Genomic DNA, 144,179 nt, shown 5'->3' with positions numbered 1-144,179 from the left:
CCGAAGATGGAGAGAAAAGAAGATAGGTGGGGAGGAGAGTATAGGTGGGGAGGTAGGGAGGGGATAGATCAGTCCAGGGAAGATGGACGGGTCAAGGAGGTGGGATGAGGTTAGTAGGTAGGAAATGGAGGTGCGGCTTGAGGTGGGAGGAAGGGATGGGTGAGAAGAAGAACAGGTTAGGGAGGCAGAGACAGGCTGGGCTGGTTTTGGGATGCAGTGGGGGGGAGGGGAGAAACTGGGCTGGTTTGTCCCCTCCCCCCACTGCACCACACAACCAGCCCAGCTCATCCCCTCCCCCCACTGCATCCCAAAACCAGCCCAGCCTGTCTCTGCCTCCCTAACCTGTTTTTCCTCTCACCCATCCCTTCCTCCCACCTCAAGCTGCACCTCCATTTCCTACCTACCAACCTCATCCCACCTCCTTGACCTGTCCATCTTCCCTGGACTGATCTATCTCCTCCATACCTCCCCACCTATACTCTCCTCTCCACCTATCTTCTTTTCTCTCCATCTTCGGTCCGCCTCCCCCTCTCTCCCTATTTATTCCAGAACCCTCTCCCTATCCCCCTCTCTGATGAAGGGTCTAGGCCCAAAACATCAGCTTTTTTGCTCCTGAGATGCTGCTTGGCCTGTGTTCATCCAGCTTCACACTTTGTTATCTTGGATTCTCCAGCATCTGCAGTTCCTATTATCTCTGATACATTGCTGGAGATAATCAGGTTGCAATACTATAGGTAAGAATGATATCCAGCAACAGCTTTGCATTGAGTTTGATAGCAGAGGAGAGCTGTTAAAGAAGGATCGGAGAAGAGAAACTCACATGACGCAGGCTTCGGTGAAGTTGAATAGAGAGGGATAGGTATGAGGTGAGCGGGAATGTTGGACAATCGGGAAAGATGGAGCAAAAAGAAGAAAGTGTGAGAAGGAGATTTGGAGTGAGATGGAGCCAGCGAGACTGGATGAGAGGGAGCGACAGGAGCAAGAGATAGTGATGATGCGAGAGAGAGGGGGAAACCAAGAAAGAGATGTATAAGATGGGGAGAGAAAGAGGTGGGAAAGAGAGGGAGTCAGATGTGAGGCAGGGATGGGAAAACAGGGCAATAGAGAGTAAGAGAGAGAATGTGAGGCCAGATGGAATAGCAAGGAGAGATGGAGTAACAGGGAAAGATGGGATAAGAGGAGGAGAAAGGTAGATGGAGTGAGAGGCTGAGTTGGGCAGATTGGATAACAGGGAAGACAAAGCATGGTAAGTGAGTGGAGGAGTTAGAGGGAGAAGATGACAAGATTGGAGGTAGTGATGATGTCAGAGAGAGAGAGAAAATCAGGGCAAGAAAGAAAGCGGTGGTGATAGAGCCCATTGACATCAAGAAATTTAATGACAAGGCCGAAAGATATCAGTAAATCAGTTTGCATGATGTGGAGGTACAAAGAGCTCATAAGAAGACTGAATTTAGAGTACAGCAAACAAGCTGAGATGTAGATTGGAATAACAAATCTCAGGAATTGCTCAATAAAATCTGAGAGACAATATTAATGGAGGATGTTAAGGGGTGAGATGGAGAGTTGGCAAGGAAGAATTTTAAAAACAAAGGTGAGAGAAGTGTCTTGTGATAGGATTTTATGAATCTTGTCCCTTGATCCACCGAGTCACAACCAACGATGCTCTGCAAGTCTTCAACTGTGTTATTACCTGCAGAAGCAACGTTACACACACTGTTGGCACAGATATAGGAACTCTCCTTCTCAACTTCTCCCTTCATCTGAGACACAGTGACCGTCCATTTAAACTCACCTCTAGTCAACTCTGTCTAATGAGGGAGCAACCTTACGGTCCTCAGGGACTGCAGCGCTTTACCTTTATTTGTAATTTTGAAACATAATGGTGAAACCTAATACCTCCCAGAATTGCCTACAGGTTTTTATTGCTCATTAGAAACAGCTAAGCATTGGTGCTTGGGAATGTGAAACGCAGAAAGCTGTAAAATGCTTGGGAAAACAAGATGTGACATCCCCTCAGAAAATAAAATGCCTTGGCTGCAAGAAATCAGAAGTAATCAGGTTTCTTGCTTGTTTCACACTGGCATAGAATGTATTTTCAGTAGAGAATGAATTCCAGTTGGTTTTAACAGACCTGTGTAAGGTTTCAGTCAACAAAAAAGCACTTACAGGATATGGGTGACATTGGCTAGGGCAGCATTTATTGCCTACAGTCAACCGCTTTGTTGTGGGTCTGAAGTCACATAAGTCAGAACAAGCAAGGTTGGCAGCTTAAGGACAGTAGGGAACTAGATAAGCTTTCCCCTGGTTATTTGTAATGCCTTTGTGGTCATCATTAGACTCTTCACTCCAGATTTTCATTCAATTCAATTTCATCATCTACCGTGGTGGGTTTGAACCCAGGACCCCAGAACCCTGGGTCTGTCTGCAGTAATAGCCTAGAGTTTACACTGGTAAACCATTGACCCTGCCTCAGAGGAAGATATCTCCAGCCAAACTGCTCAGATGTGGTTTAATGAATATCAACTAGTTAATGGGTGCCAGGCTGGCTCAGTGGCTGGCGCTGCTGCCTCACAGTGCCAGGGCCCTGGGTTTGATTCCAAACTTGGGCAACTGTCTATGTGGAGTTTGCACATTCTCCCTGTATCTGTGTGGATTTCCTCTGGGTGCTCTGATTTTCTTCCACAGTCCAAAGATATATAGGTTGGGGTGGACTGGCCATGCTATGTTGCCCATAGTGACTAAGGATATTCAAGCCAGGTGGTTTAGCCATGGGAAATGCAGAGTTGCGGGGCCTGGGGGAGATTAACTTTAGAGGGTCGCTGTGGACTCAAGGGGCTGAATGGCCTGCTTCCATATTTTAGGGATTCTATGAGTTGACATGTGTGCAGAGAAGGGAGATCAGATAGGCTCAAGTTCTGATAACGTTGAACTCTTAGATGGCAGTTTTTGATCATGAACAGAAGCTGAAACATTGATTTCTTTTCTCTCTTTCCAGATCTGGAATTTTAGATAAGTAAAAGGGCAGCCTTTCCATGTGAAGCCTGCCAAAGCTGAAGTTTATTGACAATGCAATTATCCTTGAAATTTTAATAATCGGGAGCTTTACAGTCAACTTTGTTGATGCTGCGCTCAGAGTCTGAACTTCTTCAATCTAAAAAATATTTTTTTCTTTATCCTTGTTTTGGATTCTTTTTTGCATCACTGGCAAGACCAACATTTGGTGCCCATCACCCTTAAACAGATTTGTTTTCTGCGGTGCTGTGATGGGTAACTAAGAGTGAACTGCTGTGAGTCTGGAGCTACAGGTAGTAGGTAAACATGGCAGATTTCCTTCTACATTAGTGAACAGGATGAGTTTTTAAACAATTCCAGATTTTATAATGAATAACGATTTCGTTAGCTGCCAATGGTGCAATCTAAAACCATGTTTCTAAGATATTGCACTGGGCGAGTCTCTGGATTGTTAGTTTAATGTCGGTGCTACAACACACAGTGACAATGCACAGAAATGACATGTATTGTTCCATAATAGAAGGGATCTGAATGGACTGTTCACTTTGAGTTGAAAATTCACGAGGTTGTATGTTGAAATTGAATTCACCAGAACTGGTTATGTGTGAGCAAGCACTGGAAAATTGCCTGAAACTATGTTTGTTCTAAAGATAGCCTAATTGTTTTGTAACAGCTTTCCAGGAAATATATGCACTGTGAAGATTCAAGTCTCTATTCGTACAATAGATCTCACATTTTCGTCATCTTACCATGTAATTCTCCTATTCTGAGAACAAATAAAAATGTGCGCCTTCTCTTTCTTTTTAATTTGAACATGATAGAGGACTTGTAAACATTTCATGGAATTATACTGTCCAGAAGAGGCCCTTTGGCCCATCACGTCTGTCCACCCAAGTCTACACTAAATCTATATTTAATCCTACTTGCCAGAGCTAGCCCCATAGCCTTGAATGTTCTGACATTTCAAGTGTTCATCCAAGTGCTTTCTGAAGATTGTGAGATCACCTGCCTGAGCTACACTCTGAGGCATCCATTCCAGACAGATCCCTCCACTGGCTAAGTGAAAAACCATCCCCAAATCAACTTGAAATATCCTGCCTTTAACTTTAAAACTGTGCCCCCTTTTTACTGACCCTTCAACTGAGGGGAACTGTTGCTTTCTGGTCACCCTGTCCATGTCACTTATAGGTTTGGGTCCTTCTGGTGCAGTGAAGGTGATTCTACCTCTGGGTCAGGAGAGCAGAGTTCAATCCCTATCTGCTTCAGAAATTGTAATAATATTTCCAAGCAAATTGATTAGAAAATGCCTACTCCCTCATATCTTACACACCTCTATCTGGTTTGCTCTCAACCCTTCATGTCAAAAAGAAAACAACTGAGCTAATACAGCCTCTCTTCATAGCTGAGATGCTCCACACCAGGCAAATTCCTGGTGAATCTCCTTTGGAACCCCTTCAGTGCCATCGCATCCTTCCTGTAGTGTGGAGACTAGAACTGTACACAGTACTGCAGCCGTGGCCAAAACAAAATTCTTTACATCTCAAACGTAACCTCCCTGCTTTTGTAATCTATGCCTTGAATGATAAAGACAAGTGTCCCATATGCCTTTTTAGCTACCCTATTAACCTGTCCTCTGCCTTCAGGAATGTATTGACAAACACCTGAGATCCCTCTAAGCTTCCTAATATTCTGATTTCTAATGAATCTGTTCAGAAGTATTGTAATTCATCTCTGGAGTAGGTGGGTCTTAAACCTTGACTCTCAGCTCAGAGGTAGGAATGCTATGACTGTGCCGCAAGAACACTTGTTATCACTGCAAGATTTTTCATCAACCTGCTCAGGATGTTATAACTCACATATGTGTGAACTGAACATAGACTTTATGGTTTTGATGTAGGGTTACTATCACTGTACTGCAAGACTGCGCTCTTCAGTGACTTGGAAGCTTTTCTACAAACATACCTTGTCAGTTCACAGTACACGGGCAGATCTTGTGGCTGCAATTCCTGTTAAAACCAAAAGGACAACTGCAGTTCATGAACAGAAATAGGGAGTGATTTAAAGAGAACTTTGGTGAAACATTGAATCAATTACAACTAGATCTTTGAAAGGAAGTGCAAAAATAAAATCCTGATCATGTAGATCGAGTTTTCATCAGGCAGATTTGTATCTCTCTCCTATACAAATGCAATTAAAAACAAGATTATGTAATCAGGCTCATCAGAACAATGACACAGTAACTTCAGAAATTAGATACATCATGTTCAGTCAAGTGAGTTCATCTCAAAGGCAGGTTCTCTGCTGATGACTCATGTTGAGCTGTTTCCTTGGAAGTCTTTATTAGTGGCAGTTTACCTTTAGCCTCCATACAAAGGCTGGGCAAGGAAACCAGTTCCACGCATACCTCAGTCAGAGAAAAGAACATCCGGCTCTCTGATGAAGGTTCTAGGCCCGAAACGTCAGCTTTTGTGCTCCTGAGATGCTGCTTGGCCTGCTGTGTTCATCCAGCCTTGCATTTTATTATCTTGGAATCTCCAGCATCTGCAGTTCCCATTATCTCTGATCTCTATCAAACTTCACCTTTAGTTTGGAGTTGAGTACTGTGACCTGAGAGCTGAGCATGATCTTTGAGTTCACAGCAGTACCTTGTTCCTTGTTAAAAAGTGTTCTGCCAGTGTTCAATGCTTGGGCTCTGGAGAGACTTTATACTCAAACAGTTGAATGTTAACTCGGGTTTCATGGGGTCACAACCAGTCCAACAAAGAGAAGCCAGTGTAGTAACTGGTTTTTCAATTATATTTGAGTCAGAAGGATTTTTCCTGCAAAAACTATAGGATGAAAGTTTGTTTGCTGTCCTGTTATCCCATGATGATCAACTTATTGAAAATATGCAAACTATAATCTCAATTGTAGGAAATGAAGGAATATTCCTTGGAGTCTACTGGAAACTATCCACATGCATCAGTGCCATCAGAAACTAAGAAAGACACAATCCCATGTTCTTCAGATGTTAGATCATGGAAACAGCTTAAGATAGTGGCCAGTTAGATGTTATTTATATTTCCCTTTGGGAGATACAAACTCCATTTGTTTGATTGTCTTTGTATTAGAGTGGGGGCTAGAATAAAGGAAAATTGGGTTTAAATCATAGAGGTAAATTAGATTATTTTGTGGTTTAACTTTGTTTTGCTAAAGCAACTATATTATTCATAGTTTGTCAACTCTTTAAGGTATAAATCTGGTATCTGGTATTGATTATTCACAAAATCTGCTGCTGGCGATTAATCTCATTAGGAACCACTGGGATCAATTTTAGAGGCCTTGAGTATTTTAATTTTGCTGTGTTGCAAACACAGGGCTTGGGAGGGTGAAAATTGTTACAGAGATTGTAGAACTGCCAATGCTGGAGAATCTGAGATAACACAGCGTGAAGCTGGATGAACACAGCAGGCCAAGAAGCATCACAGGGGCAGGAAAGTTTGACATTTCGGGTCGAGACCCTTCTTCAGAAAAGGGGGAGGGGAAGGGGGTTCTGAAATAAATAGGGAGAGAGGGGAGGTGGATAGGAGATGGATAAAGGAGAAGATAGGGTGAGAGGAGACAGACAGGTCAAAGAGGCAGGGTTGGAGACAATGAAGGTGAATGCAGGTGGGGAGTTAGGGAGGGGATAGGCCAGTCCAGGGAGGACGGGCAGGTCAAGGAGGTGGGATGAGGTTAGTGGATAGGAAATGGGGGTGGGGCTTGAGGTGGGAGGAATGGTTAGGGAGGCAGGGACTAGCTGAGCTAGTTTTGGGATGTGGACGGGGAGGGGAGATTTTAAAGTTTGTGGAGTCCACACATTGATACCCTAGGGCTGCAGGGCTCCTGTTTGCAACAAACAACTACACCTCCCAGTCACGAACCATTTCAACACCCACCCCCAACTCCTCAGAAGACATGCTCTAACCTTTCCTCAAACCTCATGCCCCACGCCCATCTCCTATCCTCTAACCTCATTGTGCCTCCTTGACCTGTCCGTCCTCCCTTGACTAACCTATCCCTCCCTAACACCCCACCTACATTCACCTTCACTGGCTCTAACCCCACCTCTTTGACCTCTCTGTTTCCTCTCACTCTATCTTCTCCTTTATCCATCTCCCTATTTCCGAAAAAGGGTCTTGACCCAAAACATCAAACATTTCTGCTCCTCTGATGCTGCTTGGCCTGCTGGGTTCATCCAGCTTCACACGGGATTAGGAGGGTGATTGGCTGTCTGTCTCTATGTCATAACATTTGTGCTGTTGGTGATTAGAATGTTTCCACAATGTTACCGGAGAAGATCCAGTGCATCACGCTTCTCAAGTTACAATCTCATCCTCAAATTAAACTTCAGTAGTAAATACACACTTTGAACATATGTTGTAAGAGGAGCAAATGATAATCCAATTTAAATCCAACGCGATTCTCATTTTGGCGATAAAGTTGGAAAATCACATCAATATTCTATCTTCCGCAAGGAACATTTATGGCATGTCTTTAGAACTAATTGGTCTAGAAGAAGGGAAACTAAATCCTGCAGGCTCCACGCAAGCCTGACCTATCTGTGAATGCAGCTCATTTCAATTACAAGAGAAACATTGTTGTTTGTACAAGATAGTTTTTACTTCAATGCCCTTGCCAGTGTAACTGTTCATTAGAATAAATGTACTAACCTTTTCCATTCTTGGAATATTTTCGTACGTTGCTTCTGAACTTTCACCAATTACAGTGCAGTATTCTGTGGGAAAGTAAGTAGTTAATCTGCCTTGAACTGTTAGAATCAGAAAATGATGCAACTCAGAAGAAAACCTTTCAGTCTGCATTATCATTAACAGCTCTACATGCTGTCCTGGGTCATTTAGTTCAGTTGGTTGGATTGAGGGTTTGCCATACCCAGTGATGCTTAGGGTTACCATGAAGGATTCTCTTTCTCAATCTTTTCCCCTAGCCTGAAGTGTAGTGACCCTCAGGTTAAACCTCTGCTCATTGTCTATCTCTAGTAAAAGAGCAACTTCATGGCCTGGTAAAACCATGGTGATTTTACTTCCATTTTCCCACAGCTTTGTCAATAAGGTCCCTTCAAATCTCTTTAGAAATTCCTTCGCAATTTGCTTGAAGTGGCATTTCAAGCTTTACGTTGCAACTCACCACCTGGAAAGAAAAACTCTGCATCTTACAGCTATTACTTTTTAAACGTTTAATCTTGCAATTAATTTGCACACTTCTGCACCGAAAACAGACTTCCTTAATTTCTCCTGTGTCGGTCGGTCTCAATTGTTTATCACCTCTGTCAAAATTTTGTTTAGCCTCTATTCTCTGAGAGGAATCAACCTGGTATGTTCAGTTTCTCCACTGACTTTCTGTCACTATTCTGGTGAAACACACTCTTCAATAGGACAAGATTAGCCCAAACCAATGAACATCTCAATACCAATAGACTTCAAACAATCGGTTTCCTTTGGAGGAGTTATAGCTTCATTTCTTGCTCTATTTGCTGGTTTCTGACTGGATTCTGCATTTCCTTAAACAAATGACTAATTGAATGAGAAAATTAACTTCACAATCAAAGGACTTCATTGGAACAATCCCAACCTAAGAATGGGAAGACTCTAAAATGACAAATGATTTAAACTTTACATGTTCATGTTAAATGAGTAACAGACTCAGAAGCCCATTTCATATGTTGCTTTGTGAATCAGGAAAGGAACAAAATGACTTGCTATTGTCTGTCCCCAGAGTAGAACAGCCAGAATGCATCATTATCTGTGTGGCCGTGATAGCTGACTGATTATAACAAATAGAGCTCCCAATGAATAAGTTGTCATAGTCCTGCTTTCTCATTAGTCAGACACATCTAGTGGTGGCCTATTCTGAGGGTCACCACACCTCAACTGAGGAGAGAGATTGATAAGGAGATAATGGGAACTACGGCTTGTGTAGGAATCTGACCCATGCTGCTCGTGCTACTTTTCAATCTTGCCATTCAGCCAACTAAAGTAACCAATCCTCTTTGCAAAAACTGGGGAACAAATAATTAGCTTCTTCGAAACATCCATATCTTTGCTATCCCTATAACTAACTTGCAGGCATGGAATATTTGGGGCTTAGAGCTCAGACCTTTGGGCGCAGAATACTGTGTCCAGTTCTGGCTGCCCAGTTATAGGAGGGATATTATTAAGCTGTAGAGGGCTCAGAAGAGATTTACCAGGGTGTTGCTTGGTATGGAAGATTTGAGTTATAAAGAAAGGCCAGATAGGCTGGCACTTTTTTCAACAGAGAGTAGAAGGTTGAGAGGAGACCTTATATAGGATTTTATGACATCATAAGGAGTATAGATAGGTTTAATGGAAGATGTCTTTTCCCTAGGATGGGAGATTTCAACATTAGGGGGCACATTCTTAAAAATGCAAGGAGTGAGATTTAAAAAAGACATGATGTGCAAATGTTTTACACACAGGGTAGTTGTGTGTGGAATTAGATTCCTGAGGAAGTGGTGGGTGCAGGCACAATTACAACGTTTCAATGAAATTAGATGAATACACGAATAGGAAAGGTATGGAGAATTAAGGGCTGGGAGCAGGCAGGTGGGACTAATTTGATTTGGGGTTATGTTTGGCATGGACTGGTTGGATGAAGGTCTGTTTCTGTGCTGTATGACGTTATGACTCTATGACTTTACTCGGCATGCTTATACAAACCTGTTATGCCTTGAGCTTTCAAGAAGAAGATACAAAAGGAGCCAAAACAAGCAAGAAACAGAAAGTGCATTTTATGTAAGTCAAAGGATTTGCAATAGCAGATACTTTGCAAAAGGAATAGTTCCTGTTCACCATTCACAAATTAATAATGTTGAAAATATGTATTAAATAGAATGTTCAGCCATGCATGCCCTGAGAACAGTTTGATTTCAACATGAGCATCAATCAGGCCATGCAGTTGCAAAGGACAGAACAGGGATTGATGCATTAGCTTGTCTTCATTTTGTTACAAACAAAAGAACTTAAAATCTGTATGATATAAGGTTCGCCAAAGTAACTTAAAGTCAACAAGCATAGTTAAAGCCTGCATCGCCACAGCAGCATGGAAATGCTAAAACATTTCACCTACCATTAACTATTTGACTAACATTCCTTTGTAATTGTTCCTGTGTTTGAACTTCATTCCTAAACAATTGTGGCGTAACATAACAAAATGTTAACTACTGAGGGGGATTGTCATGCCAAGAACTTGATATATACATAAATTATGTTCATTAATTTCTTCTTATTACAGAAAATATTTTGCAAATTGGAACAGCAAATTCAGCGAATACTGGACTATACCCACATTAGGAAAGCAAATAAAGAACACAAAAACTAGGAGAAGACCTGGCCGCTCAGTCCCTTGAGCCTGCTGCACCATTTAATGCAATCATGGCATAGCTCATCTTGGCCTCAATTCCACTTTAGTGCCCATTCGCTATAACCTTTCAACTAATTGAAAATCTGTATACCTCCTCGTTAAGTTAATTGTGTCCCAGCAACCATGACAATCAGGGTCATGAAAGCCATGGCTTCTAGGCCCTTTGAGAGAACTAATTCCTCCTCATCTCTGTTTTAAATCTACCACCTCTCAGTCTGAGACTATGAGCTCTCATTGTAGATTGCCCCAAAAGTTGAAAGATCTGCTCAGCATCTTCTTTGTCAGCCCCCTTTAGTGGATTTCAGATAGACAGATCAAGCAAATCTATTTGTTGAAACTTGAGGATACGACTAGAATAAATATATAGAGTTTCATTTATATTTCCACAAATTGTAAAATAACAATATTTAAAGCTGCTGGGAAACAGAATTAAATCAGCAAAATCTAAAGATTCTCAGTCTTACAGTTTGAGTCAGTAGGAGATGTAAAGCTAAGTTACAATATCAACAAGAGTAGAGGTATGTTCAGGCTCTTGTGATGTGGTAGTAGTGTTCTTAATTCCAAGGTAAATATGCTTTGATTCCATTCCTAACTACCCCAGAGCTGTCTAATAACAAATCTGAACAGGTTTTCTTCGGAAAATATATGGAAGTTTGTGTTAAGCCCCTGTCCAGTGCACAAAGTAAGAGGTAGAGCTGGATGAACACTGCAGGCTAAGCAGCATCAGAGGAGCAGGAAAGCTGACATTTCAGGCCTAGATATTTTCTGAAGAAGGGTCGAGACCCAAAACCTCGGCCTTCCTGCACCTCCGACGCTGCTTGGCCTGCTGTGTTCATCCAGCTCTACACCTTGTTATCTCAGATTCTCCAGCATCTGCAGTTCCTACTATCTCTGATACAAAGCAGGAGGTCCTGGTTTTAGAATAAGGACTGGCAGATTTAAAGCAGATAAGGAGGAATTTCTTATCTCAAAGGGTTGTGAATCTGTGGAATTCACTTCTCCAGTGTGCATTGGTGCGGAACATTGAACAAACGTAAGGAGATAGACAGATTTTTAACCACTAGTAAGTTGAAGGGTAATGGAGCATGGGCAGGAAAGAGGAGTTGAGTCTAAGACAAAACCAGCATATTAAATGCTGGAGCAGGCTTAAGGGGATAATTGTTTGATAATTACTGAATAATTACTGAAGGGTCTGTAATTACTTTGCTGAAGCAGATTTTAAAAAAAGTCTTTGCTCGCCTTAAGCAATGCACTGAGATGAGCAAGGAATTTGTAAACATTTTATTTACCCATTTTTCTTCCTTTTGATCATCCACACACTGATCCCGCTGATCAAACCGAGACTGAGAAGAATAGCAATGACAATGGCTCCTATAACTCCACTGTTTAATTCACCGCTGTCGGCTCTTTGGCCTGAAAATGCAAGAAGCACCAATATTGAGCTTGCCAGAAATAACCGCACACCAAGGGCAATATATGTATATTTAAGACCATATTATTTGACCATTTCCAACTTGCAAAAGTCTGCGGAATAAAAATGATAACAATTGAAACCTATTGAGCTCATGGTCACCAATTTGAAAATCAATTCTTTTCCACCAGGTAACTGAGTTTCTACTCTCTTTGTTCTGTGATGCTGCGATTGTTTCTTCCTACAGCTCCTACTCACAAGTGTAAATGGAAATTTTGGATTTATTTCTAAAGGAATAGAGTATAAAAGTAAGGATGTATTGCTGCAACTGTAAAAGGCATGAGTGAGATTGTACCCTAAGTATTGCTAACAATTTGGTCCCCTTACTTGAGGAGGGATGTGGTTCCATTGGAAGCAGTTCATGGAACTGAATTGTTTAGGTCTAACTCTCTATAGCTTAGAGGGATGACAGGAGATCAAATTGAGAAATGCAAGATGTTAAAGGAGATTAAGCAAATGTTTCCTCCTGTGAGTTAACCTAAAATAAGAAGTCATCGTTTTAGAATAAGCGATTGCAGATTTAAAGCACAGATGAGGAGAAATTATTTCTCTCAAACCGGTGCGAAATTGTAGAATTCACTACCCCAGAGTGCAATGGATGCTTAGACATTGAATAAATTTAAGGAGGAGATTGACAGATTTTTCATTTTAATTCTTAATTGATTGAAGGGTTATTGGAATGGACAGAAATATAGAGTTGAGGCCGAGGTGAGATTGGACATGATTCTATCAAATGGTGCAGCAGGCTCAAGGGGCTGAATGGCCTGCTCCTGCTCCATTTTCTTATGTTCTAAGGGCCAGTAAGTGCTGAATGTAAGCCCAAATATTGGTTGTGTTATCATCCAAAACTCCAAGGCAATTTAGGTTTCTTGTCACTCTTAAAAATTGATAACATACTGGTTGAATGAAGAAAGAGGTTCTGCTGAGGGAATATGAGCATCTCGGGGCAAAAATTAAAAGCAGAATCAAAAAGATAATAAACTTCGGGTTATTCTCTGAGCCACAAGTTAATTGACACAGCATCAACAAGATGAGAGAGTTAAATACGTTGTTCAAAGATTGGCGTGGAGAAATGGGTCTGAATCCATGGGATATTGGCAGTGTAGCGGTTAAGGAGACAGCTGTTTCAATGGAACGGGGTTCACCTGAATCATACTAAGACCATAGCCCTGGTTAATCAGTCCTAACTGGGGCTGTAGGTAGGACTTTAAAACAAATAGTTGGGGATGGGAGCTCAGTTGCATGGAAAGCTCTAAAATCAAAGGGAAAGGAGAATGTAGGATTGCAGGTTATCATATAATCCCTACAGCCCAACAAGTCCACACTGACCCTTAAACATCCCACCCATACCCATCCACCTGTAACCCACCTCAGCTACACATCCCTGAACACGGTGGGCAACTTAGCATGGCCGGCCTACCTAACCTGCACATCTTTGGACTATGGGAGGAAACCGGACCATGAGGAGGAAATTCATGCAAACACGCAGAGAACGTGCAAACTCCACACAGACAGTCGCCTGAAGGTGGAGTCAAGCCCAGGTCCCTGGTGCAGTGTTAACCACTGAGCTACCGTGCTGCCCACTAAGCCACCGTGGGATGGATTATGAAAGTGAAAGGAAGTGACAGAATGTGTGAATGTCATATTCAATTAAACAACTATAAAGGTGTAAGGAGATTTGATAATAGAACAAATTAAAAATTTTTGTACCATAATGCATTCAGAATAAGATAGTTGAACTGATGGTGTAAATTGAAGTAAATGAATAAGATCTCATAGCTGTTACAGAAATATGGTTACAAGGAGATGAAAACTGGGAACTTAACACTCAGGGAAATTTAAACATTAAGAGAGACAGGAGGGTTGGTCAGGGTGATGGAGTAACTCTGTTAATAAGAAACAAAATGAGGACAGTTGTGAAAGATGACCTAGGCTCAGATGATGAAAAGTCTACTTAGGCAGAGATAAAACAAAAGGGGAAGAGACATTGATAGGAATAGAGTCCAGACCCCTAAACAATAGCCAGTCTGTGGGAAAATCAACAATTAACAATAGAATGTAAAAAGAATACAGTATTAATGATAGTTTTCTTTATTGTTGATTTGGTTGTCCAAATTGGAGATGGTAGCTATAAAAATGAAATCATGGGGTGCATTAGGGATAGTTTCCTGGAGCAGTATGTCATGGGCACAACCAGAGAGCAGGAAATCTTGGATCTTGTAATGGGTAATAAGGAAGGTTTAATCAATGACTGCAGAGCAAAACATATCCATCAAAGTAATGATCATAAAATAATAGAATTTAATATCCAGTTCAAGAGTGAGAAATTTGGGTTGGAAACAATTGCGATCAACTTCGAATCATAGAAGTCTTCAGCATGGAAACATGCCCTTCAGCCCAACTTGCTCATGCTACCCAGTTTTCACCATTTAAACTAGTCCCATTTGCCTGTGTTTGGCCCCTATCCCTCCATACTTATCCCATTCATGTACCGTCCAAATGTTTCTTACATGAAAAAATTCACTTCCAGCACTAAATCTAGCAGCCCATTCTCGACACTCACCACCCTTTGTGTGAAACGAGTGCCTCTCTGCACGCTTTTGTATCTATCCCCTCTCACCTTAAACCTTTGGCCTCTATTCTTAGACTCATCTATCATGGGGGAAAGCTGTCGGCTGTCTACTTTATCTATGCGACCCATGATTTTGAGATTGTAGGCTTGCTCGCTGGACCAGTGTGTTTGATTGTAGGCATTTCAACACCCCGCTAGATAACATCTTCTGTGCACCTCTGAAGAAATGTTGGTGTTGTATCCCGCTTGTTATTTATATGCTTTGGTTTGCTGGAGTTGTTGGCATCACTTCCAGGGGTTTGTATATCGGGTCCACTTCAATGTGTTTGTTGATGGAGTTCCTGTTGGAATGCCACACCTCCCGGAATTCTCAGGCATGCCTCTGTTTGGCTTGTACTATTATGGATGTGTTGTCCCAGTCAACTTTGTGTTCTTCTTTGTCCGTGTGTATTGAGACCAGTGAGAATTGGTCATGACTCTTGGTGGCTATTTGGTGTTCACAAATCCTTATTGCCAATGTTCTTTCAGTTTAGCCTATGTAATGTTTCTCACAGTCCTTGCATGGTATTTTGTACGTTATGTTAGTTTGATTAGTTGTGGTCTGTCTCTTTAGGTATCCATTCTTTTTAAAAGGCACATAAATCACAAGCGGGGCAGAACGCCAACCCAAGGTGCACTGACGATGTTACTTACTTACCAGGGTGACAAAATATCTGAAATAAAACCCTGTGTTGACAACCTCATCCACAACCCGAACTACAAATCTTTTCAAAAAGTTCATGACTTTATATACCTCTGTAAGGTCTCCCTCAGTCTCCTATGGTCCAGTGAAAAAAGTCCCAGCCTATCCAATCTCCCCTACTAACTCAAACCATCCAGACCAGGTTTAATCCTAATAAATCTTTTTTGCGCTTTTTCTAGTTTAATAATATCCTTTCTATAGTGGGGCAACCAGAACTGCACACAGTACTCCAAATGTGGCCTCACCAAGATCTCGTACAGTTGCAGTAAGATGTCCTAACTCCTGTACTCAATTCTCGGACTGACAAAAGCTAGCATGCTGAAAGCCTTCTTCACTGCCCTGCCTACCTTTGACTTCAACTTCAAGGAGCTGTTAACCTGTACCCCTAGATATCTTTGTTCTATAACACTCTCCAAGGCCCTACCGTTGTCTGGGCAAGTCCTACCCTAATTTGTCTTACCAAAACAACATTTTGCATTTACCTACATTCAACTCCATTTACCATTCATCAGCCCACTGACCCAATTGATCATGATCAGTCTGCATCCCCAGATGATCTGCTTCACTGTCCACTGTACCACCAATCTTAGTTTCAGCTGCAAACATACTAATCATACCGTCTTAAATAAAGGAAATTACAAAGAAGTGAGAATAGAGTTAGTTGGAGTGATCTGGTCAGATAAATTAGCAGGGATGACAGTAAGCAAGCAATGGCTAGCATTTAAGGAGGTAATTCATGGCTTGCAACAAAAATACATCCCAGTAAGGAGGAAAGATTCTAGGAAAGGGAGAAAGCAACTGTGGCTAACCAACGAAGTTAAGGAGAATATTCAGTTGAATGAAAAGTAGATAAGCAGGCTAAAATCAGTGATAGCCTCAAAGACTAAGATAAATTCAGGTTCCAGCAAAGGTGGACTGAAAAGATGAGAAAAGCAGAGAAAATAATCTACAAAGGCAAACTAATGAGAAATATAAAAACTGACAATAAGAACTTCTTTAAATATTACAAGAGGAGCGAGAGTGAGAGTGAACATGGGCCCTTTAGAAAATCTGGGGAGATGGCTTTGAGCAACAAGAAATGGCAAAGGAGTTTAACAAAATCAGACTTTAAGGCTGAAGATATTTTGAACATCCCATTAATACTAAAGAATACAGGAGAGGAATTAAATACTATTGCCATCACTGAGGAAGGAGTACATAACAAACAAATGGATCCAGGTGCAGGTAAGTCCTCTGGCCTTGGGGAACCATCCTAGGAACCTAAAAGAATTAGCTACAGAGATAATGGATGCATTGGTGATAATTTTCCAAAAACATCATTGGATTTTGGAGAACTACCAGAGGACTGGAAAATACCAGTGAGAAACCTGCATTCAAAAAGGGATGGAGGAAATAATGGGTAACTTCAGGTTGACGAGCCAAATATCTATAGCTGAAAAAATATTGAAATCAATTACTAAGGAAGTAATAAAGGAGTATTTGGGAAGTCATAACCTAATCAAACAGATTCCACATGGTTTCATGGAAAATAAATTGTGTGTAAATAACTTTTTCAAGAAACTCACTGAGTGGATAGAAGGGAAACAGTAGATGTATTGGATTTGGATTACAGAATGTGTTTACAAGGTACTTCACAAAAGATTAAATCATAAAATAAGAGCCTATAGTGCTGGATGTGGCATATTGGCATAAGTAGATAATTGGCTAATAGACAAGAAACAGCAAGTGGAGATAAAAGGTTCTTTTGCAGGTTTGTGACCCAAGAGCAATCGGGTTCCACAGGGATCAATGCTGGGACTGCAACTGTTTACAATGTCCCAGCATTGATCCCTGTGGAACCCGATTAATGGCTTGGAGGAAGGAGATAAATGTACTGTAGTCAAATAACATAAAAATATGTGGAAAGGCTGGTTGCAAGAGGGATACGGACTATTTACAGAAAAATGTTGAAAAGCAATAAGTTGTCAAATGGAGTATAATGTGGGAAAGTGCAAAGTTGTTCATTTTGGAACAGAGACCAATACAATCAAATATTAATGAAATGGAAAAGAGCTGCAGAAAACTGCAACACAAAAGGAGTTAGGAGTCAAGGGCATGAAACACAGAAAGCTAGCATACAGAGGCAGCAGGTAATCAAGAAGGGTAATGGACTGTTGGCCCTTATTTCAAAGGGGTTGGAACGTAAGAGCAGAGACGTCTTCCTGCAACTATGCAAGGCATTGGGGAGACTACATCCAGTGCACTGTGAGAAGGTTTGTTCCTTTTATTTAAGGAAAGATATCATTTCATTGGAGGCAGTTGAGAGAAAGTTCACTAGGATGATTCCGGTTTGGAGGAATTGTTTTATGAGCAAAGCTTAAACAGGTTGGGACTCTACTCACTGATGTTTAGAAGAGTGAGAGATGATCTAATTGAAACATATTAGACTCTTAAGGGACATGACAGGGGCAAATGTTGAGAGGATGTTTCCGCTCATTGGAGAGTCCAGGGCTAGTGTCAGTATAAGAGCATCAATTTAAGACTTAGATGAGGAAGAATTTCTTCTATTAGAGGATTGTGAGTCTTTGGAACTCTTTGCCACAGAGAGCTGTGAGGGCAGAGTCATTGTGTACTTTTAAAGCTGAGATGGATTGATTCTTGATCAGCCAGAGAATTGCAGGTTATGGGGAAAAGAACAGGAAAGTGGATGTGAGGAATGTGAGATCAGCCATGATCCTATTGAATAGCAGATCAGGCTTGAGGGGCCAGATGGCCAACTCCTGTTCTTTTTTTTTGTGGTCTTACAGTCTTAAATTCACCTGGATAATATGCTAACTGAGATCTGACTGGGAATTTCCTTATCTCTCAGGACAGTATGGCCCTCTTTAGAAAGGTGCCAAGCAAAGTTATTATCAAGGTTGATTTAAACTTTATCTGTTGCAATAGATGCGACTAAAAATAAAAGCTAAATCATCAAACAAAGTGCGAATTACTTTTCATTTCTTTAGAACATACCGACTAGGAGCAGAGGTGTGCTACTAAGCACCTCGGGCCTGCACCACCATTTAATGTACTCTTAGCCTCAACTCCACTTTCTTGCCTGCAATTCATCACACTTCAAGCCATGTCTAACAAACAATTGGTCAATCTGCAACTTAAAATTACTCAATGTTCCAGCGCCCTCTGCAGTATTTCAGAGATTCACAATCCTTTCACACAAGTAATTCCTCATCATGTTTTAAATCTACCACCCCTTACCCTAACACTATGACTTCTCATTCTCGATTGCCCCACATGAGGAAACATCTCCCTATGTCTACCTTGTCAATCTCCTTTTAGTGTGTTACGTACATTAAATAGATCTCTTCTCATTCTTGTGAACTCTTTTAAGTATAGACCTCAACTACTCAATCCCTCCTGTTAAGGCAGACCCCTCATCTAAGGGTAAGGCCTCCTTCAAAGCCAGAAGTCAAACATCCTTTAGATTATATTACATTCAAAAATCTGAATAATGATTTGTTTGTTGTTAATTTTAGAAACATAATGTAGGTAAAGATTTAAAGTGTAAAGCATAGCTGTGTTGTAATTGCATTTTTGCAAGTTTCAATTGCATTGAAACTTATGACGAATCCTTTATTTACCTTGGACAATCACTTGTACAGTAATGTTTCGGCTTTCCATGTTAATGATGTTTTTAGCCTGACAAGTATAATTCCCACTGTTGTTCAAGCTCAATGAGTCAATGTTGTAAGTTTGTCCTGTGTTTAGAAGTCGACTACCATTGTACCATTGATATGCAGCAGGCGGGACTGATGCAGCAGAACAGAGTAAGCTAAGCATTTTTCCCTCTCCAACTTGAATTGGCCCTGGGGGTGCGATAAAGACATTCTCTGGTCCATCTGTAAAACAAAGGAATCAAGAAATTCTGTGATTTCTGTACATTCACATTAAATGTAAAAGAATGCTTTGAGCTCCCTGTGTACTTACAATTAATTTGCAGGATGTTATGCCCAGAATTGCTGCTAAAACTATTGCTGGCTCGGCACTGATATGTTCCTGAATCATTTCTGCTCACATTGACTATAGTCAGGGTGACATTGTCTGAAGAAAGTAGCGTTCTGGAATTATACTTGATATTTCGGTTATTTTTCAGCCATTTTCGCGACTGCACAAAGCCCGAGGCATGACAAGTTAATAATATGGTGTCAATGTTTTCCACTGGTTTCGAATTGTTGGCCAATACAGTGACATTATAAACTGGATCTGGAAAGGAAATGGGACATAAGATCATGTTATTTTCTAGACTTCATTTGCTGGCCCTTTGTAGTTTCATCCTTTTCCTATTTAATGTGCATCATCTTCAGTTTGATACGTAGAACGTCCTGATGGCTCTTGCAACACAGTGGTAATGTCCCCACCTCTGAGCCAGATGCCTAGGTCCCAGTCACAACAGGTAGATTGGGAAATATCTATGTTCTGACTCTGCCTCAGTTAATCAATTGCTGAAACTCATTAGTTGCCTCGAGACTGAAGCAAGATGATTCATTCCTGCCCAACATCCCAACTTTTGTGTACTTAGAAATTTTAAGTGCATTCCTGGGATGGCAAGACAGGCATGAGCGGAGAGGTTGAATTGCTTATGATCTTGTTTGCCTAAAGCTAAGAAGAACAAGGGAGGATTCTGATAGAAAGCTATATAATTTGAAAAAGACTGGACAAGGTGGACACTGGACGAATGTCCCTGATGACCGACTCAAATTACTGCAGATGCTGGAATCAGTACTGTCAACAAAAAATGCTGGAAATCACACTGGGTCAGGCAGCATCTATGGAGAAAGAGCAAGCTAATGTTTTGAGTCTCGATCACCTTTCATCAAAGCTGATGTGAAATATGCAGGGGACAGAATTTATACGATAGTGGGGAGATGGAGTTCTCAGAGAGAAAGGATGATGATAGTTCAGATTAAGTGATCAGAATGTGAGAATGGTAGAACAATGGTGTATCTAACTGACAGGCTGGGAAGAACAGACCGTCCCACTGGAGGGGAGAGAGGACATGGTGACAGAGAACATAGCAAGTTAATATAAAAGAAAAGGAAGGAATGGGGCTGAGTTCATAATCTGAAAGTGTTGAATTCAATAGGGTAGGTCCAGAAGGTTGTAAAGTGCCAAGTTTGAAGATGAGAGATTGCTCCTCGAACTTGTGCTGTTAATGGCTGGAACACTGCAGTATGTTGAGGACAGACAAGAGCACATGTGGGCAGGACGCTGTGTTAAAATGCTGAGTTATGGGAAGGTTGGAATTACGCTTGCAAATTGTCAGCAGAACTGGATTGGAAAAGCCAAACTTAAATTGAGTGAGATAACAAGGTGTAGAACTGGATGAACACACCAGGCCAGGGAGCATCAGAGGAGCAGGAAAGCTGACATTTCGGGTCTGGACCCTTCTTCAGAAATGGGGGAGGGTAAGGGGATTCTGAAATAAATAGAGAGGGGGGGAGGCAAATGGAAGGTGGATAAATCAACAGATAGATGGACAGGAGACGGACAGGTGAAGGAGGTGGGGATGGAGCCAGTAAAGGTGAGTGGAGGTGGGGACTTAGGTTTGGGGTTGGTCAATCAAGGGAAGACTGACATATCAAGGAGGCAGGGGATGAGGTAAGTAGGTAGGTGGTGGGGGTGAGGGTTGAGGTGGGAGGAGTGGCAAAGTGGGAGAAAAAATGAACAGGTCAGGGAGGCAGGGGCGAGCTGGGCTGATTTTGGGATGAGGTCAAGCGTGGGGAGATTTTGAAGCTTGTGAAGTCCACATGGATCCGATTAGGCTGCAGGGGTCCCAAGTGAAATATGAGGTGCTGTTCCTGCAACCTTCGAGTGGCATCATTGTGGCACTGCAGGAGGCCCAGGATGGACATGTCGTCCAAGGAGTGGGAGGGGGAGTTGAAATGGTCCACGACTGGGAGGTGCAGTCGTTTGTCATGATCGGAGTGTAGGTGTTCCACAAAGTGGTCCCCAAGCCTCCGCTTGGTTTCCCCGATGTAGACAAGGCCTCATCAGGGACAGCAGATACTGTATAACACATTAGTAGATGTGCAGGTGAACATCTGTTTAATGTGGAAGGATTTCTTGGGGCCTTGGATGGTTGTGAGGGGGGAGGTGTAGGAGCAGGTGTAGCACTTCCTGCAGTTACAGGGAAAAGTGCCAGGGGTGGTGGGGCTGGTGGGGAGTGTGGGGCGGACAAGGGAGTCATGGAGAGCAGTCTAGATTGGGTGACTGCTTTGCAGAACACCTCCAGTCTGCAAAGCGGCCACCCAGTCTGAGTTTGGTTTCTCCAATCCAATTCTCCTGTCCATATGCAAGCATGACCCAAATTTTCCCTTCCCTAGTTATTTTAACACAGCGTCGTGCTCACATGCCGACTTGTCTGTCCTCGGCATGCTGCAGTGTTCCAGTGAATCACAGCACCAACTGGAGGAACAACAGGTATAGTCTAGATACAGGACGTAGCCCAGGCCTAGGCTGCCTCTTCTACCTAGACTACATATCCCCTCAATCACCTTCCTGCAAGAATGCAATCCCATACTCCCAATTCCACTGCCTTCGCCACATCTGCTCCTGAGATGGGGTGTTCCACTCTTGAATATCCCAGATGCCCTTTTTATTTCAAGGACCGCAACTTCCCCTCTTCAGTGGTCAAAAATGCTCTCAACTGCATCGCTTGCATTTCTCACACCTCTACCCTTGGGGAGACGTCAGAGGTAGGTTCTTTACTCAGAGAGTGGTAGGGACGTGGGATGCATTTCCGGAGAGGGTGGTGGAGTCGGGCTCATTCGGGGCATTTAAGCGGCTATTAGACAGGCATATGGATGATAGAATATGGCAGCGATGGAGGTTATATAGACCTTAGGTTGAGGGTAAAATTTTGGTACAACATCGTGGGTCGAAGGGCCTGTACTGTGCTGTACCGTTCTATGCTCTAGGTTCTGAAATTGCCCCCTGAAAGTGGCATCCAGATGGACAGGGTGGCGAAGAAGATTTTTGGCACACTTTCTTTCATTAGACAGAGCATTGATGACAGGAGTTGGGATGTCATGTTATGGCTGTACAAGATATTAGTAAAGCCGCATTTGAAGCATTGCATTTGATTCTGGCCACCCAGCTACAGGAAGGATGTTATTAACCTGGGAAGGGTGCAAAAAAGATTTACAAAGGACGTTACTGAGACTGGAGGGTTTGAGTTATAAGAGGAGCTGTATAAGGTGGAACTTCTCTCCCCAGAGTGTAGGTGGCTGAGGGGTGACATTATAGAGGTTTGTAAAATCATGAGGGGCGTGAACACGGTGAATAGCCAATGCTGTTTTCCCCAGGGTAGGGGAGCTCAAAACTAGAGGGCATAATTTTAAGGTGAGAAAAGAGAGATTTAAAAGGGACCTAAGGGGTAACTTTTTCACACAGAGGATGGTGGGAATATAAATTGAGCTGTCAGAGGAAGTGATAGAGGTGGGTACAATTACAACATTAAAAAGACACTTGGACATGTACATCGTTAGGAAAGGATCAAAGGGCCAAATGCAGGAAAATGGCACTGGGTTCAGTTTCGGAAATCTGGTATGCATGGACGAGTTAAGCTAAATGTACTGTATGACTCTACACTGGGTGTTGTTCCTGGAAACCCCTTGTGTAGTCTTCATTGAACCAGGTTCAATTTCCTGGCTTGATCACAATGGAGCATGGGACATACAGGGCCAGAATGTTACAGATGGTGGCCGAATACAATTCTGTTGCAACTGAGGGCTCACAGTAAACAACCCTTATCCTCTGAAGCAAAAGGGTATAATCCACAGAGTGCCATTGATGAGTGATCATTGATGTTGTCAGAATATGTAGGAAAATAAATTCCCAGAGCCAGTACTAGCCTATAAACTTGTACAAGTGTTTCTGATTGACATGTCCGAGCATTGTGGTACCATCATACATGTGTACAATTTGTTCCAACTGAGTTCACTGCGCATCATGCTACCATCACACATTTGTACAGTGTTTCTGATTGACAGCACTAAGCATACCATCACACACGTGCATAATGTTTCTTACTGACTTCACCATGCATTGTGGTGCCATCACACATGTGCAACATTTCTGACTGACTTTACTGTGCATTGTGGTAGCATCACACACACACTCAGAAAGGTGTCTGTCATCAAATATGTCACAGACTGATGGCCACAGTTGCTGGATTGGCATGCGCATTTGGAACCTCGAGAATAATTTGTTCTCCACTGTCTCAAAATGTCATGGACTTGGACAATAGTGATATGTTGGGGAGGATATCACAGGGCAACTTAGCTCATTCTCCATAATCGGTCCTTGGAGCTACCATTAAACACAAAGATATTGTACTTACCAAATTCTCCATCCCCACTGCTCACCATTGTCACGGGCTCCATTGAAACAGAAGTGTTGGCCCTGTCAGTCACAGGTATCAGACTGTCTTGTAACTCAAGTGGAGAAACATGCGACTCCGCTGAAGAAGAAAGATTCATAAAAGAAGAAGAAAGAAGACAGTGAAACACAAGACAATGCATGTCCTCCTAAAGTGCTAGTCCTCTAGATGTCCTTCACAATCCCATGCTAACTTTTTTCACCAGTCACAAAAACAAACAATCAGAGAAAGTGAGATTTAGTACAGGTCATTAATCAGTAGACAGCTACTGGACTTCCTGATCATTCTAAAGGCATCCAAGCCAAGCCATGTTACACTTGGCCCCTCCTGGTATTGGCGTGGAGATGCCAGTGTTGGACTGAGTTGGACAAATGCAGAAATCACACAACACCAACTTATAGTCCAACAGATACATTTGAAAGCACAAGCTTTCGGAGCCTCAGTCCTTCAGCTCTTAGTGAGCGAGGAAGTATCAGACACAAAATTTATAACTAAAAGATCAAAGGTTCACACCATTGATGAGGATGTACCAAACAAACCTAAGATGCTGTCAAATCTTTAATCAGTTAGAATGTTCTCATTGATGAATATGTAGATATACATCCCTAAAACCCTTTCAAGTCACTGTCCTGAGAGAACAAAAGGTTTTATCAGCGTAAACTAGAGGCAACATTTTAGGTGAGATAATGCATGTTAGGTGTGAGATCTTGTTCAGAATCTGTTTGTGTTTTGGTTTGGAGTTAGACTGGTTTTGTTTCTAAAGTAGGAATTTATAAAACGCCATATTGACTGACTGTCTATAAATTCTGCACTCTTTGAACAAAATAAACTGTGTCTGCAAAACTGGTTACTAGTTGCAATAGACCATTTCGGTGATGAAGAGAGGCAGGATAAGCTTGAGGAGAGAAAGCTAGGACTGGCTCTGTCAGAGCTGTATAAGATTATTAGAGGCATGGACAGGATAGATAGGAAGCAGCTGTCCCCCACAGTTAAGGGGTTCAATAACAAGGGGCATAATTTGATTTATTACTGTCACATGTACCAAGGTAAAGTGAAAAGTGTTGTCTCACATTACAGGCAGATCATACTATGCAAGTGCGTCAGGGTAACAGAACAGAGTGCAGTGTTACATTTGCCGATAAGGTTCAGAGAGAGATCAAAATTAACATTAATGAGGTCCACGCAAAAGTCTGATAATTGTAATGTGAAAGGCAGGAGGTTTAGAGGGTATTTGAGGAAAAGCTAGAGGATGGTGGAGGACCTGGAATGTGAGTGCAGTTGAGGTGGGAAGCCTCATAATCTTTAAAAAGTAATTGGATGAACAATTAAGTGTCATAATATGTGAGGTTATTGGCCAAGGCTGGAAAGTGGGCCCATTGTAGGTAGTGAGATAACAAGTTGTGGAGCTAGATGAACACAACAGGCCAAGCAGCATCTTAGGAGCAAGAAATCTGATGTTTTGGGCCTAGACCCTTTTTCTGATGAAGCGTCTTAGCCCGAAACGTAAGCCTTCCTGCTCCAAGGAAGCTGCATGGCCTGCTGTGTTCATCCAGCTCCACACTTTGTTATCTTGGATTCTCCAGCATCTGCAGTTCCTATTATCTCTCGACATTGTAAGCTGTAGTATTTTTGGTGGTACAGACTGAATGGGCTGAAGGACCTCTTCTGTACTGTACAATTCTGCAATTCAATGATGACATAACTGGCCCAGTCATATAGTTGCCCTTGTAACAAGAGGATTATGTCAGAGTTTGGGAATCCTATTGCATATCTCCTCAGTTCCGAAAGCCTGTCCTTCACTTTCAAGGCATAAGTAATGGCAATACTCCTCATTTATCTCCTGAATATTTACACTTCAGAAGGAGGCCATTTAGCCCATCACAACTGCATGAGTCAGAAAACAATCTGACTATGCTAATACTATTTTCCAGCTTTTGGCAAAGTGGGTCTGGAAGCTATGCAACACAAAAACAGATTTGCAAGGATGTTACTGAGACTGAAGAGTTTGAATTAACAGGAGATGCTGGATAAGCTGGTACTTTTTTCACTGGAGCATAAGTGGTTGAGGGGTGACCTTGTCGAGGCTTACAAAGTCATGAGGGGTATGGATAAGGTGAATGTAAAGTATCTTTTTCCTGGGGTAGGGGAGTTCAAAACTAGAGGTCATAATTTTAAGGTGAGGGGAGAAGGATTTAGCAGGGTTCTGAGGGGCAACTTTTTCACACAGAGGGTGGTGCATATATGGAATGAACTGCCAGGCAAAGTGGTAGATACAGGTAGATAAAGTTGCAACTTTTTAAAGACATTTGGACAGGTACATGAATAAGATAAGTTTAGAGGGTAATGGGGTCAACTCCAAATGGGATTAGATAATAAAATGTGAGGCTGGATGAACACAACAGGCCTAGTTTGGGGAATTTGGTTGGCGTAGATGAGTTGGATGAAAGAGTCTGTTTCTGTACTGTATGACTCTATGAAAAGTGAATGTCTGCGTACACAAGCACATGGGAGCCCATTGGTGCCATCTTCCCCTCTATGAACCATCCTGACCTGAAGTTACAGTGACTACTCCCTCTGGTCACTAAATAAAAACCCTCAAACTCCCTTCCTCACAGCACTGTTGTTGTATTGACACCATATAGATAGCATCAAAGTTCACCACCCACCTATGCGGGGCTATTTAAGAAAAGGGTGACAAGCATTGGATGAGCCAGCAATTACTCCCACATTAAGAAAATAATGGTGAAACGATCACTGCTTACCAAAGGCGTGCAGAGCGATGGTGGCCGTTCTTGGAGTACCCACATCTGAAACCGCGCAAATTATGTCTTCCCCACTATCCAAAAAGGTCACAGATTTTAGCTGGAGGGATCATTTAGGGAGCAGTAACTCAGCACATTTTCTGTAATTGAACTTGGAGCAATAATGGTATTGATCCACACAAGGATATTCAGTCCCCTAAAATTCCAGCTCCCACTGACAACCGCAGATGACAGCTCCAATGGGCAAAATGAATTCCCTCAGGCAGAAGCATCAGCCCACCTGTCTTTTATTCGCGAGAATGGAAAAGCCTTGGGGTTTTGGTCAGAAAAAAGAAGCTTATTAAAGGAATTCAAGGGAAACAGAGGAAAGCGACACAGCATACATGTTTGTAAAGCAATAATAAACGAAAAAAAGCAAATTTGTTGACAGTGAGGAATTGCAGCAGGATCTTGATCAGCTGGGGAAATGGGCCAAGAAATAGCAAATGGAGTTTAAGATAGATAAGTGTGAGGTGTTGCATTTTGGAACGTCAAATCAAGGTAGGAGTTTTGTCATGAATGGTTGGACTTAAGGAGTGTCGTGGAAGAGAGGGCTCTTGGAGTTCACGCACATGGCTCTCTGAAAGTGGATCACAGGGAGACAGGACAGTGAAGAAGGCTTTTGGCATACTGATCTTCATCAATTAGGCTATTGAATATAGAAGTTGGGAAGTTATGTGCAATTGTACAGGACATTGGTGAGGCTATACTTGGAGTATTGTGTTCAGTTTATCTTCACCATGCTATAGGAAAAATGCTATAAAACTGGAAAGCGTGCGGAAGAAATTTACAAAGACTTTGCCAGGACTCAAGAGGCTGAGTTATAGGGAGAGGCTGGACAAATTTGGACCTTTTTCTTTAGAGTGTAGGAAACTGAGGGGACTTCTTATAGTTCTTTTTCCCACGCTGGAGGAATCAAGGACTAGAGGGCATCAGTTTAAGGTAAGAAGAGAAAGGATACATGGGAACCTGAGGGGCAACTTTTGTACACAGAGGGTGGTGCACATATGGAATTAGCTGCCAGTGGAAGTGGTTGACGCAGGTACATTAAAAACATTAAAAAGGCATTTAGGTTAATACATGGAGAGGAATGGTTTAGAAGGATATGGGCCAAGTGCAGGGAAATGGGGTTAGCATGGATGGAAATATTGGTGGGCATGGACCAGTTTGGGTAAAATGGCTTGTCTCTGTGCTATAGGACTCTACGACTCTGTGACTGTAATACTGCCATTGCCTAACTGGGGAGGCAATGGCCTAATGGCATCATCACTAGACCTAGGAATCCAGAGACTAAGGTAATGTTCTGGTCAATATAGTTTTCAGCATTAACCCATTACCTTCCACAGTGCAGCTAGAAGGGCACTCAGTGACAGGTTCTGGGAACTTGTGTGCAAATTCTCACCTTGGAAATTTTATTTTAATAATCTAGAATTAGTCAATAATTTGTCAAAAGTTGCAAATTGTTGGGTAAAAATCCTATCTGGTTCACAAATGCCCTTTAAGGAAGGAAACTGCTGTCCTTACCCTGCCTGGTCTATACATGCCTCTAGATCATCAACAATGCAGTTTGACCCCCACACCCAGGGCAATTAGGAATGGACAATAAATGTTGACCCAGGAAGCGGCACCCAGACCCCATGAATAAAGATGAACAGAAATAATAACATTTGTTTATTGTTACTTGTAACTCTCATTCACTGATGTTAATAAGCTAACAGGTGCCACAGGTATATAGCCATCTCATTATCAGGACAGCACCCTGCCAGTCCCAATTACACTTGTCACTGAGTGCCCTTCTAGCTGTACTGTGGAAGGTAATGGGTTAGTGCTGAAGACTATATTGAGCCCCACTCAATCTGATGATGGGGTTAAAAACTAGGATATAGAGACCACCTTCTAGATCGAAAACTTATGATCAGATCTATATCAGTCTTAGCCAGAGCTTCTAAATTACTACCATAACTTTGGGGGCTGCACGGTGGCTCAGTGGTTAGCACTGCAGCCTCACAGCACCAGGGACCCGTGTTCGATTCCAGCCTCAAGCGACCGTCTGTGTGGAGTTTGCACATTCTCCCTGTGTCTGCATGGGTTTCCTCCAGTTTCCTCCCACAGTCCAAAGATGTGCAGGCTAGGTGGATCGGCCCTGCTAAATTACCCATAGTGTTCGGGGGCTGGGTTTGGAAGGATTGCTCCAAGGGGTGGTGTGGACTTGTTGGGCCGAATGGCCTGTTTCCACATTGTAGGGAATCTAATCTAACTCGCATCCGAATCACAATCATACAATAAATACATCATGTTTAAAACAAGAGTCACTTTTCATTAGGGCATGCTAGTGGCTGCTCCTTTAATACAGTAAGTACACACTTAGATCCCATCAAGCTAACCTTATAAAGGTTTGTAAAATAATGACAGTTACAGATAGGGTGAATGGCAAGTGGCTTTTCTCTAGGGCGAGGAATTTCAAGACTAGGGGGTATATTTTTTAAATGAAAGGAGAAAGGTTTAAAAAAAGGCATATGGGGCAACTTTTTTTACACTGAGAGTGGTTCATGTGTGGAATGGACTTCCAAAGGAAGTGGTGAATTCGGGTGCTCATACAATGTTTAAAATACATTTGGATAAGACATGAATAAGAAAGTTGCAGTCAGGTGGGACTAATTTATTTTGGGATTACGGTCGGCGTGGACTGGTTGAACAGAAGGATCTGTTTCTGTGCTGTATAGCTCAATGACTCTATAACTATACCTCAATCAACCTTGAAAACATTCAAAATTTTGGCCTGAAACACTTCCTGTGGCAGAGAATTCCACAGACTAATCACTCTCTTGGTGAAGAAATTTCTCCTTATCTCACAACTATGACCTGTATCCTTAAACTGTGAACCCTAGATATGGATTAATTATTCAGATCATGATTTTAATTGTTAAATGTTTTATTAAATCATGAACTAACACTTATTGCAGTAAATATTGCCCACCTGGCCTTGAGATTGTCAGTTGGGTTAGGGAACCTGAAAAGAAAATCAGACAGAACACAAGGAAAAACAAAGCTGGTCATGACAAACAACAAAGATGTAAATCAAAATGGAAAGCAGTAGAAATAAATCTGAGACTCAGCCAGGGCCAAGTTACAGAATTGTGTCAGAAGGGTACAATTAAAATCGCTCTCTCGCAGCAAGATCTGAGAACGGAAAATGCTACAGGAAGTAAAAAGTATGATATAATTTCAAGGGCAGACACAGGGATGATGAAGACTAAGAACTGAATATAAAGGAATATTAACTCTGTTTTCTCCTTCACAGACGCTGCCAGATGTGCTGAGCTTTTCCAGCAGCTTTGTTTTTTGCACAGTCCTTTTGGTTTTTAACAAAGCTAGAGATGTTAGGGTAGTGCTAATAACAAAAAAATGGAATCGATATCTGAGTGATTAGGGTGCTTGTGGCATAGTAAGAGTTTCCCTATCTTTAAACCAGCAGGACATGGATTCAAGACCTATCTGAAATTAATGGAAGATTAGACTCAAAGAATCATACAGTATGGAAATGGACCCTTTGGTCCAACTTGTCTGTGCTGACCTAAACTGAACTAGCCCCATTTGCCTGTGTCTGATCCATATCCCGTTAAACATTTCCTATTCATTGAAAGTGCTGAATCAGGAAAAATAACAACCTTGATTTTTGACTGGCCACAGAGTTGACATGTGAGTCCTGGTGGGAGAGTAGTAATATCCCTACTTCTGAATCAGAAGGCTTCAGTTTCAAGTCCCAAGTGCTCCAAAGGTGTATGATGATAAGGTTGAACAGAAACTCTCCGTTAGTGACAAAGAAAGGGCTCTTGTGGTGCAGTGTTTCTACCTCTGAGTCAGGTGGGTTCAAGTCCTGTTTACTGCAGAGGTTTGTGACTGCAAGGCTTATTCGGGAGAGGAGGTGTGGTGAAAACATCTCTCAATAATAGAGGAGTCCTGCTATGAGCAACAGGAGGCAGAAGTTCAGACAAAAGAGCCATATTGGACTCAAGACATTAGCTCAACAATTTACACCACAGATACTTCCAAAGCTATAGAGTTTCTCCAGCACTTTCTGTTGCATTTCCAGCATCCGCAATATTTTATTTTGGACTGAAATTAGATTGACTGGCCTGCAATAATTTGGCCTGTCTCTCACTGCTTAGTTAAACAAAGGTACAATGTTAGCAATCCTCAAAAGTTTATTATTTAATGGGTGTAGCAGTGGGAAAGCATGTGTTTTGTAAAATGTGTTACCACCCTAAGTTTCAAGGCTTTTTTGCAATTTCTTGGATCTTGCTGTGCCACTTCACCGATTCCTGCTACTATCCTGAGAGCTGGCAAAAGAGGAACTTCTTACTGGTGACATGCGAAGTGACGGTGGCTGTTGCTTGCCTGCCGACTTGTGGAAGCATATGAACGTTGTATTCCCAGCTGTCTCACAGTGTGACTGACTTCAGCAGGAGGGATCCCTGAGGTAGGAATAACTCAACCCGCTCCCTGTAATCAATACTTGAAGCCACAGTGGACTTTCTCCACACCAGGATGATTTTCGCCCTGAAGTTCCAGCTCCCAATGCTCACCGCAGCTGATGTTTCCATTGCAAAAAATAGATTGCCTCCAACACTCACATCTACCTGCCTTTTTTCTACCTAACTATGGAAGTCTTGGAGTTTAGCTGAGGAAAAGAAACTCGCATCAATGATTTACTTCACAAATAAAGCCAGTTAAAAATCCACACAACAAACTACATTTCTCACACCTGAACCTAAACTTGACCTTCTCTGACAATCCCTCACTGCCTTGTCTCTTCCCATCAACAGGGTGAAATAACAGGAAGAAATTCTCCTCACCTTGAGTGATCAATAAGCAGGCCACTACCACAGTTAGTGGCTGTCTCATCATCTTGAGAGGACAGCTCCAGCGCCTGGGAACTCCTGGTGACTGATTCATGTTTTCCGGTAAACTCAACACTTCAGGTAAGTCAGTTTTCAATCCTCAAATGCTTATTGGGCCAGGTGATGTTGGTCTCAGAGAGAACTCATTCCCCAGAATAGGAATTTTTAAAAAATTCTGTTACTGAAATTGGGAAGAAAAGCCATCTTAGCTTCAAAGGCAGCGATCTTTCTCTGCAAGTGAAAACATCGATGTTTCTTTCAAAAGAATCTCTGAAATGCTTTGCCTGAAGGGCAATAAGTTCAAGGCAATTGCATAAGGAAGCTCTTAAACAGAAAGAATGTTGTGGTTGTTTGAGGTGGTGGCTTGTCTTGGTAATGTCACAGTAGTAGTAATTTCAACACTCTGTCTAATGTTCCGCAGACAAATTCAAACATGAGCAGATGGTGAAAATTTGAACTCAATAAAGTCTGGAATTAAAAGCTAGTCTAATATTCAGCACGTAAACATTATCCAAAAAACTCATCTGGTTTACTAATGTCATTTTAGGAAATAAAATCTACCTTCCTTACCCGGTCTGGCCTTTGTATGACTCCAGACCCTCATCAATGTGGTAGATTCTCAACTGCCCCCTGAGCAATTACGGACAGGCATTAAATGATGGCCTAGCCAGTGACACTCACATCCCTTGAGCAAATTAAGACTGTAGACTATAAAAAATGGGAACATTAATTGGCTATTTGAGCCCTCAAGCCCATTCTGCCATTCTATAGGATCATGGTTGATCACATGTTCCTCATGTCCATTTTTCTGCTCTAAACCCCACAACTCTTGATTCTCCTAATGACTTAGAATCTATCCAACTAGACTTTAAACTTTCAAAAGGACTCTGCCCCCACTCAGCTCTCTGTGGCAAAGAGTTCTAAAGACTCATAATTCTCTGAGAGAAGAAATTCTTTCTCATCTTCAATTGGGACCCTTTTATTCTGAGGCAATGTCCTCCGCTTCTCTCTTGAGAGGAAACAAACTCTCAGCATTTACCCTGTCAAGCCCTGTAAGAATCCAATTTGTTTTAATAAGATCACCTCTCATTTTTCTAAATTCCAATAAGAAGAGGAAATTCATTCCCTGCAGTTCAGACATTGGTTACAGTGCTCCTTACATCAATGTTCTAATGATCATCTTCAGTTGCCTTGTCAATGACCTTCCCTCCAAGATGGGATCAGAAGAGTGTATGAGTGCATGTTGCTTGGTGCCATTGGGAGCTGCCAATTTTCTGAAACTACTGTGCCTGGACAGCATCCAAGTATCAGATAACAGTTGCACACAAAACAGCTAAGCAAGTACCATTTCCAGCAAACTAATAAAATATTCAGCGTCAGATCCCGCCCCCAACCCTCAACACCATCATCAACCTGAGTGATTTGAAATTTATATGAAATTTGACATTGATCTGAAATTTAACTTTGAATGGCGTTTGACATTGATCTGAAATTGATCTGACATTTGACATTGATTTGACTTTTGGCTCGGCATGGTGGCCTCTTGACCCAGCATGGTTGCCTTTCACTGGTACGTGGCAATCTCTCAGTCCAGCCTGGCCTCAGTGTGTGAAAATCTCGACGCCCGGTGGGGTCTCTCGATTCCGCGATCAGTCAATGAGCACTCGCAATCGGCCTGGCTGTTTAAGACTTTACTCTTTATTTCTTCTTACAGGCACAGATCATCCAGAAAACACGGAAGTTGAATACATCCGTATTCCTCGGAGGAGCTGCACACACAACTTAACACAAAGACATTTTTATACATTTCTTAAAGCAGGATATATGGCGTGATTGTATAGTGTATTCAAACAATTACCAATCAATACATGATATTGCTTCATTGGCAGTTACTTAATCCAATAACATTAACTGGTAAACAACTTATGTCACAACATGTAAGTAACTTTTTATCTCCCCACACAGCGCCACAACGTTTGTGACCGAAGGTCAGTTTGAATGGTTAATACTGCATTATCTTATCATTGCTGCATTATTTATGCAACCCTAGCAAAATTTACAGTTCCCAGGCTAGAAGCCATTTTGTTGTGCTAACGTGCACCGGGAAGCCATCTTGTGCCTGTATCCAAGTTTCAGACTCTCATGTGGACTTCTAATCTTGAGGTGATTCCTCAAAGCGCTGTCTCACTGTGGCTCAGCACTTAAGAAAGACTATAATGTTTGAACTTTCAGCTTTATTTCTTTACTTTCTACTTAAAACTAAGAAGGTGTGCAATGTATTACTTTCAACTTTATTTCATATGTTTAATGCTGCAACATGATTACTGCAATGTTTACCTTTTAACTTTGGCCTTTATTTTTACCTTGTTCTTAAGATTCTGTACCTAAGTACTCGTACCTAAGATGGTACTTTGTGTGACGACATTATACACTTTTCATTGTACTCCTGTGCTTGAGTCCATTTGACAAAACCAAAGCCAAAATCAAATTAAGTTGATGTGCAACTTGAGTGGATCAGCCATGTAAACTCTGTAGATTCAAGGATGGGTCAGAAACTCAGCATTCAGGGATGAATCACTGACTTCCTGACTGACCAAAATATTTCTTCATTTACAAACTAGAAATATGATGGAAAGCTTTTCCCATCTCTGATTGAGTCCAACAGGTCAGAAGACCAATAAAATGAGGTTAATTTTTTCGTAGCCTATAATCCAATTTAACATTCACTTCCTCAAGTAGAAAGATCCCCGGTCACTGTCATGCCCATATGCTTCCATGCACTCTCTGAGATTTCATCAACTGCAATTCCCTAAACTGGGAATCTCTGTCACCTATAACAGCATTTCCCAAATTGACTGATTACAGGATCATGACTTCCCCCAAACAATTCTTTCAAGATCATTTAAAAAGTGGCTTATAGTCCAACATTACAAAGTGTGGAGCTGGATGAACACAGCAGGCCAAGCAGCATCTCTGTGTTCATCCAGCTCCACACTTTGTTATCTTGGATTCTCCAGCATCTGCAGTTCCCATTATCTCTTATAGTCCAACAGGTTTATTTGCGGCCATAAGCTTTCATAGTGCCGTTCCTTTACCTGATGAAGGAGAAGTGCTCTGAAAGTTTGTAATTTCAAATAAACCTGTTGGATGATAAAGTGGTTTGCGTGACTTCTGACCTTGTCCACCCAGTCCAACACCGGCACCTTCGCATCATATGAAAAGTGAGCAATGGTGCATTTGTCATAATAGAGGTGGCAGTTGTGGAGTTCCTTCTGGGTAAAGGGCTAGGTTGACATCAGCAAACATTATAGTGGAGACAATGACAACTGGAAGTTATACACAGCCATCCTAAGCCTGAAAGCAGGATGAAACGGCTTCACTATATTAGTCATCAGATGGTATGGACACTATGCTGAAGCCAACATTAAGTCATTATATTTTTATATCAACACGGATTTTTATGTTTATCAAATATGTCATATGTTTATCTATTGAAAGTGAACCCAAGCAATGATAGAACAAGTTTTACTGTAGTGCTGTATTACCGTGTGGACGTTGTTGGTGTCTGGGAGGGCTCATGCTCATTTTCAGTAGTAAAAATTGAGTCACATTGGAAAATAGTTTTGGAGGAAGTGTTTGAGGCAACAAACACATCACATTGATTCCAAGTTACACCTGTCTGCCTGGAAATAGATCATAATTACTTCATCATCTCTGAGTCAAAGTCCAGCAATGTTGCAGGAACTTATGGAACCTTCGCCACAAAGATTGTGACAGTTCAAGAAGGCCAATATTCCAAACTGATTCCGAAGTATGAAAAGAGACTGGATCAGATAGGACTGTACTCACTGGAGTTTAGCAAACTGAGTGGGGAAGGGCAGGGGATCTCATAGAAATTCTAACAGGACTGGACATGCTAAATGCAGGAAGGATGTTCCCAATGGTCTCAGAGTCCAGAACAGGGGTCTGGGTCTTAAGGATGTAAGGTGAGCCACTTAGGGCTGAAATGAGGAGAAATTTCTACACCCTGCCAATAGTGAATTCTCTGACACAGAAATTGGTTAAGACCAATACATTGAATACATTCATGTAGCAGTTAGGCACGTTAGATATGGTTCCTAGGTCTAAAGGGATCAAAGGGCATGGACAGAAAGCAGGAACAGGGTATAGGAAGTGATAATAAGCTGCTTTAAGCTTAGAAACATAAAAAATTGAAGCAGAAGTGGGCTATATGGCCCTCTGAGCAATTATTCAGTGTCAATACAGCCTAGCAACAGGCATAACATTATCTATAGGATTTTTTGGTATATTCTCCTCCTGGCCTGGGCTCTTGGCGAGTATTCCATCTTCTGATTGGGATAATAAGTGTGCAGATGACACAATGTGCAGTGTGCAGTTGCCACTGAAGAGGAAAGTCTCAGATTGTATGAGGCAATAAATATAATGTTCAGAAAGACAGATCAGTGGTAGATGGAAATTAACTCTAATAAATGTGGAGGCACTTTGGAAGACAAGGGAGCACTCAGTAAATAGCAAGATGCTCAGAAGAACCAAGGGATTTTGTGGTGCTAGTCCACTGATCCTGAAGGTGCAGGGCAGATTAATTGGGTAGTTTAGAAGACATATAAGACGCTTGAGTTTTTTCAGCCAAAGCAAAGACTATGAGGGAGCGAAGGTTATTTTGGAACCATACAAGACTATGGTTAGGCCACAGATGGAATACTGTGTGCAATGCTGGTCACCGTGCTATAGGAAGGATGTAATTACACTGGAAATTATGCAGAGGACATTTACTGGGTGCTTCCTTTGATTCAGCATTTCAGCTATGATGAAAGGCTGGATAAGCTCAGGTCATTTTCCTTGGAGACCTGACTGAGGTGTATAAGATTATTCAAGGATGGATAGGCAGTAACAAAGACAGAAGTTGCTGGAAAAGCTCATCACACTTGATCCAAAAGTTTAATTCTGATTTTTTTCTTCATAGATGCTGCTAAAACTGCTGAACTTTCCCAGAATCTTCTGTTTTTGTTCCTGATTTACAGCATTCACAGTTTTTTTCTGTTTTACAGATGGAAGGTAGCTGCTCCACTTAGTCAAAGCACCAATATCAAGGAGGCATAATTTTAAAGGGAGACGCAGGACGTTTAGAGGGGATCTGACAAAAACCTGGAGTGTAGTGGGGCTTTGGAATTTACTGTCTAGGAAGATAAGCCTCACAACCTTTAAAAAGTACTTGGATGAGAACTTGAAACTTTGAAAAACTTTCAAGCTTATGGGGAGAGTGTAGAAAGTGATATGAGTGTAGGTAATGGTGTCTTTTTGGTCATACAGACTCAATGAGTCTCTTCTGTATTGTATGATTTTGTGACTCATATACGATTAGTGAGCTTCAGTTCATCCAAAATTCTGTTATGCAAATCCCCAATCATAGATTAACATCAGCTATAGTCAAACATCTTGTCTTTACAATTAGCCTTCTCATATTGAAATCTCTATGCTGTCTCACTCCTCCCTAACTGAAAATGGAACAGACATAAACTATTCAGCCCATCAAGCCTGCCATTGACTTCAACAGTAGTTGACCATTGACCCCAAAGCAACTTTCCCACATTTATATCCAAATCCCCTGATGAGATTAATCTCAATCATTTATGATGTCTTCTTTACCTACTCGCAAGTACATTGGGTTCATTTATTTGTACATTGGATGTGGATGTCGCATGTTTTGCTAAACCATAACTATCCTGGAGAAGGTGAAACTGTACGTTGCGGGAAACTTTAATCAATCTCCAGTGAAACGAGAATTTCCAGAGAAATGGTTGGGTGTGCCATTTTTTTGAAAAGGCAGTCATCAGAAACCTGGTCCAACCCAATTTTGTCACAAATTGGTGCAGCCTAAAATGTTTCGAAATTTTCATGCAATTCTTGGCAATTGAGGTCACAAGCCCATTATTCACTAAACAAGTCTTCAGCTTTTCAAAATCAAGGACAAAAGTTGGTCGATAGGTTTGGCAGCATCTGTGGAAAGTAGATAGGTTAACATTTTAAGTCCAGTGATCCTTCTTAATTGCAATGAAACATTAACTCTGCTTTCTCTTCGCAGGTACTGCCAGACCTTTTGAGTTTATACAGAACTTTCTATTTTTGTTTCTGATTTTCAGCATCTGTAGATTTTTTTTTGTATTCAGCTTTTCAATATTGCCACATAAAACTTTACTCAGCTCTAAATTCCCAATCAGCCATTGTGGAATTCCAGCATTGTTCTGCTGCTCACCGGAGCACATTTCCACATACTATGAGAAAACAAGAATGTCATTGCATTGCTGCAAATTAATATTTCAAGCTGAGAATATCCAGGATTGATTTGTTGCCTCCTGCTACTATCATACATTTCTCTTTCAAGTATGTACCTAATTGTCTTTCAAAAGCTGCTTTTGGAGGCAGTGCAAAAGAGGTTCATTGGATTGATTCCAGAAATGAGAGGTTTGTCTTATAAGGTCACACTTGAGCAGTTTCAGCCTGTTGGGATAGAATGAACAAATGATTCACTCAAAACCCAGGAGTTCACTTCCAGCATCAAAGAGTTTATTGAAATTACACTAGTGGGAAGAAACCCTCTCAAAGTCCAGAGAGGTCTTCACTGAACAAAGGAAAAAATATATTTTTGTACATTTGTTTCATTTTAACTTTAACATTTACAAGCAAATTACGTCATTAATTCAATACATACACTTGCAATTAAGCTAATCATATCACTGAACAGATAAAGATGGACAGTTTTGTGGTCAATCCCCAGTCCTTCATGGCCTCATGTTTCCCAGACTCTCTTATATCCCTTCTTGGGGCTTTCCCAATGGGCACTGTATTCAAGTATATTCCTGCCCAGATATTTGCCAGCTGCACTGTGTTAACTGCCAATTAACAACACTTGCCTGTCACTTAAGGACCATTTAAATTCTATCATGACAGGAAATACAAAAGAATATTGACTTTTGCTAGTTGTTATAATATCAGTTCAAACAAGGTTATATGGTTACAACGTAATGTTAGAATAAATTAGTTGACAAGTTGTGGCAGTTTCTTTCTTATTGTATTTCCTAGATACCCCTATCTTTGTCTCGGGTATCTTGCAATTGTTCATTCACTCCACATTCCAATGTCTGCTGGTTTCTGTACAGGTGATTCAATTCTCCCTGTAATCATATGGGGGCTGTTTCTCCTGTCTGAGGCTGGTTTGCTTTCATAATTTGGTTTGAATCTTTCCTCTAGTGCTTTTATTGATTTTGTTTATATGGAGGTGAATCTATACTACTTCAGAACCTACGTCTATGAATATTTGAAGGATCTTAACTAAAACCTACTGTTAATATTGTAGTAAGTCAATTAAATAATTGAAGAGAGATTCACTAATTAAATGTCATTTTCGGTGTTCTTATTTATGTTGTGTGCATAAACATTGCATATTCTATCTCAGTTCTGTTACCCTGGGTCTTCAGAGCTATTATTGTCCTACTTGTGAAGATGATGTTACCCAAATATTTTCCCATGCTGTTTCACCACTGCCAACATTTTCTGTTGCTAACGCCATGGGTACCTTTTGACCATTTTGAGGTGCTCAGTCATGAACAACTATAACACAACCTATACGGACTGGAATTAAGTAAAATCAGTGGCGATCTCATTGAAATATATATGATAAGGGGGTTGAAAAAGTAGACACAGAGAGGATGTTTCCCCACGTGGAGTAATCTAGAACCGGAGGTCATAACTTTATGCCAAAGGGGTGGCAGGCTTGAAACAGAGATGAAGAGAAATTACTTAACTCAAAGGGTCATGATTCTGTGGAATTCATTGATGTGTGGGACATCGAGTAAATTTAAGGAGGAGATAAATAGATTTTTAATTAATAGCGGGCTGAGACGATATGGATAATGACAGGAAAGTGGAATTGAGGCTGAAATGGAATCATCCATTGACATTACAAATGGCAGAGCAGGCTCACTGAGCTGAATGGCCTACTCCTGCTCCTACTTGTCATGTTCTTATTCAAACTGTAACAACGAGACTAACAGGCATGCCATTCCAAATCCTAACTAATCAATGTGTAAAACATGCTTCCACGTGCACACTTCCTATAGAATATAGAACAATACAGCGCAGAACAGGCCCTTCGGCCTTCGATGTTGCTCCGACCTGTGAGCTAATCTAAGCCCCTCACCCGACACTATCCCATCATCATCCATATGCTTATCCAAGGACTGCTTAAATGCCCCTAATGTGGCTGCGTTAACTCCAGAGGCAGGCAGGGCACTCCATGCCCTTACCACTCTCTGAGTAAAGGACCTGCCTCTGACATCTGTCTTAAATCTATCACGCCTCAATTTGTAGCTATGCCCCCTTGTACAAGCTGAAGTCATCATCCTCGGGAAAAGACTCTCACTGTCCACCCTATCTAATCCTCTGATCATCTTGTATATCTTTATTAGATCCGCTCTTAGCCTCCTTCTCTCCAATGAGAACAGACCCAAGTTCCTCAGCCTTTCTTCATAGGGCCTGCACTCCAGACCAGGCAACATCCTGGTAAATCTCCTCTGCACCTTTTCCAATGCTTCCACATCCTTCCTATAATGGGATGACCAGAACTACATGCAATATTCCAAATGAGGCTGCACTAACGTTTTGTACAGTTGCAGCATAACATCACTGCTCCGGAACTCAATCCCTCTACCAATAAAACCTAACACACCGTAAGCCTTTTAACAGCACTATCAACCTGGGTGGCAACTTTCAGGGATCTATGTACATGGACACCAAGATCCCTCTGCACATTCACACTACCAAGAATCTTTCCATTGACCCAGTATTCTGCCTTCTTATTATTCTTCCCAAAGTGAATCACCTCACATTTATCCGCATTGAACTCTATTTGCTAACTGTCAGCCCAATTCTGCAGTTTATCCAAGTGTCCCTGCAAATTGCAACATTCTTCCCCACTGTCCACCACTCCACCGACTTTAGTGTCATATGCAAACTTACTAACCCATCCACCTATGTCTGTATCCAAGTCATTTATAAAAATGACAAACAGCAGTGGTTCCAAAACAGATCCCTGTGGCACACCACTAGTAACCAGACTCCAGGCTGAATATTTTCCATCAACCATCACTCGTTGTCTTCTTACAGAAAGCCAATTTCTAACTCAAACTGCTATATGTCCCTCAATCCTGTGCCTCTGTATTTTCCCCAATAGCCTACCATGTGGAACCTTATCAAAGGCTTTACTGAAGTCCATGTACACCACATCAACTGCCCTACCCTCATCCACATGCTTGGTCACCTTCTCAAAAAACTCAGAGGTTTGTGAGACACGACCTGCCCTTGACAGAACATGCTGACTACCTCCATCAAATTGTTGCTTGCTAGATGATTACAAATCCTATCTCTTGTAATTCTTTCCAAAACTTTCCCTACGACAGACGTAAGGTGCACAAGTCTATAATTACCTGGGTCATCCCCACTGCCCCTCTTGAACAAGGGCACAACATTTGGAATCCTCTAGTCCTCTGGTACTAAACCTGTAGACAATGAGGACTCAAAGATCAAGGCCAAAGGCTCCGCCACCTCCTCCCTAGCTTCCCAGAGAATCCTCGGAAAAATCCCATCTGGCCCAGGGGATTTATCTACCTTCACACCTTCTAGAATTGATAACACCTCCTCCTTACTGACCTCAATCCTTTCAATTCTCGTAGGCCATAACTCAGTCTCCTCTACAACATTCTGCTGTTCCTCAGTGAAAACAGATGAGAAATAATCAGTTAGCACCTCTCTGATCTCCACAGGGTCCACACACAACTTCCCACTTCTGTCTTTGACTGGCCCTATGCCTACCCTAGTCATCCTCTTTTGCGTCACACACCTTTAGAAAGCTTCATGTTCCTATTAGCAGATGAAGATGAGAATCTGTTCATGCGAGTGATTATAACAGCGCCCAGAAGCAGAAATCGTGGAAGAAATGTGCTGCTGCATTGAGTTTGAACATGTTTAACACAATCCCTGGTAATCAGCTAAGTCTGGCGTTTACATAGTATCTGTATATAACCATGTGGAACCGTCACGTAACACTTCAACATAATTTACAAATAAAGTACATTTTTTGGAAAAAGAAAAGATGGGAACTGAAAATGTGGACCTAATTCCAGATTTGATTGATGATACACTGCACAGAAAAAGCAACAGCGGCTGCCACACCCAGAGATACCAGCGATTGACAAAGGGTTCCATCACTGACACAGGCATCACTGCGAGGTGAACCTAACGCAAACGTACTTCCTCCTCGCTTCAGCAGCGCTTGCTGACACCAGCGCATGCGCACTTTGTTAACCGAAATCGAGTGAGCACATTTGAAAGGACAAGGGATGAAGATGAGTGTTGGGGGACACGAGGAAGTGACCGGGATTGGGGGAATCGATACTGCCAGAAAGGTCAGGATGGGGGAAGGGAATGAGGGGATAAAGCTAGATGGGATCAGGGCATGTGATCAGGATCTGGGGGAGGCATAGGATGTAAGGGTGAGAGATCAGGATTATTGGGATTAGGGTCATCTGCATTGGGGCTAGTTTTGGGATGAGTGTGATAAGGAATACAAGGTTTGCCACTTGGGGCCCTGTGTCATGGATGTGTTGCGAAGTGGGGTCACAAATTCAGGGTGTGCCATGAGTGCTGGAGTGGCATCCAGGGGATTTGGGAGAGAGAGGGTTGAGGGATTGAGGCCTGATGGGGATTGGTAGGACAGAATCAAAGTGGGACAGGGGAGATTGGGATCAGGGAGATCAGCGTAAGGGGAATGGATTAGGATTTGGGAGATATCGGGATGAAGGATTTGGGTTTGGTGGAATTAAGAGGTGGAAAGGAATCGAGATTAGGGTTCATCAGGATGTGGGGGGATCATGAATTGTGGGGAGGGAGATTGGAAGAAGCAATTGAGATTAGGGATGATCGAGAGTGAGGAAGATAAAAATTTGAGGCGTAGTAGGAACTGCTGATGCTAGAGAATCTGAAGAGAAAGCTCTCCTGCTCCTATGATGCTGCTTGGCCTGCTGTGTTCATCCAGCACTACACCTTGTTATCTTAGAAATTTGAGGGACCAGGTTTACAGAAAAGGATCTAAATTTGTGGGGATCAGGGTTGGGAGGATCGGGATAGACAAAAGGATCAATAGCGAAGGAGGAGAAGGACTGCGTGGGAAATGGCTGAAATTGGAAATCGAGATGGGGATGATTTGGAACTTGAGATGTGAGGGATTGGGATTTGGGGGTAATCAAGATGGTGAGAATGGGGGATTGGGAATGGGATGATCAGGGATGGGGATGATTGGAATTGGGACAAAGGACTGGGATTGATGTGATTTGAATTGTGGGGGATATTGGGATGAGGTGGAACGGATCAGGCTTGGAGGCGACATAGATATGGGGAAAGGATTGAGATAGGGGTGATGAGGGATTCCTATGGGGGTATTGGGACTGAGAGGCACTGGGAGAAATAATCAGAATTTGGGGATCAGGTTGGGAGTGATCAGTATTGGGGGAGTAATTGAAATTGGAGTGGTGATGGGATTGAGGGACAGTAGGTTTGAGGAGAAGGGATGGGAAGTTGGTGGGAATTCATTGGGATTTGGGGTAGGTCATCAGAATTGGGGAGATCAGGTTGGGCAAGAGATTGGGATTGATTAGATTGGAGTCCCTACAGGGTGGAAACAGGCCCTTTGACCCAACAAGTCCGCACCGCCACTTGAAGCATCCCACCCAGACCCATCCCCCTATAACCCACACACCCCTGAACACTACAGGAAATTTAGCATGGCCAATCCACCTAGCCTGCCCATCTTTGGACTGTGGGAGGAAACCGGAGCACCCGGAGGAAACCTACGCAGACACGGGGAGAATGTGCACACTCCACACAGACGTTACCCGAGGCTGGAATTGAACCTGGGTCCCTGGCGCTGTGAGGCTGCAGTGCTAACCACTGAGCCACCGTGCTGCAATCAAGGATTGAGGTAATAATTGGCATTTTGAGAGGGAAAGGATTGAGGAGGAAGAGATTAGGATAGGCAAAGAGATTGGGACTGAGGGGAAGGACCTGAGAGAAGATAGGAATCAGGATTTGAGGTGGTTGGCAGTTGGGTACAGTTCAGGGTTGGGGATATCAGGATTTGTAGGACTGGGGAAGGCCTGTTTAGAGAAATGGGGGGGGTCAGCGCTGGAGGTGTCAGGACTCTAAGGGGGTCAAGAATTAAGGGTATGGGGAAAGGGGAGCTGGGAGAGGGTTTCAGGAAAGGGATGAGATGTGTTGCCAGAGGGGCATTCTCCTTTCTTCCCACTCTGCCTCATATCCTCACTTCGCACCACCACCCCGATTCTGCCATCCTAACATTCATTCCCCCATCCAGCATCCCTCCACCCTCTCCTCACATCTCCTGTGTCTCTGCCACTGAACACCACCTCCTTTTCTGGATTAGTAGTTGGCCTCGGTTGTGTGTGTCAGCAAACACTGCCCACCTGAAATAAAGGAGCCAAGATGTCTGCATCCCACCCCGGGCTGGGAAGGGGTGTGAGGTCTAACAAAGAGGGGAAGCCTATCAACAGGAGGCAAGACCATGTGGTTCTCCTGTAGTAGCACCCTTCTGCCTGTGTGCTGCACTGTTGCTCTGTTGGACCCAGCACAGAAATGCTTGATGTTTTGGCATCTCCAGTGAGTAACCGAAGCCAGTTGGACTTTCCAGTTTGTCTCCAAATAGCAGTGAAAATCTGAATCCTCAGCACTCCTTGGTTTGGCTCCACAGAGGCCAAAGTGCCATTTCTGAACAGGTTTGTACTGTACTCTGTACTGGTAGGTAGAATAGCTGATGCACCACATCGCCAATCCATTGCATATTGCCAATTTCAGCCAGTCTACTTTGGGATTTGAAGGGGAGTCATTGATCAGAATACAACTGCAGGCCAATATCCGGCATTGGCTGTAAAATGTAGGAGCAGTAGTAAGCCATTCAGTCCATTGAATCTGCTGCACCGTTAGACTAAAATATAGCCACTTTATAATAAACCTCAAGTCCACTTTCCTCCCTTTTCCCAATAACCCTTAATTCCCTTCCTGATGATTTTAGACATACGTTTGTGGCAGAACAGACAAGTTAATATTTCAAGTGGGGTCACTTTATTTAAGAATGGAAGCCATTATGGTAAATCATAATTACAAAAAAAACAGAAGTGAGGAAACTGCGCAGATATCAGAAAACAAAACAAAGTGCTTAATTGGTAAATGAGAGATGTTTAAATAAGACGGGTAGTATTAGTATCCAGGAGACTAAGACTAAAGTACACTGATTAAATCTCTGGAATCGCACATTTAAAGCACAGATTAGGCCAAATTTTATTTAATCACAAAAGATCATGAGTTTTTGGAATTCTGTTCCTGAATAGGTGGTAAAACATAGCTGTTCATTCTCCCAGGCCCCTCGCTATCCACTCCTTTGTCTGTCCAGCTGTTCTTCTCTGTCTTTGGGCTCTATGCCACCTATCGTCGACTTGCTACCCACTGCCCACACTCCATCTTCTGCAACTTTCTACAGCTTTTCACAAAAACAAGTTTCTCCTAGCTACCTATCTGTACTGAGGAAGGGTCACTGCTGTGTCTTTCCAGCAATTTCTGCTTTTGTTTCTGATTTCCAGCATCTGCATTTCTTTCATTTTTTTTATTTGATAAAAACAGAGGCTTTGATAATTTCTAAGGCAGAGGTGGATCAATCAGTTAAGCAGAGCCAGCAAATGTTTATCAGGGGTCAGCATGAACATGGATTTAAAGTTACACTGAGATTGATAATGAAATGGCAGGTCCAGTTCAAGAGGTTGAATGGTCTACTGCTCCATCCTTGTATATTTGGACAAGGTAGCACTCTAAAATCAGAACCAGTTCTGTTGGTCCTAAGGCTCTCAAGCCATGGCAGGATTGTGCATGTTCTAGCTGTCCAGACATCTGGGAGAAGTAGCAAAACAGGTCAAAACCAGTGATGCACACTATCCCATCAGTACTAATGGAGGGACCAAAATCTCATCACTCACCCATGCCTTCTTCCTCCCCCTCATATCCATTGGATCCTACCAGCCCACAATAAGCACAGTCTGGTGTGGAAAAGGTAGGAGCTCTGAGATCATTGTAGTATTTATTGTTACAGCAAAAGGGGTTACAGAATATTGAATAGATAGAATAATATCAAACCCTATTCTAACTTAATGCCTGGTTCACTGATGTATTTAAGGGATGCATATCTGCCTACACATGACTCCAGGCGCACTGCAATGTGGTAGACTCTTAACTACCCTCTGAGCGGTTAGGGGTGGGCAATACCGGAGAATGCTGACTGTCTCCAACCAGCTTAATGTTGCAATGAAGGAAAACACTGAATGTCAAAGGTAACAACATTCTGTTTCTAATAAAAGTGAATGATTACACTGACTGTCAGAGGGAGCTACATTCTGATAGTATCCAATTGGCAATATAGTCGCAGTGAATGGTTCAAAGGGAACAGTACTATGACATCTTTTTAATTGCAACAATATACTTTATTCGTAAAAAAGTCTTTCTGTAAACGCACAATTACTGAAGAAGTTGTGCACGATGTTTGCGTATCAAGAAAATAAATATTGAATCTGTTGTTCTGATATTAATGGGAAGACGATGGCCAAGTGGTATTATCAATGGACTGTTAATCCGGAGACCCAGATAATGTTCTGGGGATCTGCATTTGAATCCTGCCACAGCACATGGTGGAACTTGAATTCAATAAATATCTGAAATTAAGAATCCAGTGATGACTGTGAATCCATTGTCGATTGTTGGGAAAACCCATCTGATTCACTAATGCTCTTTAGGGAAGGAAATGGCAATCCTTATTGACTCCAGACCCACAGCAATGTGATTCACTCTGAACTGCCCTCTGGGAATGGGGAAAATAAATGCTGCCTAGCCAGCGATGCCCTCATCCCATGAATGAGTTGTTTTTAAAAATTCCCTGCAGTTTCAAAAACCAAAGGCATTTCTTTCGCATACAATATATTTACATATATAGACACAACAAAAGGATCTAATAACAGTATGGACCACATATAACTTCGGGAGAAAGACTTCAGACAGTGATCTTTCTCCACTGTACCTTGGTGGCAGCTGCTCCAAGTTTTAATGCATCCCTCAGCATGTGATCCTGAACCTTAGAAAATGCCCGTCTGTGACTCTCAGTCGAAGTCAACTCCTTGCACTGGATGATTGACATATTTCAGGCAGACCAAAGAGCATCTTTCACAAGTTGACAGTCCTCCAGACTATGTGCTGACCACTTCCTGATGAACTTCTGGTCAAAGGTGTTTTTCTTTGCAAATTTCTCGATGAAGGGCAGGTGGTATGGAATGGAACAGCACTCAGGCTGTCTCAGTATGCATTCTGGTGTCACAGAGCTGCTCGGGACAAACTGTGACAAAAATCACTGCATCCTTCTCCAGACTTCCTCAGCAGGCACATTTCAGAAAGAGATGTGACATTTTCTACCCCAGCTCCTCCCGCACCCTTCAGCAGCCACTTCAAGGCAGTGGGTGGTGGCACAGGCTGACTGAGCATGCAAGAAGGATCACAGGCACTGCCCTTCTCACCACCAGCCAAGCAATGTCTTGGTGCTTGTTGGAAAGTTCTGATGATGGGGCATTCTGCCAAGTGGCTTTGACAGCCTGCTCAGGGAACAGACTGACAGGATCCACCCTTTCCTTTTCCCACTGGGTCTCAAAGACAAACTATGTGCTGACCATTTCTTGATGGACTTGTGGTCAAAAGTGTTTTTCTTTCAAATTTCTCAGCAATAGACAGATGATAACAGTGGTTCAACTACGAGAGCGTTCCAAGGCAAAGAGGCCAGTCCTATCCTTCACAAAACCAGGGATGGGTAGAAGAGATAATGGGAACTGCAGATGCTGGAGAATTCCAAGATAATAAAATGTGAGGCTGGATGAACACAGCAGGCCAAGCAGCATCTCAGGTAGAACTTCAGTACATAGTAACTCATGTGGCAAGGGTCACAATTTTCAGGCAAGGGTAACTCTGTGTGGCAAGGCAGCCATACACAAAATTGGTCATCAGGATGAGGAAGGCACTGTATATGTTCTCCCCATGTCCCCAGTCCCACCTTATCCAGATTTTTGTACATGGATTCCCTGCAGGCCTGGCCTATTTTAGGCTTCCAGATGAAAGGGAAGATGGCTCAGGTCACTGAAACAGCGTAGTTTTGGTGGCTGGGCCAGACCTGTGCCACCTGCAACAAGGGAGAGTGCTTCACACCTGATGACCAGGCTTTACCCGCAATGGAGACAGAGCTGTGCTCCCAAAGTCTCCACTTCACTCTAGCCATGCGTTCCTCCCAAGATGTTGCACATACCCCAGACTCTCTGAACCGTATTCCCAGTACCTCCAGGTGATCTTTCCTGATGCTGAGGGAAATGAGGGATCAGTCAGCGCAGTTCCAAAAGAACATGGTTTCGCTCCTGCCTCGATTTACCTTGGCTCCGGAGGCCAGTTCATCACAGCCCAAATGAGTGATTAGAGAACTGCACTGGGACAGTCTCCAATCAGCATTACAGCCCCAGTGAATGATTACACTGACTGTCAGAGGGAACAGCACTGAGTCAGTCTCCAATCAGCATTACAGTCCTAGAGATAACAAGGTGTGGAACTGGATGAACACAGCAGGCCAAGCAGCATCAGAGGAGCAGGAAAGCTGACGTTTCGGTCCTAGACCCTTCTTCAGAAGTCATTACAGTCCCAGTGAGTTATTACAGTGACTGCCAGAGGAAACAGCACTGAGTCAGTCTCCAATGAGCAATACAGTGCCAGGGAGTGAGAGAGCGCTGATGCGCTGTACACACCAGGAAGAGCGGGTCAGTCAGTGAGTGGATGAAGGAGCAGCGCGGAGTCCCTGAACAGAGCGAACATGTTGCTGACGGTTACCGCTATCGTTGCCGGCCTCCTGCTCCCCGTGGGTGAGGATCTCACTCTCTTCTCACTCCTGTGACCCGCTGGGCAGTGGGGAATGTGTTTCTGCTGCTGTCAAACCTAACCTCTCCGTTCCCCTTATTGACCGGATTCTGTTTCTCCTTTCAGTCCAGTCCCAGACATTCACCATCCAAGCCGAAAATTCGATTAATGTGACCGTCGGAGGCACCGCAAATTTTACAGTGAAGCCCTCACGCTCCGTGAAGAATGGGAACTGGGATTTCAATGGCAAAAGTATCGGTCTGTGGATCGGTTCTTCTGTTTCTCTCAGCAACGAGTATAAACCCAGGGCTGAGATTCGAACGCCTAATGGATCTCTGGAGTTGAAGTCAGTGACGGTATCAGACAGTGGGAAGTACACTGTTACTATGGTCCCCGAAGAGGGGGAGCAAGCATCGGCAACCATTACTCTGCATGTAATTGGTAAGAGGCTCCTATCTACTGGGGATAATGGGAACTGCAGATGCTGGAGAATCCAAGCTAATAAAGTGTGAAGCTGGATGAACACAACAGGCCCAGCAGCATCTCAGGAGCACAAAAGCTGACGTTTCGGGCCTTGACCCTATCTACTGGGGACAAGCTGGGATGGGCGGGGTCTCTGTAAATTACACGGAGAGCTGCCTTCTATCCTTCCCAGGAATGTTTATCTACCTTAACGTATGTTTAATGGAGGGGAAAATGTAAACGCTTAACTGGTTACAGGTTGCAATTAAGCTGAGTTTCTGTTTTGAAAGGGAGCACCTAACACCATCCTCGGGGTCTGTGCCCAACAGATTGGAGCGTATTGGCGTTTTAAACTGGCTGCAAAGGCCTCAAACCCCGCGCCCAGCGGGGACAGGAAGGTACAGAGGAGCTTCAGTTTAGCTGCTCGCACGCTCTCCAGGTCATACTCCCCTCTCCGCCATCAACTGAGACTAAGCTCCCTCCGAGCTCCAGGTTTCTATGTTGGAGGGTCACCATGCCCCTCACCCCAAGCAGGACCTCACCACCCAAACTCCAAGATGTCACTTTCCAGGTGAGATGTTCAGCTGGTGGGTAGGCAACAAGACAGTTTCATGGTATCCTGGCTCATACTTAGCCCCTCAACTGACAGAGCAGAAGGAGAAGCAGTGCACAGAACTGCAGTTTCTGTTGTAATATTGGAAACACAGTTGCCAAATTGTATGCAGCAAGATTACTGAAGCATCCATAAATGAATTTGCTTTGCGACGTTAATTGAAGGATGGAGGTTGACCAGGACACGAGTAATAATGCCAAAATCTTCACTAGAACAGTGTGATGGGATTTTTTATATGGGGCCAATTTGTCCTGTAGGCAGCGCCTCTGACAATTCAACACTCCCTCGGTGTTGTACTAAACAGTCAACTCTACTTTGTGAGCAATTTTCAGGGTTGGAAAGGGAAAAGACAGGCTTCTGACTAGGGTGGTGTGGGGGTGGGAAATTAGCCACATTTGGTACGAACAAGAGCTCAATGGGTGCTCCAGTAACCTTTTGCCTATGTATAACAAAATGGAATGACTTAGGAAAGGATGATAATTTGATAGCTGCAGTCACCAGTCATATAGATGGAATCTCTCTTTCATCATCACCCTCAAACATGTACAGTCCAAGTGTCACACCATATATAGGATGCAGAGCTGGTATCTGGTTCCACAGGTGAGTCAGTTATCTCCTACGCATACTGATGTATGCCTCAGCAAAGTAATAATGTGATGCGTGAAGACTGATTGAAGTGTGGATCAGCAGGTTGGGATAGTCTGAATTACTTTAATGCTGATATTTGCTGAGAAATCCTGTGCAGGGAAGCTAAATGAATCTAACAGTAAACATGCAGACCCCAGTGACAACTTCAGGTTCATTGTCACTCATTCAAGGAATGGGCCAGGAAGGTACAATGGGAGATTTAGAGGTTTAATCCTCATGAACAATTCCCATTATAGACACTTGATCCAAATATATTTCCATGTTTATTGTATTGGACCCAATGATTGGTGAAGGGATGTTGTCACTTTATCTGACATAATAAACTACTCTTTCCTTCTAAGTATTTCCACATTTATTTTGATACTTGGGCTATTTGTTCTGTCATCAGTAGATTTGCAGAAATAATGTACCAGTTATTGTTCTTGCTGTGCATGCTGCCTGTCTGTGGAGAAAGTGATCCTTGTTATGTTGTACAGAAGGGTCAAATTTATTTTGTTGATTTCTTGCAATACTTCCAAAGGATTGAAATGGATATGAATGTTTTAGTCATACGATGCACTATGAAGTTTTATAATAATAGTACATTTACAAGCACTCAGAGTGGAGGCCAGGAGTCCTGGGAAATAATGTTAACACAGTGTGGAGCTGGAGGAACACAGCAAGCCAGATAACATCATAGGAGCAGGTAAGTTGACATTTAGGTCAGGATCCTTCTTCAGAAATGGGAACTCCTGTACTTCAGTGAGACCATGCAGAGGCTCAGACTCTACTTGTAGAACACCTGTTCGTGACAAACGGCAACATCTTCCGGTTGCGAACCATTTCAACTCCTCCTCTCACTCCCTGGGTAACATGTCCATCCTGAACCTCCTCCAGTGTCACAATGATACCACCCAGAAACTGGAGGAGCAGCACCTCATATTCCACCTCAGGACCCTACAGCCCAATGGCTTAAATATAGATTTTACCAGTTTCAAAATCTCCTCGTCTCCCTGGCATCATCCATGACCAACCCTCCCTCTTATCCCTGCCTCCTTGACCTGATACAATCTGTCCGTCTTCTCACCCACATATCCGCTCTTCCCACTTCACTGTTGAATCCCCAACACTCCCTACCTGCAGTCACCCATCACCATCCCACCCACCTACCCCAGCCACAGCCCACCTCTTTCTGTTTATTTCTAGGCTTTCTTTCCTGCACACAACCCCCCATTCCTGAAGAAGGGTCCGGAACTGAAACATCAACTTTCCTGCCCCTCTGATGCTGTCTGGCCTGGTGTGTTATCTCTGACTCCAGCATCTGTAGCTCTTACTATCCATGGGGAATAATGTTTAGATTTCTCAATAGACTTGAAACTTCATTCACATCTCTAAAACAATTAAAAAGCCAAGGTCACCAGGGAAAAGCTGGTAGAAATATGATCGCCATGGTTCACACATCCCCAGGACCCAATGACCTGCATCCCAGCATCATAAAGTAAATGCCTGTAGAAATCTAACACCTTGGTATTAATCTTTCAAAATTGCTTAGCTTCTGGATGAATTACAGTGGATTATTCTTTTTTCAAGAAAGAAAGGAAGTCTTTAGGGTAATTGCTAGAAGTCTTTATGAAGAATTTTATAATTTATAAATAAGAATGTAATCAGGCAAAGAGAACATGCTTTTATGAAAGCAAAATTTATTGGACACATTTGAAGAAGTAACACGTTGGGATGAAAGGTATCCTGTAAATGCTGTGCACTTGAATTTCCAACTTCAAAAGGGTTAGAAAGGAGGCTGTGATGAAAGTTTTTGAACAGTTATGAGCTAAATTGAAAAGCAGAACCTCCAAGGTGATAATCTCAGGATTACTACCTGAGCCACAGATAAACTGGCATAAGGTAAAGAAAGTCAAGAGATAAACACATGACTCACAGTTTGGTTCAGAAGGAATGGGGCATCGGTGCATAGTGGGTATAGAGCAGAACTGTTTGAACGGGATGTGCTTCATTTGAGCCATGCTGGGACCTGTGTCCTGGTGAATTAATGAAGTTGTGCAGCTTGAGAGAGGGCACTCAATTAATTAGAGGATGGGGAGGGCTTGGCAGAAGGGAAATGTAGGCTTACAAAGCAAAATTTTCTGCCAGAATTACAAGGGAACTATTTTAATAATGATACCCAGAGTGATGCAGGAGGGGCAGATTATATCATGTGAAAACATATGATCCATAGAAAAACAGCAGCAAATAGGAGGCAAGAGGGAATATGGTTAAGAGGCAAAATTAATTGTTGCTTACTTGAACACACATAGTATTCAGAACAAAATAAATGAGTTATTGACGTGATTAGAGCTTCAATGGGAATGGTCTTATAACCACTATGGATGTATGGTTAGAAGGAGATCAAAGCTGGGAACTAATATTGAAGAGATAATAGGAACTGCAGATACTAGAGAATCTGAGATAAAAAGATGTAGAGCTGGATGAACACAGCAGGCCAAGCAGCATCTTAGGAGCAGGATGTGACTTTTCAAAAGGGCAGGCAGTTTGAAAAGTATGATGGAGTAGCTTTATTAGTACAAGACTGAATAAGTAGGAAAAATGATCTTGGATTGGATTTTGTAGAATCCATAAGAGTGGAAGTAAGAAATCGCAAGGTAAACAAGACATTGGTGGGAATAGTCTATAGGTTAATTAACAGTATCAATGCTGTAGAACAGAAAATAAGTTAAGAAAGAATAAAAATATGTAAAAAAGGTAGTGCTTGAAATGTGGGTGACTTCGATCTTCATGCAGATTAGACAAATGAACGTGGCAGATGCAGAGTGAATTCCAGATAGCTTCCTGGAGCAATAGATCATGGATTCAAATTTGGACCAGACTTTTTTGGATCTCGAAATGTATAATGAGGCAGGTTCAATAAATGATCTCAGACCAGAAGATCCACTTGGGATAAAGACTATAACATGTCTTTCTGCTATAGGAAGGATTTTGTGAAACTTGAAAAGGTTCGGAAAAGATTTTCAAGGATGTTGCCAGGGTTGGAGGGTTTGACAAGGAGAGGCCGAATAGGCTGGAGCTATTTTCCCTGGAGCACGGAGGCTCAGGGGTGATCTTACAGAGGTTTATAGAATCATGAGGGGCACTGATAGGTGAATAAGCAGGGACGTTTTCCACAGGGTGGGGGAGTCCACAATGAGAGTGCGTAGGTTCAAGGTGAGAGGGGAAGGATTTAAAAGGGTCCTAAGGGGCAACCTTTTCACATAAATGGTGCTGTATGTGTGGAATGAGCTACCAGAGGAAGTGATGGAGGCTGCTACAATTACAACATTTAAAAGGCATCCAGATGGGAATGTAAATAAGAAGAGTTTAGAGGGTTATGGGCCAAAGGCTGGCAAATGGGACTAGTTTAATTTAAGTTACCTGGTCAGCATGGATGAGTTGGACCAAAGAGTCTGTTTCTGTGCTGTATATCTCTGTGACTCTATTGGAATTTAGCAGTCAGTTTGAGAGGGGGAAATTGGGTTAGAACAAACAATGTCAAACTTAAATGCAGGTAATTACATGGGGATAAGGGCAGAGCTGGTTGGAGTGGACTAGGAAAGGAATTTAGCAGAAAAGCTGGCTGATAAACAATGGCTTCTGTTCCACAAAACAGTTCAGTATTGACAAGAAAACAAAACTCCAGGTGTGGAAGGATTCTAGGAAGAGCATAAACCAGCCAGGGTTAAACAAGGAAGTTAAGGACAATATCAAATAAATAAAACATAAAATATAGCCATGACTCGCATCAGACTGGAAGAGTGGAATTATTTTAAAAACTAGCAAAACAGAGCCAAAAAAAAATGAGAAGATAAAGAAAGAGATTAAAGGAGCAAGTAGCATTAAAATTGATGGTAAGAGCTTCCTTAAATAGCGAACAAGGGAAGAGAGAGACCAAAATTAAAATAGCTCCCTTAAGGAATGAGGCTGGGGAAATTATAATGGGCAACCAGGAAATGACAGAGGGGCTAATTAAAAGTGTGCATCTGTCTACATGGAAGATGACACAATAACATTCCAAAAATGATAAATAATCAATGGGCCAAAGCAGGGGATATGTAAGTACAATAACTACATCTAGAGGAAAAGAAAAACTGATTGAACTAAAGAGTCATAAGTTCCCTGGATTGGATACCTCCAAGTATTTTAAAGGAAGTAGCTAAAGAGTTAGTGGATGAACTGATAGTATTCTACCAGGAATCCTTAGCTTCTGGAAAGGCCCAAAAGAATTGGAAAACTGCCAATGTTGTGCACCTTTATTTCAACAGTGAGGGAGACAAATAAAAAGCTAACCATAGGCCAGTTAGCTTAATACCTGTTATCGGGTAAATGTAACAGTCTGTCATAAAGTACATAATTGCAGATCATTTAGCAACCTGCATGATCACAAAATGCATAATCAAGCAGAGTCAACATGGATTCATGAAGGAAAATCATGCCTGACAAATTTATTAGAGTCCTTGAAAGAGATAACAAGCAGAATAGATAAAGGAGGATCAGTAGATGTAATATATTTCCAGAAGGCATTCAAAAGGTACTGCACTTAAGAGTAGTTAATAACAGAAGTGCCTATGGTGTTAGAGGTAGTATATCAGCATGGATAGAGCAATGGTTTAGGGTAAGGGGAGGAGAATTTTCATGATGGCTATAATGTTATGAACTTGTGAAGGAGTCAGTTCTGGGACCACAGTTGTTTATAATAAATATGAATAACTTGTATGACAGAAGTGAATGCCCTATCACCAAGTTTGTGGATGACTGAAAAATAGGTGGAAGGCAAGTAGTGAGGGTGGCGCAAGCTCTCTACTGAGGGATATAGGCATTTTATGTGAATAGGCAAAAAACCTGGCCAATGAAATATCATTTGGAGAAATATAACAATTTGTGCGCACATTGACAGGAAGAATAGAGGGTTGAATATTATTTAAATGGAGATAAACTGAAAAAAGTCAGGAATTGGAGTCCTTTTAGATTCATCATAAAAATCCAGCATAATAAAATGTGAGGCTGGATGAACACAGCAGGCCAAGCAGCATCTCAGGAGCTTTTGTGCTCCTGAGATGCTGCTTGGCCTGCTGTGTTCATCCAGCCTCACATTTTATTATCTTGGAATTCTCCAGCATCTGCAGTTCCCATTATCTCTGATAAAAATCCAGCATCCAGGTTTAGAAGGCAACAGGACAGGTAAATGGAATGTTGGTCATTATTTCAAGTGGAATGAAGAACAAAACGTGAGGAAGTCTTGTGAAAACAATACAGAACACTTGTCACTGCTAGAATAGAGTGAACAGTTTTGGTCCCCTTATTGAAGAAAGATGTACTGGCATTGGAAGCAATTCAGAGAAGATTAATTGATCCCATGAATGGAGGGATATTCTTACAAGGATAGGTTGAGTTGATATAAGGAAAAATATCTTCACTCAAAGGAGTTTGAAATTTTGGAATTCTTTACTAAAGAGCTTTGTAAGAAACTTTATCATTGAATAGATCATAAGCCTGGAACAGACATATTTTTGGAATCTTTGGGAATGAAAAGATACAGGGAGTAGGCAGGAAATTGTCGTAGATGTCTATGATGAGTCAAGATCCCATGGTGTGGTGCACAGCCTCGATGGGCCAAATAGTTTCTCCCAGCTATTATTCCTTGTGTTCCACACTTGGGATGCCAAAATCCGACAGGGTGGCTGCTGTAATAGTAGCTGCCTTTGCGAAATGCATGCATGTACTCTAGCCCATGATCAATTGTAGGACTTAGGGGTCCATTAAATCCTCCATTTCCACCATACCACTGAGCTTCTCTATCCTGATGGCAAGGTCAAGCCAAGCAGTATTATTTGGACCAATGTCATCCACCCTTTTCAAAATAGTCGTCTAATATTTTGTGGATAATTCTTTCAGTTCAATTTCCTGGGGTGAAACCGACCTTATTTTTTAATGTCCAGCTTCTTCATTTTGTTCAACTTATATAACAAGATATTCAAATAGATGCAAGCCTATGTCTAATGGGCTGTTAATTGGCCTCACGGAAAATTTTAATTTTAATCTTCCACTCACAAGGATGCAACAGTTTAAAGGTTTCAAAGGTACTAAATAAATTCAGAATATTCCTGTAACAACTCTACCTAGCTCTGTTCTATCATGTCTTCGAGATGAATGATAATCTTGTATATTTTGACAGAATCAATCTCTAAGCCTATCATCTCAGCAGACAACATAAGTCCTGTAGAACACAATGACACGGTAACTCTGGAATGCAATGCCTCAGGGCCAGTACAATCATATTACTGGCTTAAAGGAAATACAATTGTTGATCCTGGTGATCGAATCACTCTCAGTCAAAATAATAAAACCCTCACTATATCTGGAGTCTTGAGGACTGACAGAGGATTTATATGCCATGCATATAATGCAATTGATTGGAACAGAAGTGAGCCGTATTTGCTAAATGTTAGCTGTAAGTGTCACAGTAAATTCTTTAAACATTTTAGCTGCTTGTTACCAAACCTAGTGTATTTAACATGGGGGAATTGGAATACAATATTAGCATATTTCTACATAAGAGTTCTAACACAAACTTTGCAAACTGACCTTCCATGTTATATATTTGGGCTTAGCATGGATACAATTCTCTACTGCTGTGGAAATATGTGAGAAGTTGATTGATAAGACATTTGCTCTTGTGCAGCCTGTTCAAAATTCTAATTTGACGTAATGTGAAGACTATTATTGCTGGTCACAAATATTGTGAGCCAGGATTGGTTCACCTTGCAATTTCTACAGATCTGTCAATCATCTTTCTGGTGATAGAATCATACTAGAATTGGGATGAATTGTGTGAAAGAAAGCTTTAGATTTCTTCCTAATATGTAATTTTTAATCAGCAATTGATCTGTGCATTAAATTATCACAGTTGTAATCTAGAATTGGAAACTACTCTCAACCATGGTGAATATAAAAATCTCTGATTATCATTGAGAACACAATGAATTACCTCTGTGTCTTCTACTGACTAGAAACCATGAGACCATTTCAAATAGGAACAGGAGTAGGCCATTCAGCCCCTTGAACCTACTCCCCCACTCAAACGGCCACGGCTGATCCCACACTCTCCTCACATTCATTTTCCTGGCCTTTCCCTATAAAATCCCCTCCTGCACAAGAATCTATCTATTTCTGCCTTCAATATACACAAGGACTCTGCCCCCACAGCTCCCTGTGGCAAGGAGTCCCAAAGACTCACAACCATGGAGAGAAGAAATTTCTCATCTCAGTCTTAAATTGGCACACCTGTGTTCTGAGGCTTCTGGTCCTAGATTCTCCCCAGAAGGGAAACATTCTCTCGGCATTTATCCAGTTAAGCCCCTTAACAATACAATATGTATCAATGAAATCACCTCTCGTTCTTCTAAACTCCAGTGTGTAGAGTCCCAACCTGTTTAACCTTCCCTCATAAGACAATCCCTCCATATCAGACGCCATCCAAGTGAACCTTCTCTGAGCCCCATTCAATGGCATAATACCTTTTCTTAAATAAGTGGACCAAAACTGCTCAAAGCACTCCAGATGTGGCCTCACCAGCACCTTGTAGTTACAATAAGATTTGCCTACACTTTTTCTCCAAACTCTTTGAAATAAGTGCCATCATTCCTTTAAGCCATCCTGATTGCATCATGCATCTGTGTGTTAGCTTTCCTGCACAAATACCCCAAGTCCTTTTGCATTGTAACATTCTGCAGGTTTTCCCCCATCTAAACAAGATCCTGCTGTTTTGTTCTTGCTTTAAAATGAACAATTTTACATTTTCCCACACTATACTCCATTATTCTCCGCAATAAAACTGTATTCCCTTCATATACTATTAATATCTGAAGCCAGAAATCGAGGGTGTCTTCCACAATGGAATGACAATCTTCTTGCAATCTGGAGTCTAGAATTGCACATAGTGATCAACAAAAGCCCAGCATCATGTAATTATATTACATCCACAATTTAACTGACGTCTCAACTGGGCATCTCAAACTGCTGGCTTCTTTTAATATTTTCCTTCTCAATCTGCTCAGAGATGTTATCGTATATCTCTGGAGTGGGTGGGACTTGAACCCAGGCTACTTAGCCTAGAGGGCAAAGACACTAGCACTGAGCTACAAGGCTGCTCCAAGCTATACTTTATCAACACACCCATGACTCTTTGAAACTTCCTCTAATTTGCTGTCAATTAGACAATCATAACAATATTATCTCAATCTGTATTTCCAAACGATTGATTGTCGTAAAAGCCCATCCAATACCTCCATCCGAATTTCCCACATGTCTCCCAAAGGAACCTACTAAAAGCTGTGGGTGAGCAGAATCAAGTCAGGTTCCCAACAGGCCAGCATTTGGGGAGAATTTGAACCTTTGTCCACAGCCAAGCCTGAGCCCTATTTTCCAGGGAAAACAATGTCCCCTTTAGTATCAGCAACAAGTTCCAGTATGAAAATTCCTTCCTAATTTCCAGTAAAATTAAGCATTGCTTTCAGGAGAGTACCAAAGGCTATTGATATGAACATTGATTTAAATTGGTCAGGATATCCAACTATTTCTTGATCGCCTAATGCCAGAGATCTTATGGTGCCTTTCATTGAAGCATAGGAGTAGACCATTGAGCCCTCTGAGACTGTTTTGTCACTTAATGAGATCATGGCTGATATTTAGCCTGGCTCCATTCACTTGTCTTTGGCTTATATACCATTGTACCTTTGCTTAACAAAAAAATTACTTATTCCAGATTTAAAATGAACAACTGATCAAATATCTATTGGCATTTGTGGAAGAGAGTACCAAACAACCACCAGCCTTTGTGTTTAGAAATATTTCCTGGCGTCTTTTGAATGATCAGGGCCTAAGTCTCAGACTGCGCCCTGTAGTTCAAGAATACTGAGCCTGTGGCAATAGTTTCTGTTTATCTATCCTGTTTTTTTTCCTGTTAACTTCCTGAAATCTCGAATCAGATCAATCCTTAACCTTCTAAATTCTAGAGAACACAGGCCTAATTTGTATAATCTCTTCTCATAACTTAACCCTTAAAGTCCAGATAACATTCTTGTATACTTATGTTGCACTCCCTCCCTGACCAATATATCCTTTCTAAGATATGATGCCCAGATTTGCTCACAGTACTCCAATTGGGATCTAACTAGGGTTTTGTACAACTGCAGTTGGGTATCATACTTTTTTGGCTAACAAAATGTGAGGCTGGATGAACACAGCAGGCCAAGCAGCATCTCAGGAGCACTTGTGCTCCTGAGATGCTGCTTGGCCTGCTGTGTTCATCCAGCCTCACATTTTGTTATCTTGGAATCTCCAGCATCTGCAGTTCCCATTATCTCTGATACTTTTTTGGCTGTCTGTTTAACTTCATTTCTTTATATTTCTCCTCATGTTGTTTTCCGATTCCTGGAAATCCTATTTCAAAACAACCTTTGCTATTTCCTCACAGTTTTTTTTGTCTGTCGCTGAAGTCGAAGCTTCTACTAGTGATGGATGAATGTTGGCAAGGACACCAGGAGAACACTCTCTTTATTGAGATATTTTCTTGTGCTTGTCATTGCCTCTCATTTCAGTTTGTGAAGGTCCTTCATCCTCTCTTATTCATATTCATGTGTTGTACCTAAAAAAAAATCATGACCTCTTCCTCAAATTTCATCACCCTAAAAATTCAAACCAAATTCAGACAAAGTCTACTTCAAAATATTAAGCAATATAATGTTACTTTCCGTAGCCAGATATGTCTGCAATTAGACTCCATGATATTAAAACCAATGTTATAAAAAAGATTAGAAGTTTCACTCAGGTTTTACAAAAACTCATTGCCAGTTTAGCTTCCATCCACCTTATGTGATCATTAACTATCTCGGTAAGAGAACAAAGGGTGAGATGTGCAAGACAAAGTCACTTTAGCTTTTCACTAATCTTAAAAGCAAAACTAAAAGCAAATAAATTCATGCAAAATACATATCTGAAAAGGTCTACATTTTCAGACAAAGCTTTTTTTCACATATACACCTTAGCTCTTAGTTTTGCTTTTGTAACTTGTGGTTCTAATTCAACACCACGAATGGCATGATTTGTGACATAATAATTAGTGAAATAACTTATTTAGGCTTGTGTGTTGCATGCTAACTTTACAGTCTGAATCTTCCAAGTGACATATTGTAACTGATCATGCGTTTGTTTTTAGATGGACCGGAATCTCTAAATATAACCATCAACCCACAACATGATTTATACATTTTGGGGTCAAATGTGATTTTATCCTGTTCTGCCATTTCAAAACCCATTTCTGAATTTCAGTGGTATCTCAATGGAAATTCACTACATAAATATGGACAGCAGCTAATCATTTCTGATATAACCTTGAATAACACTGGTAACTACACTTGTGAAGCCTTTAATATTGTGACCAAAAGGTACAGCGTGACAATGAGAGACATCATTGTGGTTGGTATGTAAGGATGATTGTCTTGTAGAGTAGAAATGTCCATGTAACTTGTGAACTGTGTTGGGTTTATTGTTGTCATGTGGTAGTAATAGTTGTATTTGTAGTTGGAGTTGTTAATCACTGTCTTTCTATATTTAACTTCATCACTCGTGTAATTATATGTTTCGTGACAGTTGTGACACTCCTGTAAGGTAGGAAAGCGGTATCTATATTCTTCTTCTGTTTTTCTTTTTTGAATCAAATTTGAGAGGGCATTAGGATGGAAACTGGAGTGAGTTCCATAATAGACAACTAACCCAAACTGCCTCTCTCCAACGGCTCATGCGATAAGTTGATTTTGATAATAAATTTGATTTTTTATTGTCACGTGTACTCAAGTACAAATTTACAATGATAAGTGTATAATGTCACTACGCAAGGTGCCAATACAGCTACAATGTAGAAGGAAGGAGCAAAGTTAAAAGTTAAACATTGCAGTAATTATAGTAAAACATATAAAATAAAGTTAGAAGTTACATATTGCAGACTTCTCATTTTTAACGAGAAAATAAAGAAGTAAAGCTGGAAGTTCAAACATTGCAGTCTTTCTTAAGTGCCTCAGACGCACACACTGAGGCCATGCCAGGCCAAGATTTTGCCATGTAGCAGCAAAAGACTGCCAAGCCAGGCTAAGAGACCACCATGCTGGGCACCTGAGAGATCACCACACCAGGCTGAGAGTCCATCACGCTGGGCTGAAAGCTCACCTTGCTGGGCTGGGAGGCTGTCATGCCAAGCCAGGAGGCTGCCATGCCAAGCTGGGAGGCCGCCATGCCAGGCTGAGATGTACTTTTTCCTTAAAATCAGTCATTGACAAGTGTGCACTCTTCGGACGATATTCAGAGTTAATATCACCTGGTTCAGGGCAAAATCTCGTGATGTCTGATAAATTTGTTTCAAACAGAGAGCATGCTGGTGAAATTCAGTAGATTTTGCAGCATCTGTGGAGACAGAAGCAGCGTTAATGTCAGAGATAATGGGAACTAGTTCGCAACAAACAACTGCACCTCCCAGTCGCAAACCATTTCCACTCCCCCTCCCATTCTCTTGATGACATGTCCATCATGGGCCTCCTGCACTGCCACCATGACGCCACCCGAAGGTTGCAGGAACAGCAACTCATATTCCGCCTGGGAACCCTGCAGCCATATGGTATCAATGTGGACTTCACCAGTTTCAAAATCTCCCCTTCCCCTACTGCATCCCTCAACCAGCCCAGTTCATCCCCTCCCCCCACTGCACCACACAACCAGCCCAGCTCTTCCCCCCACCCACTGCATCCCAAAACCAGTCCAACCTGTCTCTGCCTCCCTAACCGGTTCTTCCTCTCACCCATCCCTTCCTCCCACCCCAAGCCGCACCCCCAGCTACCTACTAAGCTCATCCCACCTCCTTGACCTGTCCGTCTTCCCTGGACTGACCTATCCCCTCCCTACCTCCCCACCTACACTCTCTCCACCTATCTTCTTTACTCTCCATCTTCGGTCCGCCTCCCCCTCTCTCCCTATTTATTCCAGTTCCCTCCCCCCATCCCCCTCTCTGATGAAGGGTCTAGGCCCGAAACGTCAGCTTTTGTGCTCCCGAGATGCTGCTTGGCCTGCTGTGTTCATCCAGCCTCACATTTTATTAGCAGCGTTAATGTGATGGGTTTAATATGACTCTGTCTCAGAACTAGCAACTCGAAGCAAAATCACATTGGACATGAAACATTAACTCTGTTTCCTTCTGCACAGATGTTGCCAGACCTGCTGAGTTTCTCCAGGCTTCTCTGTGTTTGTTTCAGATTTACAGCATCTGAAGTATTTTGCATTCATAATAAATTTACTTGACATTTGAGGAGACAATGCAGAGGGATGATCAAGGGATACAAATCGTATTGCAGTGAGTAAAGATTTTCTGAAAGCATCCAGTGAGGTGTTCCATAATAGAGTTGGCAAAATCGCATCTGATGTGGTGACGATATGGGTTAAAGTTGACAGCAGGAGAAGCCAGAACAGTAGTTGGCAGTTGGTCTGACATTTGTGGAGAGAGAAACAGAATTGATGTTTCGAGACTGGTATGACTGTCCCTGACTAGAGCATTCACCTGAAATATGTGAAAACTATTAACAGGCAAGAGATCCTCCTAGGCTACCTCCTAAGAAGCGATAATGAGAAGTGGAAAATATACACTCTAATGTATAAGGCCTGGTTCAGGAAAATGGCACTTCTGCACGTGGCCATAGATTTTTGGTGGTATAGGCTTGATGAGCTGAAAGGCCTCCTCAGTATTGCATGACTCTATGATTCTACACTATCTATTCATTTCTGTTGAATTTTTGTATGCAATTATTTCACAACGTTCAGCTGCTATGTTATCCGTGTAATTTTGTATTACAATATCAGACAGCATAATTTCAACCCATGGTACTAAACCTATTTGCGAGCAGTTCAACTATTTTGGAAGTAATTTCATAGTGACCTATAAAGCAAGGAACTCCTTACTATACTTTACTGTATATGTGTAAACACAATCTACATATATTTACTACAACGTCTCAATGAGAAGAATTTAAATTAATGCAACTTGCTGATAAATATAGCATGTATTAAATCCCACTATATCAAGTTATATTCACATAGTTCAGCTAAGAGGATAGATTAAAGAAGTTGGAACTGTCTTCCTTGGTGAGAAGACGATTGAGAGGAGATTTTCATTGAGGTTTTCAAAACATGATGGGGACTGGACAGAGTGGATGGGGAAAAGTGCTCACACTTGTAAAATAAACACGACTGAGAGTGCACAGATTTAACCAATATGCATATAAAACCGGGCTAATGTCATCCAGCGAGTGGCCTGGAATGTGCTGCCTGAAAATGTGCCTGAGGCATTCAAGAGGGGCATTGGGTGATGCTTTGAATAGTACCTGTGAATTAGCTGTAGAATTAACTTTGTTGTCACATATACACAGAGGAGTACAGTGAAAACTTTACAAATTGTCACTTATGACACCAAAGGTATCTATGTACAGATTTTTCAGCTTCTTAGTTAAAAAAAACTATAAAAGAAAGATATAAAAGGTCCACCGTGACAGATTGTAGGAACAAGTTAGAAAATAGAGGAAAAAGAAGCTCAGAAACATGTCCTTCCAGCCCAGTCCATTTCTTTGGAATCACCTTGAGACTGGAAGTCCAATGCTGAGGCCACACCGGGCTGAAAGACCTCCATGGGCTGCTGAAAGATCAATGCATCGGGCCGAGAGACCGCCACGTCAAGATGGAGACTGTTGTTCTGGGCTGAGTTTGCGGGGATATGGGGGAAGGGCAGCAATTATCCCTACAGTAAGATCTGGACCAGATAGTAGAGGCATGAAGAAATTATGGCCTCCCTCTGCCCGATAATAATTGTGTAATACATATAAAATATTCAAAGCAACTCAGGCGTTTAAAGAAAACGGAAATGAATATGATACACATGCCCAGCTATCTTGCTTTGGTACTTTCTTTACTGAATCCTGCTTCCACTTTGTTTAATACAGTAATCTGCTGTGTTTTGACAGAACCTGTTTCTAAGCCCTTTATCTCGTCCAATAATACCACTCCTGTAGAATATGACACAGTGGTTCTGATGTGCCATGCTTCAGGGACAGCAGTTTCATATCAGTGGCTTAAAGAAAATGAAACTATTGAGGCCGGTGACAGGTTTGGTCTGAGTAGCGATAACAGCACCTTGACCATATTTGGAGTGTTGAGATCTGATGAAGAATTCATATGCTATGGTTACAACATGATTAATGAAAATGCAAGTGATCCTTATCTACTTAACGTTAACTGTAAGTGTCACAAAAAATGTCTTTGTTAGTGATTTACATTTTTCTGACCTTACCCTGCATTGTTTTATCACATTAGGCCTAGCACAATACTGTGGACTGATGGAAATGATAACAGGTTCTGCTGGCCATCTTTTCTAAGGCCAGTTTACATTCTGTGTTAATATAGTCAAATCCATTTCTAAATAACCTTTCCCAACTGCTTCATACAAGTAGACCCTAATGGCATGAACCAAAATTGTTTTCCATCATTCTGCTGAAGATCTGTGAATTGCTTTCCCTCAGTACGATTGCATGCTCATTGAGTAGTTATGTAAACAGGCTTCATTTCAGCGCCTCACATGGTCACCATCAGCCATGATCCAATGAATGACAGAGCAGGCTTGAGGGTCTGAATGGTCTACTCTTATTCCTGGTTTTTAGGGCCTTAATTCAAATTGTCCTAAGTGGAATCTGCCATCAAGAACCGTCAAATTAATTAAAATGCCCAAATTAATAACTTCAGAAATTGGGTTCCACAGTTCAGTAAAATGCACGAAATTCCCATTTTGACAAGGTATACTTCTGAGAATGCAAATGGCACAATATATCAAATGAAGCAAGCACACGTACATATATAACTTTCTGAAATAGAGTAAAATTGATGTGAAAATGATATGGATATACTGACTAGTTGCTAATAAAGAGTAGCTGACCTTTTCATGCTGTATGTTATTCCATTTTAAATTATACAACTCTCCTGAATTATTTGACCACAGCCTAATTCAGTCTACATTCAGCGCAAATACTACAAAAGATCATAACATGAGAAGGAAGCAGGCCATTCATGCCATCAAACATGCTCCTCAATTCAATATGATCATGGCTGACCTGAATTTGAGAGCGGAAATTTGAATATTGGAATAGAAAATAATTCAATTGGCTTTCAAGACTTGAATAGACAATAGACAATAGTTGCAGGAATAGGCTATTCGGCCCTTCGAGCCAGCACCACCATTCAATATGATCATGGCTGATCATCCACAATCAGTATCCTGTTCCTGCCTTATCCCTGCACTATCTTTAAATAGACAATAGTAATGAATTCAGAAGAAGCACATTGGTTAGGAGAGTCCCTGTTTCTGAGCCAGAAGGTCCAAGTTCAACCCTCACCTGCCCCATAGAATAAAATTTCTGAACAAATAGATTAGAAAATGCCAAGAAGAAAATTGGCGAGGTTTGTGAAGGTGAATCCTCAGAAAATGATAGATGTTCCACAATTGGTTGGGTGACAAATAAGTTCTATGATACAAATCAGTCACAGTCAAGGTAAATAAAAATGTGGCATGGTGGCTCAGTGGTTAGCACTGTTGCTTCACAATGCAAGGGACCTGAGTTCAATTCCAGTGTCAGGTGACTGTCTGTGTGGAGTCTGCACATTTTCTCTGTGTTTGTGTGGGTTTCTGCCCACAGTCCAAGGATTAGATTAGAATCCCTACAGTGTGGAAACAGGCCTTTTGGCCCAACAAGTCCACACCACCCCTTGGAGCACCCCATCCAGACCCATTCCCCCTGTAACCCACACACCCTTGAACACTACAGGCAATTTAACATGGCTGATCCACCTAGCCTGCACATCTTTTGACTGTGGGAGGAAACCAGAGCACCCGGAGGAAACCCACGCAGACATGGGGAGAATGTGCAAACTCCACACAGACAGTCGCCCGAGGCTGGAATTGAACCCTGGCCCCTGGCACTGTAAGGCTGTAGTGCTAACCACTGAGCCACCGTGCCGCCCTCCTCATAAGGTGTGCAAGTTAGGTGGATTGGCCATGCTAAGTCGCCCCATAGTGTCCAGGGATGTGCAGGTTAGGTTGGTTGGTCATGGGAAATGCAGGGATAGGATAGGGAAATGAGTCTAGGTGGGACACTGTTTGGAGGGTCAGTGTGGGTCAAATGACTTATCCCCATACTGTAGGGATTCTATGATTGTATGTCATTTAGGACCAGCTTTGGGGATAAGAGAGAGCCCTTGTCAAATAGGGAACAAGAAACTTGCTTCAATAGGATACTTTAGCAACAAAACTGCCTGCACCCATCCTCCTGAGCAGCCAAGTCCATCAACAGCCCCCTCCCACACTCATTGGTGGGGAATAGCTTGGGTTTGGTACTTCCAATAAGACAATTTTTCCCATCAGTGTAACCCTCCCACTATGAGGTGACAGAATGACATACTTTGGCAACCCATTAGTGGCCACTTGAAGGTCTCGGTTGACCCCAGATGGGTCACGCAACAGGGCCACACACCATCCTCTGTATGATTTAAGCGGGGCCTGGGGCAGGCAAGTTGGCTGAAATCCGGGTGCCATCGTATTTTGGATGCCAGCCTTCCAACCTTGCAGTGTGTCAACTCCAGGCCCAGTTATCATGTACAGAAAGGAGAGCAAATGAGACAGGTGTCCAATAAGTTGTCTTTCACATTGATCGTCAGGTGAAAGGTTAATCAATTTTGTCTGTGATAAAGTGGTGAGGCCTTGTGGTGTTATTGCCAGATTATTAATTCAAAAGCCAGGGTAACGTTTTGCAGAATCGGTATCAAATCCCACCATGGCAGGTGCTGGAATCGGAATAAAAATCTGTAATTACAAATCAAATGATGACACTGGAACCATTGAGTAGTGAAACTCCGTTGATTTTTTAAATGAAAGGAAACTGTCGTCCTGAACTGGGTGGGCCTACATTTGACTCCAGATGGGATGGTGATGAAATGCTGGCCTAGTCACATCCTGCAAATGAATAAAAACTAAAATCAGATATTTAGATCAGAAGATTCATTGAGTAGCATGCGTACTAGCAGCTTGTTCATGGCAGTTGTGAGTTGGCAGCAAGCACGTGGGGAGGGGAAAATCAGATCTCCTCTGTGGACCCCTTGGCCCATTAGAAGTTAATATTGCATAGACTTGGAGCTATTGTTCACCTGTGACACAATGTGTTCAGGGGAACGGCCACAACATTTCAATCCATATACGTGCGTTTTAAACTTACCTGTACCTTTTAATGAGGTGCAATGAATCACCAGGATAGAGGAGCCCAAAACTAGAGGGTGTAGATTTAAGACGAAAGGGCAAAGATTTGAAAGGAGCATTTTTTCACACAGTGGGCGGTGCGGGTACAGATTGAGTTCCCAGAGGAGGTGGTGGAGGCTGGTACACTTACACTTACTTTAAAAGGCATCTGGATGGGTACATGAATCAACAGGGTTTAGAGGGATATGGGCCAAATGCTCTAAAACGGGACTACATTAATTTTGGCTATCTGGTGGGGACAGGCGTATTGGGCCAAAGCATCTGTTTCCATGCTGGACATCTCTACGACTCTGAATAAGGGAGTAATGTTAGCCATTTTGCAAAGTTGAACAGGACTTGAAATGAGATTTTCAGTTTGAATCCAAACGATTTAAAGAGATAGAAAATTTGAGTGAAACTAAAATGAGTCAAGAGACAGTGAGGACTTTTCAAGCACATTGTCGCTCCGCGATATTTGCAAAAGCAAATTGAAACCCGGCCCACATTTACTGAATGTGATTTGTTTCCATACCTTTCCTTTCACCTCATTATGGATATATATTGCAATAGTGTATAGAATTAGTTGTGATAGAGGCTTCACTAGGACTTAGAGCTGTGGGTGCTGGGTTGCATGTCTGTCTTACACTCTCCAGTGCCTACATGGTATATTACAACCGACTGTGCGTTTATTTTAGATGGACCCGAAATCGTTAATATGTCCATCGACCCACCACTTTCCTTCCACACCCTGGGGTCAAGCATAAACCTTTCTTGTTCTGCCGATTCAAATCCTGCTTCTGAGTTTCGGTGGTACCTTAACGGTAATCCTCTTCAGCATTATGAAGAGCAGCTAATCATTGATGGTATATCCTTGAACGACACTGGTAACTACACTTGTGAGGCTTTAAACAACGCAACACAACAAAATAACATGAGATCTACAGACGTGATGGTCTTGGTAGGTACGTAATGGGTCTAGAGAAAGGAGAAGTGTTTATTTTATTGCCCAATTTTGTTGGAGTAGATTAACTGATTTTGTTGATTGTTATATTGCACTACTTTGATTTAAATATTTTCGACCATAGAAGGCTGCAAAGCTGACAACAGTATTTAATAAAAAGTACACAAAAACTGTGCATGCAAATATTATTGTTCTGTTTAAATGTGTTATATTTCAGAACCTTAATTTGCGGTATTATGCAGATCGAAGGAATTTTCAGCAGGCAAAGGTTATACTAATGTACATAGAAATTGTAACCATTTTTTAATTAAACAAAATGTTAAGAAGATCTGTACTGTAGGATGTGTGAAAAAAACTTGGCTGATCGATTAATGCTAACACCAACTGTTGTTAAATATGATCACCAGAAAAGTCATCAGTCTTTTGTTGTTGAAACAAAATCATGGGTCCGTTTATGTTTAAAATGGAAATGAAATAGTAACATTTTCCTTTTGGTTTTGGCTTATTGTTTTGCTTCAACATTATTCTCGCAAACACCCTTATTGCAAATATTTTCATCTTCATATGTCTTAGTATGCTGGTATTGAGCATGTACTGTTACTTCATTCATAATCTTAACTCATATATGAACTCTGAGGTGAATGATTTACAATCTTGCAAGCTCCTTTCACTATGTTTTCCTGTTAGGTTCCTACGTTATTAGTTGCTTAACTGCTTTCGGGTGGAAGTGCTTGCGGCAACTATGCTGATTTGCACAATCTTTTCAGCATCCGCGCTGTCAAGCGTTGTTAGGATCTTATATATCTGAAAAAGGCCCAATTCTCATTCTTATAAACTTCAATAGATACAGGCCCAGCCTGTCCAATTTCTACTATAAATTAACGCCCCACTTGCAAACCCATTCCAGGTAACACCGGTTAAGAGATAAGAATCCCATTATCTATCATGGCAGCAGCTGTGGTTCTGTGCTGAGGTGAATGGTCGCAGAGTGAAACACTGACTCAGCCAATAGACTCAATGCTGCCCTCATGGAAATCACCGTACTCAATTTTGTGGGACCATGCAATGGCATTATTTTTGTTTTTCTGAATGAAAGTGCTGAGCGTCCACCCATTGTACTGGGCAACATTTCCTCAGCAGAAGAAAACCACACCTTAAAACAATTAATCTAATTGCAACTTGTGGGACCAGGCACAAATTGGGTGGCATGTCTCCCTCTGCAATGAGAGTGAGCACTATTTCAAAAACCGACAGATTTGAAACGTCTTCTGAAAACCATCAAGGTCCTTTATGAGATGCAAACATTTTCAGTTTCCATGAAAGGGGTGACTTTAATTGTGAAATGATGGTGTGTCCCAGGAATGAAAGAGACGAGTGAGCTGAGAAATGAGACAACCTTCAAGTCCACCTGGTTTTCCTTCTTTGTGGTAGTATTGAAAGTTGGTAGGCAGCTAAAGTTCACATTCAGGCAGCAAGCTGCCCTAGTGAGTGACACAGAAAAGTGTCAGGCTGGATTACAGGCTCTATGCTGTTACAGAGTGAGCTGAGCAGGGGGCTGAGGTTGGTAGTACCACCAAGGCCCAAGACAATAGAACCAACATTTGCTGGACAGCTTCAATAGTCAATTCACCAAGACCATAACATTGCCCCTTGGGGCCTTGCTTGACTTGCACTACGATTTAACAGTCTGTTTGAAGCGTAAACAGTTTAATTTCCTTTTGTCCTTTAATAGCAATCACAATTTTCCAATACACTTCCTTTCATAGGCTTCCCAATAATTTATGAATTAGAACATTGTCACCAGTTATCAAGTAGACTCACTGTACAAATACACTGGCTACATGAGCAGGACAGAGACTGGGAATCCTGCAGACTCCCAAAACCTGTCAACCATCTACAAGGCACAAGTCAGGAATGTGATGGAATACTGCCTACTTGCCTGGATGGGTGCATCTCTAAAAACACTCAAGAAGCTTGGCACACCCAGGACAAAGCAGCCCATTTGATTGACACCACAGGCATCCATTCTCTCTACCAGTGATGCTCAGTAGCAGCAGTGTGTACCATCTATAAGTTGCACTGCAGAAATTCACCACTTGGACAGCACCTTCCAAACCCACAACCATTTGCATGTAGAAGGACAATGACAGCAGATATGTGGGAACACCACCCCCTGCAAGTTCCCCTCCAACCCAGTCACTATACTGACTTGTAAATATATCACAATTCTTTCCATGTCATTATGCCAAACTCTTGGAATTCCCTCCCCTAATGGTGTTCTACTACAACACAGAGACTGCAGAAGTTCAAGAAGTTGGCTCACTGCCACTTTCTCAAGGGGCAACTAGTGATGGCCAATATTTGCCGGCTCCAGCTAGCGATGCCGACATCTCACGAGTCAATAAAAATCTAAGTCCGATCCCCCCTTGATACAATGTGAAAAATCTCACCCCGTATTGCTTCTGTTCAAATAGCAAGCTTGTATTCCATCTCTGCATGACCTGTCACTTTACAAGGCACGGCCTTAAATAGCTGGCCAATTTCCATTGCTTTCCATTTCATCTTCTTTATTTCCATTTACACATTTTGCAGCTAATTGGCATTATCAACTAAGGAATTCTAACAATTGGACATATTCCTGAACTGCAGATTAAAATGAAATGTTACTAAATAAACCTCCTTATTTTGAGATTGTGCCAAATAGTAGAGTACCAATTTGACACTGTCAGAATCTCGGCTTGCCACATCTAGAATTTGCACAGTTTAAACCGAAAGTATTGCAAGGGATTATTTTTCCTTTGGACCCACAGGTTTTAAAAAGATTCAACAAATTTTGAATATGGCCCTAAATCCACCGCCTTACTTTTTCGAGTGCATTAACTACTCTCCTGTGTTTTGACAGAACCTGTGTCCAAGCCTAACGTTACTGCTAATGCTACAAACCTAATAGAATTCAATGACACCGTGGCTCTGACTTGCATCGCATCAGGCACAGCAGTTTCATATCAGTGGCTTGAGGAAAATAGCCCTATTACTCCCAGTGACAGGATTGCCCTAAGTGATGATAATAGCAGCCTAACTATATCTGGAGTGTTACGGTCCGATGGAGGATTTACCTGCTATGCATTCAACGCCATTAACGGGATGACAAGTGACCCATACCATCTAAACGTTAGCTGTAAGTGTCCCAACATAATATTACTTTTTTCATTTTATCACCATTCCTGCTGAATCTGTGATAGGGGAAGCAGGGGAAAAGACTTCATCTCTTGCTTATTATGTTTTGCTCATTAAAACAAGTGTGCAAATAACTGACCACTCTCAAAATAGCAAAGATAATTGGCTTTCCATTTATTTGTATTTTCAAAGAAGTGCCCCTGAAATATTTTGACCTTTTGGAAACAGGATTGGTTATAAAAATGTTACTCTTTAGCAGTGGTGGTGTAGATCAGCGTGTGTTGCCTACGCACCTACTAATTAACAAAAACATCTTTTCCATATTATCAATTTTTACTCTGCTGGTTTTAATACTAAGCTCTTTCAGAACAGCTACATGTTGGCATTTCCAGATAGAATTAGAGCTTTGTGTTCGCAATGAAGTTGAATTTTAAATGCGATCCCTGCCTAGCCAAAAACAAAAATTCGGATTGATTTGGGAGTCAAAATTCATAATTGAGCAAATCGAATGATTTTATCGAAATGTTACCTCACAAGAATTCAGTTTACTGCACTGATACTGCAGGGGGTGCCCAGTGGGTTTTTTGTGGATCAGACACATTAAGAAACAGCTGCAAGACATCCCAATTCCAGCTCACAACAGGAAATAGATTTCTTGCCATCCCTGACCCGCCCCCCACCCAATGATTAAAATCAATTGCTGTCACTGAAAGCTGGGTATTTTGACAATTTTGTAAAATTCCAAAACTCGTACTAAACCTTTGCTAACTGGGTTGAGAGCAAACAGTTTCTTCAAAGCACTTAGGTGCCACCAGAGACCAGTACATTGCCAAGTGTATAGAGAGATTGTTTGTACTGATTCCATGCATAATCATTGTATCCCTGTCTTTGCTGAAGGAATGCCACCATGATCACAGTAACTTATTTGCCAAAAATTATCTTTCAAACATTTTAAACCATTTACATAATGCCAGTTGATTGCAGTGCAGTCATTTAGCATGACATAACTGACATTGTGCCTCAACCCATGCAGTCTGGCAAAAAGCATCGGAAACTCTCTACTACATACTCATGAACTGACATTGTACCCTCCCATTGAGCCCTGCCATTACAAACAGAGGAAATGGGCATTAATCCTACCATTACATGCTGGCATCGAACCATAGTGGGTAAACTGGCATGAACCCTGCTGTTATACACTGAGGACCCTGGCATTGACTGCACCATTACACACTGGCATTAATCCCACGAATACGCACAGGGTAAACTGCCATTTAACCCTTCCATTATACATTGGCAAAATCGGCATCAAACCCTGCCATTACACACAGGGTAAACGAGCACGGAACCTTCCCAATAAACATTGGATAAACAGGCATTGAACAATGATTCCGATATTGGCTCCCATACTAAGATAAAGTCAGCCTCACTTCTAGATGCCCGGTGGTGAGTGTTCCCAGACATCAGATGAGTGGTGAAGTTGAGATAGCGGGACAATCATGGTGACCTAATATTACACACTGGGGAAACTGGAACTGAGCTCTGCTATTGGGTAAAATTTCATTGAACTCACTATTATATACGAGGGCAACTAACATTGAGCCAGGCCTTTTATATATAGTGGAAATTGGTGATGAGGTAACCTATCCCGCTCTGAGGAAATTGACATGAAGCCAACTAATTGGATACTGGGGTAAATGATATGGCATGCCACCATTGTACAGTGTGGAAATTGACATTAAGGTACGCTGGGGAAACTGACATTGCATCCTACCATTCCACACTGGAAAATCTGATATTAAGCTAACCCTTTACACACTGGGGCGACTGATATTGAGGCATTCTCATTACTCACTAGATAAACTAACATTAGACCTTGCCGCCTCACACTGGGAAGACTGGTCTTGAGCCTGCCCATTACACACTGCAGAAACTGACATTAAGTAATCCCATTGCGCACTGGGGAATGTGACTTTTATCCACAACACCACATACAGTAGAAATCTCACTTCCATACCCACAATCGAACAGTTTGGATAACAACCCAACTCTTGCCTTCAGTTGACATTGCAGTTGGGTGTGTAGAAAATTGATGGTGTGTAGAAGAAACATGGCTGTGTATTTTCTGTAATGGTGATGGTGGTGATGATCTCCTTCTAACATTGGATAGTCCACGACTGCCTTTTGTTTCAGCATAACTTTACGACAATACGTTTGTGCATTTATTTTAGATGGACCGGATCTCCCCAAAATATCCATTAAACCTGATTTATCCACTTACCCCACTGGAAGAAAGGTTACTTTTTCATGTTCTGTGGACGCAAACCCATCTGCAGAATTGGAATGGTTGCACAATGATACTCCTCTTCAACAGAAAGGGCGTGACCTAATTATTGTTAGCATTTCGTTGAAAGACAGTGGAAATTATACCTGTCAGGCTTTTAACAATTTAACAAAAAGATGCAATGCCTCAGCTATGCAAATAGTCGTACTAGGTAAGTATCACATTTCTCCATTTTATTTCCTTGGCTTGTGGTCCACTTGTGGATTGGTGAAGGGGTCTTTTGTTCAATGCTGGGAAGAAATCGAATGGGAATAAGTTATTTGATAACAAAATAGAGCTGCTTTTTCCTCCTTAGTTTTGCTGATAAAATGACAGATAACATTGGACCAAGAAATAATTTTTCAGTACTTACCTCAATGTTATCATACATTGTAAAGAAAATATAGACAGTCCATTATTTACTCAATTGCAACGACAATTAACACTGAAATTAGTTGGTAAACTATCTTTAGCTATACATGAACTCATTTGGATGACAATAGAATTTGCCAGTTTAAGTTTTCAACTTGTTTCAAGTAAATGAATTGGTGACTGTCAAATAGCTTGCCAGAAAATTTGTATATGCGTTAGTGACAAGAATTCCAGAAAGCAGTTAAGCAACCAACTCTGAAGTGATCACTTCTGAAATTCCTATCTATGATATTTAATTGTAATATTTTTAATAACTTCAATTTGAGGGAGAAGGTAATTAATGCTGTTTTAACTTGCTGTTGTGGGAATGTTACTTGCATATTGAAGAAATTATTATAAATTACTTGCATGTTCTAATATTAAAACAGCCCTGAACTTATTGGTTCCAAAAAAAAGAAATATTCTCTGTGCGGATGCTTTAAATATCACATTGTTTTAACCCCTTGAAATTCTTCCCACCTTCTGGTATGCCTTTCCAAAGGAAGGCTTCAAATTGAAATGGAGCCGAGTCAATAGAACTAAAGAAAGGTGAGTGAGATTTTTCATCTCATAATGTCAGTGTTTGCTTAAGAGTCCAGCTGCCCATTCTAATACTTATAGCCATAGCCTTGCAGGTTCCTACATTTCAGGAGGGGATCCAGATTCCCTTTCAAAGGGGTGAGGGTCTCCAAATCTACCACCAAACTGGGTAACGGACTACAGACACCCACTCGTACTCTGGTTGCAGAACTGGTTTGTCCTTCTGACCCCTCTAACGTTTTCACAGATCCCCTACAATCTGTGCCTGCTGGTAACTGATCTCTCCACTAAGTGAGAAAGAGAGATAACAAGAACTGCAGGTGCTGGAGTCAGAGTTGATACAGTGTGGAGCTGGAGGAGCACAGCAGGTCAGGCCGAATCAGAAGAGCAGGAAAGTCAATGCTTCTGGTTTACACTCTTCAACAGAGTCCTGATGAAGGGTGTAATGTGAAATGTTGACTTTACTGCTCCTCTGATGCTGCCTGATGTGCTGTGTCCCTCCAGCTCCACACTGTGTTTTCTCTGTCAAGAGAAACAGGTCTTCCCTGACCCACTCTATCTAAGCCCTTTATTATGTGGTACACTTTGATAAAGTCATCTCTCAGCCCTCTGTTTGAGAATGAACAACCCTGGCCTGTCCAATTTTTCCCCACAGTGGTGGTGACCTGGATTTGACTTGATGCTTGGGCAACTGTCTGTGTGGAGTTTGCATGTTTTCCCTGTAGTTTGTGTGGGTTTTCTCCCACAGTTCAAAGATGTGTGGGTTAGGTAGATTGACTATGCTAAAATGCCCCATAGTGTCCAGGCATGTGTAGGCTAGTTGGATTAAATCACAGTTATAGGGTTGGGGGAGGGAGGTTCTGGGTGGGATGCTCTTCAACTGTTGTTGTGGACTTGATGGGCCAAATGGCCTGCTTCCACACTGTAGGGATTCTATCTCACCCAGCTATCAGCACACTTGTCCTAGCTGCTGATCCGAATAAGCAATCCCTAGACAGCTTCCACCACTTCTTGATGTTTTCATTTATTCACTCGAGGGATGTGGGGTGCACTGGCTGGCCAGCAATTATTGCCCAATTCTAGCTGCCCCTCGAGATGGTGGTGGTGAGCTGCTTTCTTAAATTGCTGCAGATCATGTGCTATAGGTAGACTCACATTACTCAGTGACACTGAAGGAACGGTGATATGTTCCCAAGTCACGCTAGTAAGTGGCTTGGAATGGAATTTGTAGGTGGTGGTGCTCCCATGTATCTGCTGCCCTTGTCAATCCAGATGGAAGCGGATTTGGAAGGTGCTGTCGAAGGAACTTCGGTGAATTTCTTCGGTGCATCTTGTAAATGGTAGACGCTGCTGCTACTGAGACTGACTGGCAGAGGGAATGGATGTTTGTGGCTTTGTCCAGAATGGCGCCAAGTTCCCTGAGTTTTGTTGGAGTTGTGCTAATCCAGACAAGTGGGGATTATTCTTTCACCGTGCCTTGGTGATGATAGAAAAATGCTGTGGGATCAGGAGCTGAGTTATTGACCACATTATTCTGAATTCTTGATCCTTCCCAAATGCATCATGAATTCTCACATCCTTGGACCAATAACATCATGTGAAGTTTCGTTAAATACTGCTCACAAGCCAAAGGGTACAGTGCATTCTGCTTTTTCACAGCTGACTTCATGAGTAAATCCCCCATAACGTTAAGAAGTTTAGTTAAGCGTTGTAAATGTCTTCTGAACTCATATTGTATGTTGTCTGTTGGTCCACAAACCTATCTACATTTTGTGCTGATGAGGGAATAGCTAAGTAACTGTGAGCAGGTGCTGTCAGTCACCAAGTTCACCACAGACTTAAAATTTATAACACACACAGAAAGCACAGGAGATGCGTTGGGAAAGCGGTGGCCTAGTAGTATTATTGGTTATCATATGAGGTTAATCCAGAGACGCAGGTAACTTTCTGCGGTTTAAATCCCACCACTGCAGATGGTGGAATTTGAATTCAATAAATATGCTGGAACTAAGAAACTGATGGTGACTGTGGATCTGTTGTCAATTGTTGGGGATTTAGGGAAGGAAACTGCCATCCTTACCTGGTCTGGCCTACATGTGACTCCAGACACACAGCAATGTGGTTGACTCTTAACTGCCCTTTGGGCAATTAGGGGTGGGTAATAAATGCTGCCTAGCAAGAAATGCCCTCATCCCATGAATGAATTGGGTAAAAAAAATCTCAGCAGTGTCTATGGAGAGAAAAAGAGAGTTAATATTTTAAATCTAAAGTCTGAAGTAAAAGCAGCTTGGAAAGATTGTATTAATGCTGGTGATGACTGGGGCGGGGTGGGGGTTCGGGGGCGTTGGTGGTGGAGGAAGTGAGAAGAATTGACAGAAGTGATGCCGAGAGAGGGAGAGAAATAAAGGAGCGGCAGGAAAAGGGATTACAGGAACATTGGAACAGGAGGACAGCATTCAACCCCTTGACTGTTCAGCCATTCAATGAGGTCCTGGCTGATCTGTGGCGTAACTCCCTATACCTGCCTTTGTTGTATATGCCTTAATTCCATTGCTTAACAAAAATCTAAGTGCTTCAGATTTTAAATTAACACATGATTGCTGACGATAAGCGGACAGAGTGATGAATACAGCGTTGGGTGCTAATGAGACGTGTATATGGTTGAAAACGGTTTGGCTGTAGTAGGAAAAACAAACCATAAAGAACAGAATCTGGATCCGTGGAAAATGTTTTTGCACTGAAATTATTAAACTCAGTGCTGAGTCATAAAGGCTGTAAGGTACCTAGGCGGAAGATGATGTGTTGAGCCAGCTTAAAATGTGCATTGAGTTCCTTCAGGTAAAGCAGAATAAATTTAAAGCTTGACAGTGCTTCAACAAACATCCTCTGAATCGAAGATAATGGGAACTGCAGATGCTGGAGAATTCCAAGATAATAAAATGTGAGGCTGGATGAGCACAGCAGGCCAAGCAGCATCTCAGGAGCACAAAAGCTGACGTTTCGGGCCTAGACCCTTCATCAGAGAGGGGGATGGGGAGAGGGAACTGGAATAAATAGGGAGACAGGGGGAGGCGGACCGAAGATGGAGAGTAAAGAAGATAGGTGGAGAGAGTGTAGGTGGAGAGGTAGGGAGGGGATAGGTTTCCTCCGGGTGCCCGGTTTCCTCCCACAGTCCAAAGATGTGCAGGTTAGGTGGATCGGCCATGCTAAATTGCCCATAGTGTTCAGGGGTGTGTGGGTTATAGGGGAATGGGTCTGGGTGGGATGCTCCAAGGGGCGGTGTGGACTTGTTGGGCCGAAAGGCCTGTTTCCACACTGCAGGTAATCTAATTTAGTTTAGGAAACCTGGTCGGTATGGATGATTTGGGCCAAAGGGCCTGTTTCCATGCTGTATGACTCAATGAGTCTTGGCTATTCATTTGGTTTGGCACAGTTTGAAAATCTTGTTGGAATGAGGAAACTTTTAAAACTCAAGCTACAAGTTCAGGTAGAAAGTTGCCAATCAATCTGTTTCTCCATGAGATGGTGCATAATATATACTCAGTGCCTGTCTTAGTTAAAAATAAATGTATAGGTAGAAATGCTGACTCAAATATTTGATTCTCTGATCCTATTATTAACATTACTGATCTCCATGTGTAACTATCTGCCCTCAAGTTATCATGAGTGGAAATGAAATAAAAATTGAAGCATATGTGCCCAATGACAAAAAATGACTTTGTTGTGAATCATTACTGGAATTTCTGGCTCACGTTATGGTGGTATATGACAAGGAGATGGTGGTGTTATGACTGGACTGTTACTTCAGAACGTAATCTGCTGGGGATCTGCATTCAAATCGTGCAATGGCAGCCTTTGAATTCAATTTGGATGGCAAAGTGTCTCAATGTTTAGCACACCACCTCATACTGCCAGGGACCCCCAGGTTTTATTCCAGCTTTGGGTGACTGTCTCTGTGGAGTTTGCACATTCTCCCTGTGCCTGTGTGGGTTTCCAGGTTAGGTAGATTGGCCAAGCAAAATTGGCCCGGAGAGTTTCCAGGGCTGTGCAGGCCAGGTGGATTAGCTATGGTAAATGTGGGGTTATGGGGATAGTTTGGGGGAAGTGGGTCTGGGCAGGATGCTCTTTGGGAGGCCTGATGCAGACTTGATGGGCCAAATGGCCTGTACCTGTACTGTAGGGATTCCATGGTGTATACCTTTACTTATGCTTGTCACTTGACCTGCTATTCGAGATATTACAAACTCAGGCCTCAAGCAGACAAGAAATTAAACCCCATCCCTGCCCCCAAGCCCTACCCTCTTTCCAACGCACAAGAATCATTAGCTTGTTGCAGCCCAGTTTTGATGAGTCAGTGATCCCATGTACATGGGCATTTCTGGCTTGTGGTGAGATTATTCTACGCCAGTATTACCAGATATCTGGGAGCTGGGATCTGTTGGATTTAATTAAAAGTCCCAACAATTTCTCGGGCAAAAAAAATGTTGTTGCAAATAAATACCAAAGATTAAATTAACTACAATAAAAATGCCTCACGTTTAAAGATTTGTATGTGGAATCCTCACTTTAAGTCACCCCATTTAAAGTTCCTTCACTTTAAAGTTGTTGCTGTCCAATGTTCACTCATTTTTCATTTTTACAGCCCCTTATTTCTCTGTCAGACCAGGATTGAGATATGATTGCGCCTGATTGGGCATTCTTCCAACATTGTGAGTTGCAGCGTTGTGATGTCAGCTAGGCCCTGACATTCCACACGTGTGTATATGTGCTTGTGTGTGTGTGTGTGTGTGTGTGTGTGTGTGTGTGTGTGTGTGTGTGTGTGTGTGTGTGTGTGTGTGTGTGTGTGTGTGTGTGTGTATGTGAGTATTGCAGCCCAAAATCATTTATATAAAATTTGTATCTCCATTCAGGTTCTGAAGTAAATGCAAAAACAAATATATATTTGTTGTCTTCCTTAACGTCTCTGTTTTTCTTTTTAGCTCAAATAGCCGAGGAACTGTTCTGGATTTTGTTATTTTCAAAGAATTCTCTGCTGTACTGTACACTACGGTATTTAACCTGGACAGGCCCAATGGCTGAGTGCCTGTACCATATTGTAAATGTTTTTACCATTGTAAGCAAGAAGCTTTCTTTCTTCACTGAAGTTTTCCTTGTATCTGCTTTGCACGTTATTTCAACATGATACTGCATATGTATAGTACAGAATTTCAAACTTTACATAGGCTTATGCAGGCAAAGGGTTTCCTCAGAAACCTAACTCTGACTTTAGCATTGATTCCAATGAGAAACCATGCTTCACTTAAAGTTGCAATTTTCAGAAATGTGACCCTGACTTTAAGTGTGACAACCATGCACTTCCACCTTGCATTTTTAGTTTTAAGGCTGGCAATGTTAAGTTAAGACGCCTTGTGGAATAATCCACCACTTTTGCCTGATAAGTGTAAACTTTTGAATTGTGATAATGCATACAGCATTCTCCCAACATTGGAAAAACTTGAGATAGCCCTGGGAAGCAATTGCTGGCTGACTGGCTTCCTTCCAGCAATCTTTTGATGCTTATTCGCAATAATTTTGGGGCCAAATGTATTAGCTCTGCTTAGTGTTAAAGTAGTCCTTGACTTGCTTATGCTTAATGGGTGACATCTTTTTATAAGAAACAGAGATGGGGGCTGGAAAATTCAACCTTGGAGGGAGGAAGGGATTGGAGAGAAGGCACCTCTCATCACTATTATGCCACCATCCTTTCAGTTCCACTTATCGGCATATTTGCCTTTGTGCTCTCCAACTCCTCACTAATCTTTCCCAAGTGTCATTTGTGGTCGGTCTGACTTAAAGCATCAATTTTAAATCATCACACATTTTATAGGTAACTACACACCTTGATTTTAAACCAGACACAGTATCGTGGAATATGAAGCACGTCAGAAAAATAGAGAAAGATAATGAGTTTAAATGGAGACCCCAGTGATCACTGAATGGGGAATCGAAAATGATGTAATCCCGTTTCATTTTGCAAATTTTATTTACAGAACCAGTTAATAACGTCACTATATCGTCCAACAATTCAGCACCAGTAGAAAGCCTCCATACCATTTTATTGACTTGTCGTGCCATGGGCTCTGTACAATCAAGGATATGGTATAAGGATAACAAAGTTGTCAAGAACAATGACAGAATGATGACATCTGAGGATAATACCACGCTGACTATAATCAATGTTGACAGAAACGATTCAGGAATATATACATGTTACGTCTTTAGTAGCATTAACAATGATTCCAGAGGTTTCAACCTGATAATTAATTGTAAGTACACAGAGACCTCAAGGTATTAGTTTGTATTTACCATCAGTGATTATTTTAGGTGCAAAGACAACACATTTTCTTGATTCCTTTTTGTAGATGGACCAGATGAAGTCATTATTAGACCCCCAGGGTCAAATCAGCTAGAACCCGGGGCATCGCTTACATTAAGTTGCTCTGCCTCATCAGTCCCGCCAGCTATCTATAAATGGTACAATGGTGATAACCTATTACACATGGGACAAACTTACAACATTGATTCGACAAGTCAAGGTTCTGATGGGAATTACACCTGTCAGGCTCATAACACCATAACAAACAAAAACAGAAGTTCTACTGTCGAGGTAACTATCCAAGGTAAGTAAACATTTCACCAAAATAAACTGACAAAATTATGTCTGTGTGCTTTCCATGCTGTTCTTTCTTTGTTTATTTGTGATACCGAACTAATATTTCTTTCTAACTAACAAAATAATCATATTGCCAACATCTATCCATTCTGACATCACATCAGTAACAGAAAGTTTAAATCTGCAGCAACATTAATGACTCCTCAGAGACTGAGACAGTCCGATCCGAATGCAACAAGACCCGGACAACATTTGGATTTGGGCTGACAAATCACAAGTAAACTTCATGCCACACTAGTGCCATCAACAAGACAGAATCTAATATTCACTCCTTGACGTTCAACAACATTACCATCACTGAATCCCCAATATCAACATTTTGAGGTTTACTATTTACCAGAAACTCAACCGAACTAATCACATGCAGGGGCTCGAAATCCTGCACTGAGTAGCTCACTTTGTGACTCCTCAAAGCCTACCCACCATTGACAAGGCAGAAGTCAGGACTGTGATGAAATACTCCACACTTACCTGAATGAGTGCCACTCCAACAACACTCAAGAAGCTCAATGCCAGACAGGATAAAGAAATCTGCTTGATTGGCATCATATTCACAAATATTTACTCCCTCCAACACTGATGCTGGGTAGCAGCAAGACATGTCATGTCCAAGATGCTTTGCAGAAATTTACCAAAACTCCTTGGACAGCACCTTCCAAATCTGTGACTATAACTATCTGGAAGGACAATGGAGACCGATTCAAGGGAGCACAAACCTCCTGCAGGTTCCCTCCACTCACCATCTCGATTTGGAAATAGAGTCATGGAAGCTGTGTGGAGTTTTCACATTCTCCCGTGTCTGCGTGGGTTTCTTCTGGGTACTCCTGCTTCCTCCCACAGCCCAAAGATATGCAGGTTCAGTGTTGCCAGTTAGTGTTCAGACATGTGATAATGGGAACTGCAGATGCTGGAGAATCCAAGACAACAAAATGTGAGGCTGGATGAACACAGCAGGCCCAGCAGCATCTCAGGAGCACAAAAGCTGATGTTTCGGGCCTAGACCCTTCATCAGAGGGGTGTAGGTTTGGTAGATAAGCCATGGGTTGTGCAGGGTTAATGGGATAGGGTGGGGGCGTGGGTCTAGGTGGGAGGCTGTTTGGAGAGTCAGTGTGGACTTGAGGGGCTGAATGGCCTGATTCCACACAGTAGGGATTCTGTCATTCTATTACATAGATTTGCTTGAGAGAGGGACAAGTCTGGCAGCTTAATGTTCTGAGATTTAAGTGTTTCAGACAAGATAGAAAGGGATATAAAAGGTAGAAGTGTCACACAACATCATCGCTGTATTGAGGGAGGGCACCTTGAGAGAGGTCATTCAGCAAGACCATAAGGTAGAGCTCAGGAGCTGGAAAGGTGCAATCACTTTGAGGGGATTGTACCACAGGCCTCCCAAGAGCCTCTGAGGTGGTCAAAAAAGTGATGGTGAACAGGCAAGTGGACAGAAAATGGAGAAATGTGAAAACAACAGGATTGTTATAGTGGGTGATATTAACTGCTCCTATAGTCACTTGGGCTTCCTTACTGCCAAGGACTTGAATGGGGACAGGGAGGGGTGGTTCTTAGGTGTGCCCAGGGTGGGATTTTTGAAACAACATATAAATAGTCCAATGAGAGAAGGGACCTACAAGATCTTTCACTGGGAATGAGCCCAGACAGTCGATCCAATTTTCAAAGAGGGAGCATTTTGGGAACAGTCTCCATAATTACGCAGGTTTAAGTTACTATCGATAAGGGTAAGAGTAGTTTTAAAGTAAAAGCATGAAATTGCTAAGCTGGGGAAGGGCTAACTACACCAATATTAGGCAGGAGCTGGTGAATGTAAACGGGGAGAGACGGCTGTCTCAAAGTAAATCCACATTTGCCACAAAGGCCAGTTGATTCGAGTTCAGGATCACCATGTTCCAGTAAAAATAAAGGATAAGAATGGCAAGTTTCAGGAACTTTGGATGACGAGAGCAATATATTGACATTCTTTTGGCTTTGCTGAATCAAAATCTTGCAACTCCCTCTCTAATAGTGGGTGTCTGTCTACCAAAAGGACTGTAGTGTTTTAAGAAGGTAATTCAATAACTCACCAGGGAATCTCAGGACAGGTAGTAAATGTCGGCCCATCCAGCAGCATCACGTGAATGAACTTTTAAAAAGTGCAATATCAAATTGGAATTTAAAAATGCAGAAGGTGCTTCCTAGAAATTCTCAAGACAATTGAGAAATTTTACATTCAGATGTAACGTGTGTATTTTCAGCATGCATAATTCTACCTAATTGACAGTTTAGTAGGAAGGTGAACTTTGCAAGTGTCGATGATCTCAAGATTACCATGCACAGTTAGGTAGCGTAACTCATTATCATAACTCAACTGGATACTGATCTGTGACAAGCATTGAGAATGCTGGAAAAGCTCAGCAAGTCTGGCAGCAACTGTGGACAGAGAACTAGCTCTGTTTAAGAGTCACACTAGACTCAAAAAGTGAACTCTGTTTGTTTCTCCAGAGAAGTTACCAGACCTGCTGACTTTCTCCAGCATTTTTCTGTGCTTGCTTCAGATTTCAAGTGCAGTTCTTTCCTTTCATTTGAGCACTGCAATGTGTTGATGCAAAGCTTTTAGTTCATGGTTCTACTTTGCATTCTAGACAGATGGTTTCTTGTCGCTGATAGTAGCTTGTAGCCTGTAATGGCTCCCTGTATCAATGAGTTATTGATGTCCAATTCCAATTAACTCTTTTATTGGCACATTTGTATGTTGGTTTCCATAAGTACACTCCTCCATTGATAACTAATCTGATATTAGTTATTGGACAAAGTGGTTTATAGGCCACCAAATGTCAGTCGTACTGTAAAGCAGTAGTATGGTTGATAAAGCAGGAAATTAGAGATGCAGATAACAAGAAGAAATGCATTCATCGTGTATGACTTCAGGCTAGAGAATAGGAATTCTAATGTGCACCAATTCCTGGAAGATGTTTGGGATGATTTGCTGCAGAAATATGTTGAGAAACCAACCTGGGGTGCAGGCTATTTTAGATCTTATATTATGCAGCGAAAAAGGCTGAATGAATAATCTTGCTGCAGGAGAACCTTTCGGGAATAATGATCATATTATGTCAGATTTTTACCATTTGGTTTGGAAATGTAGCAGTTCAATCTAATATTAATTCTTAAATTTAAACAAGGTCGATTATGATGATTTGAAGAGGAAATAGGCCATAGTGAATTGAAAAAAAAGCATTAAAAGTTTGATGGTAGATAAGAAATTTCTACTGCTTAAAGAATTAATGCTTTAAAAAATCTATGCCTCGAAGGTAAAATATCCAATAGAAAATGAGAGACCTGCGGCTATCAAAGAAAGTTTAATATAGTCTAGTGATTGGAACCAAGTGGATCTAATTGACTAAGAGATCCTTGATTGGGGTTATTAACCTGTGCCAATCAGGTAGTCCTGGCTGATAGGTAGTAGGGGATACAGAGTCTCCTCACTTCAAGACCAAAATATTGAATATTTTCAAGAAGGAGGTATGTTTAATTCTTAAGGCTAAAGGGATCAAAGGATACTTGGAGAAAGTTGGAGCAGGGTTGGAGGATCAGCCATGATCATGTTAAATGATGGAGCAGACTTGATGGGCCAAATGGCCTACTTATTCACCTATTTTCTATGTTTCTAGAATGGTGGGGTAAGCTTGAGAAGCCTTCTCTTGCATTCTTAGTAGAGGCTACTCGATCCTCGCTTCATAATCTGTTGCAATGTGACTGTTGATGTACCAGCCAATGGTCTTATCATAATACAATCAATACCATCTTGTAAAACCATTCTGTAACTGCCAGCATAGGCAATGCATTGCTGTTCTAACAATCGAATCACCTAAGCGGTCGCATCATCGGGGCAATCCTTTGTAACACTGAAGGCATTGTATTATGTTGACGGAGTGCAGCCGCAATTCATAGCTATGTTACTGACGCATGAGCTGAATGCATCATTTAACCAAGAAGGATTCAGTATTTGAACATAACACTGAAAATTAAAAGCAAAATATTTGCAGTATTAAATTCATCCTTACTCTCTGATGTACTACGGTATGCTCATAGTGTTCATTGTTGTCTTTTTCAGAAAAAGGGACGCAAAGCAATAAGCTTTCAGCCGGAGCCATAGTAGGTATTTTGATTGGAGTTCTTGCTGCTGTTCTTGTCACTGGGTTAGCTGTATGGCAAAACAAGAAGAAACACTGCAGGTAAATGCTTGACATGCATATTTAATGAACATCTTTGTTGTTTTTTCTTCACTCGTGAGAAATTGAGATTATGTAGATTAGCTGCACAGGTCAGTCGTTTATTTGACCATAAGATAAAAGTTACGGCCATTAGACCATTCAGCCCATTAAGTCCGCTCCATCATCAATCATGGCTAGTATGTAGCTCAACCCCTGACTAATCAAGAGCCTGTCAATGTTTTTAGTGTCAGAATTTGGGGCGTATGTGTCAGACTTTGCCAGTTTCCCAGAAAGTGGAGAGAGAGAGACATAGGGTTAGGGACGTTCCAGCTGAAGCAGCTTCCCATCTATATCCCACCAGCAGGGGTTCTCTACGTGGTAACTTGACTCGTTAAAATGATGAGGATGGTATGATGGAGATGCAGGCAGGCAGAGAAGGCAGCCCATGTCCCCGCTGCAGAGATTCCCCTCCAGCAATCCCCCCATGAAAGGCTCATTTTGTCGAAAACACCCACCTCTCTGGCCTTCTATAATTTGCAGCGCTACCCCCTAATTCAGCTGCTGACCCCTAGTTCAGGATTTGTATCTCTCAGAGGAGCCCATGTGAAATGTATGGAGACAGGGCTACATTTCCTGCAGAAGTTGGGATCGGCTGAATTCAGGACCATGTTTCCACAATTATCCACTCAGCAACCAAAGCTGACTCATGTTAAGTGTGAGGTGACCCAGATGGACAGGACAAACAAGGCAGAGGTAGCATATGACAAATGGTAGGACGCTGGGAAGCACTAAGGATCAGAGAGACCTTGATGTGCATGTACACTGTTCCCTTTAGGTAACAGGACAGGTAGACAAAGTGGCATGTGAGATACTTGTCTTTACTAACTGAGGCATGGAGCTTAAGAGCAGGGAGGTAATGCTGGAATTGTACAAGATGTTGGTCAGGTCACAGCGAGCGTATTGTGTGCAGTTTTCGAATCCACATTGTAGAAGAGATGGGATAGCACTGGAGAGGATGCAGAGGGAGATTCACCAGGATGTTTCCTGGGCAGGAGAGTTTTGGTTATGAAGTGAGACTGGACATACTGGGCTTGTTTTACTTAGAGCAGGGTGGGGGCATGATTGAGATGTATAAAATGATGACAGATGTAGACAGGAAGGAACACTCTCCCCTTGAAGGAGGGATCAATGACCAGGTGGTTTAGATTTAAGTTGAGAGAAGGACAGTTAGAGGGAATATGAGGAAAAAAAATATTTTCATCTAGAGAGTGCTGGGAATCTGGAAACCACTGACGAGAAGGGTGGGAGAGCCAGAAACCTTCATAACATTGAATAAGTATGTAGATGTGCACTTGTGATGCCAAGGCTATGGGCCAACCTGGAAAGTGGGATTAATACAGTTAGCTGGTAGTTTTTAACTGGTTCACAATTGACAGGCCAAAACATCTTTTTCTGTGCTGTAGATCTCTATGGTTTGTGTTCTGAGCATTGCGTAAGCTTCTGTTAACCTTTGGTCATTTTCAGTTGTTTCTCAGCGATTCACTTCCTCACTCTTTATTATCTTTTCAAACATAATTGCATGGTCTGGGACTTTGTCTCCAGTTGAGCTTTGCTCCCATCAATTTCTGCTGACACTAAAACTATAACAACATTGTTGTGCGTGCATTAAATGCATGCTTTGACTGTGATGTCCAGGAGTCTCACTGCAGGAAGTTTACACAACACCTGTTCAACAGAATCCACAAGGTTTAACTTCACTAACTTTGGGGCTACAAATTTATATCGAGTTTTTGACTCGCTTTCTTTCTTTATTCATTTGTGGGGTTGTGGACATTGCTGAGCCAGCATTGGTTGCCTATCCCCAAACAGTCTTGCACTGAATGTGTTGCTAGACTACTTCAGAGAGCAGTGGAATGTACAAATAAGATGGCGGGTTTCCTTTCCTGAAGATGGGATTTTGAAATAGTTGATGACAGTGCCGTGGTCAAACTTGCAGATTATTTTATGAACAAACTGTTGAATTTGAACCCATGGCTGAAAAGAATTAGTCTGGACTTCATTTATTTTCAGTCCCTAGTTGTTCCCAACATAGCTGTGATGCGCTGCTTTCTTGAACCAGTGCAGTCCATGTTCTGTAGGTGGACTTCTGTAGGGAGTCAATTCCAGGGTTTTGACCAAGTGATACTGAAGGAACGGTGTTATATTTTTTAATCAGGATGGTGAGTAGCTTGGAGGGGAACTTGCAGGGGCGAGGTGTTCCTGTGTATCTGCTGCCCTTCCCCTTCTAGTTGCTGTGAGTTTGAAAGGTGCTGTCTCAGGATCTTTGGTAAATTTCTGCAGCGCATCTTGTCGATGGTACACACTGCTGCTACTGAGCATCAGTGATGGAGGGTGAACAGGCTTGTAGACGTGGTGTCAATTAAGTGGGCTGCTTTATACTGGATGGTGTCAAGCTTCTTGAGTGTTGTTGGGCTGCACCCACCAAGGAAAATGTGGACTATTCCATCATACTCTTCACTTGTGCCTTGTCAATAGCAGACACAGTTCAGGGAATCAGGAGATGAGTTTCTCACTGCAGAATTCCCAGCCTCTAACCTGCTGTTTTTGCCACTGTATTTATATGGTTAGAACAGTTCAATTTCTCGTCAATGGTGAACTCCAGGTTGATAATGATGGATTCAGTAATATTAATACCATTGAATGCCAAGAGGTGATGGCTAGATTCTTTCTTGTTGGAGATGGTCACCTGTGTGCTGTGAATGTCACTTGCCTGTGTCAGTCCAAGCCTGGATATTGTCCAGGTTTTGCTGCATTTAGAGGTGCTTCAATACATAAGGATTATTTGTGAAGGCCAACTGAGAAGTGGCAATCGATTCAAGGTAAGAGAGAAAGCTATATTTTCTGATGTGGATAAGAGAAATCTAGAAAGGGAGAGAACGATGAATGAATGAAAGAGTCAAATGTGTTGCCCAGTGGACCCGAAAGTCTTGGGTTAGCAAACTGTTATGTACCGCTGAGGACCAGGACCGCCTCCAATTCGGAGGGATCTTAACAACAGACCTGGTCACTTCTACTTACTGTTTGTCTTGTGGAGTTGTTCTCATCCTTCTATCGCTGGAAGAGCTCAGCTTACTAAGCTGTTTGGCCTGACTGGCAGGCAAGAGAGAAAGACATCTGGCTGGTAGTTTCCCTTCCATTCCTATAGTAGCTGTGTCCTGAAGAATCCAAGGCCCGGTAACCCCTTGTAACGCGTACTGGGCCCCTTTAGTTAGAACAGGATGGAATCTGCTGCACTCCCCAAATCCTTTGCAAGTCCAGAGATAGGATACGAACTTGCTGCTTGAAATTAGAATTGATTTAATTAATTATTGGCATATACACCTATATGAAGCGAAAATATTTGTTTTGCCTGCAGTAGAGGCAGATTATAATATACGAAGACATAAAGGTTACAGGGAGATTTAACAGAGCAAGGAAGGCTGTAAAGAAGGTTTATAAAAGCAGGGTTAATATTAGCTTTGAAATTTGAGAGGTCCATTCAGAAGTCTAATACCAGTAGGGAAGAAGCTGTTCTTGAATCTGCAGCTGTGTGTGTTTAAGCTTTTGTATCTTCTGCCTTGTGGAAGAGGTTGGAAGAGATTATCCTCAGGATGGGAGGCCTCTGATGACGTTGGCTGCTTTTCTGTGGCAACTAGAAATAAAGATGGGGCCAATGGTTGGGAGGTTGCCTTATGTGCTGAATTGGGCTGTGTTCACAACTTTCTGTAATTTCTTATGCTCCTGGGCAGAGCAATTGTTGTACCAAACATGGTGTATCTGTAGATGTTGGTGAGAATCCTTGTGGACGTGCCAAATTTCCTCAGTCTCCTTAGGAAGAAGAGGCATTGTTGTGCCTTCTTGACTGTCACATCAGTGTGAGTGGACCAGGACAGATGGTTGGCGAGCATCTCTCCCAGGAGCTTGACACACTCGACCATCTCCATTTGATGTAGATTAGGGGTGTGTCCTCCTCAGTACTTCCTGAAGGCAATGATCGTCTCTTTAGTTTTGCCGATATCGAGGAAGAGAATGTTATCTTGTACCGTGTTGCCAAGCATTCTGTCACTTTCCTGTATTCTGTCTCATCATTGTTTGATATCCAGCATGCAACAGCGATGCCATTAGCAAACTTGTAGAAGGAGTTTGGACAAAATTCATTTAGGACTGGAATGGGGAAAAATTTCTTCACCTAGAGAGAGAGATGAGCCTCTGGAATTTTCTGCCATAGAAAGTGGTTGAGACCAAGTCATTGAATGTTTTCCAGATATTGGTCTTAGGACTAATGGATTCAAAGGTTATGGGGGAGAAAGTGCAGGGGACTGAGTTGAATGGTCAGACATGATCATATTGAATGGCAGAGCAGGCTTGAAGGGCTGAATGGCCTTTTCCGGTCCCCAATGTTCCCAATGATTCTAGATTCATACAAGTAGGTGCTTCACAAGATAGCAAATCAAAAGCAACTTTGTTCACACCAAGAAGTCAATTATGCAGACAATAAAAGAAAGTAATTGCATTGTGTGCCATTTTCAATGAGCAATAACTCACTTGTCTAACTCCTTCGTTTTCAACACTTAGAGAATTACACAACAATACAGGGTTTTAGTGAGACCACGCCTGGAATACTGTCAGCAGTTCTGTTCTACTTACCTGAGGAAGGATGTTCAGGTTATAGAGGGAGTAGCCCTAACTCTAAGCCTAACCTTATCACAGGAGAAATTACTCAAGTGAAACCAAGTTTGGCAAGACTGTCCTATTCAGAAAGATTAGTTCAACTGGGCTTATAGTCACGAGAGTTTCTAATGTTTTGGAGTAGATTTATAGCTCAGGTTGTCATTGTTGAAGTTGGTTGCCTCACCAAGCTGGCTTCTTGTATCACAGACCCTGATGGGTAACATCATCGGTGCAGCCCTGATGAAGCGTCGCTGTGTTTTCCCGCCTGGTTTTTAAACTCTGGGGTCTGTTGAGATGGGTTGCCTCACTTCCGGTTTTCCTTCATATTGGAATGTATATGGGGTCAAGTTCAATGTGTTTATTAATAGTATGCTGTGCAGAGTGCCATGCTTCCAGGAATTCTGGTGCCTGTCTCTGTCTAGCCTGTCGCAGTATCTTGGTGTTGTCCCAGTCGAAATGGTGGTTCTCCTTGTCCATGTGGATTGAGATGAGTGAGTATTGGTCGTGTCTTTTTGTAGCCAATTGGTGTTCATGCACTCTTGTTGGGTAAGGGAAACAATGACAACACCATTTGAACAAGAGCTTGACCCCAGTGAAACCATCTCTAAAGACAATATGCTCAAACTACTGGACCTATGCCTGACCACCCACTTTACTTTCAACGGCCAAATATATGAGCAAATCGACGGGACATCCATGGGATCACCTATCTACAGACTCATAGCAGAAGCAGTGATGCAAAGACTAGAAAGGACAGCCGATCCGCAAATCCAACCTAAAATGTGGACACGCTACATGGATAACATCTTTGTCATCACTTAAACGGACCAAATTAGAGGAGACGCACAAACTTATAATCAACACTCTCACCGGAATAAAATTCACCAGAGAGAGGAGAAGAACAAATAGTTCCCATTCCTGGGAGCCCAAGACAAATGGGGAACTGCAAACGAAAGTACATCGAAAAGCCACACACACAGACCAGGTGCTGAACTTCAACTGTAACCATCCCAGCACACACAAACAAGGCTGCGTGCAGACACTATTTAAAAGGGCAACAACACACTACAGCAACACGGAACTTCACTAGAAGAAGAAGAATACTTCTTCCAGGTTTTCAAAGATAATGGATATCCAAAGAATTGGGTCAGATGAACAGCATCAGAAACAGACTACACACCCCGACACAGTCATCACACTACCCTATATCAGAAACATGTTGGAACTCACTACAAGACTTCTATGACCACTGGGATCAGAGTGGTACACAAGCCCACGTCAACCCTATGAAAACTGCTCACCTGGACTAAAGACCCACTCCCCATCATGGACAGAACCAATGTCATCTACAAGATCCCCTGTAGAGACTGCAAAAAACACTACATCGGACAAACAGGAAGGACATTAACAAGAAGAGAACATGAACACCAACTGGCTACAAAAAGACACGACCAATACTCACTCATCTCAATCCACATGGACAAGGAGAACCACCATTTCGACTGGGACAACACCAAGATCCTGGGGCAGGCTAGGCAGAGACAGGCACGAGAATTCCTGGAAGCATGGCACTCCATGAAGCATGCTATTAATAAACACATTGAACTCGACCCTATATACATTCCACTCCGGAGGAAACCCAGAAGTGAGGCAATCCATCTCAATGGACCCCAGAGTTTAAAAACCAGGCGGGAAAACATACCAATGCTCCATCGGAGGCTGCACTGAGGATGTTACCCATCAGGGTAATAAAACGTCTGCAATACAAGAAACCAACCAACCACAACAATCGCAACCACTAGTGTTTAGAATGAGAGGGGATCTGATTGAAATGTACAGAATTCTAACAGGGCTGGACAGACGAGATGCAGAGAGAATGTTGGTTGGGGAGTCTAGAAACAGTTTCAGGATATTGGGTAGAGTGCGGTAAGGAAAAATGTCTTCCCTTAGAAGGCGTTGAACTTATGGAATTCTCTAACACAGAAGACTGTGTCACTGAAGGAAGTCATTTCATTTTAAAGGCATCTGATGGTATGAGCAAAAGTGGGAATGTAATATTGAGATAGAGGATCAGTCATGGTCAAATTGAATGATGGAGCAGGCTGGAAGGGCTGAATAACCTATTCCTGTTTCAAATTTCTCTGTTTAAATATCCATTCGAGTTCTGATGGTCACTAAATTCATCTGTTGAAATCAACTAAAATTACCACTTGTATTTTACTGTGCAGGTCGTCACAATACTGTTCCTTTTTCCTACTATGCTCTCTTAAAGTTGGCATAACTTTTATGCAAAGTGAACCATGCAAAAATATGAAAATCAAATGCTCCATCTCCCTTCACTTCCACATTCTACTGCCTTTTTCTTTCTCGGAAGTACATTTGCATGTTTTCATCTTTTTAATATGGTTTTGTCTCTTCTGTTGCCCATTTACCAATATGTGGTACCTGTCTCTCTCCCTGTGGAATGTTTTGTTTTGGTTCATTTCATGTAAATTTACATTCCGACCTTTACACAAGTATTTGGAATAAAATGGTCCAAAGTATATGGTCAAATGTTTAAAATTTAGACATTAAATTTTAAGAGGCATACCTAGCGGACAAGATATTTAACAAGTTGTTTCTGAACATTCCGTTGCCTTCAGGAAATTATGAGATGTTTTGTGATATTTCAATCTGCACTAAATCTTAAATTGGAATTGCTTGCCTCTATATAATAGCAAACTCAAAAGGTGGTAAAATGAAAGAACTGCGGATACGTGAAATCCGAAACAAACATGGAAATTGCTGGAGAAACTCAGCAGTTCTGGCAGCATCTTCAGAACTGCACTTGGAGTGTTAACTCTGCTTCCTTCTCCACAGTTGCTACCAAACATGCTGAATTTCTCTGACCATTTCTGTTTTTCGGGAGGTGGTGACTATATTTGTCAACACCAATAACCAAGAGCATCTATAGTAGAAGCAATTAACTCCCAAAAAGGTTCAGATGCTGCTCAATGGATTTAAGTTTGACAATATTTTTAAACTCCGCACACATCAAATATATTTTTGAAATGTCTTCCCCCGAGCTCATGAACTTACAGGCCAATCAGCAAAATTTCATGAATAGTTTGTTTGTGTTCTTAGGAAATCAATGACTGTATTTTGGCTGTGAATCATACATTTAGTGAATGTAAATTACAAGAGAATATAAGTTTGCTGAGAAACCTCTACAAGCCTGTTGTGTAATATTTATATAGGAGAAACGGTGGCTGCCAACAAAATAATAGCATAATGACTTCGCCTGGAAGTGGTAAGTAAAATAGTTTAGCACTCATCACCTTGCTGTGCTCATGCAATTTTCATTGAGCAAAGTGTTTTAAGTAACTTGTTTGTGTTAATTGTAACTTCTCTGCACTGTAATGGCATCTCAGTAATGGAAATTAATGCATTAAGTGTATCATTGCTTTGCAATAAATCTCTGTCATTCCATAATTGCTCGATAACAAAGCTTGACATCAGCTTGTCCAAATTTGCAAAAGCATCTGTTCAGCTCAAAGCTCCTTTATTTCTTTCAATGCAAGCTAATTCATCATTAAAACAATGTGCAGTGGTTGGAAGACCACATCCTTGCATCCAAGGTAAGTATTTTTGAATCAAATTGCCTGATCTCATTATCCTCCCTCATGTGTTTGAGAAGATTAATGTGATTGTTATCATACACAGACTCTGCTCTCCATAACCCACATTTGAAACATGAATTGATAGTGGAGAGACTGTTGAGTTGAAGGACCATTATGTTTTGACAGTCAAGGAAGCGCAATTCTGATTGACGAGAAAAGAAGGTTTATTTTTGTTAATTCCCCCAAATGGTAAAGTGGTGATGGGCTAGTGGTATTTTCACTAGACCATTTATCCAGAGACCCAGGTAATGTTCTAAGGACTGTAGGAGCTGCCGATGCTGGAGTCTGAGATAACACGACATGGAGCTGGATGAACACAGCAGAGTGGGCAGCATCAGAGGAGCAGGAAAGCTGACATTTCGGGTCTGGATCTTTCTTCAGAAATGCTGTGGGGAGCTGGGTTCGAATCTTGCCACGGCAGATGGCGGAATTTGAATTCATCATACACTGGAGTCTGATGATGCCCACAAAGTGATTGCTGGTTGTCAGGAGAAGCCTAGCTAAAGTTCACTAAACTCCTTGGCAATGCAGTGACTAGCACTGCTGCCAGAATGTGCCAAGAATGCCAGCTTGATTCCAGCCTCAAGTTGACTGCCTATGTAAAGTTTGCACATTCTCCCCATTTCTGCATGTGTTTGCCCACAGTCCAAAGATGTGCAGGTTCAGTGGATGGGCGTGGGAAATTGCTCCATAATGTGCAACCTGCTCCTATTCTGTGTGCTGTTGTTATTTGTTTTATCGTCTAAGACACATACATAGTTCCAGCGTTTTGCATCTTTACTTCGGGTGTATTATTATTACTGGTTCTGTAGGTGGAAGGCTGAACCAATATTCTTTCATTTAACCTCTTTCTAGCCTAGATAATTTTGACCACAAGCTTTATGTTTGGATAGACAGGAGTTTATCGAGGTGAGCACAGAAGGAGGTTACATTTTCTACGTCAATATCGCACAGGGGGCCTCAGCCAATCCCAATCCCTTCAAATTTAGCTGTAGCCTTGAAAATAATCTATCGTCAGGTACTTATTCAATTCCTTTTACAATGCTCCAATTCAATCAGCCTCCACCACGCTCTAAACAAATGCATCCCGCATGTTCAACACTCTCCGGAATAAACTATCCAGCCTTAAATCGGGCTCCTTTGATCCCGATCCCCTCTGCCGAAGGGTAAGTTTTCTCACCATCTACTGCGTCTCGACCCCTCATTGCCTTAAATCCACTTATCAAACCTCCTGTTATTCTCTCTAGCAAGAGGAACAGCATTTTTTATTTTCTAATTTGCCCACATTCCTGGAAATATTCTTCCAAATTGTTTTCCAAATTGTCATGTGTCTTCTCAGCCCTTCTCCGTGTAACCCCCACAGTTAGAAACTTTCCCTTGCTCGTGGTACCAGCATTGGGAAGAGAGACCTTTGGTTTTAAGCGTTGGCAGATAGAGGTGGAATAGTGGTTCGCCATGAACTTCATTTGCTCCAGCCTTGGGGCATTTGGGGACATGGGAGAAGGGCAAAATTTACAACTGAAAACCACCCATTGTCCTTGTCTCTGAATGCGTCAGATATTTACCCCATTTGAGTGGCACGTGATCAGCTGGGTGTTCTCACTGGTGGGGACAAGGGAGTTTTCATGCCCTTAAAGACATCAGCTCTCGCTCTTTGAGTGTCACAGCCTTGAAAGTGACCCTTCGGCCCATCATTTGTCAATGCAGAAAGAATGAAATTGAAATAGTCTGATTGAACCAAAGTTTTATCAGTTTTAATTGTCACATGAAATGGACATATTGCAAATTAGCATCACAACGTTGATACCACGAAACATTAAAAAATAGGAACAGGAGTAGGCCATTCAGCCCTTTGAGCCTGCCCCTCCATATATGGCTGATCTGCTAACTCAATCCGCTGTTGCTGCTCTCTCCCCACATCTTTTGATCCCTTTAAGAACTATATCTACTTCCTTCTTAACAACATATGAATTAGGAGCAGGAGTAGGCCATTCAGCCCCTAAACCCCGCCAGTTAATACAACCACAGCTGGCATCAAATTCACTTTCCTTCCTGCTCCTTTTAACCCATTACTGGTCAAAAATCTATCTCCTGCTTAAATTTATGCAGTATCCCAGCATCATCCACACTCTGGGGTAGTGAATTTCACAGATTCGTGACCCTTTGTGAAAATCCTCCTCAACTCCGACTTAAATCTGCCACCCCTTATCCTGAAATTGCGATCTCTCGCTCTGGATTCCCCCACATGAGAAAACATCCTCTCTAAGCCTACTTTGTGAATCTAGTTTAGCATCTTATATATCTCAATTAGATCTTGTCTAATCTCTAGTGAGTATCTGCCTAAACTATTGTAACTGTTCATAAAATGAGCCATTTATCTCCGGAATTAATCTGGTGAACCATCTCTGAACTGCTTCCTATGTAATTACATCCTTGAAAACTTTCAATGCTTTATCCTCGACTGTTTTCCGTGTCATAGAAATTCCACAGGCTCACCATTCTATGGGTAAAGATATTTCTCCTCATCTCAGTCCTAAATGTTTTATCCTATACCTTTAGACTGTGACCATTGGTTCTGGTCATCAGTTTAATCCGTGTAGGTTTGTGAGAATTTTACAGGTTTCTGTGCAATCCTCCCCCTCATTCTTCCAAACTCCAGTGATTAAAGTCCTAAGCAATCCTGTGTCTCTTCATAAATCAATTCTGCTATACTAGGAATCAGGCTGGGAAACCTTTGTTGCACCCCCTCCATCGCCAGAACATCCTTCCTCAGACAAGGAGATCAAAACTGTACACACAATGGTCCATGCATGGTCTCACCAAGGCCCTGTACAATTGCAGCAAGATATTCCTGCTCCTATACTCAAATCCTATCTCTTTGAAGGCTGACATACCACTTGTCTTCTTCATTGTCTTCTGCACCTACAATGCTTATTTTCAGCAACTGGTGTATGAGGACGCCCAGGTCTCCTTGTAGCTCCCCCTTCTCCAATCTACCCCTATTTTACACAAACACCTTATCCATTGCCTTGCATTTCAAATTGTAACGTCCTCATATGTTAATTCCTTAGTCAAAGTATTGTGCTTCTCACCGAGATTCACTAAGGAATATAGAAGCTTACCAGAGAGGCATATAAACTGGAAAATCAGCTGTAGTGTTAATATATAGGAAAATAAGTAAAGTCAGGCCAACATCCTCGGATATACCAATAAGCCCCAATGCCCTTGAATCATCCTGTTGCTGAACCAATCTGCCAATAGGTCTGTTATGATTTTAGAATGCCAAATGCTCAGTAATCTCTTAAGAATTTTAGCAAGACAATGGAAAGATAGAGTAGTCATGCATAGCTCAGGTGACACATCAATAAAAGAGGGTTTTCTGTGTGACATATAACATTGTGCATTCTTATATAAAACCACAAGATGCTATACCTACCTGTCACAACAAAAAAGTTGCCACTGTCTCTTTGAAAGCACCATGACTTTCCAACCATCCTGATATATGTTCTAATTTAAAATAAAAGGAGTAGAAGCAATAGGCCAGTTGACCCATCAGACCTAATCCATCATTCAATGAGATCAAAGCTGATCTTTTTAGTCCACCACCATTTTCCTTCACATCCTTATATTCTTTTATTTCATTTTTTTTATGAAGTTGAAACCTTTGTTTGATAACGCAGAATTTGGTTATCACTACATGTTTTGCACTGATCGGGGCAATTCATGTGAAATTCCAAAGTAGAGGGAAAACAGAATTTACTCTTGTATCAGAGGAGAGTGCTGAATGGTTGGCAAGTGGGCTCTGATTGACCCAAACATTGTCATAGAAAATGCACTCATACATGATGATTGACAGTTAACCACCAGACATTGTTTAACTTTTAAATCAAGCAGGTTGACTCCAATTGGGAAAGGCATTCTGCTGGCAAATGAACCAGTAAATGCATGCCACCTGTTTTGTCGAGTTGGAAAGGGTACAGTGTGTGCACATGTACTTTCTGTCTGCAAAAAGAAAAGTCATAATAGATGTCATTTCCGGGAGCTGCCCCTGTGTCCCACTAACTGCCTGAGCAACCGTCCTACACTGGTTGTGAGTGTACTGCTTAGCGCACTCAGAATTATTTAACAATTCATAAATGACATTCAGAAGTTAGGAGTCCCTCATCACAGTGTCCTAGACTCAACCATCTTCAGCTGCTTCATCATGACTTTCCCTCCATCATGAGGTCAGAAGTGGGGACGTTCGCCAATGATTGTACAATGTTCAACACCATTCACAACTCCTCAGATACTAATTGCTGCAAGGCCTAGACAATATCCAGGCCTCGGCTGACAAGTGGCAAGTAACATCAGTACCAGGTGCCAGATAGGGATCATCTCCAATAACAGAAAATCCAACCACTGCCCCTTGACATTCAACTTCAGAAGGGCAACCAGGGACGGGCAATAAATATTGGCCCGGCCAGCGATGTCCATGTTTCTAACATGAATGAAAGAAAACAATATTCATTAGCAGTGAGCAGACCAGCTTGCAATGTGGCATATGAGTTTCACTGCTGATGTGATGACAGGTAGATTAGACATGCACCCAAAAACTGGTGTTGAACCATACCAAACAGCATTGCTTCACCTTTTCACAACAATCACAATAATGAACACACTCAAGCAGCCAGCTCTTGCAAAACTCAAAACACTGTGTCCATCATTACAAGTGAGACTATGATTGGACAGCATTTGCAACACATCACCTTTAGAGGCAGAAGGAACTGACATGCGTGAACACACAGTGTGTCTCTTTAGCCCAACATTATTATATTTAGAGCCATAGAGCCATGAAGCGTGGAAACAGACACTTTGGCCCATGCCGACCAAGTTTCCCAAACTAAACCAGTCCCATTCATTTGGCCCAAATCTCTCTAAACTTTTCCTATTCAAGTGCCTGTCCAAATGTCTTTTCAATGTTGCAACACCAATCACTTTCTCTGGCAGCCCATTCCACACACAAACCACCCTCTGAGTGAAAAAGATGCTACTCAGGTCCTTTTAAATCTCTTTTCTGTCACCTTAAAAATATGTCCTGTAGTTTTGAACTCCCCTACCCTCGGGAAAAGACCGTTACCATTCACCTTATCTATATCCGTCATGATTTTATAAACCCCATAAGGTCATTCCTCAACCTCCAATGCTCCAGTGGAAAAAAAGTACCAGTCTCTCCTTAGAATTCAAACCGTCCATTCCCAGCTTGGTAAATCTGTTCTGTGTCCTCTCCAATTTAATCATATCCTTACTACAGCAGGGCAACCAGAACTGTCAACATTGCTCCAAAAGTGGCCACCATCCTCTAGAGAAGTAAAAATAACCAATAGGAAGGGAATAGCAACAATTACCAATGCTAGAGTCAGAGACAGTGAGGTGTAGAGCTGGATGAACATAGCAGGCCAAGCAGCATCAGAGGAGCAGGAAGGTTGACGTTTCGGGCCTAGGCCCTTCCTCAGAAATGGGGAGCTGGGAAATTAATAGACAGAGGAGGGGCTGGACTGGGGAAGGTAGGTTGGACGGTGATAAGTGAGTGTAGGTCGGGAGTGGTGGAGATTGGTCAGTGGGTCGGGTGGGTCAGATAGGTGGGGAACGGAGATGGACAGGTTGTGTCAGGTCAAGGAGGCGGGGATGAGAGGGAAAGTTGGTGATTGGGTGAGGCCGGGGGTGGGGAGATTTTTAAAACTGTTGAATTCTATGTTGAGGCCATCGGCCTGTAGGCTCCTGAGGCGGAATTTGAGGTGTTGCTCCTCCAGTTTGCATGTGATGTCATTGTGGCACTGGAAGAGGCCCAGGATGGAGGTCCAGGGGGATTCCCAATTCCTCCGCTGCATCTGCTCCCAGGATGGAGCATTCCACTCCTGGACGTTCTCCGCCACTTCCTCTACCTACAATCCAACTCCATGACCAAAGAGATATTTCCCCTGGAAATATAGGAACTGCTCACTCTGTGACTCCCATGTCCGCTCCACACTGCCCACTAATCCCACCACACCCGGCACCTTTCCCGGCAACTACAAGAGGTGCTACACCTTCCCACACACCTCTCTCCTCACCTCCAACCAAGGCCCAAAGCAAATTTATATCCTGTGGGGGTTCACCTGTACATCCTCCAACTTGGCCTACTGTATCCGTTGCTCCCGATGGGGCTTCTTCTACATCAGTGAGACCAGGCAGGGATTCGGGGACCATTTCGTAGAGCGTCTGCGCTCTGTATGTGACAAATGCCGACTCCTTCCGGTTGCTGATCATTTTAACTGCCCCTCCCATGAAAATGGGAAATGCACGGAGGAGAGCTCCCTCAACATTTTAAGGCGTTTCAGCCCATGATCTGCTGAAGAGAGATTTCATAGAATCATAGAATCCCTACAGTGTGGAAGCAGGCATTCTGCCCATTGAGTCTACACTGACTCCCTGAAGAGCATCCTACCCAGAGTCACACCCTCTCCCTGTAACCCTGATTTCCCACAGCTGACCCACCTACTCTGCACATCCCTGGACATTACGGGCAATTCAGCACGGCCAATTCACAAAACCTGCACATCTTTGGACTGTGGGAGGAAACCAGAGCACCCAGGGGAAACCCCACACAGACATAGGGAAAATGTGCAAACTCCACACAGACAGTTGCCTGACGGTCCCTGGCACTGTGGGGCTGCAAGGATTCTGGCTGGTTTGATAGGTAGATAGTTTGGCAGCTGGTAATCTGGTGAAACAGAATCAGAAATTACTGGAGAAACTCAGCAGGTCTGTGGAGAGAGAAAAAACAGTGTTAGCAATTCAAGCCCAGCAACTCTTCTCCAGCACGGCAGAGTGTAGATCCTAGGATGAGGCCGTGCGAGGAACATTGTACGTCTCAGAGATACGTGTGATCCCGGGTGGATTCGAAAACCAAAAGGCACAACTTCATTTGGAATCCATGTGGGGTGAGCCTGAGCCAAGGCGGTCAGAGCAATGACCTGTTTCTGTGGAACCGAGTTTCAGCGAATATCTTGCCAAAACCCAGAAACGAGGACGAAGCCAATGACGGTGAGAAAGGAGAAATATTCAAATGGGCAGTCTTTTGGCGAAAGGAGCTGAACACCTTCAAGCTGGGAGAAATGTGGTGCTGAGTTAAACTTAAAAAAGACTAAAAGCTGCACTCAAGTTGGACCATGCTGCTGTTCTCTCTCCACAGATGCTGCCAGACTTGCTGAGTTTCTCCAGGACTTTTCTCTTTTTGTTAGTAACACCAGGTGAGCATCTGAGTGTTTCTATAAACAGTCAGGGATAATTCTTGCAGATGAGCTTAAACTCTTGTTATTTCCCAGTTCATGCACAAAATTACAAATTTCTCTTTGTGGGAGATTTTAAAAAATCGGAAGCTTATTGAAGAAGAGCACAGTCTAATTGGAAAGCTTAAATTCTTGTTGACTTATACCATTTAAATCTTGTCTTTATAGGGGCAGCGGCATCTAGCAATGGAACCAATCCAGAAAACATGGTAAAGAAAATTACTTCTACTCTCTGTTGTTAATTTGTTTAGAGTTTTGGGCAACTTAAAGTATATCAGCATTGTCTTTTCATTGACTGTATTTTAAAATAATGGATATTATTTAATCTGCATGTTTCCCTAAACTCCATTTCACCAATGAAGTGATGTAAGGTGTCAACAAAGCTATCAAGCAGCACATACTCAGCAATAACCTGCTCAGTGACACCCAGTTTGGGTTTTACAAGGACCACTTGGCTCCTGACCTCATTACAATTCAAACATGGATAGAAGAGTTGAATTTCAGAGGAGAGGTGAGAGTGACAGCCCTTGACATCGAGGTCGAATTTGACTGTAACATCAAGGAGTCCGAGCAAAACTGGAATCAATGGGAATCAGGGGGCAACTTTTTGCTGGTTGGAGTCGTACCTGGCACACAGAAAAACAATGTGGAAAATTGCCCAGGTATGTTGTGTGTGTAAAAAGCAGAACAAATCCAACCCGGCCACTTACCGCCCCATTGTTCTGCTCTCCATTATCAGTAAGGTGATGGAAGGTGTCAGTAACAGTGCTACCAAGCAGTGCCTGCTCAGTGACACCCAGTTTGGGTCCTGCCAGGGCTGCTCAGCTCCTGACCTCATTACAGGCCATAGTTCAAACATCGACAAAAGAGCTGAATTCCAGAGGGAGAGGTGGGAGTGACAGCCCTGATATCAAAGCTGCATTCGACTGAGTGTGGCACCAAGGGGCCCTAGCGAAATTGGGATCAATGGGAATGGAGCGTAAACTCTCTGCTGTTGGGAGTCATATCTGCCAGGTAGAATGATGGTCGTGGTTGTTGGAGATTAGTCATTGCAGCTCCAGGACATCTCTGCAAGAGTTCCTCAGGGTAAAGGCCTCAGCCCCAATCATTTTCATCTGCATTGTGTGTCTGCCTCCAGCACACGGACTGTGTCAGTTCAAGAAGGCAGGTCACCACCACCTTCTGAAGGAACAACTAGAGATGGGCAACAAATGCTGGCCCAGCCATAGACACCTACGTCTGTTAACTGAATAAAACTAAACTCATCAAGTTGAAGTAGAAAATGCCACGGGTCACACAGACCATGGAAATTCCAAGCCTAATACCGAGTCATTTCTGCCTTGACTGATGACAGCTAACATGGTGTTAGGATCACTGTTATTCAACTCTTTAAGCCTGCTCCACCATTCAATAAGATCACAGCTGCTGTTTGTGTTCTGAACTCCACATTTCTTTCTACTGCTGATGGCCCTTGATTGCCCTGCCCAACTATCTAACTGACCTTAAAAATGTTCAATGACCATGCCACCCCTACCTTCCCAGGCAGATGGCTGTGCAGCTGCTCTAAAGGAGTGACCATTAGCTTGCAAGCAACGCCCACTACATCTCAACTCACCCGCTCCTTTCCATGTCCATCTTGTCAAGATTGTTTGGGATCTTGCACACTTCAATCTAATCACTACATAGCCTTTGAAAGTCCAGTAGAATCAAGCTCCATGTTTCCAACCTTTCTGAGAATCATGGAATTTCCACAAGTGTGGAAGTGGGCTGTTCGGTCGATTGAGCCCATACTGATCGTCTGAAGAGCATCCCATCTACCCTATCTCTGTAACCCTGCATTTCCCATGGCTAACCCACCAAGCCTGCACATCCTGGACACTACGGGTCATCCACCTAAACTGCACAACTTTGGACTGCAGGAGGAAACTGAAGCATCTCAAGAAAACCCACACAGACTCGAGAAAAATGTACAAACTCCACACAGACAGTCACCCCTGCCAAGGCAGGAATCAAATTGGCGCTGTGCGGCAGCAGCATTAACCTCTGGGCAACGCCAATTATCAATCTTCATATCAATCCAGTAAGCGAGCACTGAACTGCCTCCAATGCTTTTGCACACTTGCAGCAAGGAGACATAAAAACACACACAGTTCTCCCAGACATTGTCTCACAAATGCCATTTTGAACTAAAAGAGAATACCTTTACTTTTATGTTCAATTTCTCGCGCGATAAAGGCTAGTGTCCTTTGGAGGTGATCTACATGAGATGTCCTTGCTTCCCAGTTTTTATGTGCCTGTGATTTGTCATGCAGGGCCATGGCAACCTTACTTATTGCTAAGCAGCATCAGAGGGAGAAGCAGTTGCCTTCTCCTCCATCATTCCTGAGGAGCTCCAGCTCAAAGGAACTAATACGCCCAGCTCAGGCTTAAGGGCACAGTATCAACTTCCTCAGTATCGCGAACACCAATGCCTCAGGGACGCTCGGAATGACACATCATGACAGTTTGAAGCGAACGTTGCAGGAGGTCAAAATCACAACAGTCCTGAATTCCTCCATGTCTAATTGCTTAACAGAGATTTGACATCTGTCGCTGTCAATGTCTGCCCACAATCGTAACTCCTGTCCTTGAGACAGCCAACATTTGCGCCCACTTTAATCAGAATACATTCCAAGGAACCTTTGAGTCAATGAGCTAATGAATGCCTTGCAAGGTAATGTGGGAGCCCTACCTTAAAGCTGCATAAGTTCCGGAGCTACTGTGCTTCAGAAAAGAATTGCCATGGATCTGATTGAGGAATGCTGTAATGAAAACAGAAGGTACTGGAGAAATTTCACAGAAATGCTGTATTTATTGTGCCGGAAGGGATGCATCAGGTTGAAGCGTTTGACTTTGCAGTCATCAGGATGATGTGCAAGAATTGCCAATGTAAGGGAAAATCAACATTATACTGGAGGATAAGAGAATGCTGGTCGCTTGGACTCTGATTGATAGATGCATTTCCAAGGAGAATGCAGCAGATTTAAATGATATTAAAATATTGAGTCTGGTTTACATTTTAATTCAGGCAGGTTGACTCTGATTGTTAAAGGCATGGAACCAGAGAGAGGCTGTCACCTGTTCTGTTGATTCAAAACAGACTCAGTGTGAGGAACAGTGCCTTGTGCATTAATAAACCGTTAATATACAATAGGAGCATATAGCTGAAATATAGCACTAGAAAAAAAGATATTTTAGTCAGCAATACTCAAATTCTGTACTACCAAATGACCATTTTTAGAATAATATGAAGTGTAAAATTAAATTCTGAGTCTGCTATGTCAGCAAAATGGTTAAAAAGTTAATAACTTCTTTGTTATGTTTCAACTTTATGCATATGGAATGATCACTGCTTGTGAAAAGTGTGGTTTGGGTGGTGGTATTTTGTATGTTGAAATTTATTTTTGAAACAAAAAAATACCTTTTATTGCCAAATTATGCTGACTGTCTTGTGCTAAATATCATGGTGTCTGGCTAAGGTGTGGACTACCCCCTAAGAATGTGACTTTGCATAACATTGCAATAATGGTGGCTCAGTGTTAGCACTGCTGCCTCACAGAGCCAGGGACCCGGGTTCGGTTCCACCCTCGGGTGACTGTGAATTTGCACATTCTCCCCATGTCTGCGTGGGTTTCCTCCCATTTTGCCAGATTTCTCCCACAGTCCAAAGGTGTGCAGGCTAGGTGGATTGGCCATGCTAAATTGCCCGTAGCGTTCAGGGACGCGTAGATTAGGTGGCTTAGAGGGGAATGGGGCTGCATGGGATGCTCTGAGGGTTGGTTGGACTTGTTATGCCAAAGGGCCTGCCTCAATAATTCAGTACAGCCATTGTTTCACATGAGAACAGGCTATTAGCTTCATAATGAAACTGTTTGGGTGCCTGGCAGTGTGGAGGTCAACTGCATTGTGCATCGTGAAAAATCTCAGAGTGGTCATGGTTTTCCATGTCCTCTGCAAGCTGGGGCTGAGGAAAGAGGGTTCATTATAGATCTGAAGAATGTGGAGAAATGGAAGCCCTCTCAGTTGAGGAAGACAGGGATGAGGAGAATTACATGCTTCTGAGGGAGGTGGGGGAAGAGATGAACATAAAATAGAAGAGAACCTAGAGAAGTGGGACGGGATTTATTTTTTATTCATCACTGACATCAATATCAGAGCAAGAATGTATTGCAGTTCAGAGCCAACTACATTGCTGTGGATCTGGAGTCACATAGAGACCAGACCAGGTAAGTGTGGCAGATTTCCTTCTGTCTGGGATATTTGTGGCCCAGGTGGGCTTTCATGGCAATGACCAATGTTTTTGTGGCCATCAGAATCTTAAGTTCAGGTTTTTAAAAAAAATTGCTTTCTGGCTCCCAAGAATATTATCTCACTTCAAAGCCTGAACCTGAATCTCAGTAACTAGCCACTTCCAGCTGAAATAAAATTCACAAGTACGCCAGGCAGTTGTGCCTGGGTGTAGTTTCCAAGTTGTGATGACACACACACACACACACACGCACACACACGCACACACACACACACACACACACACACAAACTCTTCACACACACAAACACATGCACACGCACACACACGCACACGCACGCACACACACGCACACACACAAACACATGCACACGCACACGCACACAAACACACACACATACATGCACACACACACACACACACAGACATGCACACACACACAAACTCTTCACACACACACAAACTCTTCACACACACAAACACACACACACAAACTCTTCACACACACACATAGACACACAGAGTCTCTCTCCCTCTCTCTATCTCACACTCACACACACACACACACAGAGTCTCTCTCCCTCTCTCTATCTCACACACACACACACAGACAGACACACATACACACACGCACAAGCACACACTCTTCACACACATGTGCATGCACACACACACTCTCTGTCACACACACACACACACACACACACACACACATGCACTCTCTCTCTGACACATAAAGACACACACAGACACACACACACACACATGCACACTCTCTCTCCCTCTCACCCACACACATAAAATCTCTCTCACACACACACACCACACACACACACACACACAGACAGTCTGTCTCACACACACTCTCTCTCTCACACACATACACAAAGATGGTATACATTGGTGCTACTGAGCATCGGTGGGGCGAGGGAGTGGGATGTTTGTGGATGAGGTGCTATTCAAGTGGGGACTTCTGTGTCCTGGATGGTGTCAAGCTTCTTGAGTGTTGTTGGAGCTGCACTCATCCAGGCAAGTGGGGAGTATGACATCTCACTCCTGACTTGGGCAGACTTTGGGGAGTTAGGAGGTGAGTTACTGCGGAATTCCTAGCCTTTGACCTGCTATTGTAGCCACTGTATTTATTTTACAAGTGCAGTTCAGCTTTTGTCAATGGAAACTCCCAAGATGTTTTTAGTGGAGGATTATGTGATGGTAATGACATTGGATGTCATGGGGTGGTCACAAGGTTGACTCATACAGGAGATGATCATTTGCTGGCATTTGTGTGGTGCAAACATTGCTTATAAGTCCTATGAATAAGTGTATAAGTTGCACAAGCCCGATATACAGTGAATAAGGTGTTGAAGATTTGCATGTTTTTTGTATAATGCACAAGGTTGCACAGGACCTATATGTTAATGATTACGATGTACAAGACATACATGATAGTGTATAAGATGTATAAGATCTCTATATTATTTAGTAAGATGCACAAAACCTATGTATTAGTGAGTAAAATGTCCAGGTCTAATGTGTACAGGACTTATGTATTAGAGTATAAGATATAACATGTCTAAGATATATAAGACCTATATATTTATATATAAAATGTGTTAGGCCTATCTCTCATGTATAAGATGCATAAGTCCTGTAATTAGTATATAAGATGTCCTGGACCATATGTCAGTGTTTTAAGATACACTGGACCTATGTATTAGAGTTTAAGATGTTCAACGAATACATATTCTGACTGAGCTTTTTTCTATTTTATTCCAGACATCAGGAACAGACATTGTTTATGCACAGCCTAACATTAACCCTTTACACCAAGGTCCAACAGCTCCACCAGCACCAACTGATGGCAATAAGACTGATTATGCTGAATTGAAGTTCCGATGAGTTTTTTTTGAAGGAAAGAATGCATATAATTATAATCACTTATCGACCTGAAATGTAATACAGATGCTTGGATGTATGCTGAGTCTTTAAGCCTCAAACTTTCCAAGAACAAAAGCTGATAGACTTTTACAAAAGAAAGAAGGTGTCCAACAGATTTAGTTTTCTGTATTTTTTAAAGAAAATGATTCTTGAAGAGGACAGAATTATTAAATATTAGTTACTGTAAGTCTGCATCTTAAATCAAGGCCAAAATTGTTGGATGGAAAACAGAAAAGGAAACTAATTATTCACTGCTAGCCAATGAACCAGTTCTTTCCTTCCAAAGCGCTAGGTAGATAAAAGTATATATTTTCTCAGCTTTCCACTAATAACACGCTGCAAAACTTACAACCAATAGTAAATAGCACCTATGATACAGAGCCAAGTCATCAAAGCTGGCCTTTCTGATGAAAATGCCATTGCCCTTCACTAAAATGCCATTGCCCTTCACTGGCTACAAGCTGGTTCTTTTCAGCTTATCCCAAATGCCCTTTGGGTTATTGAGCTTGGCCAGAAACAATCAGCCTGATTGTCCTAGAGATAGCAGGAACTGCAGATGCTGGATGAACACAGCAGGCCAAGCAGCATCAGGGGAGTAGGAAGGCTGATGTTTCAGGCCTCAACCCTTCTTCAGAAAATGTCTCGGCCTGAAGCGTCAGCCTTCCTGCTCCTTTTGTGCTGCTTGGCCTGCTGTGTTCATCCAACTGTACACCTTGTTATCTCTTAACCTAATTGTCCTTTAAGACTACAGATAGTTTGAGAAGGTGGGGCTTGCTTTTATTACTATTGACATGCAAAGTTGACCGGGAGGGGAGGGAGATAACGCTGCAGGGAATCAAACATTGCCAACATTTACACCGATAGATAGCCACTTCTTTCCATTAATTCAATCAGGGTTTTCTATTTTTATCCCATTATGGAAAATGGAGGCATGTAAGAATGCTTTCTGAATCAAAATTCTGTAATCCCATTTTACCGTTGGTCTCAGGCCCTGAGAATTCTGATATTTCCCCTGTTTCACAAGGAATCGTATGAAGGGCCAATGTGAAAGAATTCTAGCCTTGCATTGTGAGTGAAACCCGACCTCTTTTCCCTGTATTGTTTTCTGTTGCTCGATCGCACTCAGTGATGCATCTCTGCTGCTAATATTTCCTGTTCTATTGCTTCTGCAAGATGCCTATTTGACAAATTCTGGTTGGGAAATAATGCTTCCAACTCACAAATTGGTTGGCTTAGCCGGCCGGCCTACAATACAGAGTGGAGCTCACAGGGTTCAATCCCCACTTCGTCTGAGGTTACTCTGAAGAATTCCTCATCCCCCTGCCTGAGGCATGGTGAACCTTGAGTGAAGCCACCACCAGCCATCTCTCTCTCGCTCTCTCTAATGTGAGAATATATAAGGAGTATAGCAAATGTTTTATTAGCCAGTGCCTCAGGAGTGTGCCCGATGATCAAATATTCTGGTTAATCAGGAAGTCCACATAATCAATGTAAAAACACACTAAGTAGTAGAAACATATTGCAGGCATTACACATGTCACTGTTATACTTTACTTTCACCATAATTCATTTAAATAATAATGCAGCATTGCCCTAAATAAAACTTAGCAGCAGAGAGCCTTCTCACACTCACCTTCAACTGACTATTCAGACCTTGCGATATTTGAAGAGAAATTGACTCGAAATTGAATGAACTGTTAATATTTCTTGTGGTCATTCAACTGAACAGCAAGTATATTTACATTTATGTAAATAAATTTAAAAATATAATTGAAGAGTAACCTTCACGGTATTTGAGGTATATAATTTCTGCAGTTTTATTGAGAGTGGTACAGGATAAAACGACATTTGCTGTATCATCGTATACCTAAGAACCTCAGCAAGACTACTGGTGGTGGGTGGGGCTTGAAAGGTGGGGCTAGTGTGTTACCACTAGATTGTTAATCCAGAGACTCAATTAATGTTCTGAGGACCTGGGTTTCAATTCCACCACAGCAATTTGAATTCAATAAAAATCTGGAATTAAGAGTCTAATGATGATCATTAGTTGTTGGGGAAAATCTGTCTTGAGGTTCAGGAATGAGAACTGCCGACCCTGATTTAAATGTGACTCAGAACTCACAACAATATGGTTGACTCTTAATTGCCATCTCGGAAAGTTGGAAAATAAATGCCTGCCTGGTCAGTGACACCCACAATCAGCGAGTGAGTCATGGAGACATGCAGCGCAGAAACAGACCCTACAGTCCAACTTGTCCATGCTGACCAGGTTTCCAAAACTGGACCAGTTCCATTTGCCTGCAATTGGCCATATCCCTCCCAACCTTTCCTATTCATTAACTTGCCCAAATGTCTTTTCAATGTTGTAATTGATTCAGTCAACATAAACTCCAGCCCAGGTTTTAATTATTAACATTTGAGAGAAAATCTTTCCAGAAATAATTACAAGAGCATATTTAAAACAATTGAGAAGGCAGGATATGATTTTAAACGAGTATTACAAAAGTATAATATTTAACTATCGAGGATATTTCAATAAAATACATTTATGTAACTAGTTAAAGTGGACTTAAATTCAGTTTGTGGTATTAATAGGTGCAAAACATGTGACAAGCAAGCAGTGACAAGTGCCTTAATTATAGACATGCTATGATTTAGACAATAATTGACCGAGCGCCAACATATTTTCTGACAATCAGATTGTCTTTCATATGTTGCTAACGTCTAGTTCCTTCTTCCTTCCTTCTGCAATTTAAATTCCACGTCTTCATTTTGTGAAACACACACACACACACACACACACACACACACACACACACACACACACACACACACGTTGTCTCAGGGTGCTGGGTAATGATTACCCAATGCCAAGCTCTGAATGCCTTGTGGGAAAGCATAACTCAGGATGGCATTCATAATAGCTTTCCCAGTAACCGTGTGAGATGCAACACTGGAGCTCAGGCATGCAACGACAGGACAGTACTGGTTTTTATATCAATAACTAAAGGCAGGAGATTTCTAGAGCAAATCCCTTACTACTTTCCAAATTACATAACTCAAACAATAGTTTCAACTAGTTCTGTAATTAAAATACTGCAAGTTACTGATAGACCAAACAGTTCGGTTCTTCCTCTCACCCATCCCTTCCTCCCACCCCAAGCCGCACCCCCAGCTACCTACTAACCTCATCCCACCTCCTTGACCTGTCCGTCTTCCCTGGACTGACCTATCCCCTCCCTACCTCCCCACCTACACTCTCTCCACCTATCTTCTTTACTCTCCATCTTCGGTCCGCCTCCCCCTCTCTCCCTATTTATTCCAGTTCCCTCCCCCCATCCCCCTCTCTGATGAAGGGTCTAGGCCCGAAACGTCAGCTTTTGTGCTCCTGAGATGCTGCTTGGCCTGCTGTGTTCATCCAGCCTCACATTTTATTATCTTGGAATCTCCAGCATCTGCAGTTCCCATTATCTCGGAAGTTCCAATCATAAGTTGCCTAGATCTGATATATATTTCTACTGAAATCTGTTAATTCGTATTTGAATGCACATTTTATGTGAATATGAATGCATACGCTGAAATCGACAATACGTGACAAAAGATTCTACTTCCATAGACTTGTCTATTTAAGTTTCCCATTATGTATTATCTAGCATATCTACAAAACAGAGATGGTGGGGACTGCCGATGCCGTGGTCTGGTATAACAAGGTGCAGAGTTGGATGAACACACCTGGGCAGGCAACAACAGAGGAGAAAGAAAGCTGACGTTCCGGATCTGGACCCTCCTTCAGAAAAGATCCTTCTTCTGAAGAAGGGTCCAGACTCCAAACATCAGCAATCCTGCTCTTCTGATGCTGCCTGGCCTGCTGTGTTCATCCAACTCTGCACCTTGCTGTATCTACAAAGCACATTTTCTCAGGATAAAGTTGCTACTTGGATTAATGTCATTACCAAAGATATTTTGAATTTGTGCCTCTCAACTTTTGTTAACACAGAGTGAATTTGTGTTTACAACCAGCAAACCTGTATGATCCAAAAATGGTTGGGAAGATGAGTGGCCAGGATAACACAAAGAGCCTACAGATGGATATATACGGATTAAGCAAGTGGGGAACAACTTGGGAGATGGAATATAATGTGGGGAAATCTGAGGCCATGGGCTTTTACTGGAAGAATTGTGAAGCTGAATATTGTTTAAAGAGAAATAAATTTCAGTTAGCCACAGGGGAGAAGGATTTGGGAGCCCATATTCATGAATTGCAAAAAACTAGCATCAAAGTTCTGCAGGTCATAGGAAAGGCAAATGGAATGTTGGAACAAAAACAGAAGTTGCTGGAAAGCTCAGCAGGTCTGGTAGCATCTGTGAAGTAAAAGAAAGGAGCGTTCCTGAGGAAGAGTCACCGGGCCCGAAACGTCGACTCTGAATTTTTCTTCACAGAAGCTGCCAGACCTGCTGAGCTTTCCCAGCAGCTTCTGTTTTCATTCCTGTACTCATTGAAGTTTAGAAGAATGAGAAGCGACCTTACACAAACATGCAAGATTCTTAGTGGGTTTGGCAGGGTGGATGTGTGGAGATTGTTTCCCTTTGTGAGAGAGTCTAAGACCAGAGGACATCATCTCAGAGTAAAAGATCATACATTTAAAACAGATGATGAGGAGGAATTTCTTCTGTCAGAGGGGAGTGAATCTGTAGAATTCTTTACAGGGGACTGTCAAGGCTGGGGCATTAAGTATATTCAAGGCTGAGATTTTTAATCAGTAAGGGACCAATGGGGTGATGAGACTAAGGCAGGAAAGTGGATTTGGGGATTATCAGGTCAGCCGTTGATGGCGGAAAAGATTCGATGGGCTGAATGGCTTACACCTGCTCCCATGCCTTACTGTCTCATGTTTTTATGGCATTAAATGTTCCTTAGTTTAATGATAGGGAGACCATTTGCAAACATGCTCAGTAATCTGTGTATTAATGAGAAAAATCTGGGTGTGCGTGTGGGCTACATTACCAATTTTAGTCTATAACTTCCGAGCCAAACCCATGTGCCTACGTATATATTTATCTTTCTTGTAAATTGTTTCAATTCTTTCACCTTGCATGCTTCCCCTGAGTCTGTTGAGGCAAACAGGTGTACTACAAGACAACTTACAATGGAAAGCAGCAAACAGGAGATGCAAAACAGTTTGATTCTCAGGAGTAACTCCACTCGGAAAGATTCCTTTGGGAGCTTCCTGGTTTTCATTTCATCACACAATATAACAGCTGAGATCATCAGTGCTCACAAAGAATGACAAATTCTCACTTAGTTTGAATCCTTGTGAATTTCAGCCTCGAACCTGCACCATTCATCTAATATTTATCTGTATATGTACATATATATATATATATCCAATAACTTGTAAATATGGATAAAGTTATCATGCTACTAATGACCTTCCCTGAAAACAATTTTGCATTGTCGTTTTAAAGCTTTATGTTATTAAAATATGTCTTCACTCCAATGTATGAGTGTGTAGTGATTTTAGAAAAATTCTTCCGAATATTGTGAAGATGTATCAGAATTTCTGTTTTTGCATTGAAAATATGTGCGTTTACAGTTTTGTAAATCTGAAATCTGCATTTTGGAAAGACTGGCAAAACAGGAGAGTACAGTAGAACCCTAGAATATGCAGAGGATCATTTCTCTGAAGAAGGGTTCAGACCTCGAAATGTCAGCTTTCCTGTTCCTTTGATGCTGCTTGGCCTGTTGTGTTCATCCAGCTCTACGCCTTGTTATCTCAGATTCTCCAGCATTGGCAGTTCCTACTATCTCAGAGGATCAAGAGAACCTTGTTGTTCAAGTCCATAGTTCCTTGAAGGCAGGAGGAGAGATTTAGGATATTGGTTAGGTGACTTTTAGAATATGACATACAATTCTTGTCACTTCTTTATAGGAAAGATATTGTTAAATTTTCAGAAACAATTTACAAAGATGTTGCCAGGACTGGAAGGTTTGAGTCATAGGTAAATGCAGAATACATTGGGCTTTTCTTGCTGGACCGTCGGAGTTAAGGGTGATCTTTCAGGAGTTTATAAAATCATGAGGTGTCTGATCATTGGTGGTCCCTAGCAAGCAAGGGTGACTTTCTTCCCCTCTCAGGGTTAGCACTCGTGTGGTCGTACCGACCAACATGGCTACCGCAAGCTCCGTTACACTTGGGGCAAGTGATGGTCGCCGGGAGGGGTGGTTGGCATTTTGATGTGGCAGCACTCTCCTTAGTCAGCTTTTGCCTGGCATCCACTTTTTCTTGGGCCAGTGATTCCCAGATGTCTGTGGGAATGCTGCACTTCATCAGCCATGCATTGAGGGTATCACTGAAGCGCTTCCTCTGTCCACCTGCTGCTCTCCTGCTGTTTCAGAGCTGGCATCCCAGCACCTGCTGGGGGAGTCGGTCTTTTAGAAAATGTGTCCAACCCATTGTAGCTGATCAAAGCTAGTCAGTGCCTCGATGCTGGGTTAGTTGCCCTGTTTGTCGACACTGGTGCTGCTGCATCTGTCTTCCCAGTGGATTCACAAGATCTTCCAGTAGTTTTGGTGTTACTGCTCCAATGCCTTGAGGGGCATGGATAGGGTGAGTGGCCAAGATCTTTTTCCTAGGGTGAGGGAGTCCAAAACTAGAGGGCATGGTGAGAGGGGAAAGATTTACAAAGGACCTGAGGGGTAATTTTTTTCATGCAGAGGGTAGTGCGAGTATGGAACAAGCTTCCAGAGGAAGCAGTGGAGGCAGATACAATTATAACATTTAAAAGGCATCGGGATAGGTATATGAATAGGAAGGGACTCGAGGGTTATGGGCCAAATGCTGGCAAATGTAACTAGGTCAGATTGGAATGTCCACTCAGTGTAGATGAGTTGGACCAAAGGTATGACTCAATGACTCTGTAAGATGGTTGGGGAGACATATGGGATACTTGCTTCTATGAGTCAAGGCTCTGAACACTTGGGCAAAGAGTTTATGATGGGGCCGTACGCAACAATCGTTTGTCAACAGCTGGCATCACACTGTAGAAAGGACGTCATCACATGAGTAAAGGTGCAGAGGACAATCACCAGTGTGTTGCCTGGACTGGAGCAATTCAGTTGTGAGGAGAGATTATAGGCTGGAGAAGGCTCTGGGAGCATCCAATTGAGGTCGACCAAGTTTTGAGGAGCACAGACAAGGTAGATAGGAAGAATGTTCACTCCTTAATAGACGGGTCAGTGCTAAGCTAAGGAGTAGGAGGTTTAATGGGGATTTAAGAAGACATTTAAGAAGCATTGAGATGACTACTTGAAATGCCACAGCATTAAAGGCTACAGGCCAAGTGCTGCGTTACAATCGGAAAAAAGGTTGATGTATGCCTGACAGACTGGCACAAGCTTGGTGGGCCAAAGGGCCTCGTTCTGTGCTTTAAAAACTTCATGACTACGAAACAAAATCAGACAATGCTGGATACAATCAGCACTGTCTCCCTAACAGCATTGAAGTTATGCCCCTATCCCCAAAAACTTGCTCAAGAAGGCAGCTCACCGCCGCCTCCTCCAGAGCAAGTAGGGTTGGACAAATGCTGACCTACCCAGCAGAACCACTTCCCACGAGCAAACATTAAGGGATTGGAAAGCACTTATGATCAAATATCCGCATGGATCAAAACATTTTAATGCAGCAGTCTTTTTCCAGACACAGTATTTTATAGAGATTCCAATGTAACCCCCATCTTCTGTACAATAGACTTCTTCAGTGCAGAAATAATACTTCAAAATGCATCTGGCATACAAAATTACTCCTTTTTCTATTAAAATGAGTAGGTGAAAATGTTGCAATTCTAAGATTCAGGAAGACATTAATCCAGGCCTTGGGCAAACTTTGGACAGTGAGTCCTGTCCAACAGAAGTAAAACACAATAATGTTTAAAACTCGATTATTTGATTTGATTAATTTATTGTCAAATGCAGTTTGGTGCAAAAAAAACCAATGAAAAGCATTGTACACTTTTGCCACTCTCTGGGGCCATCTTAAAACACTGAAAAATAAACCAAAACATGGAATGTAAAGGCAGAAAAATAAAGAAACAAAGACACTGTACAGTCCTTCTCACTAAGTGCTCCACCATGGGCCTGGTGACCAGGCGCAAACATCCCTTCTTCGCACCTCTGCCACCGCTGGAGCACCTCCACCAATGCCCTCACCCCTTTGAGTCCTCGCAAGACCTCAGCAATGCAGACGCCACTGATACGCCTGGGTGCTGCACCAGCCCAAACCCGACTCTGCTACCATGATGAGTCCGCTTGGGGGGCCCACTTCGCCAGTGCGGCCGTTGCTGATGCCGCTGGGTCCAAACTCACCTCTGCCTCCATGAATCTGCATGAAAACGCAGACACCACCTGGAACCCAAACTCACCTCCAATGCCCGATTTCTAGCAAACAGGGCCTCCGTATCTGATATCAAATTAGTGAACCTTCTCTGACTGCCTCCAAAGCCAATATATCTTTGTCCTGAGATAGTAGGAACTGCTGATGATGGAGAATCAGAGATAACAAGGTGTAGAGCTTGATGAACTCAGCAGGCCAAGCAGCATCAGAGGAGCAGGAAAGCTGACACTTCGGGTCTAGATCCTTTTTCTGAAGAAGGATCTAGGCCCGAAACATCAGCCTTCCTGCTCCTCTGATGCTGCTTGGCCTGCTGAGTTCATCCAGCTCTACACCTTGTTATGAAGGAAAAGTTGTACTCTCTTTAAGTGAACAAAGTGTGGGGCTGGATGAACACAGCAGGTCAAGCAGCATCAGAGGAGCAGGAAAGTTTGTCATTTTGGGTCGAGAGTATTCTTCAGATTTCTGAAGAAGTGTCTAGCCCGAAACATAAACCCTTCCTGCTCCTCTGATGCTGCTTGGCCTGCTGTGTTCATCCAACTTCACCCTGTGTTATATCTTTGTCCTGTTTGTTATCTCTCTTTTGTTGCAAGGTGCTAAAAAAAACTCAGATCACAATTAAAACCAAAATGTTTGGGGTGTGAATACTGTTTTTCCTACTGGTGAATGATTAGTGTGAAAGCTCACCATCAGATGGTTGCAGTTCAGTCGGAGAAATAGAGAAAATATAAGCTACTGCATTGTACTCGCCATGAAATCAGTTTCAAAATCAGGAGGCTTTTTCTTTGTATTCATTCACAGGATAAGGGCATCACTGGCTGCGTGTCGCATTTATAACCTGCCCCCTAGTTGCCCCCCCTTGAGCAAGTGGGGGTGAGCTGCCTTTTTGAACTGCTGCAGTCCATGTGCTGTAGTTAGACACATCGTTAGGGAGGGAATTCCAGGATTTTGATCCAGCGAACACTGGAGGAACAGCAATATATTTCCAAGTCAGGGTGTTTATTGGCTTAGAGGGGAACTTGCAGTTTTTGGTGTTCCCAAGTATCTGCTGCCCTTGTCCTTTTAAATGGATGTGGTTGTAATTTTGGAAGGTGCTCCCTGATGATCTATCGTGAATTTCTGCAGCGCATCTTGTAGAAGTGCACACTGCTGCAACTGAGCATCTGCGGTGGAGGGAGTGGATGCTTGTGGATATGATGCCAGTGAAGTGGGGCCTGCATTGTGCTGGATGGCATTGAGCTTCTTGACTGTTGCTGGAGCTGCACCTATGGAGGCAAGTGGGGAGTATTCCATCACACTCCCTGACTTGTGCCTTGTTGATGGCTTTGGGGAGTCAGGAAGTGAATTACTCACCGCCTCTGATCTGCCACTATGTTTGTCACTTCAGAGCTTTTCCTGTCTGACATTTCCGAAGTTGCTGCACATCCCTCCCTTTAAATTTACACTGGGCTAAGATATTGACTTGGGCACAAACAGTATGCCTCACATTGATCTTCTATTGTGTGTAGCACTGACTATTCAAATCAATGGACTGAATGCTGGGTAGTGTGTATTGCAGCCAATGTGAGACTGGCACTAAAATCCCATTCCATTCCTCCTTGGGTTATGTGAATCCTTCCCTTTCACTCATCTCATTTCCCCCTTTGGTAACAATTCTGATCCAGATGGAGGCACAGGTAGGCTCTTGTGCCCAGGCTTGCCCTCTTCGCCCGCTTTCCCTTTCTCCCCTTTCTCTTTTCGCAGTTTCATTTAGTTTTCCCTCAAACTTACCTGATGGGGTGAGATCTTCAGCAGGGCACTGGCTTTGACGAGCTCTGGAGGTGGTGTCTTCAGTGGTAGCACAGCCAAAAAGCCAGCCAGCCTTGAAAGCAAGGAGCAGCACTCTCGCCGCTGCATGGAATGGGCCCCTGGCGGTGGCATGTCATGGGCTGACCTAGCCCTGAGACGGACTGTAGCAGCGAGGAAGGAAAAGTTGTGAAAGAGATAGTCGAAACTGCAGATGTTGGAGAATCAGAGATAACAAGGTGTAGGGCTGGATGAACTCAGCAGGCCAAGCAGCATCAGAGGAGCAGGAAAGCTGACATTTCGGGTCTAGATCTTTTTTCTGAAGAAGGATCTAGGCCCGAAACATCAGCCTTCCTGCTCCTCTGATGCTGCTTGGCCTGCTGAGTTCATCCAGCTCTACACCCTATTATGAAGGAAAAGTTGTGTACTCTCTTTAAGTTAACAAAGTGTGGGGCTGGATGAACACAGTAGGCCAAGCGGCATCTCAGGAGCACAAAAGCTGACGTTTCAGGCCTCGGCCCCTCACCTTTTCCTGATGGAGGGCCTAGGCCCGAAATGTCAGCTTTTGTGCTCCTAAGATGCTGCTTGGCCTGCTGTGTTCATCCAGCCTCACACTTTGTTGTCTCAGATTCTCCAGCATCTCCAGTTCCCATTATGTCTCTTTCAGTTATCTTTCTTTATTTTTCATCTAATTTGACATCGATGAGAATGGCACCATGCATCGTGATGGTCCACACTTTTCACTGTATTTTATATTGAATACATGTGACGATGAATGCTAAATGAAGTAAATGTTATCCACTCATTCTCTGAAGCAGGACTCAGGCTGTGGAACACAACTGCTCATTTACATTATATGGGATCCACCCTTTCAATGTCTCCCTTTGCCTGAGGCATGATGACCCTCAGATTAAACTCACCGCCAGTTGTCTCTCTCTCTTTCTCTCTCTAATGAAAGAGCAGCCCTACAGTTTGGTAACACTATGGCGACTTGACTTGAATTGTCATGCATATATATGAACAACTGTGGATGCTGAAGTTGTGAGACTAAAAGTGCTGGAAATATACAGCAGGCCTGCTGTGTTCAGAGAAAATGAAGTTAACACTTCGAGCCCAGTGACCCTTCTTCAGACCTGACAGCAGCTTGTGCAAAAAAATGGCATTAATGCTGAAGACGAGATGGCAGGGAGGTGAGGTGAGTGGATAGGTGGAGATGGAGACCAAAGGCAGACAGAGAGAGAGAGAGATATGAGAATGGTAGATAAACAAGGAGGTTGTTGATAGTAAGTAGGATAAAAGAGAAGCTGAATAAGTAACAATGAGTGCAAAGAATATGAGGGCTGTGCAGTCGTGTAATGACAAGACTTGGGTAGGTGAGTGATGCAATATTTTTCCATGTAACTTGTTCAGAGGTTTTATTCCCTCAATTCTGAAGCAGATGGCATTGAACTTCGGTCAAAAACAGAAGCTGCTGGAAAAGCTCAGCAGGCCTGGCAGCATCTGTGAAGAAAAATAACAGAGTTAACATTTCGGGTCCAGTGACCATAAGACATAGGAGCAGAAATTAGGCCATTCAGTCTGTCGAATCTGCTCCACCATTCAATCATGACTGATAGATTCCTCAACCCCATTGTCCTGCCTTCTCCCCATAGCCCTTGATCCCCTTGATTATCAAGAAGCTATCTATCTCAGTCTTAAATGTACTCAATGACCTGGCGTCCACAGCCTTCTGTGGCAGTGAATTCCATAGATTCACCACTCTCTGGCTGAAGAGCTGATGCTGAACCTCTGTAATTTATGACAGCACCACCCTTATTGGCAGGCTTAATGACAAAGTCAAGGTTTGATCGAAGGGCGCGGAGTGCAGTCGGTTCAGAGGGAGATAGGTTAGATTTGGTGAGGTGGGAGCAGAGAAATTGAGACGGCCAATGTCACATTTTGAGTTCTGAGGGTCATCATATCTGCAATGTTAGCTCCGATGTCTTTTTCTTCACAGATGCTGCCAGACCTGCTGAGCTTTTCCAGCAACTTCTGTTTTCACCCCTGATTTACAGCATCTGCAGTTCTTTTTGTTTTTTATTGAACTTTGGTTTCCTGGCTCAAAGGTAGGGACACTACCACTACATCACAAGAGCCCTACTCTCACTGGAGTAAAGCACTGAGCTCCACTGAGCCTTGGCAGCTCTATGTGCCCTGTTGAGCATATCCTTCTCTCCTTTCTAAAGGAGCATCATGCCAAACACTACAGTGTAAAATGGGGCGGTAATGAGGAAGCAGCTGATTTCCTGAGAGCAGCTATCTATGCAAAAGTAGATGTTCATCCACAGTGAGATGCGCTTACATAAGCATTTTCTTCAGCAATAATTCAAACGTGAGGAAATGGTTATGGTAACTGCTTTTAAAAAAAATGATTAAACTAGCAATTCAACAAGACAGCTGAACAAAATGTCGTATGATCAGCTAGTTATCGCTCACAAACATAGAACATTGGACTGAAAAGATCTGAAATTCTTTTTGTTACATACCTAAATGAGGGAAAGTAGGACTGTTCTCCTCAACCTCTCCCATTAAACCACCGACAGTCATCACTCTAATGAGTGAGCAGTCTTAAATTCTGGTAAGGCCTTAGTGGTTTTATTATGCAACATTTCGGGCCTTTGAGAGAGATTTATAATTCAAAAGCCACTCAATTCATGCAAACAGAGGGTAATTTCCCTTTCCAATTAATAAAACAAAACTCTCCAGATTGTTTGCAACAATTTACATTTAGCTTTTACCTGGAAACAATGGGGAAAAGTCACACAATATCTACAAAGATGACCTTGTAAGCTATCCCTGGTGAGATTGCCAGCTGTTTGCTATGTTTGTTTAAGTGCCTGGAAGACAGATCGCTGTGCAATCCATTAGCAGCACAGCCCATGATGGGACCACTTTAGTCACCTATTGTTCTCTTAGCCTCACATCGGAGCATTGTCAATGAGCAACTCATATCCAAGTCCGCACATGAACGTTGGCAGCCAGACCACTGTATAATCTATCATCTCTAAGCCTTACAAACAAAACTGTTGAATGGTATGACAGCTCCCAAAACCCCAATCCAACACTGAAGAATTCAGCTTGTATACAGTCGCCACTTCCGGAAGCATAGTTACTGTCACAGACAATCGATTTTGATCAACACACATACATGATCCATTATTTTAATTAACCCGTTCGGAAAGAAAAGGGGCCTGAAATGTTAAAAGATAACAAGGTGTAGAGTTGGATGAACACAGCAGGCCAAGCAGTACCTTGGGAGCGGGAAAGCTGACGTTTCAGGCCTAGACCCTTCATCAGAAAATTTTCTGATGAAGGGTCTAGGCCCAAAATATTAGCTTTCCTGCTCCTCTGATGCTGCTTGGCCTACCGTGTTCATCCAGCTCTACACCTTGTTGTCTCAGATTCTCCAGCATCTGCAGGTCCTATTATACCTATCATACCTGAAATGTTAATTCTGTTTCTCTCACCAGAAATGCTGCCAGACTTGCTGAGTTTCTCCAGCATTCTGTGTTTATTTCAGATTTCCAGCATCTGCAGTATTTTGTGCCTTAATCTACTATTGCTACCTTTAATTTTCTTGCCTTCTTTTCTCTTGTCTTTCCCGCTTGTGTTTTGCATAAGCATTTTGTTGGGGACATTTGACATTGCTCTAAGCTGGTGATGAAGAAGGTAAATGGCTCTGAAGAAGGGTCATTGGACTCAAAACATTAACTCTGTTTTCCTCTCTACAGACGCTGCCAAACCTGCTGAGCTTCTCCAGCTGTTTCTGATCAGATCTTCAGCATCAGCAGTTATTTGTTTTATGAAGGTAACTGGTGTGTTTGCCTTCACAATGAGAGGATTCAAGTACAAGTCTTGCTGTGAATGTATGGGGCCATGGTGAGACCACCCGTGGAGTATTGTGTTCAGCTTTGGTTTCCTTACCTGAGGAATGTTAGAAACATAGAGGATGGGACAGGGAATTGGTGATTCAACCTCTCGAGCCTGCTCCACCATTCGATATGATCTTGGTTGAGCAATATTGACAGCAGCATGGCGGCTCAGTGGTCAGTACTGCTGTCTCATTGCAGCAGGGACCTGGGTTCAATTCCAGCTTTGGTCAAATGTTAATTGTAAAATTGTCTTATAGTGTCTAGGGGTGTGTAGGCTAGGTGGATTGGTCATGGTAAGTATGGCGTAGCATGCTCTTCGGAGGGTCAGTGTGGACTTGATGGGCAGGATGGCCTGTGCCTGAACTGTCAGGATTCCATGGATGCCCTAATCCAGCTCTCTCCCTATTCCTTGATCTCTTCAGCCACAAGAGCTACATCTGTGATTGAATGTTCTGGTGATGGATTTGGAGTATAACAAAGATTTGAAAGACTGATTCTTGGGACAGCAGAATTGATGTATGAAGAGAAACTGGATCAGTTCGGACTGTTGTGATCAGAGATAATGGGAACTGCAGATGCTGGAGAATCCAAGATAACAAAGTGTGAAGCTGGATGAACACAGCAGGCCAAGCAAGGAGCTCCTGAGATGCTGCTTGGCCTGCTGTGTTCATCTAGCTTCACACTTTGTTATCTCAGTTAGGACTATATTCACTGGAGTTTGGAAGAATGACATACAGGATTGCGGAGGTACTTAAAAAGTTCTCACAAACCTAGACAGGTTAAACTGATGAGGAGTGAATAAAGAACCAGTGGTCACAGTCTAAAGATGCAGGGTAAAACATTTAGGACTGACATGAGGAGAAATGTCTTTACCCAGAGAGTGGGAGCTTGTGGAATTCCCTGCCACAGAAAGTGGTTGAGGCCAAAACATTTTCAAGAAGGGATCGGATACAGTTGTAAATATCGCTGGCATCAATAATAGAAGCAGAGGAACATCAAAAATAGGAACAGGAAGAAACCATGCAGCCCTTCGAAAGCATCATAGCTGATCATCCAACTCAGTATCTGTTCCCACACTTGCCCCATACCCTTCAATTACTTTAGTCTTAAGAATGATATCGAACTCCTTCTTAAGAACTGACAATGTCCCAGTCCTAAATGGCCTACTGCATACCCTTAGACTGTGAACCCTTGACTCTGGATTCATCAGGAATATCCTTCCTGCATTTACATGTCTCATTGGAATCATACAATTCAACCCATCGACTTTCACTGAGCGGTGACTTCCACGGGCTCTCGAGATGAAGAGACCTAATGAAACCTCCAAGTTAGGAAAATGCACGTGTTTCATGAATAAACTCTAGTTTTATAAATAAATATGAAAGGAGAAATTGCATTTATGTTGCGCCTTTCACGAACACAAGACACCCGCATGTGCTCGTGAGGTGTCAATGCTTTCCTAACTGAAGTAACTCAGCAGCGAATTTGCACGCAGTGAGCGTGACAATGACCAGATGATATGTTTTAATGATGTTGATTGAGGGATAAATATTGGCCAATAGAGCAAACCAAATTCACCTGCACTTGTTCCAAATAGTGCCATGGGATATTTAACAAACCCCAAGAGAGCAAATGTGTCCTCGCTTTGAAGTCTCATCCGACAGACAGCACCTCAAACAATGCTGCATAGCCACATTAGCCCAGATTTCTGCATTCCAGTGGAGCGTGAGTTGTAATTTCTGGCTCAGGAGTTGGATGACAGCTGACACCCATCCAAATGAGAACAGCAACCTCCTGATACTCAAAGTATGGAGCTGCCCTGAAAGGAGCGAGGAAAGCTACAAACGATGACAGGACGGGCTGGGGAAACTCAGCAGGTCTGACTGTATCAGTGGAGAGAGAAAATGGAGTTGGCGTTTCATGTTCTGAAAAAGGGGCCCTGGACGCAAAATGCCAACTCTATTTCTCTCTCTACAGGTGCTGCTAGATTTCATAGAATCCTTACACCGTGGGAACGGTCCTTCGGCCCGACAAGTCCACACTGACCTATCCCCCTTTAACCCATTTAATCTACACATTCCTGAACACTACGGGACAATTTAGCATGGCCAATTCACCTAAGCTGCACATCTTTAGACTGTGGGAGAAAACCAGATCAGCTGAAGGAAACCCACACAGACATGGGGAGAATGTGCAAACTCCCCACAGACAGTCACATGTGGGTGGAATCGAACCCAGGTCCCTGGTCTTGTGAGGGAGCAGTGCCAACCACCGAGCCATCGTGTCACCCAGTGAGTGCTAATTTTGCTCGTTTCAGATCTCCAGCATCGGCATTTCATTGTTTCATTTTAAGAAGCTTCAACTTGGTCATTTATAGTCACCACTATTAACTCAGACCTCAAAATGAAGGGTTACTGTCACTGTTTTGCCTTTGATGTTCTGTTTTGTTCAGTTTTTAGACGAAGTTATTTTAAAAGCTGAGGTTTGCTGGAGGATTGTTGTGCACTTAGAACATAATTCATCGTTAGTTCCGATATTTTTCTTCCCTGTTGCATATGTTCAAAAGACAAAGTTTCTGAGGGGAGCAGAGTCAAATTATATGCCAAATGTTGTCGTTTATCTAGAGACTACTTACTTGTAGTATTCGTAATCTTTATTAAGTACAAGAACCTGGGCCTGTGCTTTCTCTCAAACTGAGTGTCAAAGGAATATAAATGGAGGAAAATATTGCATACATCTTTTGGTGAACAGTCTCTGGGAATAGTAGGGCTTAATATTACTCCAGTAAGCTGTGACAGTTTCCGTAATGACTCTCTTCGGCACTATTTTTGTAATCCTTTTGGGGACTAGCCAGGCCAGAAATACCAATGCACTGCCTGACGGCATGTTGCTTTCACAATCCTCACCGGCAGTGTGGTGAGAAGGTGTGCAATGGACTATCATTTCAGGAGATAATCGACAGACACATGGGAGAGAAGGATGCTCTGTGATGGAGGACTCCCCACTTGCAGCCCAAGCCCCACAGCGGTGTCACACATAAACAGATTGGTTTGTTTTTTTACTGATGGCAGCTGAGAGATAAACATTGGTCGGCCAACAGGGAGAACTGCTGTTACATGGAGAGACACCATGGGAATTTTGGCATCTACCTGACAGCGCAGAATGGGCCTTTCTTTAATGTCTCACCTGCATGGAAAACACCTCAACTTTAGACTCACCCTGCCACTCCCCGTCATCGAGTCATACAGCATGGAGGGCAAACCCGTCAGTCCAACCAGTCCATGCCAACCATAATCCCAAACCAAACTAGTCCCACTTGCTTATGCTTGGCCCACATCCGCCGCCCCCCCCCCCGACCTTTCCCGTTCATGTACTTACCCAAATGTCTTTTAAATGTTATATTTGGACCATGTCCACCACTTCCTCTAGAAGTTCATTCCACGCAGGACTCATTAAATGACATCAAGCTCTTTAGAGGAAGGATGGGATTGCAGTGGGGAGGGCACAGAGGAGATTCACCAGGATGTTGCCTGGGGTGGAACAGTTTAGTTACAAAGAGGGGCTGGGTAATCTCGGGTTGTTCTTTTCAGAACGGAGAAGTTAGGGGGAGGTAGCCTGATGGAGGTGTATAAGATTATGAAGGGTGTGGGCAGGGCGGATCACAAGGCACTTACCTGAAAGATCAATAACAAGGGAGCATCATGGTGAAAGGCAGGAGGTTTAGAGGGGCAGTTGAAGAAAACTTATTTCAGAGAGAAAGGTGGACCTGTAGAATGGGAGGGCAGTAGAAGTGGGAAACCTCGCAATCTTTAAAAAATACTTGGATGAGCCTCTGGAAAGTCATAAAATTCAAGGCCAAGGGCCATGTGCTGGGAAGTGGGATCAGTACAGTAGGTTGGCACAGGCTCGATGGGCCAAAGGGTATGATTCAGAATGCCAATGATTGCAAGGCCGTCACCATTTTGGTTCTGCTCAACCATTTATCATTTATTTGCTACAGTGTCCTGAAAACAAGCCTCTTTTACCAGCTAACAAAACGTGGGAACTGATATTGCAATAAAAAATCAATTGGGCAGTGTGGCTTCACATTAAACAAGAATTCATGCAGGTGTGTGACACAACTGAAGAATATTGTATCAATTCATACCATCTTTGCTGCTCAGAATTTAAATAATAAAGCATGTCGCAACCTTTGTGATCAGAGATAATGGGAACTGCAGATGCTGCAGAATCCGAGATAGCAAAGTGTAGAGCTGGAAGAACACAGCAGGCCAAGCAGCATTTTAGGAGCACAAAAGCAGACGTTTCGGGCCAAGACCCTTCATGATGGTGCTCGGCCTGCTGTGTTCATCCAGCTCCACACTTTGCTATGTTGCAATCTTTGATTTTCTGAGTGTTTCCTGCTTTTCGATATCAGTGAAAGGCGTGTATCTAAATGTCGACGTGATCTTTAATCTTAAAGCATTAAACGATTGGCTCTGGAGTACAATGTAATCCCTTAGACTTTCAGCCTCCTGCAAAGCTGTGTGTTGTCATGAGAATTAGCCTCAGGCAACATAGTTTGCAACTTAGTCGTGAACCATTTCAACTCCCCCTCCCATTCTTTAGACGACATGTCCATCATGGGCCTCCTGCAGTGCCACAATGATACCACCCGAAGGTTGCAGGAACAGCAACTCATATTCCGCTTGGGAACCCTGCAGCCCAATGGTATCAATGTGGACTTCACCAGCTTCAAAATCTCCCCTCCCCACACTGCATCCCGAAACCAGCCCAGCTCGTCCCCACCTCCCTACCCTGTTCTTCCTCTCACCTATCCCCTCCTCCCACCTCAAGCCGCACCTCCATTTCCTACCTACTAACCTCATCCCGCCTCCTTGACCTGTCCGTCCTCCCCAGACTGACCTATCCCCTCCCTATCTCCCCAACTATACTCTCCTCTCCACCTATCTTCTCCTCTATCCATCTTCGGTCTGCACTCCCCTCTCCCAATTTATTTCAGAACCCTCTCCCCATCCCCCTCTCTGATGAAGGGCCTAGACCCGAAACGTCAGCTTTTGTGCTCCTAAGATACTGCTTGGCCTGCTGTGTTCATCCAATCCACACTTTGTTATCTTGCAACTTAAAACTATCTGCTTAAAAATTATTTCGGTGATAGTAGGAACTGCAGATGCTGGAGGATCTGAGATAACAAGGTGTCAAGCTGGATGAACTCAGCAGGACAAGCAGCATCAGAGGAGCAGGAAAGCTGATGTTTCGGGCCGAGACCATTCTTCAGAAATGGGGGAGGGGGAGGGGATCCTGATACCCCCTTTACACCTAACAAGCTCTACACCCTTTTATCTCTGCTTAAAAATCTAGCGACTTTTAAATGGCCTAAGTGTTTGATAGGAGGACTCCTGGGGTGTACGGAATTGTATTCCTGTCTCTGGCCAAGATGATCAGGCCCATTTCAGGAGCTGACAACCTTGGATGGTATATTCATAGCACAGCAAAAACAAAGACCCAAGTTCCAGCTTAGAAATCAGGCCAACTGCAGGTGATAAGGGCAAGAGAGACGCAGCAAGTCAGCTTGAGCTGTAACAAAATTAGAAACCAAAAGAAATAAGAACAGGGTATTTCACTTGGTGCCTTGAACCTACTTCTCCTGTACAGGAGACTCATGGCTGCTCCCACATTCCTCATGTCCACTTTCCTGTCCTTGCCCTATAACCCTCGATTCCCCTCCTGATCAAGAATCTATTTATCTCTAACTTAAATATACACAAGGACTCTGCCCCCTCCTTCCAAACAGCTCTCTGTGGCAAGGATTTCCAAAGACTCACAACCACCTGAGAGAAGAAATTCCTCCTCTTCTCATTCTTAAATTGGCACCCATTTGATCTGAGGTTATGTCCTCCGGTCCTAGGCTTTTCCATGAGAGAAAACATCTTCATAGAATCATACGATCCCTGCAGTGTGGATACAGGCCCTTTCGCCTAACAAGTCCTCACCAACCCTCAGTACATCCCACCCACTCCCATAGCCCCATAACATACCTAATCTACACATCCCTGAACATGACAGAAAATTTAGCTTGACCAATCCACCCTTACCTGCAAGTCTTTGGACTGTGGGAGGAAACCGGAGCACCCGGAGGAAACCCACGCAGACACAGGGAGAATGTGCTAACTCCACATAGCCGCCCGAGGGTGGAATCGAACCCTGGTCCCTGGCGCTGTGAGGCAGCACTGCTAACCACTGAGCCCCTGTGCAGCATTCACCCTATCTTAAGAATCCTGTATATTTCAATGAGATCACCTTTTATTCTTCTAAGCTTCAATGAGGTACAGTCCCATCTGTTTAGTCCTTTCTCATAAGGGATCATGGTATCTAGTCTCTACATCATTTTTAACTGCGCTGTCAGCATCCTGAGGGATGACCATTGACCAGAAACTGAACTGTACCCACTATATAAATACAATAGCGACAAGAGCAGGTCAGAGGCTTGGAACCCTGTTGTGAGTAACTCCCCTCCTGACTTGCCAAAACCTGTCCACCATCTGCAAGATTCGAGTCAGGGCTGTGATGGGAAACTCTCCACGCTTCTGGATGGGTGCAGCTCCAATAACACTCAAGAGACTCAACATCATCCAGGACAAAGCAGCCCGCTTGATTAGCACCACATCCATAAACATCCACTCCCTCCACCACCGACACTCAGTAGCAGCAGTGTGAGCTATCTACAAGATGCATTGCAGAAATTCACCAAAGATCCTCACACAGCACCGAACAAACCCAGGACCACTTCCATCCAGAAGGACAAGGGGAGCAGATGCATGGGAACACCACTCCCAGCAAGTTCCCCTCTAAGCCATTCACTCTCCTGACTTGGGAACATATTGTTGTTCCTTCAGGGTTGCTGGGTCAAAGTCTTGGAATTCCCTCCTTTCGGGCATTATGGGTCAACCTACAGCACATGGACTGCAGTGGTTCAAGAAGGCAGCTCACCCCCCAATTTCTCAATACTGGCCCAGCCAACAACACCCATAGTCCATGAATGAGAAATCTCTTGACCAGGAGAGTGGATGAGGATGTGGGAATCACTAAAGTTGGGACAAACACAGTGGATGTAATAATGACGAGGCTATTGAAACCTATGAAGGCGAAATCATATGCAGCTGGAGTTGAGACGAAGTCGAGTGGGGGAGGACAGCATTTGGAATATTCTGAGCAGCCAGACCTAAAGCCTGCTTCACTGCAATAAATATTTTGTAAACCTCCCACAGGCTGGAAGCGAAAGAAAAAAGCAGCGAAAGTCTAAAAACTGAGAAGAATTCAGGAAAGAGGGGTGAGAGCTTGATCAGACAAATCCCTCTCACTTCTCCTATAATGGATATCACAGAATGCTGTAACACATTTCAGCATGAGTAAACCGTTCATGGGGCTCTTGAGGCACAGTTATAGTGTCAGTGCCTCTGGGCCAGAAGGCCGAGGTTCAAGTCCCACCAGGTCCAGGGGTGCTTCATAACATATTTGAACAGGTTGTTTAGAGCGAGGTAGTGAGGGGGAGGTTTTAAGAAATGAACTGATGTATACTTGTCCACTCACTGAGCCAAAGTAGATGTTCCCAGTGATAGGAACTGCAGATGCTGGAGAATTTGAGACAACAGGGACAACAAGGATCCTAAGACTGGGAACATCTAAGACAATATGGTGTAGAGCTGGATGAACACAGCAGGCCGAGCAGGAAAGCTGACGTTTCGGGTCCACACCCTTCTTCAGAAGAAATCTGAAGAAGGGTCTAGACCTGAAATGTCAGCTTTCCTGCTCCTCTGATGCTGCTGCTTCTACATGAGACACTTTGGGATAGAAATTCGACTGTAGGGACATCACAATGGCATTGCCAGGCCAGGCACTGCGGCAGTCTAACGAGATTGCCTGAATCAACTTTTGACATCCCCAAGCTTTTGTGGCGATTTTTTCAGTTACTTCCGAATCAACTTCCTGCCCGCATTTGAAATAAGCAGTTTTACTCTGATTTTGACCACATAACATTGCAGTTCCTTATAACCTTATGGTTTATATTTTTCTTGGTGACAGTTTTGCCTGTACAGAAGTGATTACAGGTTTAAACTGCAGTGCGAAACAATTGAATAGATAGGCGAGAAAGAATAGCTGAGTTGATTTTTTATGCCTTTTTGCGCCGCCTCAAAAATTCTTACTTTCTTCCAAACTCCTGGCTTCACAGTGTACATCATAGGACAACTATCAGTCTGAAGTCCATGGAATGACGACTGGTCAGACTCTCTCAAGTCTCACTTTCTGAATAGAACCCCGCTGAAAACTTCTCTTCATATAGACATAGAAACCAACACACATACTTGCAATCAGCTCCAAATTTAGGCTCCACTAAATCTTTGGTTTAATTTATTATTGTCTCCTGAACCTGGGTAGAGTGAAAAGTTTTGTTTTGCATGCAGTACAGGCAAACGTGCTATACAAAGATCACAGGGTGATTGAACAGAGTGAGGAATACAAAGTTACAGCACCAGAGAAGGTGCAGAGAAAGCAAAATCAACATTAGGTTTGAAATTTAAGATGTCTAATGACAACAGGGGAGAAGCTGCCCTTGAATCTGTCAGTACGCTTGTTTAAGCTTTCTGTATCGTCTGCTTGAAGGGACAACTCAGGAAACATTATAACCGGGATGGGAGGCAGTGAGAAGTGCAGATAGAGCCAATGGATGGAAGGTTGCTTTGCATGATGGACTGGGCTGTGTTCACAACTCGCTGTAACTTCTTATGGACCCTGGTAGATGATTTGCTGTGCCGAGCTGTGATGCATCCATATAGAGTGCCTTCCATTGCACATCTATAAAACTGGATCAGAGTCCTTATGGACAAACTGAATTTCCTTAGACTCCTGAGGGACATGGCATTTTTGTGCCTTCTTGACCATCTCATCAAATTTAATTTTGCTTGAAACTGTCAGCATTATGCAGTATTTATTTCCCCTGATGTACTTTGCTTATATCTTAACGTTAAAGCACATCTAAGGCATAGAACCCCTACGGGTGTGTAAACAGGTCATTCGGCCCAACAAGTCCACACCAACTCGCAGAAAAGCATCCCACCCAGACTCACTCCCCCCTACCCAATCCCTACAATTGCCATGGCGAATCCAACCAACACACACATCCCTGGACGCTATGGGCAATTAGGCATGGCCAGTCCACCTAACCGGCACATCTTTGGGCTGCGGGAAGAAACCCACGCAGAAACTGGGAAAATGTGCAAACTCCACACAGACAGTGACCAGAGGGTGGAACTGAACCCAGGTCCCTGGTACTGTGAGGTAGCAGTGCTAACCACTGAGCCACCGTGCCACCCAAACCTGATAGCTTTCTGATGAATGCACTTTGGTGCCGAGTTCCACACTGAAACCATTCCCCTGGACAAGAAATTTTGTTGGAATTCCCCCATTTGATTTCTTGGCAGCTAACTTGTGACGCAACGGGGAAACTAGGACCAGGAGTAGGCTGTTCAACCCTTCGAGCTTGTTCTGTTTTACAATGCAATCATGGCTGATCCCCTATCTCAAAGCCATATTTTCCTAATACCCCTGATATCCTTAACATAGAAATGGGTTTATCCAAGCAAAACTATCAATGGGCGCAAATGTAAGGGAAATCATGATGGCTTGGCATCCACAAGCATTCACTCCTTCCAGCAGTGATGCTCAGTAGCATCAGTGCATGATATTTATAAGTTGCAGTGCAGATATTTACTAAAAATCCTTAGACAGCACCTTCCAAACCCATTATCATTTCTGCCAAGAAGGACAAAGACAGCAGCTACATGGGAATGCCGTCCCCTGCAAGTTCCCCTCCAAGCCCGTTACCATCTTGACTTTGAAATATATTGTGTTCCTTCAGTGTCACTGGGTCGAAATCCTGGAGCACTAACTCTAATGCTGAATATCTCCATATTCTCTGTGTTTGTTCCAACGTGCAATGTATCTGGCCCCACGCTCAGTTAAGGTGCAGGGAGAGGAATTTTACTGCTTTGGTTTTAGTTTCGATGTGCCTTTCAGGAGGCTGGTTTTGGACAGCCTGGACTACGTACACAGCTGTCACATCACCTACTACTTTTCCAGTGTGATATTCACATGAATTGCAATGCCAATTCAATGAAGGTGATGGCCCAGCACTGTTATCACTAGACAATAAATCCCAGAGACCTGAATAATGTTGTGGGCACCTGGGTTCAAATCCCATATCAGTAAATGTGGAATTCAATTAAACGTTTGCAATTTAAGAGTCTACTTAAGACTATAAAACTGTTGGTGAATATCGGGAAAACCCTGTCTGGTTCATTAATGCTCATAAGGAAATTTGCTGTCCTTACCTGGTTTAGATCTACGTGTGATTCCAGAACCACGGTGAGGTGGCAACTAGCCACTTGGAATGGGCAATAAATACCAGCCTCACCAGTGATGCCCATTCCCCATTGTGAAAAACCAAAGCCTGTTCTTACTGGTGTTCCCCTGCGTAGAAAGTAAGAGTTACAGAGTTTGTTTCTCTTTCCAGTTGTTTGTTGTACATTAACTGACAGCACAGAGAGAAACAATGCACAGGCATTTGCTAAGGTTAAGGGCCCCTGTTGCTGAGGAAGGTTGGGGCTGCCATGTTTAATTTTCTTTAAATTGAAACAGATGGGCAGAAAATAGATGCCAGTTTGTGAATGGTCATTCCGCAGAGTGTGAACAAGAATCTTTGTATTGACACTGAATGGATGCTTCACCTCGAGGGAGAGTCTAGGACCAGAGGGCATAATTTCAGTCTCAAGATTTGCACTTTTAAGATCGAGATGAGGAGGAATTTCTTCTCTCAGATGGTTGTGAATCAAGGGAGTACTTTACCACTGATGGCTGCAGAGCCTGAGTGATTAAGAACATAAGATATAAGAGCAGGATTAGGCCATTTGGCCCATCGTGTTCTCTCTACCATTTGATTATGGCTGCTGTGTTTCTCAACCCATTTTCCTGCCTTCTCCCGTAACCCTTGATCCCCTTATTAATCAAGAACCTGTCTCCCTGAATAAAGGTGGCCAATGACTTGGCTTCCACAGCCCTCTGTGGGAATGAGTTAAACAGATTCACCACCCTCTGGCTGAAGAACTTCCTCCTCATCTCAGTTTTAAAGGGTCATCCCTTCACTCAGAGGTGGTGCTCTCGGGTCCTAGTCTCTCCTACTATTGGAAACATCTTCTCCAAGGTCCACTCTTTCCAGGCCTCTCAGTATTCTATAGGTTTCAGGCAGATCACTCCTCATCCTTCTAAACTCATCAAGTACAGACAGATGCCTCAGCCTCTCCTCAAATGACAACGCTTCATCCCGTCATCTTACCAATGACGGAGGCCAGGCTAACTGTCCTATAGCTTCTTGTCTTCTGTCGCCATCCGTTCTTAAACAGGGGTGACACATAACACCAAATCCCAAACTGCCTGTTCCCTAGTGGGGTCCACCACAAGCTACTCCAAAACACACCTGGTAGACATCCGTCAATTCTTTTTCTTGGGATCTGCTACCAACCTGATTTTCCCAGTCCACCTACATATAGTGGTTACCCACGATTATTGTAACAGTTCTCTTCTTACTTTTCAATCTCCTGATTTATTTTCTTCCCCATATTATAGCAAGGGGCCTGCACATAACTTCCATTGGGGTCTTTTCTCCTTGATGGTTCCTCAAGTCTATCCGTAGAATATCCTACGCCTCCTGACTCTATAGCACTTCTCATTTTAATGTCATTTCCTACGAACAAGTCAACCCTGCCCCCACTACCCATTTGCCTGCCTTCTCACAGGATATAGATATTCTTGGATATTTAGTTCCCTGCCCTGAACCCCTTGCAGCCACATTTCTGTGATACCCACAACATCGCAGCTCCAAATTTCTGTTTGTGGCACAAGCTCGTTTATCTTGTTTCGTACATGTGCTGTGTACATTTATGTGCAGTACCCTCAGTCCTGCATTGGCATCCCCCTTTCCCATCATTACCCCTTTATCTGCAGTGCCTGAAGCCATTTCCCATCCCCTCTGTCTCTATTTGGTAGCTTTAATGACATCTTCTGAACCGTCTAGTTTTTTCCCTCTCTTGTCATTTTTTAAACTTCCTTTACTTGTCCTGAGCTTGATGTTGTTGAATGGTGCAGCAGGGTCGAGGGGCTGAATGGACTTCCCTTGCTCCTAATTTGTGTGTTTATATAACAAGGTGATTAAGTGAGAAAGGAGGCGTAAGGGACGCTTGCCTTTATTCGCTGAGGCATAGAGTTTAGCAGCAGTGAGGTGATGCTGGAATTATGTAGAACATTGGTTAGGCTACAGCTAGGGTATAGTGTGCAGTTATGGAATGCACATTATAGAAGGGATGTGATAGCACTGGAGAGGGGGCAGAGGCAGATTTACCAGGATGTTGCCTGAGCTAGAGGGTTTCAGTGATGAAGAGAGATTGGGCAGACTAGGGTTACTTTCCTTAGAGCAGAGGAGATTGAGGTGGGGGAGACATGACTAAGATGTATACAATGAGTTGAGCAAAGATAAGGTTGACAGGAATAAATGTTTCCCCTCAATGGAGGGAACAACGAGCGGGGGAATTGGTTAAAGGGAAGCGGGTTTAGAGGGGTGTGAGGAAAATCTTTTTCACCCAGAGGGAAGGGGGAATCAGGAACTCACTGCCTGTAAGGATAGTAGAGGCAGAAATCCCCATAACATTGAAGAAGTATGTAGATGGGCACTTGTGATGTTAAGATTATGGACCAAGTGCAGGGAAATGGGATTCAAACAGCTAGGATAACAAAGTGTGGAGCTGGCTGAACACAACAGGCCAAGCAGCATCTCAGGAGCACAAAAGCTGACGTTTCGGGCCCATCCCCCTCTCTGATGAAGGGTCTAGGCCCGAAACGTCAGCTTTTGTGCTCCTGAGATGCTGCTTGGCCTGTTCATCCAGCTTCACACTTTATTATCTTGGATTCTCCAGCATCTGCAGTTCCCATTATCTCTTCAAACAGCTAGGGATTGTTTATGACCTGTGTAGGCTTGATGGGCCAAAGGGCCTTTTTCTGTGCTGGAGACCCCTATGTCGCTATAAAATTTCAGAGGAGGACAGAGTGGTTCCAGACATGAGAAACATTCTTTACAATGCAAATTGTTCAAACTGTTGATTTTGCTCCTGGTGCAAAGGTATTAAGTGAAAGTTTTGACAGCAACATCCAGGGTTATGACAGATTAGCATGAGATCTAAAGGAATAACTCTTCCTGTAAGATGACAGTGTAAGGAGTAGGAGATGCAGATTGAGTTTTGGACAAAAGATCTAGTGGAATAGTAGGGGAAGGTAAAGCAATATCATGTCAGAAAGTTATGCACTTTGATACTGAAAGTAGAGACATAGATAATTTTCTAATAGGGGAAATGTGAAATGCAAAGGGACTTAGGTATACCAGTTTAGGATTCTCATAAGGTTAACATAGAGGATTAACTGCTAATTCGGAAAGCAAATGCAATGTTAACATTCATTTCAAGAGGGATAGAATAAGAAAGCAGAGATGTGCTGTTGAGACTGTATAAGTCTCTGGTCAGACAGCATTCATAATATTTGGAGCAGTTTTGGGCCCCATATCTCAGGAAGGATGTTCTGGCCTTGGAGGGGATCCAGAGGAGGTTTACAAGAATGATCTTGGGGATGAAGGGCTTGTCATTTGAGGAGCAGTTGAGGATTCTGGCTCTGTACTCAGTGAAGTTTAGAAGGATGAGGGGGTATCTCATTGAAACTTACAGTATACTGAGAGGATTGAATGGAGTGGGCATAGAGAAAATGTCTCCACTAGTAAGGAGAGACTAGGATCCAAGGGCATAGCCTCAGAGTGAAGGAGTGAGGGGCTAAGCAAGGTGAGGAGGAATTTCTTCAGCCAGGGGGTGGTGAGCCTATGGAACTCATTACTGCAGAGGGCTGTGGATGTCGAGTCATTCAGTGTATTTAAGAGTGAGAGAGCTGGATTCTTGATGGATGGGGGGTCACAGGGAGAAAACAGGAGAATGGGATAGCTCTGATTGAATGGCAGAGCAGACGTGATGGGCTGAATTCTCTAATCCTGCTCCTATATCTTATGGTTTTATGCCATGAAGAATGATTTTCCTGAGCGATTGTCAATGTTGTCTAAGAGGATGGGGTTGAACCATTGGGGGCCAATGATTTCCGAAGAATATCAGGTGGGATACTTGAGGGATAGAAGCAGTTCAGCAAGGATAGAGAGAGTAATGGGATAGACAAATTTCCTCCACAGTGAGCCGACATAGCCTCGGCTGGCCAAATGCCCCCCTTTCTCTGTGTCTGCTGTTCAATAAAAAGGTCTGCCTTCCTTTGCCTCTGAAGCAATCCAGAAGTGAGGACCCTTTTGGCTTTCATTGGCAGGGGAATTGAATTTAAGAGCTGTGAGGCTATGCTTCAGCTCTACAAAACCCTGGTTAGGCCACACTTGGAATATCGTGTTCACTTCTGGTCACCTCATTGTTGGAAGGATGTGGAAGCTTTAGAGAGGGTGCAGAGGAGATTTACCAAGATGCTGCCTGGACTGGAAGGCAGGTCTTATGAGGAAAAGTTGAGGGAGCTAGGGCTTTTTTCATGGGAGCAAAGAAGGGTGAGTGGTGACTTGATAGAGGACTACAAGATGATGAGAAGCATAGATAGAGTGGATAGTCAGAGACTTTTTCCCAGGGTGGAAATGACTATTACAAAGGGGGCATAATTTTAACATGATTGGAGGAAGGTAAAGGGGAGATGTTCCTCACACAGAGAGCAGTGGGTGTGCGGAATGCACTGCCGGCAGTGGTAGTGGAATAGATACATTAGAGGCATTTAAACAAATCTTGGATAGGCACATGGGGGATAGTAAAATGTAGGGTATGCAGGGTAGATTGATCTTAGTACGATAATAGGTTGGCACATCATTGTGAGCCGAAGGGCCTGTTCTGTACTGTTCTATGTTCTATGTTCTTGACCTTGCATTAATTAAGTAAAGAAAAGCCTCTCAGGACTGAGGAGACTGACATGACTGGACACCAGTCATGCTGCAATCGGAACAAAGGTTTTCTCAAAGGGAGGACAATGAGAAAGGACGAATAGATTGCATTATGTGTTCAGGTTCAATAAAGCTGTCACAAGAGTGCAATATATCATAAGAGATTGGAGGGGATGAGGTTGTGAGATAATGACAAGTGCATGTTTTTTCCACTATCAACATCCTTACTGCCCTGCGGAATGGAATAAAGGTCATCTCTCTGCATGCTTAGGGTATGGGCAGAGCCTGTTGTTAAGGTGACGCACAGACTGGGCATGTTCAAGTGTAACTCTCCTCTCTGTAAAACCTAGGAGCAGAGGTAGGCCACTTGGCCCATCGGGTTCATTGATGTAAAAATCCTCAAAACCTTTTTCTCCCACTGATGATCTTCTTCGCCCTGACTGATTAAAAATCTCCATCTTGAATGTACAGATTGCCCAAGCTTCAACAGCCCATTTTGGTAAAGAATTCCACAGATGCAGTCCCCTTGGAGAGAAGAAATTCTTCCTCATCTCTATCATAAAAAGGCAAACCCTTATTCAGAGATTTACCCTCTGGGCTTAGACTCTTCCACAACCTGTCTGCATCCACCCTGTCAAGCTCCCTGAGAATCTTACATGTTTCAGTCAGGTCATCTCTCATTCCTTTAATTTCCAATCAGTACAGGCCCCATCAACTCAACCTCTCCTTGTAGGAAAATCCCTTCCTACATGGTATCAGCCAAATGAATCTTCTCTGGGCCGCCATAAATGCCAGTTTAGATAAGGGCACCAAAACTATTCAGATTATTATAGTTGTGGTCTGACTAGTGTAGTGTATATTTTTGGTAAACCCCACCCCCCCTCTACCATTTGTATCCCATTCCTTTTGAAATAAAGACCAACATTCTAACTGCCTTCCTTCTGGCCCGCTGAACTTAGATGGTAGCTTTTGGGATTCATGGACAAGGACTCCCAAACTCCTCTGTTCTGCAACTTTCTGCAGTTTTTCACCTTTTAAGTGAAATTCAGTTCCTCTATTCTCCCTGCCAAAGTGCAGGGCCTCACCTTTTCCCACATTATATCCCATTGCCTATGTTTTTGCCCACTTGCTTCATTCCTTATACGTTTCTGCAGACACCTTGTGTCACCCTCACTGTTTGAGGACTGGAAATGTTAACCTGCTGAGCTGGTCTAGTACTTCCTGCTTTTATTTGAGCAGGTTAGATAGAGAGATACAGGCTGACCAAGTATATCAAAGCTATCTTTCATCATGCCCCTGCTCAATTTACACCAGAAACAGAGCAGCAACTGCAGTACCCCATCCTGATTTCCTGTCCGGAGATTCCATGGAGGTCAAAATACCCAGGGCCCCATATAGAACATAGAACATAGAACATAGAACACTACAGCGCAGTACAGGCCCTTCGGCCCTCGATGTTGTGCCGACCTGTGAGCCCAATCTTCTGGAGGATCAACTCAGTCTCTCCTCTCCTTCCAAAATCCTTTCTTTTAATTTCAATTTAATTTCATAAAAATCTTTATGTACACACATGGTTAATAGACCAGTTCAATTCTTTACATTTATAGAACAAACCCAAGGCATTCTTGTCTGTGCAAGATGATATTCTCATACATTTGAGGCACTGGCAGGGTCTGTTAACTGAATTCCATTGTACTTTGGCAGAAATACATTAGATGGTGGTCTTTCCCCACTGCACCCTGGCAGCGACTGCCCCAAGCCTTAGTGCATCCCTCAGCATCTAATCCTGGACTTTGGAATGTGCCAGTCTGCAACGCAGAAGATCATAGAAACCCTACTGTGTAAAAGTGGCCATTCAGTTCATTGAGTCCACACCGACCTTCCACACAGCTTCCCATCCAGACCCACACCTTTACCACTGCATTTCCCATGGCTAACCCACCCAGTCTACACATCCCTGAACACTATGGGGCAATTTAGCATGACCAATCCATCTAACCTACACATCTTTGGACTGTGGGAAGAAACTGACACTGATGCAGGGAGAACGTGCAAACTCACAAATAGCTGCAGACAGTGGAATCAAACTCAGGTCCCTGGTGCTGTGAGCTACCGTGCCTCAGTCGAGGTTAACTCCTTGCTCTGGAAGTTTCAGGCAGGCCAAAGAGTGTCTTTCTCCAAGATGATGGTCCTCCAGGCACAGCCGATGCTTGTCTCGGTATACATCCCAGGGAACAGGCCGCAGGGCACAGCCATTAAGCTGTTCAGGATGAACTGTGACAAAAACCATCACATCTTTCTCCAGATTTCCTTTGCAAAGATACTTTCTAGCAGGAAATGTGTGACAGTCTCGACCCATCACACACCCTGCAGCAGCTTTGAGGACAGAGTCTGAGCATACTTGAAGGATCTGATGGGCAATGCTTTTCTCGCCACCAGACAAGCTATGTCCTAGTGGTTACAGGATAGTTCTGGAGATGCAGCATTCTGCCTAATCACTACGAAAACTACTGTTTTTAACTAACTCCCCACTGACTTACATTGAGTGATTCTGCATTGATAATAGGCACTCACTTTTCTGTCATTGAGCCTGATTTTTAACTTATGAAGATCTAAATGAGCCCATCCATATTCCTATCCAGGAATGAGAGCATTGTCTTAGGAGGAGAGACGAGGCAACTGGAATTGTAGCTGGAGTTTCAAAGAGAAAGGGATGGCTTGATTGAACATGTTAAATGAAGAAGAGCCTTGACAGAGTGGATGTAGAGTGGATTTTTCTGTTTTTATGAGAATTATGAACTCGAGGAGTCGCTCTTTAAAAATGAAGGCTTGCCCAGTTAAACACAAAAGGGTCAAATATTTTTCACTGAAAGCATCATGAGGCTTGGGAACTCTATCCAAAATAGTGGAGCCTCCGTGTATTTTCTAGGTAGAGGTGGAGGAGTATTGGAGGAGGTGAGAGTGGAACTCAGATGGAGTGGTGCTGGGTGCTCCCATGTATCTGCTGCCTTTGTCCTGGGAATGTGGCTTTAATCAGGCCATACATAGTGCCATTGAATGGCAGAACAGGTCTGAGCGGCCCACTCCTCACTCATACATTTGTATGTTCAAAAACCAGGTCTCAGAGGGATCTCTTAAGTTTGTCCCAAAATTCTTCATTATTCCAACTGTGGTCACAACTGTAACGTGGGGAATGCACTGCATTAACCAGCCAACTCTCCTCAAATAGCACACTCTAAGAACATGACCACTACTGTCCAGTAAGACATGGGTAGCACAGTGGCTCAGTGTTCAGCTTTCCCCCACAGTCCAAAGGAGTACAGGTGAGGTGGATTGGCCATGTTAACTTTCCAATGCTATCCCAGGGATGTCTGGGTTAGGTGTGAGAAATGCAGTGTTCCAGGGATGGATAGGAATGTGGGTCTGGGTGGGATGTTCTTTGGCGGCTCAGTGTGGACTGCTTCCACCCTTTTTCCACATGGAATCCCTACAGTGTGGAAACAGGCCCTTCGGCCCAACAAGTCCACAGCGACTCTTGGAGCATTCCACCCAGACCCATTCCCCTATAACCCACACACCGCTGAACACTACAGGCAATTTAGCATGGCCGATCCACCTAACCTGCACATCTTTGGACTGTGGGAGGAAACCGGAAGAAACCCACACAGACACGGGGAGAATGTGCAAACACTGCACAGACAGTTGCCCGGGAGTGGAATCGAGCCCGGTCCCTGGCGCTGTGAGGCTGCAGTGCTAACCACTGAGACACTGTGCCACGCTGTAGAGGTTCAATGGTTCTATGGTAACAGATACACAGGTATACTACCCAGGAATGTCTTGATTCACAGGGATCATGGTGAAGACCACAGCAGGAGAATTGTGTGTGCAGTTCTGGTCTCATTATCTGAGGAGGGATGTTCTGATGTTGGAGGGAGCGCAGCAAAGATGTATCAGACTGACTCTTGAAATGGTAGGAATGATCCAGAGAGACTGGGTCAGTTAGGACTATATTACTGGAGTTTGGAAGAAAGAGGGGCTTCTTATAACAGATTAGACAGAGGAAGTGCAGGATGGTTGTTCCTGATGGCGGGTGGAGTCAACAACCAGGAGATGAAATGTTCAGATGCAAGGTATTTTGGGCTGGGTTTGGGAGAAAGGTCTTTGCCCAGAGAGATATGAGTCTATGGAATTCTCTGTCACAAGCTCAAATATTGCATGATTTCCAGAAGGAATTTTTAGAGCACTTGGGGGGGCTAAAAAAAATGAAAGAACATTGGGGAACAGGGAACTGAGTTGAACTATTGGCCATGATCATATCGACTAGCACTGCAGGTATGAGGGATTAGGTGGCCTAATCCTCTTGTTGAAGAAGGACAGTTAGCACCACTTTCTCCAAGAGCAACAAGGACGGCCAATAACTATAGCCCCAGCCCTCATCCTAAGGAAGAATTTTTATTTGAAAGCCCAACTTTGTGTGCAATAAGCTCCTACAAACAGAGACATGGTAGCAACCATAGATGTTAGCTGACAGCGATCGTTGATGAATGTAAATATCAGGGAGAACAAAAGAATGACAATTTTATTCCTCCCTGTTGCTGTCTCTCCAAAAGACTGCTGTTCTGACAGTGCAGCACTCACTCAGTACTGCATTGAGAGGATGTTTCTGTTTCAAAAGCTCATTCACCAAACCCTCTTGTCACTGAGTTGAACAAAGGGTCACAGCATCTGGTTTGTGCTTCACCTTCATCTTAACTACAAAATATTCTTCATTAGAACATTATGCAAGCATTTCTCGAATTCCAAAAACAATTATTCTTTATCTAGCTCTACCTGTCTAAGAAAGGTCAGAAATTTGTACTGTCCAATGTGGTCGCGCCAGCATTCTTCAGTGTTGCAATGCCGGGGAGGTGCAAAATTGAGCATTCTCAGGCAATCAATGTGCCAGAGCGTATGACTGATACTTCACCAATACACAACACCCTGGACTCGTAGCTGGCCCCCTTCAAAAATTTGTCACCTCCTGGGTCTTGGACTTCATGAATCTCTGTTACTGCTGACTGCAGTTTAGTTTGGAAAATTTTCTGCCAGGCCTAATTTGCCCAGTTGCAGATCGATTTGGAATGTCCAATTCTGGGGCCATGGTCCTTCAATGACAAAGTTGTTTAAGGCAATTCCAATCCTGAGACAAGACAAATTTACTGCAGCAAGGCACAAAACATTTTCCCGAACAGGAACGTGCAGAAATGTATTCCAACATGCCAGGCCAATATCAAGCTTTGTGCTTAGGCCATACTGCATCAAAGTTACCAGGAAAGATCAAAGCAATCACTGAATTGTAGCTAATTGGGCTACACCCTGCATTCAGCATTTGACTGAGTCCCGGGTTTGCTAAGTTTCTGATACACATACATGCATACACACACACTCACACACGCGCGCGCACACACGCACACACACACATACACACACTCACACTTACTCACTCACACATACACACATGCACACACACGTGCACACACACACACTTACTCACACACACACATTCACACGTACACACATGCACAGACGCGTGCGCACACACACACACATACACTCACACTTACACATACACACACACGCGCGCGCACACGCACACGCAAACACACACACACACACGCAGACACATGCACACAAACACACACACACATACACACACACACACACACACACACACACACACACACACACACACACACACACACACACACACACACACACACCACAAACAGAAACATTATGTCTGGCCCAGATTGGTTAGCAGTTGGTTCCCCCACAGCTGGAGTACTGTGTGCTGTTTCTGGTCTCCGCACTGTAGGAAGGATGTGATTGCACTGGAGTGGGTGCAGAGAGGGATATTGCCTTTGATGGAGCAGTTTAGCGAGGAAGAGAGGCTGGATAGGCTCGGCTTGTTTTCTTTAGAGCAGAGAAGGCTGAGCCACAGAGATATACAGCACAGAAGCAGACACTTCGGTCCAACTCATCTATTTATCATAAGTCAATCTAGTCCAATTTTCCACAATTTGGCCCATATCCCTCTAAACCCTTCCCATTCAAGTACGCATCCCTTTAAATGTTGGAATCGTATTAGGCTCAACCACTCCCTCTGACAGCTCATTCCATAGACAGACTACCCTCTGCATGAAAAAGTTACTTCTCAGGTCCCTTTTAAATGTTTCCCCTCTCACGGTAAATCTGTGCTCTCTAGCTTTTGACTCCCCCACCCTGGTTAAAAAAAAATTGGGCTATTTACCATATCCATGCCTCTCATGATTTTATAAACCATTATAAGGTCACCCCTTAGCCTCTGATGTTCCAGGGAAAGTAGCCCCAGTGTATTCAGCCTCTCCTTATAGCTGAAAGCCTCCAACCTCAGCAACATCCTGAGAAATCACTGCTGTACCCTTTCACAACATCTTTCTGACAGCAGGAAGACCAGAATTGAGTGCAGCATTCTAAAAGTGCTCTGTACGACTGCAACATGCCCTCCCAACCCCTATATTCAATGCCCTGACAAATAAAGGCAACAGTACCAAATCCTTCTTCACTACCCTGTCTACCTGTGACTCCACGTTCAAGGAACTATGAACCTACACTCCAAAGTCTCTTTATTTGGCAACACTCCCCAGGACCTTATCTTTAAGTGCATCAGTCCTGCCCTGATTTGCCGTTCCAAAATGCAGCACCTGACATTAATCTGAATTAAATTCCATCTGCCATTCCTCGGCCCATCGGCCCACCTGATCAATGTACCATTGTAATCTGAGGTAGCCTTCATCGCTGTCCACTTTGTCATCCAATATAAACGTCATTTGCAAACCTACTAACTATCCCTCCTCTGTTCACATCCAAATCTGGACTATTCCCTCTATCCATGCCCCTCATGATTTTAGAAACTTTTATAAGCCATTGACAAGTTATAAGTCAGTAGTGTGGTGAGATACTCCCCACTTGCCCTGGATGGCTGCAGCTCCAAGAAACATGACACTATCTAGGACAAAGCAGCCCGCATGATTGGCACCACATTCCCAAACATCCATCCCCCCCACCACCAGTCAGATGGCACCTCCCAAACATATGAACACTGCCATCTGGAAGAACAAGGTTAGCAGATACATTGGAAAAACCAGCCCCTGCAAATTCCCCTCCAATCAAATCACCATCCTGACTTGGAAACATATCATTATGCCTTCAGTGTCACTGGGTCAGATCCTGGAACTGCCTCCTGAAGGGTCATAGTGGGTCTA

The 144,179-nt window shown here is 42.8% G+C and overlaps 1 protein-coding gene across 2 annotated transcripts; it reads left to right on the top strand.

The window, feature by feature from the left end:
* Positions 1 to 48,017: 48,017 nt before the first annotated feature.
* Positions 48,018 to 113,242, top strand: LOC125448508 (carcinoembryonic antigen-related cell adhesion molecule 5-like). Of its 2 annotated transcripts, XM_048523850.2 has the most exons (14): positions 48,018 to 48,409; positions 48,531 to 48,845; positions 56,327 to 56,602; positions 60,368 to 60,631; positions 64,206 to 64,478; positions 68,215 to 68,481; positions 71,383 to 71,658; positions 73,889 to 74,152; positions 80,961 to 81,236; positions 81,333 to 81,590; positions 85,749 to 85,869; positions 93,795 to 93,847; positions 101,696 to 101,736; positions 107,591 to 113,242. In XM_048523850.2, the coding sequence occupies exons 1-14, from the start codon at positions 48,361 to 48,363 to the stop codon at positions 107,711 to 107,713; spliced, it is 2,856 nt and encodes a 951-aa protein (XP_048379807.1). In that variant the 5' UTR covers positions 48,018 to 48,360; the 3' UTR covers positions 107,714 to 113,242. The 2 variants fall into 2 exon arrangements, with proteins under 2 accessions (XP_048379807.1, XP_048379808.1); XM_048523851.2 differs by lacking the exon at positions 93,795 to 93,847 and having other exon boundaries at positions 107,591 to 107,705.
* Positions 113,243 to 144,179: the final 30,937 nt, after the last annotated feature.

Source organism: Stegostoma tigrinum, chromosome 41 (assembly GCF_030684315.1).
Source record: "Stegostoma tigrinum isolate sSteTig4 chromosome 41, sSteTig4.hap1, whole genome shotgun sequence".
In the NCBI taxonomy this organism is placed as follows: domain Eukaryota; kingdom Metazoa; phylum Chordata; class Chondrichthyes; order Orectolobiformes; family Stegostomatidae; genus Stegostoma; species Stegostoma tigrinum.
This window is presented reverse-complemented; position numbering and strand designations above follow the sequence as displayed.

Coding starts and splice junctions, on each gene's coding strand:
- LOC125448508 (XM_048523850.2), top strand. CDS start 48,361: ATGTTGCTGACGGTTACCGCTATCGTTGCCGGCCTCCTGCTCCCCGTG. Junction 68,482..71,382: donor AGACGTGATGGTCTTGGTAG/GTACGTAATGGG, acceptor GTGTTTTGACAG/AACCTGTGTCCAAGCCTAAC. Junction 71,659..73,888: donor ATACCATCTAAACGTTAGCT/GTAAGTGTCCCA, acceptor CATTTATTTTAG/ATGGACCGGATCTCCCCAAA.